The sequence below is a fragment of the Myotis yumanensis genome, unplaced genomic scaffold (genome assembly GCF_028538775.1).
Source record: "Myotis yumanensis isolate MYYU_CA2020_CCGP unplaced genomic scaffold, mMyoYum1.0.hap1 SCAF_3, whole genome shotgun sequence".
NCBI lineage: Eukaryota > Metazoa > Chordata > Mammalia > Chiroptera > Vespertilionidae > Myotis > Myotis yumanensis.
Window position 1 is genome coordinate 83418417 of NW_027223754.1, and position 144179 is coordinate 83562595.

A 144179-nucleotide genomic window follows, 5' to 3' on the forward strand; every position below is an offset into this window, starting at 1 on the left:
GCTGCAGTGGGCACAGGGGTGGGTCTCGGCCCATCCTTTGTGCCCCAACCCGGCCCCTCCTGCTGCGGCCCCCAGTCCCCTGTCTGCTGGCAGCCCCGCTCCCGCCGCCCCACTCATGTGCTGATGGTGCCGGCCCACTCGCCCCTCAGGAACAGGGGGAGGTGGAGAAGCCCTGAGGGATGATCAGGGCTGGCAGCCACCACTCGCACCCGCTGATGGCCCCGAGTGATTGGGGCTGGTGCCCAGCACCAGCAGTGGGTGTGAGCAGGGCCAGCACCCGCAGCAGGTGCGAGCGCCAGGTGGGACTGTGGCGTGCGGGAGCAAAGAATTTTCGGTAGCCACCAGACACTTGTCCCAACGACAGTGACGGGCACCCCGCCTTGGTCTGGCGCCCCCACTCACCTGCTCCACCATCCCGCTGCGGCCAACGTCTGCCATGTTCTGCACTCTTCTGCCTGCTGCTGCTGATGCCTGCCATGTTCCGTGTGTGGCCCCTGGTGGTCAGTGCACGTCATGGTGACCGGTTGTTTGTTTGTTTTTTGCATAGTAGGGTTTTATATATGTAGATCACTATGTAATGTTTAATTGAATTGTATCATTTCAAAGGTAAGACAAACACAACTGTTGTGGGGGGCAGCAAGGAGAAAATATACATGGAAACAAATAGGTGAAAGAGGTAATATAAAGAAAATAGTAACTAACACTTTTGTAGAACTTACTAGGTATCCAACACTATTCTAACAGCTTTACAAAAGTAAATTCACTTAATTCTCAAGATGGAGGTGTTGTTATTTTCTCCAACTTTACTGAGAAGGAAACTGAGGCACACAGAGGTGGAGGTTATATATATATATTTCCTCCCCCAAAAGTCTTTTACAACAACAAATGTTGACTTTTTTTTTACTGAGATATTTTAGGATGTCTACTTTTCTTTCAAAAACTCTATTGAATGTAATGTAATCTGTTAGTGGTATAACTAAAAAAAATTGGCCAGTGAAAATTGTTCTTCTTTCTTAGGGAAGCCAGGGAAGTGAGTTTAGCTAAGTTGGGAAGAGATCCTGTGGGGAGACAGATGACTTACTTGCTTATTTCTATCCTTTCTTTCCAGATGAGGGTGACCTTAGCAAAGAACCAAAGGCTGAGAATAGTCATTGTGGACAATTTTTCTTTAAAACTACTAGTATAGGAGTAAATAACCTAAGCGGAAGTGGAACAGGGGTCAAGTCTATGAACAGCCAGCACAACTGCTCTCAATAAGTCTATATCTAAGCTGAGGGGCAACCCTGCTGAGCCCATCTCCCCTCCAACTTGCTATCCTCTTCCTGGCCCAGTTCTCCTTTCTCCCCTTTGCCTGACTTCTGCTCCAAAAGCTTCAGTTCTTGAGCGAGGGCATCAGCTGCCCTAAGAGGGTCTTGTTCCAGTTGGTCCAGGCTGGCAGCCTGTGACTGTGAGGGCCAAGCTGCTAGGGTACACTGTAACCAACCCATAGACTGTGAACTCCAAATGATACCCAAACCGCAAGCCAATGTTCTTCCCGGGATTGTGTCTCATGAAGTTAAAGAATAGAATCATGGACCAGAAGATGTAAGCAAAAACGTGGAAATTTATTATAAGTGGATACAAACTCCCCACATGAGGGGGTCCAAGAAAGGGTTGCCATTGAATTCACTCATCTAGGGGTTTTATCCCCCCTGAGTCCACTGTTTGTCTACCCGTGTAACTCTTTGACTGGCTTCTTCTACCTTCCTTGCCTAGCAACCATTTCAAAACCAACCTCCTCTTTCCAAGGGGGAAAGAGGAGGGGCTCTTTTCCTTTTCTCTTGCCCCGTCTCTTGCAACATCATGCACCTGCAAGATAAATATTCTTGTGATTTGGAGCTGGGCCCTCCTTGACCGTGCAGTTATGTCCACACTTTTTTCTTCTTCCACCCCTACTTCTTGTAACCTTCTGTACCTGCAAGATAAGCATTCTTGTGGCATTCTGTCTTTTTGCAAGACCAGCATTCCTTTAGTTTTAGTTGGCTCCAATGGTCACATCTATATTTCCTTCTTTCTTTTACCCCTAACCCTGTCTGCCTAACCCTGTTTCTAACTCCTCTCACAAAGAATCAGAAATCTTGTTTGGGTACTTGACACTTAAGCCCTATGCCTAGAATAGTGCCTGATACCTAACAGGTGCTCAATAAATACTTATTGAATAAGTGAATGAATGGATAATAAAGGATACAACATGTACAGGTATACAACATTTATATCACTTATATCACTTATGAAGTGATCACCCTGATAAGTCTAGTATCCATCTGACACCATATATAGTTATTACAATATTATTGACTACATTCCCTATGCTGTAGTCTACATCCCTGTGACTGTTTATAACTGGCAATTTGCACATACCAATTCCTTCCCTCTGAAGAGTCTTGATGAGTGCTTTTCACCCAGTCCTACATCCCACCTTCTAAATTTCTTTTCAGCTATAATTTCCATCTAAAAACATGTTACCTCTTCTTCTTCTTCTTTTTTTAGATAGTGGGTATCTGTATGGCATTATTATTATTATTATTATTATTTTGTTGATTTCAGAGAGATGAATGGAGGAGAGAGAAGTAGAAACATTGATCGGCTGCCTCCTGCACATCCCCTACCCAGGCCAGTGTCCTGACCGGGAATCGAACAGTGACCTCCTTGTTCACAGGCCCACCCTCAACCACTGAGCCACACTGGCTGCATGTTACCCCTTCTTTACTGTTTATCTCAATGGCTAAGCCTCCAGCAAACCTTTTCAGATGACCCTGGTTAAAAGAGGCCATTTCCTCCCATAAAAGCCAATAGCACTGTAGTAGTGACACTCTTCATAAGTACATTGCACAATAGGACAAATTACTTCCACATATTTTGTACATTTTATCCTTATAATTTCCCTGAGTCAAACTATTGAACAAATGTTACTTTCCACAGATAAGGAGAAATTTGAAGAGGTTAATGGGAATGCTCAAGGAACAAGCCTAGAAAAAAAAAATACACTAGACTCAGATCTCTCCCATTCTCCTAGTTCAGTTTTCTTTATACTCTGTACAATGCATGTGCTCATGTTCTGGCATGTATTGCTATTACTCTGTGTCAGTGTTATTTTCCTTATGAGACTGTAAATTCTTATAGGCCCTAACTTATTGGGCTTGCTAATAATAGTAACTAAATGAATAAGTTAGCAGACCCTCAAACTTTAAATTCAGGAATAGAAAAAAGAACTATTTCTCTTCTTGTAAGCTGCTTTTGCAATGGGTATAAAGGGCAAAAATCCTGCCAAGTCGGTACAGGAGTTGGAAAACAGTATACAGGCTTCATTTGTTGGTTAATTTTAGCTAAAAAAGGCTTGACTTAAAAATTAATAATAAGGTGGGTCTTCCTATATCCAAGTCAGCACAAAACCATTTGTGGGGAGTGAGATTTATTCTTTGCAATCTCATTTTAAAAATAGTCATTCATATGGGGGAGAGGGTAAGCAAATTGCCTCTAATATTGCTTTCATGCATGGGAGAATTGTGGCATTAAACCAAAGTCTGATCAGTAGTCGGGGGTAGGAAGAAGGGTCCGGAACCTGCAGGCACTGCAGTTTGATGAGACCAACATCAGCTCAAATGATTAAACCCTGGCCCTTGGCGCTGCTTGGGGAGGCCTCGTGTGCTTTGGACCCGTGGATCTGAAACATACAAAACGTCCTCCATGTCCCAGGGGACCCAGCTCTGAGTCTGACTCTTGGCTTTAACGGAACAAGTTGACCAGCGCCTGGGTGAGAACCAGATCACCCGGTGACCCACCCTCCTCCGCCTGCTCAGAGGCCCGGCCTCACCTAAACCCGCGGAGCCGCGCGCGCACTAGTTTGTCCCTGCGGCGCCCCGTAGGCGGCGCCCGGCGTCCCGTCTCCCCGGGCGCAACACCATGGCTGCCTTCCGCGGCGTCGCCCCCGCCGGCGAGGACATCCGCCACGCCGAGTACTCGCCGCCCTCGACCAAACGGCCTGACGCGGACATCGACCGGGGCCTGGTGAGTCCTGCCGGCGCTCCTGCCTCTCTCCGGCCCCAGGCGGCCCGGCAGCAGCCCCCCGGGTCCCACCCAGTCCCCGCCTCACCTCTGCGAACCTCCTTCCCCGCGAACCCCGCTGCCGGCATTCATTCTCCATCTCTGCCCCTCCGCTAATCGGTGACCCGCCGGGCGCCGAAACTAGGCGTGTTGAGAGAATGTCTGTCTCCTCGCAGCGGTTCTCAACCTGTGGGTCGCGACCCCTTTGGGGGTCGAACGACCCTTTCACAGGGTTCGCCTAAGACCATCGGAAAACACATATGTAATTACATATTGTTTTTGTGATTAATCACTATGCTTTAATTATGTTCAATTTGTAATAATGAAATTGGGGTCACCACAACATGAAGAACTGTATTCAAGGGTCGCAGCATTAGGAAGGTTGAGAACCACTGCCTCTGGGAGCTTCTAGTTTCCGGGACACCGACCTGAAGGGGCCGTGGGAGACGCAGCCCTGCGAGTGCTTAGGGGGTTCGCTGCCTCACATCCGGGACCCCAGGTGGTGGGGGCGGGGGGCGAGGTCAGGAAGGGCTGCTCAGGGAAGGGAAGCAACAGTTCAGCACCAGGATGGGAGGATGGGGAGCAGGTCGCCCAGCGAAGGGAAGACGAAAGTGTTTGTGGCACGAGCAGTGTATCTACGAAGTTGCAGGCCGGAGAAAGGGCTCTGGCGCTGCAGGCGGTTTGTTCAGGCCGAAATGTGGAGCCCGGAAAAGGAATAGCGCAGGAGCAACATGCTGCCAGTCTCATGTGGTTTTGTTTTCTGTATTAAAAAAAGTAAAAAGAAACAGGTGAATTTAATTTTAACAGTGTATTTTAGTTAATGCAGTATAGCCACAATACTACTTTAGCGTGTGATCAACATAAAGAATTGTGTTTTTTTTGTTTGTTTGTTTTTTAATTTTTTTTTTAATTTTATTTTTTTGCTAAAAGTATTACAAAGGGTATTACATAAGTGCCCTTTTTTCCCCCCCTCCCTTGACAAACCCCTGCCCTCCCTTACCCCCCAGTGTCTTATGTCCATTAGTTATGCTTATATGCATGCATACAAGTCCTTCAGTTGATCTCTTACTCCCCTCCCTCCTGTCCCCCAACCCTTCCTGGCCTTCCCACTGCAGTTTGACAATCAGTTTGAGGCAGCTCTGCCTCTGTATCTATTATTGTTCAAAAGTTTGTAATGGTCTTTATTATCCATGAATGAGTGAGATCATGTGGTATTTTTCCTTCATTGACTGGCTTGTTTCACTTAGCATAATGCTCTCCAGTTCCATCCGTGCTGTTGCAAATGGTAAGAGTTCCTTCTTTTTTACAGCAGCATAGTATTCCATCGTGTAGATGTACCACAGTTTTCTAATCCATTCATCTACTGATGGGCACTTAGGCTGTTTCCAGATCTTAGCTATGGTGAATTGTGCTGCTATGAACATAGGGGTGCATATATCCTTTCTAATTGGTGTTTCTGGTTTCTTGGGATATATTCCTAGAAGTGGGATCACAGGGTCAAATGGGAGTTCCATTTCCAATTTTTTGAGGAAACTCCATACTGTCTTCCATAGTGGCTGCACCAGTCTGCATTCCCACCAGCCGTGCACAAGTGTTCCTTTTTTTCCACATCCTCTCCAGCGCTTGTCGTTTGTTGATTTGTTGATGATGGCCATTCTGACAGATGTGAGATGGTACCTCATTGTTGTTTTGATTTGCATCTCTCGGATGATTAGTGACTTTGAGCATGTTTTCATATGTCTCTTGGCTTTCTGAATGTCCTCTTTTGAAAGGTGTCTATTTAGGTCCTTTGCCCATTTTTTGATTGGATTGTTTATCTTCTTTTTGTTAAGTTGTATGAGTTCCCTATAAATTTTGGAGATTAGGCCCTTATCAGATATGACGTTGGCAAATATGTTTTCCCATGAAGTGGGTTTTCTTGTTGTTTTGTTGATGGTTTCTTTTGCTGTGCAGAAGCTTTTTATTTTGATGTAGTCCCACTTGTTCATTTTCTCTTTAGTTTCAAGTGCCCTAGGAGCTGTATCAGTGAAGAAATTGCTTTGGCATATGTCTGAGATTTTGTTGCCTTTGTATTTTTCTAGAATTTTTATGGTTTCCTGTCGTACATTTAAGTCCTTTATCCATTTTGAGTTTATTCTTGTGTATCACATAAAGAATTGTTACTGACATTATAGATACAGATATATGCTGTCTAAAACCCAGTGGGATTTTACACAAACAGGACACCTCCGTGTGGGCTGCCCACCCTGCAAGCGCTCGCAGGTGGCTAGTGGCACCTTACTGACTCCTGCAGTTCCCGAAGGTCATTGGGGTCAGAACATCCGAAGCATCTGCTAAACCACGTGGAAGAGCTGGGGTATTCTGAGGGCAGCGGTGCCATTTTGCTGAGTTTTAAGCAAACAGGTGATAGGTGGGGCCATTGTAAAGGTCTGTGTGTAAGATGAATGGATTCGAGGGGGAAAGTGCGGAAACATGGCTGTTTTAGCCCTTTTCCACACCACATTCCCTGCTACACCAGCCCACAGTGATAGATCTCGCCGACTTAATCTCCTGTAGAGCCTTACAATTTCGGGGGGATGAAGACAGTTTTGTTGTGCAGGGTTGTCTCATGCATACTAGGATTTCTAGGACCAATAGTTCCCCGTCCACCAAGTGTCTTCCCTCCTACCCAAATTATTGTGAAAACCAAAAGGTCCACAAATTGTCAAAATGTCCCTAAAGGCCTGTTATGCTTCTGTTGAGAACCATTGGTCCAAGCATTGACCAATGATGAGGTAGAAGGTAAGAGCGTTGATAATAATAACTTTGGGGAATTTGGAAGTACTGAAAGTAATGGGGAATTGACAAAGGTAAGTGTTAAGAAAGAATAAATGACCTAGGTGTGGGACATATTCAATACTCTTTTAGGAACCAGTAGAAAAGAGTATGTTTTTCAAGGAGTTAGAGAAAAATTTTTCAGGCCATTTTCAAAAAAGGTGCAATGTAAAAGTTTGTTTTTTTTTAATTAAATCTTTATTGTTCAGTTTATTACATTTGTTCCTCTTTTTTCCCCCCATAACTCCCCTCCTCTCAGTTCCCGCCCCACCCTCCGCCCTCACTCCCACCCACTGTCCTCATCCATAGGTGCACGATTTTTGTCTAGTCTCTTCCCGAATCTCCCACTCCCCTCCACCCCCAAAGAATAGTCAGTCCATTCCCTTTCTATGTCCCTGGTTCTATTATAATCACCAGTTCATTCTGTACATCAGACTATTTATTCACTTGATTCTTAGATTCACTTGTTGATAGATGCATGTTTGTTGTTCACAATTTGTATCTTTACCTTTTTCTTCTTCTTCCTCTTCTTAAAGGATACCTTTCAGCATTTCATATAATACTGGTTTGGTGGTGATGAACTCCTTTAGCTTTTCCTTATCTGTGAAGCTCTTTATCTGACCTTCAATTCTGAATGATAGCTTTGCTGGATAAAGTAATCTTGCTATTCATCACTTTGAGTATTTCTTGCCACTCCCTTCTGGCCTGCAAAGTTTCTGTTGAGAAATCAGCTGACAGTCATATGGGTATCCCCTTGTAGGTAATTGAGTCTCTTTCTCTTGCTGCTTTTAAGATTCTCTCTTTGTCTTTTGCTCTTGGCATTTTAATGATGATGTGTCTTGGTGTGGTCCTCTTTGGATTCCTTTTGTTTGGGGTTCTCTGCGCTTCTTGGACCTGTAAGTCCATTTCTTTCACCAGGGAGGGGAAGTTTTCTGCCATTATTTCTTCAAATAGGTTTTCAATATCTTGCTCTCTCTCATCTTCTGGTACCCCTATAATTCTGATATTGGTGCGCTTGAAGCTGTCCCAGAGGCTCCTTACACTATCTTCGTATTTTCGGATTCTTTTTTCATTTTGCTTTTCCGGTTGGGTGTTTTTTGCTTCCTTGCATTTCAGATCTTTGACTTGATTCTTGCGCTCCTCTGGTCTGCTGTTGGGTATCTGTATAATATTCTTTATTTCAGTCAGTGTATGCTTAATTTTTAGTTGGTTCTTTATCACAACATCAAGGGTCTCATTAGATTTCTTGAGGATCTCACTACATTTATCGGCAGTTTCTAGCAAATTATTGAAAGCCCTCAAAAGTGCGTTTTTTAGCTCTATATCCTCCATTTCTGTCATGTTTTTTAGTCTCCGCATTTTTTATGCTTTCTTGGTGCACCCCCTTGTGGTCTTTGTGCGCAGTCTTGTTGTAGTTAAGCCTTGATTGTTTTCGGCAATACGGGGTGTGAATTGACCTCCAGGCTAACTGGCTATGAGAGTCAGCTGTGTCTGCAGTGGGAGCGCTACTGTGCTGAATTTCTAGGGCGGTGCTAATCTAGCCTTTGCCTGAGGCTCTCCAGCAAATGCCTCTGTGCAGGGCTTGGGCAGGGCGGGTCCGGCAAATGCCTCTGTGCAGGGCTTGGGCGGGGCGGGTCCCCAGGGGATCTACAGGGCGGGCGGAGCGAGCAGTTATGGCTGCTCTCAGTTCCGTCTCCAGCGGCTCTGCAACCCCTGCAAACCTCGGAAAGAAAGCTGCCTTCCCGCTTCTCCCGTTTGAGTCTGGGTCCCTAGAGACTCGCCTGAATCTGGAGCTCAGAGTCTGAAACTCCCTCCAGATTGAAGACAACTACCGCGCCCTCCACCGCTGACCCGCTCCACATGCACTCCGCACCTTAGTATTTCACTTCAGCACTGCGCCTCCTCTGAGTCTCGTATGGTTTCCTCTTTTCTCCTAGTTGTAGAACTTCCACTCAGCCAGCCTTCCTGTGGTTCTGGATGATGTCCATTCCGTCTTTTAGTTGTATTTTTGAAGTGGTTGTTCGAGGCAGCAAGCTCCGGCGTTAACCTATGCCGCCATCTTGGTTCTCCCAGCACTTTTTGTCGCAATGTAAAGTTTTTGAACTATTTATCTGCATAAGTAGATGTCAAATAACTTTTTCTCAAGTAAGCTTCTCTTTAGAAACTAGGAATTCATTTTTATTAGCCTGCTTAAGAGATTAAAAAGATAAAAATGTTGGCAAAAATACCTGTGTAGTACCTTGAATAAAATAGTAACTTATAATTAATTGTTTAATAATTAGAAGTCATGTGAAAACTTTGCTTTAGCAAAGCTAGTTCTCATAGAAAAGTAGGACAGACACTTTAAGATTTGGTTTGGCTTAGTGGATAGAGCGTCAGCCCACAGACTGAAGGGTCATGGGTTTGATTCCATTGCGGCTCGATTCCCTCAACTAATCAATGTGTCTCTCTCACATCGATATTTCTCTCTGTATCTTCCCCTCCCTTCCATTCTCTCTTAAAAAAAAAAAAGGAAAAATATCCTCAAGTGAGGATTAACAACCAAAAAAGAATATCATCAATTTTTAAAACAGTTTGAACAAAACTCAGTTTGTATGAGTGTTAGCCTTTTAGTTTCCAGTACTTTCCTGAATAATGTAACTCCTAGTGTTGTTAGGATAATGCAGTGATTTTCAACCAGTGTGCTGCAAGAATTTTTAAAACATGTGATAACTGACTACTTAGTCAGGGTTACTGCTGACCTCTTTTACCTTAGGCTGTCAGATAAAAAAATGACAACAGCCAATACAACAACAGCCAGTGGTGTGAATGAATCAAACGTATACCTATTTTTTTTGTCTGATTGCCAAAAATATATATATTTTTGGTCTGCTGAAGAATTTCAGTAATTAGTTTATGTGTGCCATGAAATGAAAAAAGGTTGAAAAATTGCTGGGATAGTGCAATGTATAAGAAAATTAGCCACACATGTATTTCAGTATGAGCAAACCTGATACATCTGGCTAAAACCTATCAAACACATAAGTTACCAAGTATTCATTACCGAAAAAAAGAGACCACTTCTATTATTTTTCAATTCCAAGTTGATTTAAAACATATTTAACATACCTGGAGTCTTCCCTTTGAAGAAATCACATGGATTATGTATTGTCTATCCATATTTTTATTTTTATTTATTTATTTATAATGTTTTTTATTTTTTATTTTTTTAAAAATATATTTTATTGATTTTTTTACAGAGAGGAAGGGAGAGAAACAGACAGTCAGAAACATCGATGAGAGAGAAACATCGATCAGCCACCTCCTGCACATCCCCCACCGGGGATGTGCCCGCAACCCAGATACATGCCCTTGACTGGAATCGAACCTGGGACCTTTCAGTCTGCAGGCTGACGCTCTATCCACTGAGCCAAACCGGTTTCGGCTATCCATATTTTTAAATTTGTTTTTTTTTCTCGCTGTTTTTTATATCGTAAATGGAGGTTAAAATGTAAGCATCATGGACAGAAAATTTGTTTGCTGTTCAATTTCCAGTTATTCTGGAATGGGAAGGAATGAGGAGAACTATTTCTTCAGTGAATGGAGTTCATAAATTAAAAATACAAACTTCAGCTTATCTAAAATGTAACTCATATCTTCTTGCCAAAAACATGCTGATTCTCTTATCTTGAATAATGCCATACTCAACTCCACTTCTCTTTTCCTTCCAACATTCAGTTCATCAGCCACTTTTCCTGGTTTGTGTAATTTCCTTCTCCCTCCCTTCTCACTATTGTTCTGTTAGCCTTTATTATCTCTCCCCTAGCCTACTATAGTAGCCTTAAAAATTAGTCTCTCTGCTTCTGATATGTTACCCTTTTTAATCTACACACTGCCATCAGTTATCTATACTAATAAAGAGCTAATATGCTAATTTTGGGGATTCCCTAATGGGTAAGGACCAGACCATTATATTAACTGGGGTGTTGCTCCAGAGACGGGGCAGAAGCAGGGAGGCGCCCGGAGGAGATGGGACCATCCCGTGCCAGGGAGGGCAGGGGTGAGAGCCCATAGTACTCCCCTCACTAGTCCTTTGCCACCTACCACTCTCACTCTGAATGCCCCATGGCCCACTTCCCAGGGGAAGGAGCACAGCGCAGCAGGCGGAGGCTTCCACATTCTCTTCCGGGGTCATGTTGGGGGGAGTCACCGTGTTGCTCTGGAGACAGGGTGGAAACAGAGAGGCTCCCTGAGAAGGCAGGACCAGCCCGAGGCGACTGGAGGGACTGTGGGTGGGGCTTGAAGTGGCCAGAGAAGGTCAGAGGGGCGGGGGGAGGGGTTGGGGGAGGGGGGAGGTCCTGGGCCAGGCGTGCTGGAGCGCTGTGTGGACAGGTTCGTGTGTCAAGGCAGGGCTGGAGGTGGGTGGGCGGCGCTGTGTGATTTCACGTGCTGGGCTCCTAGTTTTTTTATAATACAGACCTTATAATGTGCTGGGGTCCAACCCCAGCGGGTCCAGGGGTCCCCAAAGGTGTGGACGGAGTCGGCGAAGAAGGAATGACATGGAAACTGGTTTCAGTTCATCAGCATAGCGAGGTTCTCCCTCCAGGATCTCAAGCCAGGAACTCCAGCCGAGTTCTGGTCAGGATCTCCAACCAAGTTCTGGTGCCATGTTCTCTCGCTAGGTTCTCCAGCCAGGTTCTCCAGCCAGGTTCTCTGGCCAGGTTCTAGCCTGGATCTCCAGTCAGGTTCTATCCAGGTTCTTTTGCCATGTTCTCTGGCTAGGTTCTGGTTAGGATCTGATGAGGTTCTGATGAGGAGCTGATGAGGAGCTGATGAGGATCTGATGAGGAGCTGATGAGGAGCTGATGAGGAGCTGATGAGGTTCTGATGAGGATCTGATGTTTATTGTCTTGTTACATCCGTATTTATACCAGCCGATTTTAATCCTGTCAATTTCTATTACAAAGGTTAGGGCGTTTCTTATCTCCATTCCAGGGAGTAAAGATTATGTAGCTTAACTACCCGCCTGGCACTTAATTAAGGGGTTGTATCCCCTCCCTAACCTCAGGGAAAGATCCCCACCTGGGGAAACAACCTTTCTCGGAGAGGTGACCTTGGTTAAAACACATGGCGCTAAAGGGAGCAAACATATTAAGAACAGTATGCTATATACGCCAGGTCCATTGAAACATATGCTGTGCAGATGTTTCTTTCCTGCAGCAACTGTGTCAAGCAGCAAGGATGGACCGGCTTCCGGCAATAATGGTACCATCCCTTTTTATAATTTTATCATGGTTCAAAGTTACTGGACTTTTCATGAACTGACCCCCAAAAGTGTATCCAGCCCTATTTTCCATCCTCTATACCAGTGATGGCGAACCTATGACATGCATGTCAGAGGTGACACGTGAACTCATTTTTTTGGTTGATTTTTCTTTGTTAAATGGCATTTAAATATATAAAATAAATATCAAAAATATAAGTCTTTGTTTTACTATGGTTGCAAATATCAAAAAATTTCTATATGTAACACGGCACTAGAGTTAAGTTAGGGTTTTTCAAAATGCTGACACGCAGAGCTCAAAAGGTTCGCCATCACTGCTCTATACTGTACTTTATCCTATGTTGTGATTTATAGTTTTCTCCTCTGTTTGAAACTTTGCCTGGCAAACTCCTATTCATTTTTAAAAAATGTTTTTATTGATGTTTTAGAGAGAGAGAGAAAGAGAGAGAGAGAGAGAGAAACATGGATATGACAGGGAGACATCAATCGGTTGCCTCCTGCATGCAACCATGACTGGGATGGAACTCTCAATCTGGGCATTGAACTGGTGATCTTTTTGGTGCAGGGTGCACTAGGATGTCCAACCTACTGAGCCACACCAGCCAGGGCTCCAATTCTTTTTTTTTGATGCAAAGTTTTCCCTTACTCTAGTTTCCTTTTCCTAGTAGAATTAAATTATTTTAACCAATGTATTTCCTCATAAGGTCATACAATTTTTTAATTATAGTATTTCTTGTATCAAAATTATCCTCCTATCTAATAAAAGAGAAACTTGGTAATTAGCTGTACATCTGCTACCCTTCCCAATTGGCTAATCAGAGTGATATGCAAATTAACTGTCAGCCAAGATGGCGGCCAGCAGCCATGCACTGAAGCGAACAGGGAGTCTTGCTTGCTCCAGTGACTGTGGACTCCAACGTTTCCCGCCTGACTTGCTGGCCTCTCAATGCAACTCTAAGCAACTATGTTGCAAATATAGAAGCTAAACAAAAACCCAGAAACCTGCTTTAGTCAGCTGGGCTTCAGCCAGCCGGACCGCAACATTGTATCAAATACAGAAGGTAAATAAAGGCCAGAAACCTGCTTTCAGCAGCCGAGGCCTCAGAGCTATAGCTGGCCCAAAATAAAAAAGAAAAAAAGGAGCGGTTGGGAGCTTCAGTCACCCGCCAGCCTGAAAACGGCCCTCAGCCCCTCACCCAGGTTGGCCAGGCACCCCAGTGGGGATTCCCACCCTGAAGGGGGTGTGACCAGATGCAAACAGCCATCATCCTCTCATCCAGGCTGGCCAGGCACCCCAGTGGGGACCCCCACCCTGAAGGGGTTGTGACCAGATGCAAACAGCCATCATCCCCTCATCCAGGCTCGCCAGGCACCCCAGTGGGGACCCCCACCCTGATCCAGGACACCCTTTAGGGCAAACCAGCTGGCCCCCACCCGTGCACCAGGCCTCTATCCTATATAGTAAAAGGGTAATATGCCTCCCAGCACCAGGATCAGCGGAGCCGCGAGGCCTCCTGGCACCGGGATCAGCGTGACAGGGGGCAGCGACCAAGCCCCGTGATCGCCCTGCGGCTCTGTGTGTGACAGGGGGCGGGGCCACAACCTCCCTATCCGCCCTGCTCTGTTTGTGACAGGGGAAGGCGCCCCAACCCACTGATCGCCATGCAGCTCTGTGTGTGACAGGGGGCGGTGCCCCAGCTCCCCTGTTGGCCCTGCTCTGTGCGTGACAGGGGGGAGCTCCCCAACCCCCTGATCAACCCTGCTCTGTGCGTGACAGGGGGTGCGCCGCAACCCCCTGATTGGCCCTGCTCTGTGAGTGACATGGGGCAGCGCCCCAACCCCCTGATTGGCCCTGTTCTCTGCGTGACAGGGGGTGGCGCCGCAACCTCCCCATCGAACCTGCCTTGAGTGTGACAAGGGGCGGTGCCCCAACCCCCCAATCGGCCCTACCCTGAGCGTGACTGAGGGTGGCATCGCAACCTCCTGATCCGCCCTGCTCTGTGCATGACGGGGGGCGGCGCCCCAACTCCCCAATCGGCCCTGCTCTGAGCCGGACCAGGTGTTGCACCTAGGGATTGGGCCTGCCCTCTGCCACCCAGGAGCAGGCCTCAGCCAGCAGGTCATTATCTCCCAAGAGGTCCCAGACTGCGAGAGGGCACAGGCTGGGCTGAGGGATCCCCTCCCCGCCCCCCCCTGCCCCGAGTGCACAAATTTTTGTGCACCGGACCTCTAGTATTTGCATAAGAACCTCTGAAGTCTTTAAGGCAAGAACGTTTATCTGCTGTGATTGGCATTGTAATTGACACATGGTAGTTACTTAATTGTTTAATAAATAAACAGCTATTAAGTTTACTACTATTAGTAACAATAAAAAACTTGGATGTTTGGTTCTAACATATTGTTGCATATTTTCTATAGGGTTTCTCCTTTATGTTAGCCTCTAAGGGAGAACAGTAATCTGTGTCTGTCTTTCTGACTTCTCTCTCTCTCTCTCTCTCTCTCTCTCTCTCTCTCTCTCTCTCCCTCTCTCTCTCTCTCTCTCTCTCTCTCTCTCTCTCTTTCTCTCTCTTTAGAACTTAGCACAAGGCTTGGTGTATACAAAATAATTTTTGTGTATTTATATGGCAAGTGTTATCAATGTTATAAATAAATGTTTGTTGAGTGAGTGAAGAGTCTCCGTCTTTCCTCTCCATCACAATTAGTACTTCCCTTTTTTAGGCAGAGGAATAATTCTTTTCCTTGTTAATTTCCTTCTGGTATAACTGTTGTCTATGTTGAACTTAAATGTTACAGTCTCAAGATAGAAGTTTTAGCATTTTATAACACTTTCAGGAAATTTATATTTATCTAGAAAGTTATTTACTGCTCATGCTGTTTTGAAAGACTAAGATGCCTTAGGGAATTTGTAAACAATGTTGATGCCTTTTTCCCCCCTCAGCAGTAGCAGCTATGATGGAGTACACTGTTTTACCAGTTTTCAGAAATTCTTTGATTCATGGTAGATATTTGAGACTAGGTGACACTTACAGATATCTGACTTGGTCTACTTGTTGATTTGCTGGCATTATTTCAATGGCACTTATATTTTCCTATTTGAAATATGTGTTTTAACTAAAATTAGATATTTTTTATAGGCAGGGACCAAGTTTTAAGGATCCTCATTCTCAGCTCCTAACATAAACCAGGCACATGGATGTTATCTAATAACATTTTTGTTGAATGCTTAAATTAACAAATGAATGAAATAGCTGGATGGGAGAAAAATAGAAGATTAGAGAAACATTTTCTAGAATGAAGAACTGATGACCTTAAGGAATAAAAAAGAATAAGATAAATGAGACTCTATTCTTTGACATAAAGAGAGGCCTAAATATAACTACCTAATGTTGTATGTAGTTTGGTTATATTATTGCTTAATACCTTCAATAACAGGCATTCTCCACTTTATTTTTAAAGTTTGTCATTTCAATTTAGTGTAATAGATTTTTTTTTTTAACACCAAATACATGGGAGCAATATACTAGGTATGTGTGGAGAGCATATGAATAAACCAGAATTTCCACCCTCAAGGTCAGCAAACTTATTTTGTCAAGGGCTAAAAAGTAAGTAATTTAGGCTTTGCAGGCCAAATGGCCTCTGTCACACTACTGAACTCTGCCAGTGTGGAGTGTAAGAAGCCTAAAAATACATAAATGTGGCTGTGCTCCAATAAACTTTATTTACAAAAAGAGTTAGGGGCCAGATTTGGCCTGTGGGTCATAAGTTTGCTCTAGGAGGCAAATTGGATCAAATTTAAGCATCCAATTGAAGACCAATTTTATTAGGTGCTATCATTTATTTGTTCATTCATTTAACGTGTTTATAGTGTCTCACTTTACTAGGTTAGGTACTGAGGCTAAGTGCTGTATTAGACAAAAGATAATAAAACATGGCTTTTGTTCTCTAGGGACTTGAAATGTAAGAGAAACCAGAAAAAGAAAAAAAAAAGTTTTTCCAAAATATAGATCATATCAATGAAAAACGTAAGGAAAATAAGTTGGGATGGACTCTTGGTAGCTCTGAATGGCAGATTAAGGGCTGTGGACCATGACTGGATGCAGTTGAAGTTTTGTAGGAGCTGCGTGGTCAGGGAGGGGCTTTGGGAAGGTTAAGCCTAGAGCAGTATTTAAGAAGGGTACAGGATAGAGAAGCAGAAGCAGGCAAGACTATTAGAGAATATGGGCAACATTCTGGGAGTACAGTACAGAGGAGGAGATGATGGCAGCAAGGACTGTGATGGTAGCTAGATTGTTTTGTGCCAGGTGTTAAGCTAATGCTTTACCACTCATTTAGTCTGTGTGATAACTCTGTGAGGTAGAGGTGCTGTTATAATCCCCCACTTATAAATGAGTCAATTGAGGCTTAAAACAATGAAATAATTTGCCCAAGGCCGCACAGTTGGTGCATAGATGAACCACAAGGTACTCTGCTTTCTTGCCTCTGTGTTCTTACTCAGAATATATTCTCTCTTTATTTCTCTTTCCTATTTCATTTTTCTGTGAGTGTCAAAGACTAACCAGGAAAACGGACATAATTTGAGTTATATAAAACAAATGTAATGCAGAGAATTGGCTTTATAGGTAATGGAGTTGTAGGGGAGCCAAACAAGATTGTGAGGCAGTCCAGAGGTTGAGAACAGCAAGAAACCACCAGCATTCCTAGGGCTGGTGGGCTAACAGAAAGAATTCATGTTTTCAAAACCCCTCGTTAACTGGGTTCTGTCCACAGGGAGGCGGAGCCACAGAGACACTGCTGCTGTTAGAGCTGCTGCTCATGACAGAGAGAAAAAGGGGGAAGCAACCTGCTCTCCCTCTCTTTACCCTCCTGTCCTTCACCATTGCATCTCCTGGGTCAGACTCAACTGGAGCCAGCTGACACTGGAGCCTGCAGGACTCAGGTCCTTTCCAACAGATTAGAGGAGGGAAGGGCAGGAAATGGATCAGTGAGGGCAGACAGGTCTGGGACCAACATGCTCATTTTATTTTCAGCTGTAAGGTGATTTGAATGCCAAAGATGTTGAAAAGTTTGAAAGCATAGGCTTCTAAAAGCAGTGTTATAGATCACTATTATGAATGGAGTTACTCCCTTAGCCCACAGAAATCTATTTAGCCTACAGGGTAAGAGAGAGTATTTTTCATGGAACTTCATTTTCACTGTCTTATGCTCTTTGAGTATTTTAATGCTATTAGGGATTAAATAAGCATTGTTAGCTCTCATGAAAATCTGATTACCATGTATAACATTTTTTTTTCCTTTTAAATTGACTTTTTTCTTTTTAAAAAAACAGTAGTTTTAGATTTACAGAAAAAGTGAGAACGCCCTAACCGGTTTGGCTTGGTGGATAGAGCGTCGGCCTGCGGACTGAAGGGCCCCAGGTTCGATTCCAGTCAAGGGCATGTACCTTGGTTGCGGGCACATCCCCAGGAGGGGGTGTGCAGGAGGCAGCTGATCAATGTTTCTCTCTCATCGATCTTTCTAGCTCTCTATCCCTCTCCCTTCCTCTCTGTAAAAAATCAATAAAATATATTAAAAAAAAAAAAAGTGAGAACACAAAGTCTTCACATACCCCAGACTCAGTTTCCCCTATTAACATCTTATGTTAGTGTGGTACATTTGTTACAATTAATAACCAATATTAATGCATTATTATTCATCAAAAGCCATACTTTATTCAGAATCTTAGTTTTTACTAATGTTCTTTTAATGTTCCAGGATCCCATCCAGGATACCACTTCTCTTTAGTTTTCATGTTTCTTTTGGCTCCTTTTGGCTGTGACAGTTTCTTAGACTTGTCTTGTTTTTGATGACTTTGACAGATTTGAGGAGTACTCACAATTCTATTCAGGTGGGGGATGCCTCTCTACTGAAATTTGTCACTTGTTTTTCTCACAGTTAGACAGATTATGGGTTTTGAGAGGAAGAACAGAGTTAAATGCCATTTTCATCACATCATATGTAGAATACATATTATAAACATGATTTGTCACTATTTATCCAGTCTGATAAAGTATTTGTCAGGTTTCTCCATTGTAAGGTGCTCTTCTGCCCTTCCCCCCTTTCCATACTATTACTTCTGAAAGGAAGTTGTTTTGTGTGGTCCATATTTAAGGAGTGGGGAGTCATGATCCCCCTTCTTAAGGGTTGAGTAGTCTATAAAATTATTTAGAATTCTTCTGCATGGGAGAATGTCTCTTCTCCCCCATTTACTTATTTTTATCAATCTAGATTCATGATACTTATTTTATACTTGGGTTTATAATCCAGTACTACTATTTTGTTGTTCAAATGGCTCCAGCTTTGGTCATTGGGAATCGCTTAGTTGGCTTCTGTGCATCCTTGACATACCATCATTATTGTGGATTTTTTTTAGGTCTTCCTTACTTTCAGCACTTACAAGGTGTTATAGCTCACTGTGTATATTTCTTGCCCCCAGTTCTAGAATCAGCCATTTCTCTAAGAAGCCTTGTGTGTATACTGTTGTATCTCATGAGAAACTTCATTCTAGATCCCAACACTGGATCCTAATAATCCCATTTTTATCCTCTTACCCAACTCTTTCCTAGTTTTTTTATCTTCTCCCTGGATAGCTAATGAGGTTTGAGAGTGAAAGATTTCCTTGTCTTGGGATCAATGATTGCTGCTTTCAGTCCACCAGGGAAAGTGGAATTACCCCTGCAGCTGCAGCGAAGCTCTTCTTTGGTTGATTAGTTTTGGCTTTATTTTTGTTTTTTGATATCTGGTGTTAGGGACTGCGAAGGGAGGGTTCTAGGGGATTGTGAAAGGAAGGAGAGACCCATCAATCTTTCTGTATAGGCATTCCTCAGAGACATACCGGGTTCCAGTCCAGACCACTATGATAAAGTGAGTATTGGAATAAATGGAGTCATAATCTTTTTGCTGGTGGAGGGTCTTGCCTTCAGTTTGTAAAAACATAATACCTGTGAAGTGAAATAAAGTGAAGCTCAGTAAAATGAGATATGCCTGTATTCATACTTTCAAGTTTGTTATGATATCTCAGTATGGGTCAGTGAGCAGAAGCACCTATCTCCAGGTCTAAGGTCAAATATGACTGCACATTCCTCTAAATGATTAAATATGATCTTCCAGAGAGTAATTTTCACTTTCTTTTGGAATACCTAGAATTTAACAACCACCACCACCGCAACTGAAAAAAATAGTTTGTATAGCAGATATATAGAACTGAAGGGAAGAGAATTAAACCAAGGGTGAAAACCAGTTACAAAATGGTAGTATCAGTAGCATTTCCCCATCCCCAGTATTACCTAGTTACAGTGATGGTAGTTTTATTCACCAAGAACTTTACTACTTTATAGAACTTAGAACATTTCTAAATACATTATACTAGAGGCCCAGTGCACGGGATTTGTGCACTGGTGGGGGGAATGGCCTGTGGGGATCGGCCTACTGTGGCAGCACCACTCACCCCAGTCAGCCAATGGCTGTGGACCCGCCCTCTGAGTGGCTGCTCCCGTTGTGGGAATGCTGCTCATCCTGGTCAGCCAAGCGGCGCTACCACTGTGGGAGCACACTGGCCACCAGGGGGCAGCTCCTGTGTTGAACATCTGCCCCCTGGTGTTCAGTGTGTGTCATAGCAGCTGGTCGACCAGTCGTTCTGGCCATTTCACTTTTTGGTCGCTGGGCTTTTATTATATAGGATGGTTTTTGTAAAGTATTTTAAGTAAAAGTTTTAATAAGTGCTGTGAATTGATACCGTGATGGGTATATTCTGTTTAACTATTTTGGGGTAACCCATTTCAGCCTATCTTTCCATTCTAGAAAACTTGTGGTATTCTACCAGTTAGAAACAGTTGGAATGCCATGCAGTTTAGAATTGTTGACTCATTCATTCTTATTTTTAAGTGTCAACAGATCTATTTCTAACACTAAATTTATTATCTGTATTTTATCAGTGTCATAATATTTTTAATTATGAGATTTTATAAAGGATCATTTAGTCCCTTGCAGTAAAAATTCACTTTTGTCCAGTACAGGTGGTTTTCTGTGTTTGTTTGCTTTAAAACAATTTCCCAATCTTTTCAGATATAATGTCTTTTATAAGGTGAAAATTTTCATAACAGTCTCCTGGCCCATAATATCAGTTGTATTTTCTTTTTTTTTTTTTTAAATATATTTTTTATTGATTTTTCACAGAGAGGAAGGGAGAGAGATAGAGAGTTAGAAACATCGATGAGAGAGAAACATCGATCAGCTGCCTCCTGCACATCTCCCACTGGGGACGTGCCCGTAACCCAGGTACATGCCCTTGGCTGGAATCGAACCCAGGACCTCCCAGTCCACAGGCTGACGCTCTATCCACTGAGCCAAACCGGTTTTGGCATCAATTGTATTTTCTATTTTTATTCATTGACTATATAAAATAAGATAAAAATTAATGATACGTATGAATATATTGAGTTCATGATGTGCAAGCAAACAGTTAAGGAGGAAGTGAACAACATTGAATGAATGTCTGCTATGTACCAGGCACTGTGTTATTTCCCCATTTCTCATAATAGCCCTGTGAAGTTAGATGTTACTTTTCACCATTCTCATTTAAGAGAATTGAGGATCAAAGAGGTTAATTAACTATCTCAAGGTTATACAGCTAGTAAGTGGCAGGATTGGATATGAAACTAATTTTGACTCCAAAAGTTCTTAACCATATTGCTGCTCTATCATTTAGATATCAGAAATTGAGGAACTGCAACTTAAAGAAATGATTTATAGTCTTAGTATTTGTGATAATTTTCAGAGTCTTCAGTTGCTTCAAGGTATGTTTAAGAATTCTTAAACTTCAAAGCAGAATTCATTTTATTTTACCCTAACTCAAAAAGGAAGGAAAGAATACTGTGTAATGAAATCTAAGCTGTAAGCATTACCTTTCTAAGAAATTGCTGCCTTAAAGTAAAATAGACTTTTGTGAGAGAGTAAAAGCAGTTTTCAGAAAATTGGGTGATTTCCTAAGAAGAATTAGCAAAGCTACAAAGTGTTGCAGGTAAGGTGTACATCAGATGTAGGCCAAGAGAGTTTAAGGGGTACTTACTTGCTAAGGACTTCACAGTCAGTATGATAAAAGTCTGTAGAAGTACATGATAGGGAGGAGGCTAGCTAGAGATGCAGCCAGATCAGGTACAAGGATAAAAAGGGGGGTATCAAAGATCAGTGCATTTGTTTTCATTGAAGAGTGCCAGGAGGAATTTGTTTTTAAAGTTTCTTTTAAAGTAGACAGAAGTTTTTCTGACTTGAGAACTTATAAATTAAGTAGGCTGCTTTGACCAGGTAAAATCTTCCCAAGATTTTTCTAATAATTTATTTTTCTCCTGAGTTTTTGTTGTTGTTTTAATCCTTACCTGAGGGGGTTTTTTTTGTCATTGACTTCTAGAAAAAGTGAAAGGGATAGTGGGAGGGGGGGAGGGAGGGAGGAAGGAAGAGAGAGATTGAGAGAGAGACATCGATTGGTTACCTTTTCCATGTGCTTCAACTGAGGCCCGGGATCAAACCTGTAACCCATGTATCAACCCTTGGCTAGGAATCTAACCCGAGACTCTTTGGTGCAGGGACTGATGCTCTAACCACCGAGCACACAGGCCAGGGCTTCTTCTCATTTTAAAAGAAACTATATATATAAAAGGCTAATATGCACAGTGTCCCCTTGGGAGTTAGACTGGGAGTTCGATCACTCACTATGACGTGTGCTGACCACCAGGGGGCAGCACGGAACATGGTGGGCGACCAGCAGCGGTGGCAGGGCTCTGAGGGAGTGAAGGAAGGTGGAGGTGGGGAACTGCACCATGGTAGCACGCGGGTGGCGAGGGAAGGAGGAGGAAGGGAGGCGGGGAACCTGATTGGCCAGGCCTAGGGACCTTACCCATGCACGAATTTCATGCACTGGGCCTTTAGTCCTATATAGTAAAAGCCTAATACGCAAATTGTCCCCTTGGGCGGTGGTTCGACCTGGTGATCGGGAGTCCAACTGCTCACTATGATGTGCGCTGACCACCAGGGGGCGGTGCAGAACATGGCGGGCATTGGCGATGTGGCGCTGGCAGCGGGTGGCAGTGGAAGCACTGAGAGAGTAAAAGCATGGGCCCTGATGAGAGTGGGACTGCGGCAGGATGGTGGAGCAGGTGAGCGGGCAGCGCCAGGCCAATGTGGGTGTGAGTGGGGGCCGGATTGCCCTGAAGATGGTGATCGGAGGCAGCGGCAGTGGCAAGGGGCAGGGCTGCTGTCTGGCTCCCAGGCGCTGAGGAAGAAAGGGCAAATAGCAATATTAAAATGTTTCTTTTTAATTATTTCCCTTTCAATATGCATGAATCCGTGCACCGGACCACTAGTTGTTTAATAATATCATATGGTAATTGTAATAGCTACAATTTATTAAATATTTACTACATGTAAAATACTAGGTGATATGTATGAATGTCCTAATTTGTGAAAATTTATACCAACTTGAGGAAGTAGACATAATTATTACCCTCATTTTGCAGGTAAGGAAACAATAATATAGAAAGGTTAAGTAACTTGACTAAGGTGAGGGACTTGACAAGTAGAGAGCCAAATTTCAACCCATATTTCTTTGATATGTAATTCAGACATTCTCATGATAAAAGGTAGGTACTAAGAATATGTAATTATTAACATTTTGGTTTATATCATTTTGGTTGTTTTTCTGTGTGTATATGTGGTACATTTTATTATAATTTGCTTTGATTCTATATTTAGCATATTGTCTGTAAATTTTCCTTAATATAGTATGCAATTTTCGATGCATATTTTATATATGTCCTAATTTATTTACTTACTCACCTTCTTTTGTGTATTCTAATTGTTTCCAATATTTATATTATAAATAATGCAGTGAAGATATTCTCATGTATAAGTTTATGCACTTCTTTGATTATTTCCCTAGGCTAATTTTTAAGATTGTAGTTATATCAGTGGGTTACTAAATAAATGCAAAACAGTACTTAAAAGATTATTCTTAAGAAATCACTGTGTAAAGCAAGGATTTAAGTTTGGAGAATTTTAAAATTATACTAGAGAGTGGAGAAGTAGTCATTTGTCATATGCCTAAGAGTTTTGTTTCTTATGTTTTGCATTTGGTTTTGCTTTGCTTTGTTTTTGTTTTGCCCTCCTATTTACTCTATTCTTGCTGTAGAAATGAATGCTTGTCTGTAGTTTAACATAAATTAAGTGACTTTGAAGTGGAGCAAATACAAATTAGTTAGCTTTGCCTTTCCTTTTTACTTAAAGTTTTCATGGGAATTGGTGTCTTGAAAGAAGTTCAGAATTTTTTGGTTTTGGCAATGGAATAATAATGGTAAGGGTTAGGTAGATTAATGTGGAGTGATTCAGTTTAGATATGAAAATCTGTGAAAGTCATGTTGGCTTGTCTTGAAAATTTTAGAGAAGGATAATCATAAAAATTCTCTTTCTAACATCATTTTACCATTTCTGATACTTGAGTATAAATTTCCTTCCCCTCCTTTTGATCTGCATATGTAACAGCTCTGCAGGCAGTCTTTCTTGGTTCCTCTCTTTTCTCTCTTCCACTTGCTGTTTAAATTCAAAGAGCTTTTCTGGAAATTGAATCAAATAATAAGACAGCATAAAACACTGAGTTCAGCAGATTTGCTTGTGATTGACCCTTAAGAATTGAGTTACTATAAGATAAAGAAAGAATGTTTTTTGAGACAACCTGCTCATTCTTCTTTTTTACTTAGGTGAGACTTTTTTTTTTTTCTTTTGGTAATAATGCTGTGCTTGGGTTTTTATTTATCATTTCATAATGGCATGTTTTTAGAAAAAGAAGTCCAAAAGAGAGCGTATGACATCCTTTCTGCCCCCAGTCCTCTCATAGTCTTTCCTTTCAACAAAAGGCAACTCTGTTAAGGCAGTAACTAGCCTTGGCATCCTTCCCCCCCCCCCCCCCCCCCCCGCCCCCGCAGCTTTAATTGACAAATAAAACATTGTATATATTTAAGGTATACAACATGATTTGATATATATACACATTGTGAAATGATTACCACAGTAAGATAATTAACACATTAATCACCACACCATTACCTTGTGTGTGTGTGTGCATGTGTGTTTGGGTATAATGAGATCACTTAAGATCTACTCTCTTAGCATATTTCATATATAAAACTTATAAAGTTTGACCAACATCGGCCTATTTCTCCTACCCCCAGCTCCTGGAAATCACCATTCTACTCTCTGCCTCTATGAGTTTCACTGTATTTTACTTTTTTAATCCATTCATCTGTTAATGAATACCAATTTCTCTTTTTCTTTCATACCTCATATCTAGTCTCTCAACAAATCTTGTTGCTCAGAATATATCCAGAATCTGATAACTTTTCCCCATCTCCATCTCTAATCACTTTGGTCCAAACTACCATTATATCTTTCTTGGATTATTTTAATAGTTTCCTAATATAGCTCCATGCCTCTGCCTTTGACATGTTATTCTCAATATGACAACTAGGGATCATTTTAGAATTCTAAATAAGATTATCTTAAGCCTCTGCTCAAAACAGTAATGTCTCATGTCACTCCAAAAAACAACAACAACAACAACAAAAACTGAAGTCTTTATTTTGACTCCTAAGGCCTGCCATAGTCTAATCCCCATGTTACCTTTCTGACCTCATTTCCTATTCTTTATTTACCCCATCTCACATTCTGCTCTGTGCACACTAAGTACACCAGACATACCCTGCCTTAGAACCTTCAACCATGTTCCCTCTACTCACAGTGATTTTTCCTTAGATATTCCTTCTTCATTTTCTTTTTTTTCTAAAGGCACCTTTTCAGTGAAGCTTTCCTTGCTCACTCTGAATTTGTCACTCTCTCCATACTTCATTTACTTGCTTAATTTTTCTCTGTAGCCCACTCTCTATTGTATATTTTCCTTGTTTAGATTGTTTGTATTTGGGCTCACGTTAAAATGTGCTTCACAAGGATAGGGATATCCTCAAGACTTCGAATTGTGATTGGCAATTCTAATAAACACTTACTGAGTATTTTTTGAAATCAGTCAACCAATCAGAGATAGGAGATGGCCTCCAAATGGCTACTTTGTAAATTACCTATCTCTTTTATTGGGAATTTCTTTATTTTTGTTCATGTTTGTTTAGAAAGTCATTTATTCCTTTAGCGTTCATACTGTGGATTATCTTTCTTTCATTTTTATAATAAAATCTACCTGACACAGGCCTTAAACATCATTTTCTTTGTCTTCCATGAGACTTTTGGATATATTTGCCCTAGTCCAGAATATTTTGAGGCATGATTAAATGTCAATCTCTTAATCAAGTTTAACTATCATTATTCATTATATTTTTTCTCATTTCAAAACATAATTCCTGTCACTAGCAGACACCAATATAGTACACAGAGACATCTGGATGGTAGGGGAGCTTTCTAAGACCATATTTATTCCATTACACAAACTTTTTAAAAACACACTACGTGCTAGGTACTTTGGTAGATTTTGGAACTCCAAAGAGGTAAACATAGTCCCTACCTCCATAAGTTCACATTTTAGAAGGGATTTGAAATAGGTAAACCATCCTATATAATAAAACCCTACTATGCAAATCAAATGGTGGAACGACTGGTCGCTATGATGCACAATGACAACCAGGAGGCAGATAAACAGGGGCAGCGCTGCTCAGCCAGAAGCCAGGCTCACGGCTGGCAGCAGTGGTGGCGGGAGCCTTTCCCACCTCCACAGCAGCATTAAGGACCCCTTGGGGGATGTCCTGTGGGGAGCGGGTCTAAGCTGGCAGTTGGACATCCCCTGAGGGGTCCTGGACTGCGAGAGAGCGCAGGCGGGGCTGAGGGACCCCCCCCCCCCCCCAGTGCACAGATGTTGTGCACCAGGCCTCTAGTTATTAAATAATATACTAGCTATGATAATAGAGAGGTTTTCTAAGTACTAAGGGACACTGAAGAGTTTCACTTAGGCGAGGAAGTGGACAGGGAAAGCTTTACTGAGGGATGACCTCAAAGCGGTTTCTTGGTAAGTAGGAATTTTCCAGGAGCACCTAGCAGAGTGAACAGAGAGGAGTAAAGTATGCAGATGTATGACTGAAGAAAGGACTAACATAGAGTTTTTGCCATGTTTAGACAGTGTGCTGGGTACTTTTGTAACCTTATCTTATATTTCATTATGAGCATCCTACAACATAGATATTCACATTGTCAATTTATAGATGAGGAAATGGGCCCAAGGAGATCAGTTCAGGGTCACAGCTGGTAAATGTTAAGCTGGAATTGGAGTCCTAGCCTGGTTAACTTTGAAGCTGATGGACTATCTATCTGTAGCACCCCTCTGCGTACATGGAAGGGTGAAGTGGTGGAATATTGAAGGAGTTCATGCTTGCTGCATGAATGAAAAATATGAAGGCTTATGAAAAAAGTGAAGATTTAAGATACTAAGAGCAAAAAGGGAGGGGCACCAGTTAAGGATGAGGAAGATGATGATATGGAGCAGAGTTGAAGGCCCAGCCGTCACCAGGAACCATACTTTTGTAATAATGCTATTTGGTGTGGACATAAGACTTCTTCTTTTTTTGTTTTATTTTATTTTGTTATTGATTTCAGAGAGGAAGGCAGAGGGAGAGATAGAAACATCAATGATGTTTCTGCCTCCTGCACGCCCACACTGGGGATCGAGCCCAAAACCCAGGCATGGGCCCTTGACTGGAATTGAGCCTGGAACTCTTTAGTCCTCAGGCCGAAGCTCTATCCACTGAGCCAAACTGGCTAGGGGTAGACATAAGACTTTTCTTCAGCAACACTTAGTGATCTTGGAAAAGGATTCTCTATGATAATTCTCTCGAGATTTTGAAACCAACCAATGATTCTATTGAGCATTTACCTTTAAGCTGATTTCTGTGGTGCTATTACGCATATGCCTGGAAATATTTAAATCTAACTTATTCATGCATTGTATATGGTTAAAGGGAGTGCAGTGAAAACAATGCTTTTTGGCCATTTTGACAAATATAATCTAAAGTCATGCATTTTTAAAAACTTAAACATTTTTATCAACATCACATAAATTTGTTACATACTTTTTTAATCATGTTTGTTTTCCATGGTGACCATGATGCAATTGTTAAAAACTGAATTTACAAATATGGGGTAAATACAATGTTTTCTATTTTACCAGTCTGGCCCAATTGTAAAATAATTTATTGGTGGGATTTTAAACTGTTTTGTAACTGGTTTATATTTTAGGTATATATGTGTACATATTTCTAGAAAGATCATCTTGTTCTATGTATGCACTAGCACAGTTTTGTACAGCATACATTATATATATATACATATACATATACATATACACACACACATATATATATATATATATATATATATATATATACACACACACACACAATAGAGGCCCGGTGCACAAAAATTTGTGCACTCGGGGGGGGTCCCTCAGCCCAGCCTATGCCCTCTTGCAGTTTGGGACCCCTCAGAGGATGTCCACCTGGTGGCTTAGGCCCACCCTGGGGGATCGGGCCCAAGCTGGCAGTCAGACATCCCTCTGGCAGCCTGGCAGCCCTCGGGGGATGTCCACTTGCCAGCGGAGAGCAGGCCTAAGCTGCAGTAGGATATCCTTAGAGCTGCTGAGGAGGCGGAAGAGGCTCCCACCACCACTGCTGTACTGGCAGGTCAGCCTGGCTTGTGGCTGAGCAGAGCTCCCCCTGTGGGAGCGCACTGACCACCAGGGGGCAGCTCCTGCATTCAGCGTCTGCCCCCTGGTGGTCACTGTGTGTCATAGTGACCAATCATTCCCAGTCTTTCCGCTGTTAGGGTCAGTTTGCATATTACCCTTTTATTATATAGGATAGAGGCCTGGTTCACGGGTTGGGGCCGGCTGGTTTTTCCTGAAGGGTGTTCCGGATCAGGGTGGGGGTCCCGCTTGGGTGACTGGCCAGCCTCGGTGAGGGGATGATGGCTGTTTGCAGCTGGTCACACCCCCTTCAGGGTGGGGGTCCCCACTGGGGTGCTTGGCCAGCGTGGATGAGGGGCTGAGGGCTCTTTTCAGGCTGGCCTGCGACTGAAGCTCCCAGCCTCTCCTTTCTTTTTTTTTTATTCTGGGATTTATTTACCTTCTATAATTGAAACTCTGTTGCCATCACTGGCGCTCCCAGCTCTGAGGCCGAGGCTGGCTGAAAGCAGGTATCTGGGGTTTGTTTGGCTTCTATAATTGAAACTTTATTGCTTTTGGAGCTGTTGTTTTCGGAGCTTAGAACAGGCCGCAGCAGGCGGGGAACCTTGGCTTCCTCCATCACTGGAGCAAGCAAGCCTCCTGCTCTCTTCAGCTGCGTGGCTGCCGGCTGCCATCTTTGTTGGCAGTTAATTTGCATATCTTGCTGATTAGCCAATGGGAAGTATAGCAGAGGTACAGTTAATTACCCTTTTTGTCTTTTATTAGATAGGATAGAGGCCTGGTGCATGGGTGGGGGCCAGCTGATTTGCCCTGAAGGGTGTCCAGAATCAGGGTGGGGGTCCAACTGGGGTGCCTGGCCAGCCTGGGTGAGGGGCTGATGGGTGTTTTCAGGCTGGTCACACCCCCTTCAGGGTGGGGGGTCCACTGGGGTGCCTGGCCGGTCTGGGTGAGGGGCTGAGGGCCGTTTTCAGACTGGCCAACCCCCCTGGCAACGGAAACTCCCAGCCTCTCCTTTTTTTTCTTTTTTATTCTGGTATTTATTTACCTTCTATAATTGAAATTTTGTAGCCTTGAGAGGAGCTCAGAACCAGCTGGGGTGGGGGTGGGGGGTGGCGGGAGGGAAGTCTCCAGCTCACTCCAGCTCCATGGCCACAGCCGGCTGAAAGCAGGTATCTGGGGTCTATTTACCTTCTATAATTGAAACTTTTTTGCTTTGATGGAGCTCAGAGCCTCCCCGGCAGGTGGGAAGCTTGGCTTCCTTCATCATTAGGACAACCAAGCCTCTTGCTTGCTCCAGCTCCATGGATACCGGCTGTAATCTTGGTTGGGTTAATTTGCATATAATTGGTCTGATTGGCTGGTGGACATGGCTTAAGGCGTAGTGAAGGTATGGTCAATTTGCATGTTTGTCTTTTATTAGTGCAGATATATATAATTAGGTCTTCTGCAGGATTAGAAAATGTTAGTTATTTTTATTTATTTATTTTTTTAATATACTTTTATTGATTTCAGAGAGGAAGGACAGGGAGAGATAGAAACATCAACGATGAGAGAAAATCATTTTTTTAAAAAAATCTTTATTGTTCAAATTATTACAGTTGTTCCTCTTCCCCCCATAGCTCCCCTCCACCCAGTTCCCACCCCACCCTCTGTCCTTACCCCCCCACCCTGTCCTCATCCATAGGTGTACAATTTTTTTCCAGTCTCTTCCTGCACCCCCCACACCCCTTTCCCCCCGAGAATTGTCAGTCCACTCCCTTTCTATGCCCCTGATTCTATTATATTCACCAGTTTATTCTGTTCATCACATTTTTTTTGTTCACTTGATTTTTAGATTCACTTGTTGATAGATATGTATTTGTTGTTCATAATTTTTATCTTTACCTTTTTCTTCTTCTTCCTCTTCTTAAAGAATACCTTTCAGCATTTCATATAATACTGGTTTTGTGGTGATGAACTCCTTTAGCTTTTTCTTATCTGTGAAGCTCTTTATCTGACCTTCAATTCTGAATAATAGCTTTGCTGGGTAGACTAGTCTTGGTTGTAGGTTTTTGCTATTCATCACTTTGAATATTTCTTTCCATTCCCTTCTGGGCTGCATAGTCTCTGTTGTGAAATCAGCTGACAATCATATGGGTACGCCCTTGTAGGTAACTAGCTGTTTTTCTCTTGCTGCTTTTAAGATTCTCTCTTTGTCTTTTGCTCTTGGCATTTTAATGATGATGTGTCTTGGTGTGGTCCTCTTTGGATTCCTTTTGTTTGGGGTTCTCTTCGCTTCCTGGACTTGTAAGTCTATTTCTTTCACCAGGTAGGGGAAGTTTTCTGTCATTATTTCTCCAAATAGATTTTCAATATCTTGCTCTCTCTCTTCTTCTGGCACCCCTATAATTCGGATGTTGGTACGCTTGAAGTTGTCCCAGAGGCTCCTCACACTATCTTTATATTTTTGGATTCTTTTTTCTTTTTGCTTTTCCAGTTGGGTGTTTTTTACTTCTTCGTACTTCAAATCTTTGACTTGATTCTTGTGATCCTCTGGTCTGCTGTTGGATCTCTGTATAATATTCTTTATTTCAGTCAGTGTATGCTTAATTTCTAGTTGGTCCTTTTTCATATCCTCAAGGGTCTCACTAGACTTATTGAGGGTCTCACTAGACTTATTGAGGGTCTTACTAAATTTATCAGCAGTTTCTAGAAAATTCTTGAAAAACCTTGGTTTTGAACTCTATATCCAGTAGTTTGCTTTCCTCCATTTCTGTCATTTCTGACCTGTTTCTTTGTCTCCACATTTTGGCTGCTTTCCTGTGTTGATAGATTGGATTTGTGTGCTAGGTGTCCTATAGGGCCCAGTGGCTCAGCCTCCCCAATTACCTGAGGTGGACACTCTTGGTGCACCCCTTTGTGGGCTTTGTGTACAGTCTTGTTGTAGTTAAGCCTTGATTGTAGTTGCTATCACTGGGAGGAATTGACCTCCAGGCCAATTGGCTCTGAGATTCAGCTGTGTCTACAGTGGGAGAACTTCTATGCTGGAGACACCCTTATGGGGCAAGACTTGTTTCAGTGGGGCTTTGGTGCTCACTGAGTCTGCCCCCTGAGTGTGTCCCTTATGGATCTGAGGAGTTGTAATCTGGATGGTCCCACTCTGACCACTGGGTTCACTGGCACTTGGATCTCTAAGGAGGTGCTAATTTAGCCTCTGCCTGAGGCTACCTAGCAGGAGCTATGGAGAGATCTGCAGATTCCTCTTCTTTGTTTGGGATTTGGAGGTGCCCAGATGAGGCCCAGCTGTGAAGCAATGCAAGCTGCTGTGGGGCCTTGGGCGTTCTTTTGGATGTTCTGGGTCTCTCTGACCCAGCTGCAGTTTGTTAGGTAATTTTAGATTGCAAAGGGCCAGGTCATTCATATGCAAAAGCCTCTGCGCACAGCTTGGGTGGGGCAGGGTCTCAGGGAATCGACAGGGCGGAGCAAACAGCTATGGCTGATCCTCAGCCCTAACCTAAGAGGTCCTGGGTCTTAGTGTCCCGCGGTAATCACTGCAGGCACCTCTGAGAGAAAGCTGCCCTCGAGTTCTGCCCGCTGCCAGACAGTCCAGTTTCTCCTCGTATGAGTCTGGGTTCCCAGAGACTCACCCAGAACTGGAGTCAGGCTGTCGGGAGCTTGATAACTGCATCCTCAGTTGCCAGCCCTGTTTGCGCACGCCTCCGTACCTCTGAACTTTACTTCCGCACCTTCTCTGAGTCTCAGTGTGCTTTTCTCTTTCCTTCTAGTTGTAGAATTTCCACTCAGCCAGCCTTCCTGTGGTTCCGGATAATGTACGTTTTGTCTTTTAGTTGTATCTTGAAGTGGTTGTGCGAGGCAGCAATTTTAGGTGTTTACTTATGCCACCATCTTGGTTTCTGCAAGAGAAAATCATTGATCCATTGCCTCCTGCATACCCCCTGCTGGGGATCGAGCCAGAGCCCCCAACCCAGATATGTGCCCTGACTGGGATTTGAGCCATGACCTCATGGTTCACACCAGCCGGGCTGTTAGTTATTTTTCTAACCCATATACATTTGACTCTTCAAAGAAAATGTTTCAAAATTAAAACTTGCCCAAGGCAGTCTTGTAATTTTTCTTTTAAAGAGAAGAGCAAAGAAAAGCACCTTGTATGGCATCTACACTTACCATTCACTATCTCCTACATATGTGTGACATGTATGGCAATTTTAGCTTAGGCCAGTGTACGGGTATACACACACCTTTTTTTTTTTTAAATCACACTGTCTGATTTTATTTTCAGCACACATTCTAATTTTTCTAAGTCAAAGAATTCATAGCATTTCTCTACTTTCTATAAATGCACAGATGTACCATGCTGTCAGTCAAGTTGCTTGAGCAATTTTAGACATTTAACCTGGTTATTGCCTAGTTTGTAGGAAATGAATGTACTTGTGGTACTAACACTATTCCTGATTCACCATTTTGCTTTTAAATTGCCTTTTCAATGTCATTTGTGTCATCCATTACTGGCAATTTAGATTTAAAGCATCATTGTTTAAAAAATATTCAAATAAAAATTGAAGTACATCTTTGTTCTTGCCACTGAATCAAATACTATGTTGCATATGTAAAAGAAACAAAATAGATCCTACTAGCCTGAGGATACAATACTGAACTTTAAGTAAATGTGAAAAAGCATAGTGATAAAGCATATATGAAATTTTTTTCAACAAAAGTAAAATACAGATGTTTATGGAATTCTTTATTAACACAGCTATGCTAAATGAACCATCGGCTATTTAAAAACTCCACTGTGTGTTAAGTATTCTTTTACTTTTAAAAATTCAAATAAAGGTTAGGTCAGAGTTCTGTGTGAACTACTTGCTCAGGTATCCGATTGACTGTATTGTACTACCTATTTCCTAAATTTGCAATTAGTTTATTTTCTCTGGGTCATTCACAAATGTGGATAGTTAGGGAAACTTGTTGTTAGAACTCTCTAAATTTGGGTCTGACGAAACCAATGATTTTTTAGTGAGTGAAAAAATGTTAGGTAGTAGATACATACTATTTTCTTTCTGCGAAACAAATCATATTCCTGTTTTGGACCAGTTAACATTATAGGTTTAAGTTAATTGAGTACATCTAACAGCCTTAGTGTGGGGAGCAGGCACGGCCATGGCATACTCAGCCCCAGGGCGCCTTATGTGCCATGCCAGCACAGCTTGGTTCAGTGACCCTGAGTGGGGGGGGGGGTGAAAGGATTGAGAAAAGACAGACAAGAGAATGAAAGCCGGGTCTTGGTGGGACGCTCCTCCCTGATGAGGAGACAGCGCCCACAAGCCGTGTCTTTATTTTATAGCAGATGCCACGAGGCAAAGTAGGGGCATGATCAAGTTGTTTACAGCATTCTTGTGAGTTTCAACCTCACTCAACTACATGCAACCGAACTCTATCACAAGGCACGTGGGGCCACGTGTTTGGACCATAGGTTCAAGCTTACAACCACAGCCGTTGGCTATGATTGTGCTGGGAGGGCCCTGCCCTCCAGCTGGGACTTGCATGTGGCAATGAGAGGACCCTGTCCTTTCATTAGTCTGAGGCTTGAACCTGGCCAAAACACTGTAGCAGCGCCCCATACCTTAGTATTTTTATAGAAAACTTTATGAGGACCTTTATTCTTATTTCAGAGGACAAAATCTGGTTGGGCAGAACACATTATATATTTTTTAAATTTCAAATTGGTCTCAGCTTCCAAATAATATATGTTTGTTTGTTTGTTTGTTTCAATTGTTAATGCTAAAAAACATAAACTGATTTAATATCAAGTTAATTAAAATACAGTGAAAGAGGTAGATCAGGTACAACACTTTTCCAACAAGGAATTTTAGTTCCAATAAAGAAATGAGACTTTGATTAGCTATGCTATACTTTGTCTTCTCAGTATAGCAGTAAGATTTTGATTGCATGGTTTTTAGTAATTTATTGAACATCCTTTTTTTGCTCTAGTGATCCACCTAATTTGGGTTTCTTTCTGTTGTTTTTAAAAGTGTATTTATCTTTCTATAAAGTTGGTCTTTAGAAATAGAGATCAGTTCTTGGAATCAAAATTATTTTTCTTGTATTATTGAATGAATAAAAAATGTATACATAAACGCAGGTCCTTGCTCTAGGAGAATAAAGGTGCATAAGACACTCCCCTGGACTTTAGTGAGCTTGCTATTTATTTATTTATTTATTTACTTATTTCAGAGGTTCTTATGTTGGGGTTTGTGGACTGAAGGGCTTCAGGGTGTATATATATATATATTTGTGGTTTATTGTGGCATCTTAGATTTCATCATATTTTTAAAAGGCTCTGGATATCTACAAAAACTGGAGGAGGCAGGACACCTAACTATAATTTAGTGCAATAAATGCTGTAATAAAGGTCTTTGGGAGGTTAGCATAAACATTGGACTCCCACTATGTTCTACACGGGACCCTTGTCTTGTTCCATGCTACTACATCTCTTGTACAGAGTATAATGATTAGTATATAGTGTGATGTTTGTATCAGCGAGGGTCCTGGTAGTAACAGATGGATGGCTTTTTTTGAAGATAGTTTAATGGACTATTTGCAGAGGTGTGGGCCTGGTTAGGTAATAAAAAAGGGATGATAATTCTGTCAGGGACTTGGAACAGTTGGAAACTGTTACCCACCCAGGCAAAGGGGCAACGAAGGGGATGGGAATTGTATTCCAGAACTCAAGAGTTGTTGGCATGGAAGAAGAGCCACTACATAGGAGCTGTGTCCAACGAGGAAACATAGCTGGGAATAATTTGTACTATTATTTCTATCTCCTTCCATTTTTTGCTTTGCTGCTGATGCTTCCTGTTGGGAAAGGCAAGGTCACATGCACAGGCTTTTGACTTTGCTCTGCCTACTAGAGCAACCAACACTTCCTTACTAAAAGATGAGGAGCCACTCTGACTTTGCTCAGTTTATCACCTTCATGGGACTATCAGTCCCTGCTTCAGGCTCTTTAAGTGGTCTTCGTTCTGCTTAAAGCAGTCAGTGTCCTCAGACATGCCTCCAGCTTTCAGTATTTTAGAATCCATGGGTGGGACGGAGTGGGGTGGAGGGAGGGGTGATGGGGTCTTTCTGCTGCAGCGTTAGAGCATGCTCCTAGGCTTGTTTCCTTTTGACCACTGTCAGAGCACCCACTAGCTATAAGGGACCCATGCACACACTTGGTGCTGACCTTGCTCTGTTTCTTCTCTATGTGAGTAGAGCATTATTCTATCCAGTACTTGACTGTGTTGTGTTTTCTTTTGCAACCTTGACACTGAGATATAATGGGCAGAAGTGTTTGGAGTCCTGTGGTGGGATTGGTAAACCAAGTGTAGCATTCTGTTCCACATGTAATCCTTAGAGATAAGGGAGGCAGAGCTGCAGAATAAGGCAAAGAAGGGTGGAAAATGTATCTGTAGGGACAAATGGAGAATAATCAACAGAGTGTTAAATACTTACTTGTTCATTTAAATTGAAATTTTATTGTTAAACACAATTTAGCCTTACATATTGTTAGATTAAAATGAAAAATGAGCAAATGCCTCATAGCTTAATGTTTCTGATAGAAATACCTTAAAATAAAAATCCCTTTGGAATTGTAGAGGCAACTATTTGTTTCATATATTTTGAATAATTGAAATAGTAAAAATGATGCAATAATTATTAATCTATAAAAATGTGAAATTAGGCCCACTCTGTGTGGCTCAGTTGTTGAGCGTCGACCTATGAAGCAGGAGGTCTCAGTTTGATTCCAGGTCCGGGCACATGCCTAGGTTGTGGGTTTCATCCCAGTAAGCCATGTGGCTGTGGACCCGCCCTCTGAGTGGCTACTCCCTCCGTGGGAGCACTGCTCATCCCAGTAAGCCAAGTGGCTGTGGACCCGCCCTCTGAGTGGCTACTCCCTTCGTGGGAGTGCCGCTCTTCCTGGTCAGCCGAGCGGCGCTCCCACTGTGGGTGCGCACTGACCACCAGGGGGCAGCTCCTGCATTGAGCGTCTGCCCCCTGGTAGTCAGTGCGCATCATAGTGACTGGTTGACTGTTTGTTCTGCTCATTCTGCCGTTCAGTCGCTGGGCTTTTATATATATATAGGTAATAGCTAGTTGTTTTTACCATGTGCCAAGTCTCTATGCTGTCATTTACATACATTAATATATTTTTATTGATTTTAGAAAGCAAGGGAGAGGGAGAGAGAGAAAACATCAGTGATGAGGGAGAATCATTGATTGGCTGCCTCCTGATTATTCCTGCTTTTAAAAGATTTTTGTTGGCTCTGACCTTTCACACCACTAATCAGACAAAAAGATTTCTATGGTATATCTCCTTAATTCTCCTTAATTCTGTATCCATACTAAGGGAGGCTTGGAAATATATGTCTCACTAAAAATGAAATTCTTGATCCCATAGAAGAAAAGGAAAATGGATATGGGTGGGGCAACCATTGATCTCTGATACATAAACCTTTTTATGTTGTGGTGTACCTATTTTCTTAAAGTGATTAGTGTGGTGTGAGAGGTAAATCCATAAGATCCAGCAGAATTATTATTATTATTATTATTGATTTTAGAACAAGAAGGGAGAGAGAAAGAGAAATATTGATTTGGTGTTTCACTTATTTATGCATTCATTGATTATTTGGCATATCGGGATGATGCTGTAACCAACTTAAGATGGAGGGCTGAGACTGAAAAGCATATAATAATATGGGGTATATACTAATTTAAAATAGATTTTTATCAAAATGAGCTCATAACTTTAGATTCTGAACTCTTGACTCTTGTTTAATAATTTTTACATCATTCTAGAAAGGTAGAAATAGACTAGCTTTTAAATTATTTACATTTTAAATAGTTTTTGGAAGTTTGACATATTTACTAAACATGCATGTAATGTTTTACTGAATTTTTACATATAATAAATGCCATTGGGTATTGCAAGTGTAATGGAGTAGGAAAAATGTGCCTTTTATCTTTATAGAAGATAAATATATTAAACCCACTATTAAGAATGGTCTGTAGAAAACATTTTAGCAATAGGTAATATAAAAGCTCTAGGTTAGAATGAATTCAAGTTTATGAAAATTAAATGAAAATCTAGAATTATTTTATTTCACTGAAAACTGATTTGGTGCACAGGAGATATAATCCCATTAACTACAGATTTTTTAAAGTTCTGTTGTCAGAAGAAATTGAAGAAAATGTAGTATTTAACATAATTATTTACATTATTAAAAATGATTTACTTTTAAAACCCAGTGTGTAATACTGTAAATGATTATTATTTTTTCCTCCATAGGCAAGAAGCTTCATAGCTGTAGGACTGGGTGTTGCAGCTTTTGCATTTGCAGGTAAGATAAATAATGGTTACATATGAATAAATGTTATAAAATAAAATTTTCAAAAATCACTCCTTAATAAGCAGACTCTTCGTATTCTGAGGTTTTGGGTTTTAAGACATTATACATTCCTATTCTCTTCACCATTTGTAATTATTGAACATTTCTCAGTGTAGCAAAATCTAGATAAACTTAGTAGTGAAGAAAAGTGATGATAAAAAAGTTAGGAAAACTAGCCCCGATAATAGTGGATCTTCCTGGCAATTTTTTAGTTTGAGATATTGTGTACTATAAATAAAACATCTTTAATATGAAACAGTATAATTGGTATGGGGTTTCTTTATTCTTCCATATTTATTTCTTCTTGAAGATAGGATTAAACATTTCCTGAGCTGTCAGTTCTTTCTGGTGCGTGTAGTTGTTCCCTGTAGTGTATTTATTACTTCATTTTAAAAATATTGGTGTATTGTCTTTGATAAACTGCCAAAATCACTTTTTTAGAAGGAACAGTTATAAAGAGTTAAAGCAAAATTGCTGTCTCTTCAATTTATAGTTTAGAGTCATCAACTTAGTTTTAAATTGCATAGCTACTCCCTAATTAGTGTTTATCTAAGAGCATTTCCTTGTTGATAAAAATTTACAATATTTTGTTTTAGCATTTGTGTCTAAGTTCCATGGATTTGCTCCTGTTAATTGAATGATCTTTTGGGTGAATTTACTTTCCATTGTGGTTATATGTGGTTTATTGAGATCCAATAGAAAACTGAGCAAACCAAAAAAGATTTTTGTTTTGTTTCATGTACTATTTAATTTTGTCCACGTCTTGTTTAAAGCACCTTAACAATAAGACCTTTAAAATCAAGAAGATCTGTGATTCAGATTCTCTTGTTCATTATGCCATCAAGATCTTGTGTCTCATTCTATACATTACTGAGTTTTCCTGAGAAGAATATCCTATCTAAATAGAATTCTGGTAAACTTGCCACATAACCATAAAACAATTTTAGTAATAATTATTATAGGAGAATGGGCATAGTTATTTCAAATTCAGATGTAAGATTTTTATTTGAAATTAGAGAAAGATGTACGTTTGCCAGGGCCTTTCTAAAATCAGAATTGGTATTTATATTCTGTACATACCACACTGTTGCCAAATTCCTATTACTAAATAGAATCCTATATATAAAACCCTAATATGCAAATTGTCCCCTCAAGTGGGAGTTCAACCAGGGGGCGAGGCCGGCTGGCCAACCACCTGTGGGTCCTCCCCCAGGCTGGCCCCATCCCCGATCGGCCCCCCCACCCCGATCGGGGCGGGCCAGCCGGACCCCACCCGTGCACGAATTTGTGCCCTGGACCTCTAGTATATATATCTCCTATCTAATAAAAGACAAAAAGAGTAATTAACCGTACCTCTGCTATGCTTCTCATTGGCTAATCAGGGTGATATGAAAATTAACTGCCAAGAAAGATGGCAGTTAATTTGCATATGCGCAATGATGGGAGGCGAAAGGGGAAAGACGGAAGAACGGTGATCGGCAACCCAGGCGGCAGGCAAGAGCTGGGGGGCGGGCAAAGGCCACCTTTGCCCGCCCCCCAGCTGGTGATCGCCATTGGAAAGCCGGGCAGCAGGCCAGGTGACACCTCCTGACTGGGGTGCCGGCTGCTTGCGGCAGGTGATCGCCATGGTGATTGGAGGGAGAGAGAGCCGGGGCGCAGGACAGGCGGCACCCGGGCACCCCAGCACCTGACATGCAAAGGTCGGGGATGAAATGACTTTTCCCAACCACATCTGCAAATATCCTGGGGAAGGCATCACTGAAGAGTTCACAACTCTCTTACTTGGCAAGGAAGAAAACAGTTGGCAACAGAAACAATCCCTTACATCAAAGTTAAGGTCCCTCTGGGTAAAAAAGAATATTTCCAATGTAAAGGAGGGAGCAGGCAAAAATAATACGTTCTCATGACTTCCACTGAAGATTGAGCATATGACAGAGTCAAAACGAACATACAAATTAAAACAGACAGTGGACATTCAAATGACCCGAATCAACTGTCACTGTTTGTCCCAATAGCAGCAATGTTTATGTGATAATATAGTTTAACAAACATACAAAACAAGTCACATGACAAGAGAGGTTTGGCTTCTAAAGTAAATTGAATATGTTCTTTTAAAATTCTAATGTCCTTCCCTCTGACTATAATTCTTAATTTTCCAATCAGAAAATTACCCCAGGTGATCCAGTAACATGTAGAACTCCAGTAACCTAACTTATTTAAAAAAACAAACATCCCAACCATTTTTAAAATATTTAAATTGATATTTTAGCGTTACAATTATAGAAGATATATAGATCCAAATATATTTTCTGAATAGAAAATATTTCAGTTTTTGATTTAAAAAAATAAACATAGAAAATATGTAAGTGATACGTTTTCCCAAGGAACTCTGAATTAGTACCTTTCCCTCTAACTTTCTTCAAATTAAGAGAATCTATGGAGTTCCCTATACTGCACAAGTTTTTTTTTTTAATAATTAAATCTTTATTGTTCAGATTATTACATTTGTTCCTCTTTTTACCCCCCATAACTCCTCTCCTCCCAGTTCCCACCCCACCCTCCGCCCTCACTCCTCACCCACTGTCCTCATGCATAGGTGCATGATTTTTGTCCAGTCTCTTCCCGCATCTCCCACACCCCTTTCCCCCCCAAGCGAAAATAATACTTTCTAATAGCATCAAATACATGTTTTCTTATTTACAAACATATACACTCTTCTCTCTCTCTCTCTCTATCTCTCTCTCTCTTTAAAATATATTCTTACTGATTCATAGAGGAAGGGAGAAGGAGAGAGATAGAAACATCAATGATGAGAGAGAATCATTGATTGGCTGCCTCCTACATACCCCGTACTGGGGATCAGGCCAAAACCTGGGCATGTGGCCTGACCTGGAATCAAACTGTGACTTCAGGTTCATAGGTCAATGCTAAACCACTGAGTCACACCTGCCGGGCTCAATTCTTATTTATAAATTCATTCCAAGGACATATACAGCTTGAAAAGTTTTGGAAGCAGTTTCAAAAAAAACAACAACAACTAGCTTTTAAATAACAAGAAAACAGTTATAGAAGAAAGTTTAAATTAAAAGAAAAAAATTGTTTTAATTTATTCAAGAGTGGGAACATCCTCCATGAAAATGTGTCCCTTGACTGTGGATGGCTGGGTGGCCTTATCACACCTTAGGAATTCAAATGCTTTTTACAATGACAAGAAAGAGAGTTTCATCTCATTTCTCTCCCAGGGTAGATGTCTGTCAACAGAAGGTGGACATCAATAAAAGGAGGGGCTTGCACAATTAATCCAGAAAGTCAACAATCTATGAATAATCCAGAACCGAGTGTTTATCTCCTCTGCCACACACCCTCCCTCCCAGCCAGTGAGCAAGATAATTACTCTGAAGTCAAGCTAAGTGGCCCCCAGTCACAGTGGCCCAATGCTGACATACAAAGCATACAAATAATCCTCACTCTGGCATAAAAGTGACAAATTTCTTGGAAGAAAAGCAGATATTGTAAATTTCTCAAAGTCTTCCTGAAACATTTTTTAAAGTAATTTTTACTTTTTTAGAAAAAATGCATACATGGCAAACCATCTGTAATAAAAGGCCCATTCTATAAAATTTTACCTGGTCCTACTCATATCTGCAATCATAATCATATTTACAGACAAATATATCTATACTAATAAATGAGTAATATGCTAATTAGACTGGGAGACCTTCCAGGAGACCTTCCAGATGTTCTTCTGGACAAAGCCATGGTGGCGGGGCCGAGGTAGAGGCGGTTAGAGGCCAAGAGGGGAGGGCAGTTGTGGGTGATCAGGCTGGTGGGGGGTGGGGCTGTTGGGGATAAGCAGACCAGCAGGGGGGCCAGTTGGGGGCAAGCAGGCCATCAGTGGGGGTCAGTTGGAAGTGATCAGGACAGCGGGGGGGGGGGGCAGTTTGGAGTGAGCAGGCGAGCAGGGGGACAGTTGGGGATGAGCAGGCCAGTGGGGAGGGAAGGTAGGGGCGAGCAGACCAGCAGGTGGGGCAGTTTGGGGTGATCAGGCTGGCGGGGGGGGCATTTGGGGGCAAGCAGGCCGGCAGTGGGGGGGGGCAGTTGGGGGCGAGCATGCTGGCAGGCAGAGTGGTTAGAGGCAATCAGGCAGGCAGGCAGGCAGGTGAGTGGTTAGGAGCCAGCAGTCCCGGATTACAAGAGGGATGTCCGACTGCTGGTTTAGGCCCGATCCCTGTAAACTGGCAGGACATTTTTAGAGGGGTCCCAAATTGGAGAGGGTGCAGGCCAGGCTGAGGAACACACCCTCCCCCGTGCACAAATTTTGTGCACCGGGCCACTAGTGTGTGTATGTATGTATGTACGTATATATATATATATATATATTCCCCCCCCCCGTGACTGAATGGCGAAATGACCAGAATGACTGGTTGACTAATCACTATGACGTGCACTGACCACCAAGGGGCAGACGCTCAATGCAGGAGCTGCCCCATGGTGGTCAGTGTGCTCATACAGTGGAAGCGCCATTCGACTGACCTGAATGAGTGGCTGCTTCCGCAGCGGGAGCAGCCGCTAGGAGGCCCAGGGTAAGGCTGAGTCTCTGCACCTATCAAATACCTGAGACAATCCAGACTCTGGACTGACCCCACCAGCTGCTGTAGTCCCTCTAAGGTGTGTTCTAGAAAGAGTGCAAGGAGCTGGCATAGGTGGATGGCAAGAGGGGATGTGACTGTGGACTTCCCGGGGAGGCTGTCCTGATGGCTGAGGATCCTGGAGCACGGCTGTCCTCTGTCTCAGGATTCAATCATTTTTATTATTAGGATATCTAAGAAAGAAAAGCACAAAAATAAAATAAATGTTTAGAAGAGTAGTCATCTTCAATGAGAAATTGTTAATAAATATCCTTGGCAAATATTTCTTACATATTGTTTTTTTAGTTTAGAGCTAACTCCATTAAAATCACTCCTGTATTGTATAGATTCTAAACAGTATTTGCTTTCCATATATTCAAAAGTGATTATCACTGCCCTGGCTGGTTTGGCTCAGTGGATAGAGCGTCAGCCTGCGGACTGAAGGGTCCCAGGTTCGATTCTGGCCGAGGGCACCAAAAAAAAAAAAAAGTGATTATCACTGTATAAAGCAATACCAATAATAATTGCAGATTCATGAGTATCTTCATGTTAAAGGACTTCATCTACAGTTTTTGTGACCTATAACATTGCATACGAAATGTATAACATTGACATTTTTTATTCTATAATGAACTAGAACTTGACAAATTTAATAGTCATGATAATGATATTCAATAAATTTGGAATTTGAAAAAAAATATTGAAATAGTTATTGAAATGAGCTATATAAAATAAATTATCAATAAATACTGTGGGAAGCACTTTGTGGTTATTGACTTTGATTACAGAAAATGTATTTGCTTCTATTCCTTTTGCTATTTAGGTCGCTGTGTATTTCAGATCTGGAAACCTCTGGAACAGGTAATCACAGAAACTGCAAAGAAGATTTCAACTCCTGTAAGTTAAAGACAGCTTTCATTAGAAAGCTCATTTTGATTTTTAAGTATCATATTTGACAGTAATTAAAAAAAAAGTCTTGAATTTTCCAACTTTGTGGAAGGTTTACTTCTTTTATTATATCCTCAGAGAGTTTGTCTCATTTATTGATTTAGATTTTTTTAAGGTTCTTGGTCACATTTTTATATCCAAACTTTTTTATGGTTTTGACATCTAATTATTTCTTACTATTGCATTCTTTTAGTATTATTACATCAATTTTGAGGTAATTTATTTTCCTTGTTTAATTAATATTCATTTGTTCACTTAGTGATTGTTTACTGTAAACCAGTCCCTGTGTCATGAGCTGGGTATGGCTGGTGAACAAAATATATGTGGTCTCTGATCTGGTGTGGCCCACACAAGTGTTTATTTCATCCTGAAATTTGAAACTAATCCCCTTGTACCGCCACAACTGGTCATCTCGAACATAAAATATAAGGTTCCAAACTTGAAATCTGTAGGGCTTTTACATTAATCTACTAGCATCATAGCTGCACTGCTGAGCTAAAGGTAAGTGATGAATAAATGATAGGTAACTCTATAAGGTGGTAAACTGGTTTGGGACCACTGGAGACAATACAAAGAGAATTCACTGAAACATCTTACCTAATAATAGACAAACATGAAAATTGACCGTACTTTTGCTATGTCTTAAGCCATGCCCACCAGCCAATCAGAGCAACTATATGCAAATTAACCCAACCAAGATGGCGGCCAGCAGCCACGGAGCTGGAGCGAGCAGGAGGCTTGCTTGCTCCAGTGATGGAGGAAGCCAGCCTGCTGCGGCCTGCTCTGAGCTCCACTCAAAGCAACAAAGTTTCAATTATAGAAGGTAAATAAACCCCAGATACCTGCTTTCAGCAGGCCGTGGCCACGGAGCTGGAGCGAGCAGGAGGCTTGCTTGCTCCAGTGATGGAGGAAGCCAGTTTGCTGCCAGCTCTGAGCTCCACTCAAAAGCAACAAAGTTTCAATTAGAGAAGGTAAATAAACCCCAGATACCTGCTTTCAGCAGGCCGTGGCCATGGAGCTAGAGCGAGCAAGAGGCTTGCTTGCCCCTGTGATGGAAGAAGCCACGTTTCCCGGTGGCTGCTGCCTCCTCTCAAGGCAACAAAATTTCAATTAGAGAAGGTAAATAAACCCCAGATACCTGCTTCCAGTCGCCATGGCCACGGAGCTGGAGCAAATAAAAAAAAAAAGGAAAGGCTGGGAGCTTCAGTCCCCAGGGGGGTTGGTCAGTCTGAAAACAGCCATCAGCCCCTCACCCAGGCTGGCCAGGCACCCCAGCGGGACCCCCACCCTGATCCAGACACCCTTCAGGGCAAACCAGTTGGCCCCCACTGTGCACCAGGCCTCAATTCTATATAATAAAAGGGTAATATGCAAACTGACCCTAACAGCAGAAAGACTGGGAATGACTGGTCACTATGACACACACTGACCACCAGGAGGCAGACGCTCAATGCAGGAGCTGCCCCCTGGTGGTCAGTGCGCTCCCTCAGGGGGAGCGCTGCTCAGCCACAAGCCAGGCTGACGGCTGCGAGTACAGCGATGGTGGTGGGAGCCTTTCCCGCCTCCTCAGCAGCGCTAAGGATGTCCGACTGCAGCTTAGGCCTGCTCCCCACTGGCAAGTGGACATCCCCCGAGAGCTGCCAGGTTGCCAGAGAGATGTTTGACTGCCAGCTTGGGCCCGATCCCCCAGGGAGCGGGCCTAAGCCAGCAGGTGGACATCCTCTGAGGGGTCCCAGACTGTAAGAGGGCATAGGTCGGGCTTAGGGACCCCTCCGAGTGCACAAATTTTTGTGCGCCGGGCCTCTAGTTACTGTTTTACCATTGACTTCTGGGAAATAGAAGCCGTCTGGGATAGATCAGTTTGGCTTGTAGTAGTTTGAGAAAGAATGTCTTGTTTTAGCAAAAGCATTACAAGTTTGTATGGCTTAGTCATAAACAACAGCCTCTCTTTCAAAGTATAACATACTGACAAATAATAAAACTCAGGTTGAAAAGAACTGTAAGAGATTTTACAGATCTATAAATGCATGTCTCTGATTAGAAGGAGTATGTATTTATTTTCTATTTTCCTATTTATATTTTATTCCAGTAAACTATTAATAGGTAGTTAGCATTTATTCAATAAATATTCATTAAGCACCTACTATAAACCAGGCATTATTGTGTAGAATGGGATATAGTAATGAACCAGACAAAGACAATGCCATCTAGGACAGTGGTTCTCAACCTGTGGGTCGCGACCCCTTTGGCGGTCGAATGACCCTTTTACAGGGGTCGCTTAAGACCATCCTGCATATCAGATATTTACATTACGATTCATAACAGTAGCAACATTACAGTTATGAAGGAGCAACGAAAATAATTTTATGGTTGGGTCACAACATGAGGAACTGTATTTAAAGGGCCAGAAGGTTGAGAACCACTGATCTAGGGGCTTACATCTTTAGTGGAGACAGTTAAGAGATGAATACATAAGATATATGATATGTAGAAGTGTTGAATGAGGGTAAGAGTTTAAAGAATAACAACAGAGAGGAATCTATATTTATAGGTGAGGGAAGGCCTCTGAGAAGATGAGGGAGCAGGACCTGTGAACATCTCAATAAAGAGTTTTGTAGGCAGTGGGAATACTGCAAAGGTCCTGAGGTAGACATGAGTTTAGCAGCAAGAGTAACTCCAGTGGATTATGCGAAGAGAATAGTTTGGGCCCAGGTTACTTAGGGCCTAATAACTGATGAAAACTGCAAATTTTCCTTTAAGTATAATGGAAAACTTATGGAAGGTTTTGAGCATAGGGGCAATATGATTTTTTATTTAAATTATTAATTTGTCTGTTGCATAGAATATAGACTAGATATAGCGGTCGCCAACCGGTGGTCTGTGAGGTCTGAAAGGTTGGGTGACTAGAATTAACCAGAGGTCATTGAAACCAATTATAAGGCCTTGCGACAGTCCCGGTAATAAATTATAGTGACTTGAAATAGAATAATAGGAATGAAAATAATGACATAGTTCTTAAGTTGTTTTTATTTTCTCCATTTTTTACAAATATTTTTTTTATTGATTTCAGAGAGGAAGGGAGAGGGAGAGGGAGAGAGGTGGAAATATCAATGATGAGAGAGAATCATTCATTGGCTTCTTCCTGCACTCCCCCTACTGGGGATTGAGTCCACAACCCTGGCCTGTGCCCTTGACCAGACTCAAACCCAGACCATTCAGTCTGCAGGCTGACACTCTATCCACTGAGCCAAACCAGCTAGGGCTCCCTATTATTTTAACTGAAAAAAAAAAAAAAAGGTGAATAAATAACATAGTCTTTTTTTTAAACATTTCACATTTATTTACACCAAAATTGAATGTTTTATCACCTTTCATTCACATTTAAGATCACTCTTGCCTGGTGTTCCCTCCCTTCCTTCCTTCCTTCCTTCCTTCCTTCCTTCCTGCCTTCCTTCCTTCCTTCCTTTCCTTATTTTCTTTATTATTAAGGTACTAGTAGCTCTTTGCGGGGCCTGACCGCTCCGTGCCCACTGCCCAGAAGCTCTCCGAGGCCCAGAGGCCCATCCGTGGCTGGGAAATGCAAACAACTTCCCTCCCTGTTCTCAGGAACTCCAATAAAGGGCTTCCTTCCTCTTTCTCGTCCAGCTTTCACCCCTGTGCCTCCGCCACCAGCCCCTCCTGTCACACTATCCTCCACCCCCTCCACCCTTTGGCCACCCGGACTTGACCTAGCCCGGGAGTCGGGGGCCACTCGACTCTGCTCAGCTCGCCAGTTCCTTCTCTTTGTATGCAAGCATTCCGAGCCCTGGCTGGCCAGAGGCCCGTCCACGGCTGGGTGCGGAATGCTTGCTTTGTCGCCGTGGGGATGAAGCAAGCATTCCACCAGGCCACTCACACTGCCTGCTCTCAACGGCAACTGGCCGCCCCCCCTCCCCCCCGGGGACTGGGGGACTCCTGTGGGGCTGAGCCGACTGGGTGCCACCATCTTTGTGAAGGAGTGACAGTTAATTTGCATATTACCCTTTTATTAGATAGGATTGCATATGTGTCCTTATCCCGTTTGCCCCCCCCCCACCCCGCTCATGCCCTCACCCCCCTGGTGTCTATGTCCATTGGTTAAGCTTATATGCATGCATACAAGTCCTTTGTTTGATCTCTGCCCCTTACCCCCACCCTGCCCTACCTTCCCTCTGAGGTTTGACGGTCTAATCAATGCTTTTCTGTCTCTGGATCTGTTTTTGTTCATCAGTTTATGTTATTCATTATATTCCACAAATGAGTGAGATCATGTGATATTTATTTTTCTCTGACTGGCTTATTTTGCTTAGCATAATGCTCTCCAGTTCCATCCATGCTGTTGCAAATGGTAAGAATTCCTTCTTTTTTACAGCAGCGTAGTATTCCATTGTGTAGATGTACCACAGTTTTCTAATCCACTCATCTGCTGATGGGCACTTAGGTTGTTTCCAAATCTTAGCTATTGTAAATTTTGCTGCTACAAACATAGGGGTGCATATATCCTTTCTGATTGGTGTTTCTAATTTCTTGGAATATATTCCTAGAAGTGGGATTACTGGGTCAAATGGGAGTTCCATTTTTAGTTTTTTGAGAAAACTCCATACTGTCTTCCACAGTGGCTGCACCAGTCTACATTCCCACCAGCAGTGCACAAGGTTTCCTTTTTCTCCGCATCCTCACCAGCACTTGTCATTTGTTGATTTGTTGATGGTAGCCATTCTGACAGGTGTGAGATGGTACCTCATTGCCGTTTTGATTTGCATCTCTCAGATAATTAGTGACTTTGAGCATGTTTTCATGTGTCTCTTGGCCTTCCTTATGTCCTCTTTCAAAAGGATCTATTTATGTCCGTTGCCCATTTTTTGATTGGGTTGTTTACCTTCCTTTTGTTAAATTGTATGAGTTCCCTGTAAATGATGGAGATTAAACCCTTATCGGTGATAACATTGGCAAATATATTCTGCCATGCAGTGGGCTTTCTTGTTGTTTTGTTGATGGTTTCTTTTGCTGTGCAGAAGCTTTTTATTTTGATGTAGTCCCATTTTGTTTATTTGCTCTTAGTTTCCATTGCCCTAGGACAGTGGTCAGCAAACTGCGGCTCGCAAGCCACATGCGGCTCTTTGGCCCCTTGAGTGTGGCTCTTCCACAAAATACCGACTTCTGCGCATGGGCCACAAAGTTTCAATCGCACTGTAAGTGCGCGCCCGCACGTGGTATTTTGTGGAACAGCCACACTCAAGGGGCCAAAGAGCTGCATGTGGCTCGAGAGCTGCAGTTTGCCGACCACTGCCCTAGGAGCTGTAAAGGTGAAGATATTGCTTCGGCATATGTCTGAGATTTTGCTGCCTGTGGATTCCTCTAATATTTTTATAGTTTCCTGTCTTATGTTTAAGTCCTATATCCATTTTGAGTTTATATTTGTATATGGTATAAGTTGGTGGTCTAGTTTCATTTTTTTGCATGTATCTGTCCAATTTTCCCAGCACCATTTATTGAAGAGACTGTCTTGACTCCATTGTATGTTCTTGCCTCCTTTGTCAAAAATTAATTGAGCATAGTGGTTTGGGTTGATTTCTGGGTTGATTCTATTCCATTGGTCTATATGTCTGTTCTTATGCCAGTACCAGGCTGTTTTGAGAACAGTGGCTTTGTAATGCAGCTTGATATCTGGTATTGAGATCCCTCCTACTTTGTTCTTCTTTCTCAGGATCGCAGCAGCTATTCAGGGTTTTTTTTTTATTTCAGATTAATTTTTGAAGAGTTCTTTCTAGATCTGTGAAATATGCTGTTGGTATTTTAATGGGGATTGTATCAAATCTATAGATTACTTTTAGTAGTATGGACATTTTAATGATGTTGATTCTACCAATCCATGAACATGGTAAGTTCTTTCATCTGTTTATGTCTTCCTCTATCTCTTTTTTCAGGGTCCTGTATTTTCTGAGTAGAGGTCTTTTACCTCCTTAGTTAAGTTTAATCCTAAGTATCTTTTTTTGGTGAGATGGTAAATGGGATTGTTTTTTTAATCTCTCTTTCTGTAAGTTCACTATTGGTTTACAAAAATGCCATAGATTCCTTGGCATTAATTTTGTATCCTGCTATATTGACGAAATAATTTATTAAAGTCTAATAATTTTTGGATGGAGTCTTTAGGGTTTTCTATGTATAGTATCATGTCATCTGCGAATAATGACAGTTTTATGTCTTCTTTTCCAATTTGGATTCCTTTTATTTATTCTCCTTGTCTAATTGCTATGGCTAGCACTTCTAGTACTATGTCCAACAGCCGTGGTAAAAGTGGGCATCCCTGTCTTGTTCCTTTTCTTAGGTGAAATGGTTTAATTTTTCGCCATTGAATATGATGTTGGTTGTAGGTTTGTCATATAAGGTTTTTATTATGTTGAGGTATGATCCCTCTATTCCCATTTTGCTGAGGGTTTTTATCAAGAAAGTGTGTTGGATTTTTCAAATGCTTTTTCTGCATCAATTGATATGACTGTGTGGTTTTTATCTCTCAATTTGTTTATTTGATGTATCACGTTTATTGATTTGTGGATATTGTATCATCCTTGCATCCCTGGGATAAATCCTACTTGGTCATGGTATATGATTTTTCTGATGTAATCCTGGATCCAATTTGCTACAGTTTTGTTGAGGATTTTGGCATCTATGTTCATGAGGGATATTGTCCTGTAATTCTCTTTCATTATGTTGTCTTTATCTGGTTTTGATATTAGGGTAATGTTGGATTCATAGAATGAGCTTGGAAGTGTTCCTTCCTCTTGAATTTTTTGGAATAGTCTGAGGAAGATAGTTTTTAGTTCTTCTTTGAATGTTTGGTAAATCTCCCCTGTGAAACTGTCTGGCCCCAGGCTTTTTTTTTGCTGGAAGCTTTTTGATGACTGCTTCAATTTCCTCCATAGTTATCGGCCTATTGAGATTTGTAGATTCTTCCTGATTGAGTTTTGAAAGGTTGTATTTTTCTAGGAATATGTCCATTTCCTCTATCAGTGGTCCTCAAACTTTTTAAACAGGGGGCCAGTTCACTGTCCCTCAGACCGTTGGAGGGCCGGACTATAGTTTTAAAAAAAACTATGAACAAATTCAGCAACAGGCAGCGGCGGCAAAAACACCCGGCGGGCCGGATAAATGTTTTTGGCGGGCCGCATGTGGCCCGCGGGCCGTAGTTTGAGGACCCCTGCTCTAGGTTATCTAGTATTTTGAAATAGAGATGTTCATAGTACTTTTTAACAATCCTTTGTATTTCTGTGGGGTCTGTTGTTATTTATCCTCTTTCATTTCTGATTTTGTTTATTTGAGTCCTTTCTCTTTGCCTCTTGGTAAGCCTGGCTAGAGCCTCATCAATCTTGTTTAACCTTTCAAAGAACCAGCTCTTGGTTTCATTGATCTTTTGTATTTTTTTTGGTCTTTATTTCATTTATTTCTGCCCTGATCTTTATTATTTCCTTCCTTTTGCTCACTGGCCTTTTTTTGTTGCTCTCTTTCTAATTCTTTAAGTTGTACAGTTAGATGATATATTACTGTTTTTTCTTGTTTTTTGAGTTAGGCCTCTAGATCTATAAATGTCCCTCTCAAGATGGCTTTCACTGTGTCTCATAGATTTTGGATTTTTGTGTTTTCATTGTCATTCGTTTCCAGGATGTTTTTAATTTCTTCTTTGATGTCTTTGGTAACCCAGTCATTGTTTAATAGCATGCTATTCAGCTTCCAATTGAATGACATAGTTTTTTAAATAAATGTTATTTATGTCTTTTCTATATTTATATATAGTAAATAGACGAAATTTTAGAAATCATTTGTCTTATTTTATAGTTGTTCTTTAGTAGATACATTTATATTAGAGGCCCGGTGCACGAAATTTGTGAACCTGCGGGGGAGGGGGGCGGTCTCAGCCTTGCCTGCACCATCTCACAGTCCAGGAGCCCTCAGGGAATGTCCCCTTGGGGAGCAGGCCTAAGCCATCAGTCACACATCCTTGGTGCTGCTGCAGAGGCGGGAGATGCTCCTGCCACTGCCACTACACTTGCCATCCATGAACCTGGCTTCTGGCTAAGCAGCGTTCACCCTATAGGAACGCACTGACCACCACGGGGAAGCTCCTGCATTGAGCGTCTGACCCCTGGTGGACGGTGGGTGTCATAAATGCTTGGTTGATTATCATATTAGCCTTTTATTATATAGGATCATAAATAGAAGACTCCCAGCTTTTGTAGAACTACATTCTTTTACATTGTAAAGGATGTGAGAGCAAGAAAATGACAAAATTTTCACTAGTCTGTGGAGGCTCACAGATAAGATAGATTAGTTCAAGAGGTTATCCTGGGTATAGTGAACTTGGCATCTACATTTCTTGAGGAGAAAGAAATGATGCATGCCCCCCTTCCTCTTTCCTGTGGGTTTCAAGTTAAGAAACATGGCTTTTGATAAATGGTGCCTTGTTTTCACAAAGTACTTGCAGTTTGCAGTGAAACATCTTAGAATATCTTTATAAAATTTTTCTTAAAACCTTATTTGCTTCCTTTACACTTTAATATCATCTTTTTCTTAAATCTCATGTTTCTTTTTCTCATACTTTTTTTGTTCTTTTTTCATTTTGCTGGAATACTGCCTAGAGTAATTTTTCCTATGAGATGCATGGATGATAAATGTTTTAAGTTCTTTGTTAAACTATTTGTTTCTTTCGCCTTCACTGTTAATTACCTTTTAGATGCTGGCTCCTTGGAGTCTGGTGGAGCCAGTATTAGAGAAGTATAGTCATCTTCCCTCAGATTGAATCTCAGTGCCCTTGTGCATGCTTTCCTGTGTACTTGCAGCCAGATAGTTTTGGTACTCAGACTCTCAGCAGATTTCCTGGTGTCCTTATTCCTTGGTACTCTTTTAATTTTCTTTTGTTGTTTGTGCTTTTGGTTTTTAGGTTTTGGTGATTTTTGTTTGTTTAGCTCTGCAAATTTAGGGGATTTTTTCTTTATTGCTGATGTTCTAAAACTTTAAGAAATTATTAGTGAGTCTTAACTATGTGAAATTATCTATTGTTTTGTAAGATTCTCTTATATATTTTTTTGTTTGTTATATTTTTCTGTTGTCTCTCTTTTCTGCTCCTGGAACTCTTATCAGAAAGATGTTGGACCTCTTAGTCTATCCTTTATATCTCTTAACATTTTATCTCTTATTTTCTATCTCCTGTATTTTTTCATTCTACATTCCACAGTATTTCCAGAGATTATTTTTTAGATCACCAGGTTGGCCTTTAACAATGGCCATTCTGTTATTCAGTCAATCCGGTAAATTTTTTACATCAATAATTATTTATTATCCAAGAATTTTTCTTGTTTCTTTTTCATAGCAACTTACTCTTTTATGAATGCGTTATTTCTTTGAATATCTCTAAAAGCACTAATTCGCATTTTTTCTCTTCTGCTTCCTTATTTATCTTCTTCCTTAAAAGCCAGTTATTAACTGTTCATCTTCTTTTTCTTGAAGGAAATATTTATTGAATATTATTAGTGATCATATTTTATAGCAAAATTAAATGCATACGCTTCTCACAAACATAAACTGGAAATCCAGGCATCTATCAAATTTATATACTGAACCAAAGTTCTGTTTTCAGAATTCAGCAATCATTATTCTGTTCCAGGGCCACCACGATTTCTTAGTGTTGAGGATCTTGTCAGTAATTTGAACAAAATCTCTTTATGTGTGACAGTTGTTTCCTACGTAAAACCCTTTTGGGGGCACAGTTATTTCACCCTTTTGCTCTAATTTACTAGTTGGCTCAGAGATTTCATTTGTTGAGACATCTTTTTGTTTTACTTCATCACCTAATAGTTTGCTCTTTTTCTGGCTGAAGAAAATCAAGGAGCCCAACATGGTTCAGGTGCCCAATGTGTAGACTACAGACATCCACCAGTACCAAGACATGGCCTGGTCAGGACCCATGGCCCAGTTGTTCATCTTGGTTCTATTTTTCTCCCGTGATATTGGATTTGTTCAAATATCTGATGATCCTTGGTTATTGATTTATGTTTATGAGGATCAAGTTGTTTAATATAAGTGTCCTTCCTCAGCAGTTTGGTAGGCTTGATTTAAAGTTTAATTGAATGTGGATTAACATTCAAAAGGATTCTAAAAGGATTATCAGTGGTCTCTGGCCATGTCAATAGTCATGTCTTCCAAAGCAAGGAGCCCAGAGGCAGGCTTCGGACCTCCAGAGTCTAGGAGCAGAGTACTAGGTGTAACTGCCCCCCTCTCCAGCCTTCTGAGTTTGGAAGTGTGATCTGTTGATACTCTTCTTTGTTTCTCTTTGGATCTACCACCCATAATAAGATGCATCACAGACATGATTCTCTGTTTAACCTGAGAGCTAAAGCGGCAGGTGGCAGGCTCTTTATGATTTGTATTAATGGAGTTAGGAATGGTTTATCTCTGCTGTTCTAGTTTAATTACTCTGATATTATTTTTTCTATTTGTTTACTCTGAATTTAGTGGGTTTTTTCCCTTGATTTCCGAGAAGTGTTTCTCTTTTTCCTCTGGGGATTGGGGCTGCTATGACTTTTGAGTATGTGCAATCTTACCTGTTTTTAATATTCCAGGATTTCTTTAAACTTTCTGTTTTTCTACTTGTTCCATTTCTTGTTTTCTAGGCCTATTATGGATTTTTGTTGTTTAAAATATCTCTGTCCTCATTTCAAGGTCACTTTGGAAAGCAAAATACCTAAATTATTCAGTCTGCTGTTTTGAACCATTACCCTTTTGCTTGTTTTTTAAAGTATTAATGTATATTATTGACTCAGCTAATGTCTAATTATCCCTATTTTTTTCTCTGGTGGGGGATAAAAAAACAAGTCATTTATCTTCTTTTGAGGCTTTTATTTTCCTATATGTGAATTTTCCTTTTTACTTGAATACAGTTTTTTTCAAATTGAACTTCTATTGTTGTTAACATTTTGTTGTTAAGCAAAATTCATGGGTATAACACTGTGGCTCTATAAATTAAATAGATTATTTTGCATAATAAAAGTTTACAGTTTATGGTAAATAAGACAATGGAATGATATAGTTCTCTGGTTGTCTTGAGGGGCTTTTGTATTCCAAGCTATTGACTGACTAAATTAGCTAATGACTTTTTGTAACTTGATTCATTTCATATACGCATCCTTCAATAATATATGGCACTACAACATTTAATGCTAACTTTAGAAGGAAAACAATTTTAATTTCTATTGTTTATATACAAAGGTAGGCAAAAGTAGGTTAACAGTTGTGAGTACATGAAGCACAGTTTATTCTTGTATTATTATTTACTAGTAGCCCTGTGCATGAATCTGTGCCTGAGTGACTTGCTGCCGCTTGCCTCAGCAGGCCATCCCACCCACCAACACTCTGTAACTCGCTGCCCTCCCTCCTGTACCTCTCCACAGCTCTTAGCTCGCTGCCCCACACTCTTATATTTCTCTGCCTGCTGCCCCGCCCTCCTGTAGCTCTCCCTGCTTGTAGCTCACTACCCCACCCTCCCCACTTATAGATTGGTTGTGACGTTATGGTGTCCTGGCTAATTTGCATATTCCTCTATTATTATATTAGATTCTTATCCTATATAATAAAAGCCTAATATGCTAAGTGTTTGGTTGGCCGGTAGGCCGTTCAACCAATCTAAGCATAATATACTAATGATATGCTAAGGCTGCTCAACTGCTCGCTGTGACGTGCACTGGCCACCAGGGGGCAGACAGTTGACCAATCAACCAGTCACTGTGATATGCACTGACCAGGGGCAGATGCTCAATGCAGGGGCTACCCTCTGGTGGTCAGTGCACTCCCACAGGGGGAGCACCACTCAGCCAGAAGCCAGGCTCATGGCTGGCAAGCACAGCAGCGGTGGTGGGAGCCTTCCTGCTTCTGCGGCAGCTGGACATCCCCCGAGGGCTCCCGGACTGCGAGAGGGCACAAGCCGGGCTGAGGGACCATGAATAATTCTAAATCATTCATGCCCCCGAGTGCATGAATTTCATGCACCAGGCCTCTCTTATTATATATTTTTTCATATGAGCAACTGTAAACATACTTTTGCTCACCCCTGTATATACTTTATTAATAGAAAATACAAAATAATGTGTAAAGTTCAAAGTGTATATCAAATACACAGCATAACAAAACTAGCAGAATTCCATTGTTTTTGTTCTTGGAAATTTTATTAGAAATATATAACCCCCTACTTTGTCTTTTTTATTATATTGTTGTTCTTTATTATAATAATCTTATTTTTATGGATCTAAACATTTTCTTAACCCACTAGTGTTGTCAAAAATGATTCTGCATTGTGTTATATCTATATATCCTAATGTAATGCGATATTGGTATATTATTTGTAAGCTTTAAAGGGTCTTTTAGTTCTATTTAAGGGAGGAGTCAAGGGATACAGAGTTATAACTTTGTCCTTGCTCATGACACAGATACTAATTTATAATTTAAATTGAATAATATATTTAAAAACTCATAACATTTTATTCTATTTAAAATTATGTAATATACGAACTAAATTTTATGAGTTTAGAAGGCATGGTTTTCTCTGAAGAAATGTGCTAACATGAGCATTTTTTCCCCTCTGTCTGATTCTGTATAAAGTTCCCAAATATAAATTTCTTATCCTCAAAATGATCTAATTCTTTTAGAAGGGTTTTAATGATTGTATATATACAGATTGACTTACTCATAAGTAGGTGTGTGTTTTAGGCTATGAGCCTCATCCAGATGTAGTTTAAGTAGCCTTTTCTGAGTTTCTCCTTTTTTTTCATATCCCACATTTAGTCCACGAAGCAAATGTTAGTTCTGTTTTCAAAATACATCCAGAATTTGACCACTTTTCACTTCCTCCTTTATGTTGGTTCATACCACTGTCATCTCTTGTCTAAATTATTGTTATGCCCTCTTAACTGGTCTCCTGCTCCCACTGTTGCATCTTTCTTTCTAGTCTCTACCTAGCAGTTGTTGGAGGAATCCTTTCAAAACAAAGTCAAATTGTGTTACTTCAGTGCTCTGGCTTCTTAGAATAAAATTCTAAATTCTTTCCATTGTTTATAAGGCCTTCCACAATTTGGCCCTAATTACCTCTCTGATGCTACTCTCCTTGCTTGTGCCCCTCCAACCACATTGACCTTTCAATCCAGTTTTCTGGCCTCTCTTGGCATTGCCTATCTGTTATCCTGACATCCTCCCCACTTTGTCAGTTTCTCTATCAGTCTGTCTAGTAGTTCAAAAAAATGTTGGTCATATCACATGAACTGATTTGGTAAAGGTGATCCAATGAGAAAATTACTGCAAGACTTAGAAAAAGATCAAGCCTTTTGCTGATCTCATATTCTTTCAGTTATATCTAAGTATATAAAATTATTATATTTGACAGTTAAAAAATTGGTAACATTTTTTAGGTGTTCATCTTGCTATTAGTAAAGGATCATTGTTTAGTGCCCCTCCCCCCCATAATTTCAAGATGACTTCTAGTAAAATGCGCATTCTTACTGCAACTATGTGAGGGGATTGAGGTCATGCCCCCTTATATATGGAATTAATTATTTCTTGCTCTGTTTTTCCTGTACAGAGCCTTTCATCCTATTATAAAGGAGGATTTGAACAGAAAATGAGTAGGCGAGAAGCTAGTCTTATTTTGGGTGTAAGGTAAGTGTCCTGCATAAGTATTATTTTGTTTGTGCCCAAGCTTATATTGAAAAAGGAGAAAATGTTGCAGTAAAGTTATTTTTATATTTTAAATTATGAATAGAAGGCAGAGGAGAAAATATCAAGTTTTTACATTTTAAAATCTCTAAGAGAAAAATCTCACACTCCTAAAAAAAAAACCCGGCAAAGTTGAAATGTGTCTTTATTCCATAACAAAGAGCTATTATATTTCTTCTTTTTCTTTTTTAAAAAATTGATTTGGGAGAGAGAGAGGAAGGGGGGCCAGAGAGAGAGTAAGAGAAAGAAACATTGATTTGTTGTTCCATTTATTGATGCATTCATTGGTTGTTTCTTGTGTGTGCCCTGACTGGGGATTGAACCCACAACCTTGATGTATTCGGACAGTACTCTAACCAACCAAGCTACTTGGCCAGTGCTCAGGAGCTATTATATTTCAATATTAAAGTTTCAAAGCAATTATCATAATATCCCTCATTATGATACTGGATTGTTTCTGGATTCAGTTTTATAATTTGACTAGAGGCCCGGTGCACAAAAATTTGTGCACTCGGGGGGGGGGGGGGGGAAAGGGGGGGTCCCCTCAGCCCGGCCTGTGCCCTCTCGCAGTCTGGGACCCCTCGGGAGATAACGGCCTGCTGGCTTAGGCCTGCTCCTGGGTGGCAGAGGGCAGGCCCAATCCCTAGGTGCAGGCCCTGGTCGGGCTCAGAGCAGGGCTGATTGGGGAGTTGGGGCGCCGCCCCCTGTCATGCACAGAGCAGGGCGGATTGGAAGGTTGTGATGCCACCCTCAGTCACGCTCAGGGTAGGGCTGATTGGGGGGTTGGGGCACCGCCCCCTATCACACTCAAGGCAGGGTCAATGGGGATGTTGCGGCACCACCCCCTGTGATGCACAGAGCAGGGACAATCAGGGGGTTTGGGCGCTGCCCCCTGTCACTCACAGAGCAGGGCCAATCAGGGGGTTGGGGCACTGCCCCCCCCTTCCCCCCGTCACGCACAGAGCAGGGCCCATCAGGGGGTTGGGGAGCTCCCCCCTCTCATGCACAGAGCAGGGCCCATCAGGGGGTTGGGGAGCTCCCCCGTCACGCTCAGAGTAGGGCCGATAGGGGATTTGGGGCACCGCCCCCTGTCACACACAGAGCAGGGCGGATCAGGGGGTTGGGGCGCTACCACTGTCACACTCAGGGCAGGGCCGATGGGGAGGTTATGGCTCTACCCCGTCACAGACAGAGCAGGGCCCGTGGCGGAGGGGGGGGGGGGGGGTTGGGGCGCCACCCCCTGTCACACACAGAGCAGGGCCGATCAGGGGGTTGGGATGCCACACCCTGTCACACACAGAGCCGCAGGGCAATCAGGGGGTTTGGGCGCTGCACCCTGTCATGCTGATCTGGTGCCAGGAGACCTCTCGGCTCCTCTGATCCCAGTGCTGGGAGGCATATTACCCTTTTACTATATAGGATAGAAGCCTGGGGGCCGGCTGGTTTGCCCTGAAGGGTGTCCTGGATCAGGGTTGGGGTCCCCACTGGGGTTCCTGGCCAGCCTGTATGAGGGAATGATGGCTGTTTGCAGCTGGTTACACACCCTTCAGGGTGGGGGTCCCCACTGGGGTGCCTGGCCAGTCTGGGTGAGGGGCTGAGGGCTGCTTTCAGGCTGGCGGTTTTGACTGAAGCTCCCAACCACTCCTTTTTTTCTTTTTTTTTTTCTTCTGGGCCAGCTTTAGCCCTGGCTCTAGCTCTGAGGCTTCCGCTGCTGGTTTGTTTGCCGTTCTATAATCGAAACAATGTATAACTTCAGCTCTGAGATCCCAGCCGGCTATATTTGTTACAAAGTTTCAAACTGCCAGCTCAGAGGCCGGCAAGGCAGGCAGGGAACGTTGCAGTCTGAAGTCACAGGAGCAAGCAAGCCTCATGTTCGCTTCCAGCTGCCTGGTTGCCGGCCGCCATCTTGGCTGACAGTTAATTTGCATAAGGATATGCTGATTAGCCAATGGGAAGGGTAGCGGTCGTACGCCAATTACCATGTTTCTCTTTTATTAGTGTAGATATGTATCATATTTTCTATTATAATATGGGCTCTGTTTCACAATTACTTTCTAGTTTTGCAATTTGACATTTAGCATATTTTCTTAGACTTGTTTCACCTTTTAAACATTTACTAGAGGCCTGGTGCATGGATTCGTGCACCCAGTGGGGTCCCTCAGCCTAGCCTGCGTCCTCTTGCAATCCAGGACCTCTTGGGGGATGTTGGACAGCCAGTTTCAGCCCAATCCCTGCAGACCAGACCAAGGGACCCCACCGGTGCAATGAATCCATGCACTGGGCCTCTAGTATGCATATAAGATCTTTGGTTAATCTTTTCCCACCCTCCCCCATTCCCCCTTTCCTCTGAGATTCATCAGTCTGTTCCATGTTTCCATGCCCTGGTGGTCAGTGCGCATCATAGCTACTGGTCAAACGGTCACTTAGGCTTTTATATATATATACTAGAGGCCCTTGCACAAAAATTTGTGCACTTCGGGGGGGAGAGGGAGGGCGTCCCCTAGCCCGACCTGTGCCCTCTCGCAGTCTGGGACCCCTCGGGAGATAACGACCTGCTGGCTTAGGCCTGCTTCTGGGTGGCAGGGGGCAGGCCCAATCCCTAGGTGCAGCCCCTGGTCAGGCTCAGAGCAGGGCCGATTGGGGAGTTGGGGCGCCACCCCCTGTCATGCACAGAGCAGGGCGGATCTGGAGGTTGCGATGCCACCCTCAGTCACGCTCAGGGTAGGGCTGATTGGGGGGTTGGGGCACAGCCCTGTGTCACACTCAAGGCAGGGTCGATGGGGAGGTTGCGGCACCACCCCCTGTGACGCACAGAGCAGAGCCGATCAGGGGGTTGTGGCGCTGCCCCCCGTCACGCACAGAGCAGGGCCCATCAGGGGTGTTGGGGCTCCGTACCCTGTCACGCACAGAGCAGGGCCGATCAGGGGGTTGAGGAGCTCCCCGCTGTCACTCACAGAGCAGGGCCGATAGGGGAGTTGGGGCACCTCCCCCTGTCACACACAGAGCAGGGCGGATAAGGGGGTTGGGGCACTGCACCCTGTCACACTCAGGGCAGGGCCAATGGGGAGGTTATGGCTCCACCCTGTCACACACAGAGCAAGGCCCGTGGAGGGGGGTTGGGGCGCCACCCTTTATCACCCACAGATCAGGGCCGATCAGAGGGTTGGGGCGCCGCCACTGTCACACTCGGGGCAGGGCCGATGGAGAGGTTATGGCTCTACCCTGTCACACACAGAGCAGGGCCCGTGGGGGGGTGGGGGTTGGGGCGCCGCACCCTGTCACACACAGAGCAGGGCCGATCAGGGGGTTGGTGCGCCGCACCCTGTCACACACAGAGCAGGGCCGATCAGGGGGTTGGGGCGCCGCCACTGTCACACTCGGGGCAGGGCCGATGGAGAGGTTATGGCTCTACCCTGTCACACACAGAGCAGGGCCCGTGGGGGAGTGGGGGTTGGGGCGCTGCACCCTGTCACACACAGAGCAGGGCCGATCAGGGGGTTGGTGCGCCGTACCCTGTCACACACAGAGCAGGGCCGATCAGGGGGTTGGTGCGCTGTACCCTGTCAAACACAGAGCCGCAGGGCAATCAGGGGATTGGGGAGCTCCCCCCTATCAGGCACAGAGCAGGGCAGATAGGGAGGTTGTGGCCCCGCCCCCTGTAACACACAGAGCCGCAGCGCGATCAGGGGGTTTGGGCGCTGCCCCCTGTCATGCTGATCCCGGTGCCAGGAGGCATATTACCCTTTTATAGGATAGAGGCCTGGTGCATGGGTGGGAGCCGGCTGGTTTGCCCTGAAGGGTGTCCTGGATCAGGGTGGGGGTCCCCACTGGGGTGCCTGGCCAGGCTGGGTGAGGGGCTGAGGGCTGTTTTCTGGAAGCGAGTGACTACAAGCTCCCAACTGCTCCTTGTTTTCTTTCTTTTTTTTTATTCTGGGCCAGCTTTAGCTCTGAGGCCTCGCCTCTGAAAACATCGATACAATGTTGCTAAATCCCGGCTGAATAAAAGCTGGTTTCTGGGGGTTTGTTTATCTTCTTATTTGCAACATAGTACATAGTTTCTTAGAGTTGTAGTTCAGAGGCCGGCAAGTGAGGCAGGGAACGTTGGAGCAGCAAGCAAGCCTCATGTTCGCTTCCAGCTGCCTGGCTGCCGGCCGCCATCTTGGCTGACAGTTAATTTGCATATACTCACTGATTAGCCAATGAAAACGGTAGCGGTCGTACGCTAATTACCATGTTTCTCTTTTATTAGTGTAGATACTAGAGGCCTGGTGCATGAAATTCGTGCATGGGCGGGAGGGGCTTCCTCAAACTGGCCTGCCCCCTCTCTCAGTCCAGGAGGATGTCCTCCAATGCAGGAGGTGACTGGGCTGATCTGGGGTAAGGCTCTGTCCCCATCACCCCGCTGCTGTTGCCATTGCCAGCGACTGCAGCTTCAGGCCCTCGGCCCTGGCTTCTTAGCGCTGGCCCCACCCCACACCCACTGGTTGGTGGGGGGCTATCTGGGGGCAGGCAGGCTGGGGGAGGGGCTGTGGGAGGTTGAGGCACAGCAGGTTGCACCCGTCCAGCCTCTGTGGAGGCGTGGCGCCTGGACTGGGCCCATGCTGCTGCCTCTGTGGCTGCCTCTGCGGATGGGGGTAGCACTGGGACTGGGCTGCGCTGCAGCCTGTCCCGTGCCACCTCTGCAAAAGGGGCCACGGCGCTGGACCAGTGGTGTTAGACCAGCCCGCCCCTCCTGTGTGAGCGCCGGACCAGCTCACCTCTCCCGTGTTGCGCCAGACCCTCACAGCCGCTGTGGCTTTGGATGGACGTCCGGAAGACTTCTGCCCTAATTAGCATATTGCCCTTTTATTAGTATAGATACTAGTGGCCCAGTGCACATTGAAAGGAAATTAATTAGAAGAAATATTTTAATATTGCTATTCGCCCTTTCTCTATAATAGAAGTTTCAGATGTGAAAGAAAATCACTGAAATGTATATAAAAATAATATATAAATTGATTAATAAATAATAACATGAGATAACAACAAAGACATGATATAAAAACAACATTGATAAAAACAATGACTGATAAATTGATTAAACTTATTCTAATATCTCCCTGTATACCACATTAAGAGTAAAAACACTTTCAGAGTGCTTGACTAATTTCCCTTCTGATGAAGTATTTACAACTTTAACTTTAACGCACATGCTCTTTAAACTTGAGAGAAAGCAACATACAACTGACCATGTCCAAAAACGGGTTCAGGTAGGAATATTCCTACTCTGTCTAGATTGGCGCCAGCGAGAGCTTTATATGTATTGCACATGCACGAGTCAACGTTTATTTTTAAATTGCCAGTGCACGTCATATGTACCAGACAGTCGGACGGACATACGGTCAGTCACTTAGCCTTTTATATATATAGATAGATTCTCTAACTTTGGTCAGTATAGGAGAAAGTTAATGATATTTTATGATTGCTGTGTGATATCATTTAACACTTAAAGTTAAGAATACTTTCCCTACCATAGATTTACCAGTAGTTATATTCAAATTTTTGTTGTTGTTAATCCTCACCTAAGGATTTTTTTCCATGGCTTTTCAGTGAGAATGGGAGGGAGGAAAGAACGGGGAGCGAGAAAGAGAAACATTGATGTGAGAGAGAAACATCAAAAGGGGGTGGGAAATGAACCCATAACCCAGGCACATGCCCATGACTGGGAATCAAACCCAAGACCCTTTGGTGCATGGGCCGACGCTCCAACCATTGAGCAACACCAGCCAGGGATATATTCAAATTTTTATCTGATGTTCCTTTAGAGCAGTGGTTCTCAACCTTCTGGCCCTTTAAATACAGTTCCTCATGTTGTGACCCAACCATAAAATTATTTCCGTTGCTACTTCATAACTATAATGTTGCTACTGTTATGAATCGTAATGTAAATATCTGATGGTCTTAGGCGACCCCTGTGAAAGGGTTGTTCGATCGCCAAAGGGGTTGCGACCCACAGGTTGAGAACCGCTGCTTTAGAGCCTGTTAAATTTTTGTGGGAGTTGGCTATCGTATAATATATACAACAAATCTTCTGGTGATTTAATCAACATAATTAAGCAAATCTTAAAGTTTTATATTGGTATAATTTTTAAAAATCTCTTATAGACTAGCAGATTTTTAAGGCCAAAACATTTTATTATTTCTTATGACTTAACAAGAAAAATAAAAATGGGGAGGGAGGAAAGAAAATAGATCAGTTCAGCTTGGTACTTTATTAAAATATAAGAAGAGATGAGATCTCTTCTTATGTGAGAATAGAAAAAGAAAAATTATTTTAAATAGGGGAACCGAATTAGCAAGTTATTTATATTGCTTACTATATCTTGCTTTAATATTATTCAGAATAGCAATTATTATTTTTCTTGCATTTTTATTGGGCCCCTATAATATCCCATTCATAGTCTTGAAATGAACATATGTAATGTTTTATAAACACATTATAAAACCAAACACAAAGGTTTTTGAGAATATCATATATCATTCAAGGCACTCCTATTGTTAGGACAGATAACTATAAGGTGACTTAAGATACATTAAGTACATGGTTATAAAGTTTTATCCATTGAACTGGAAGTTGTACAGAATTTCACAAGGAAAATTCAGTGATTAAGAACACAGACTCTGGAGGAGGCAGCAAGATGGCGGCATAGGTAAACACCGGAGACTGCTGCTGCAAACAACCACTTCAAAAATACAACTAAAAGACGGAACGGACATCACCCAGAACCACAGGAAGGCTGGCTGAGGAGAGACTCTTCAACTAGAAGGAAAGACAGCAGCGTGCCGAGGCTCAGAAGAGGCGCAGTGTGGAAAATTTAAAGGTGCAGAGGTGCGCGCACGGGGCGGGCTGGTGGCTGAGGACGCCGTTGTCGTTTTCAGTCGGGAGTGAGTCTCAGACTCTGGGCTCCAGATCCGGGCGAGTCTCTAGGGACTCAGACTCAGACAGGAGAAGCGGGATTGTCCGGCATCAGTTGGTACGTGAGGGCAGCTTTCTCTCCGAAGTTTGCAGCGGTTGCCGAGGTTCGAGAAGCAGAGCCTCTGGGAACGGGACTGAGAGCAGCCATAACTGCTCCCTCCACCAGCCCTGTTGATCCCGCTCCGCCCAAGCCCTGCGCAGAGCCATTTGCCGGATAGCCTCAGGCAAAGGCTAGATTAGCACCTCCCCAGAGGACAGAAGTTTTCCCACAGCTAATTCTCACAGACAGTCGGCCTGGTGGTCAAATCCCTCTAGTATTAACTACAACAATCAAGGCTTAACTAGAACAAGACTGCGCACAAAGACCACAAGGGGGTGCACCAAGGAAGCATAAAAAATTCGGAGACAAAAAAACATGACAGAAATGGAGGATATAGAGCTAAAAAACGCAATTTTGAGGGCTTTCAATAATTTGCTACAAGCTGCCAATAAACTTGATGAGAGCCTCATGAAAACTAATGAGACCCTCAATGCTATGATAAAGAAACAACTAGAAATCAAGCATACACTGACTGAAATAAAGAATATTATACCCAATAGCAGACCAGAGGAGCGCAAGAATCAAGCCAAAGATTTGAAATGCGAAGAAACTAAAAACACCCAACCGGAAAAGCAAAATGAAAAAAGAATCCGAAAGTGTGAAGATAGTGTAAGGAGCCTCTGGGACAGCTTCAAGTGCACTAATATCAGAATTATTGGGGTGCCAGAAGATGAGAGACAGCAAGATATTGAAAACCTATTTGAAGAAATAATGGCAGAAAACTTCCCCTACCTGGTGAAAGAAATGGACTTACAGGTCCAAGAAGCGCAGAGAACCCCAAACAAAAGGAATCCAAAGAGGACCACACCAAGACACATCATAATTAAAATGCCAAGAGCAAAAGACAAAGAGAGAATCTTAAAAGCAGCAAGAGAAAGAGACTCAATTACTTACAAGGGAATACCCATACGACTGTCAGCTGATTTCTCAACAGAAACTTTGCAGGCCAGAAGGGAATGGCAAGAAATATTCAAAGTGCTGAATACCAAGAACCTACAACCTACAGTACTTTATCCAGCAAAGCTATCATTCAGAATTGAAGGTCAGATAAAGAGCTTCACAGATAAGGAAAAGCTGAAGGAGTTCATCACCACTAAACCAGTATTATACGAAATGCTGAAAGGTATCCTTTAAGAAGAGGAAGAAGAAAAAGGTAAAGATACAAATAGTGAACAACAAACATGCATCTATCAACAAGTGAATCTAAGAATCAAGTGAATAAATAATCTGATGTACAGAATGAACTGGTGATTATAATGAATCAGGGACATAGAAAGGGAATGGACAGACTATTCTTGTGGGGGAAAGGGGAATGGGAGATGCGGGAAGAGACTGGACAAAAATCGTGCACCTATGGATGAGGACAGTGGGTGGGGAGTGAGGGCGGAGGGTGGGCGGGAACTGGGAGGAGGGGAGTTATGGGGGGGGGGAAAGAGGAACAAATGTAATCTGAACAATAAAGATTTAATTTAAAAAAAAAACAGACTCTGATAACAAGTGAATCTGGGTACGAGTATCAGTTTTACCATGTACTAAGTGTGTGACCTCAATTTTATCATCTGGAAAATAAAGGTTCTGTTAGTTTCTACTGCATACAGTTGTGAATATTAACACACGTGAAAATTTTAACATAATCATGGCACTTAGTAACTACTCAATAAATGCCAGTGAGGCAAAACAGATTCTTATCCTGGTCAAGTTATATTTAGCTTCTCTGTACTTTAGTCACTTCATTTTTTTAATGTTTTTATCTATTTTTAGAAAGAGAGGAAGGGAGATGAATGGAGAGATAGAAACATTGATGAGAGAGAAACATCGATTGGCTGCCTCCAGCATACCCCCAACTGGGGATTGAGTCCACAACCCCAGCTTGTGCCCTGACTGGGGATCGAACCAGCAACCTCTTGGTTCATGGGTTGACCGCTCAACCACTAAGCCACACTAGCTGGGCTCTTCATTTTTGAATTGGAATTAATAATATGTAGCCTTGTTAGAATAATCTTAAGTGATATGATATGTTTTTATTTATTTGTAATATGTTTTTTTATTGATGATACTTTTTTATAAAAGTACCTACCAAATAACAGGTGCTGAATAAATGTTGGCTCCTCTTTTTTCCCATTTCCATCATGAATACAGAAGCTAAATATTTGCCCTTAACCAATAAATAGAAGGGTAAAACTTATTTGCTTCCCTCTAGCCCTTTCATTCAGGCAATGCTGATTTTGAGAAGATTTTCAAGATGTAATTACAATGCTGTGGTTCCATTTTCTCTGGTCAGTGAAACTAACTACTTAGACTATATAACCAAGTAGGTAAAGGCAAAATGGAGCTGACTCTGATGACTTATTTAAAAAATACTGTGTGCTACAAATGATTCTGTACATTCTTACAAAACCTAAAATATTTTACTGTCCAGAAAAACTGTTATTACACCTGGTGTTTTCTGAAATGATGCACATTTATGACTTTCAAACTTTTTAAAAGCTTCTGTGGAACTCTGTTTAAATGTTGTTCAAAAGAAAAAGATGAAACCAGATTCTGCTCTATTTGCTGCAGGCTTGGGGAATACCTCAGTTCCACCCCACTGCCGCACTCCCAGCAAAGTGTGTTCCAGGGAGCATTATTTGATATGGCTGATCTAGGCAACATGGTATTTAAAGTTACATTTTCAGTTTCATGGTGAAATTGTCTACACTGGGAGATACATCAGAGCTATATTTCATTTTTATACTGTTTAAGAACTAGGATTCTCCCCCTGGCTGGTTTTGCTCAATGGATAGAGCATTGATCTGTGGACTGAAGGGTTCTGGGTTCTATTCTGATCAAGGACACATGCCTGGGTTGTGAGCTTGACCCCCAGTAGGGAGTGTCGCAGAAGACAGCCAATCAATGATTCTGTCTCATCACTGATGTTTCTAGCTCTCCCTTTCCCTTCCGTTCTGAAATTAATAAAATATATAAATATATGTATATGTATATGTGTATGTATATGTGTGTGTGTGCGCGCGCGTGTGTGCGTGTGTATATATATATATATATATATATATATATATATATATATATCATAAAAGCCTAAAGGCAGGCGGACATCCCCTGAGGGGTCCTGGACTGCGAGAGTGCACAGGCCGGGCTGAGGGTCCCCCCTACCCCATGTATGAATTTCATGCACCAGGCCTCTATTATAAATAAAGAACTAGGATTCTCTCATCTTGTTTAATCTTTATAACAACAGGCACATGTATTAAGGTCCTAGGGACTTAAAGAAAAGGGGATAAACCTTGCACACAAAAGATACTACTTTCTTCATCTCAAAGCTAACTACTAGGAGTCTGATCATTATTTTCTTAAAGGTAGAATATTTTGAATGACCATATTTGTGCATATGAACTTTTCACTGACTTCAATCTAGTTCATTGGTTGCTGGGCTTTAGTGTACGTAATGCTTATGGAGTTTTATATACAAACCCACATGCATTGTTATTGCAGGCAATGCAAATGATTTTCAAGGATGATTTTGACTGAAGCGCTAAATATTGTCTTATGTGTTAAATTAAAGCTTAATATCCAGAATAAGTTGCAACTTACCATATATACTTCCTCCCAAAAAATGAATACAGTGAAAATTTAAATGAGTAGTCTGCATTTGATTAGCTTTATACAATAAGGTTTTTAAAGCTTCCCTTTTTTCATTTTAAGATTTTCTACAGTACAATAATCTTTTAAAATGCTCATATTTACTAATACAGAACCTTTATTCTTTCAAGGACTTGAACTTTTTACTGCCATTTATTTACAATTGGAGGATGGTAAAAAATGCATTTAATACTAGATAGTATTTTAAGATCTGCCCTTCAGTAGGGAGACATGTCAAATATATACACAAAACTAGAAAACATAACTAATATAGGAAAGAAGTGTTATAGAGCAAAACAGGGGGAAAATTATCAATGTAGATTAGGTACAGTAAACTAAATCATATTAGAATTTTTCACAGTAACATCTTTTTTATTCTTGATAGGCAATTAAACAATAAAGTGTTCATTGCCCTGGTACAATGGTAATGATTTTTTTCTCCAAATTTGGTACTCTCTGTCTCTATCAGGAGGACTCTACAAACCAAAAAGTAAGTTTGAAATAGTCCCTAAAAGACTTCTACAAACAGCCAAAAGGAATGCCCATATGTCTTTATACTAAAATACTTATTACTTATTTGTTATTTATTAACATTTTTAAAATATCCCCATCCCCAGTTTTACTGAGATACAATTGGCATATAGCATTGTACATTATTTTAAGGTGTACAACATGATTTGATCTCCTCTATAATAATAAAAGCATAATATGCTAAATAGATCGGACATCCTTCCCGATGTCCTTCCTTCCGGACAAAGCCACAGCAGATGGGGGCTGAGGCAGAGGCAGCAGAGGCCCCTGGCTGCAGTGGTGACAGGTGGGGGCCAAGGCAGAGGTGGCCACTGTGGCGGTGGGGGCCAAGGCTCTTGCATGAATTTTGTGCACCGGGCCTCTGGTATATAATAAAAGCCTAATATGCTAAGTGTCCGACCATTCACCCATTCAGTCAGTCACTATGATGCACACTGACCACCAAGGGGCAAGGTGCTCCAACTGGTAGGTTAGCTTGCTGCTAGGGCCCAGCTGATTGGGACTGGGCAAGACGGGCTGGACACGTCTTGGAGCCCTCCTGTGCCCCCTCCCTGGCCCCAATTGTGCACCAGTGGGGTCCCTTGGCCTGGCCTGCACTCTCTCGAAATCCGGTACTTATCGGGGATTGTCGGAGAGTCGGTTTTGGCTCGATCCCCACAGGCCAGGCCAAGGGACCCCACCTGTGTATGAATCCGTGCGCCAGGCCTCTAGTATGTATATACTGCAAAATGATTACCACAGTAAATTTAGTTAACATCCTTCACTTCATATAGTTAGTGTTGTTTTTTTCCTTGTGATGAGAACTTTTAAGATGTACTCTCTTAGGAACTTTGAAATACATAAACAGTATTGTTAACTAGTCACCATGCTGTACATTCTATCCCTGGGACTTACTTATCTTATAACTGGAATTTGTACCATTTCATCCTTACTCCCCCACCTCTGGCTTCTACCAGTCTGTTCTCTGTTTCTGTAAGTTCAGCTTTTTTAGATTCCACAAAAAAGTGAGATCGTACACAGTATTTGTCTTTCTCTGTCTAACTTGTTTCACTTAGCATAATATTTTCAGGTCCATCCCATGTTGTCACAAATGGCAAGATTTCCTTTTTATGACTCCGTAATATTTCATTTTACATAATTAACAGAAGTGGAATTGCTGGATCACATGGTAGTTGTATGTTTAATTTTTTGAGGAACCTCCATTCCTTTTCCATAGTGGTTGTAACAGTTAACATTCCCACTAACAGTGTACCAGGGGTTCCTTATCTCCACGTTCATGTCAACACTTGTTATTTCTTGTTTTTTTAGTGATGACGTAAGGTGTGATATCTCTTGGTGGTTTTGATTTGCATTTCCCTGATGATTAGTGATGTTGAGTCATACTAATCTCTTTACTTCTTTTATCTAATTTTTCCTTAAGGTAATCCTGGAAAGTTGTTTTATTATTTCCTTTTTACATATGAGGAAATTATAACTTATGAGGAAATTAACAAAACAAATTACATGGCTAATGAATGGTGGAATCAGGATTTTGAAGCTATATCTGCATATTTCTATAAGTACCTGCTTTTATCCATTGCAGCATGAATCACCCATACAAATTAAGTTATTTTGAGCTTAACAACAACCAACCTGTGCTTTGTCAGGTACTATTATTCCCATTTGAGGCCTAGATTTTGAGTACCTTAGATAAGATCTAAGTAGCAATACCAGGATTTTGTTGTTCTTGATCTTATTTTTTTTCTTGCTTAGAAAATGTACTAATGAGAAACATTTCTAATACTAGATAAATTAGGTTTTACCAGAATAGTTTTAGGTTTATTTAACTTTCTTTAATTATTGTTTAGAGCATAGATTCTGGCAGCCAAGCTTTTCTCATAGAGTTCTCAAAAAATTAAATAAATTTTGAGCTATGACATGTTTTGAGATGCTCTGTTGAAACATAATAATAATAAAGCTAACCATTATGGAACACCTATTACACAGCAGGTACCATTTTAGCACTTTGTTGGCATTAACTAATCCTTACAATTGCCCTACTAGGAATATGTTTTTCCTATGTTTTACAATGAAGAAACAGAAGCACAATGAGTTAACAAATTGACCAAGGTTAACCCATTCTAAATGGCAATGGGATTAACATCCAGCAGTCTAGTGGCTCTGGAGTTCAAATACCTGTCTTTTACACTCTCTATACTGACTTTTCCCCAAATAATTTGAAGCATGTGTTTTCAAACTTACAGTATAGTCTATATTGCTTTATTTTTTAAATGGGTTGAAAATAATGACTGATATTACAAAGGACTGAAGAAAAATACATGCAGCATTGAATTATTATTTATTTTGGTGGTTACTGGAATTAAGTGACAGGCTGTAATTTCATATTTATCCACAAGATGGTGAAATTTTCATTAGTTTTTAATTTTTTGAAACCCATATAAATTGTTAATTTATAATTTGACACCATTTATTATAAGCACTTTAATTTCTTTTTACAGCCCATCTGCTGGCAAGGCCAAGATTAGAACAGCTCACAGGAGAATCATGATTTTGAATCACCCAGATAAAGGTAAGTAAAATTCTTATTTTTCATAATATGAGGATCAGAATCTGCTCTGAATTCTTTTCAGTTTACTTGAACTCATTATAAATAATTTATAGTTTAAATGGAAGTTAATATGCCAATGTATTGTGATGTTTCTTATAATAAACTAGAGGCCGGTGCATGGAGGTCCCTCGGCCTGGCCTGCACCCTCTCAAAATCCAGGACCCCTCGAGAGCTGGTTTCAGCTCGATCCCCACAAGCCAGGCCGAGGGACCCCACCAGTGCATGAATCTGTGCATTGGTCCTCTAGTATTCATATAAGGTCTTTGGTTAATCTCTTCCCACCCTCCCCCTTTCCTCTTCCCTCTGAGATTCATCAGTCTGTTCCATGTTTCCATGCCTGTGGTTTCAGCTCCTGTGTTGAGTGTCTCCCTCTAGTGGTCAGTGTGCATCATAGCAGTCAGCCGGTCGCTTAGGCTTTTATATATATACTAGAGGCCCAGTGCACAAAAATTTGTGCACTGGGGGGGGGGGCCCTCAGCCCGGCCTGTGCCCTCTCACAGTCTGGGACCCCTCGGGAGATAACGACCTGCTGGCTTAGGCCTGCTCCTGGGTGGCAGAGGGCAGGCCCAATCCCTAGGTGCAGCCCCTGGTCGGGCTCAGAGCAGGGCCGATTGGGGAGTTGGGGCGCCGCCCCCTGTCATGCACAGAGCAGGGCAGATCGGGAGGTTGCAATGCCACACTCAGTCATGCTCAGGGTATGGCTGATTGGGGGGTTGGGGCACCGCCCCCTAACACACTCAAGGCAGGGTCGATGGGGAGGTTGCGGAGCCACCCCCTGTCACGCACAGAGCAGGGCCGATCAGGGGGTTGGGGCGCTGCCCCCTGTCACGCACAGAGCAGGGACCACCATCAGGGGGGTTGGGGCGCTGCCCGCTGTCACGCACAGAGCAGGGACCACCATCAGGGGGGTTGGGGCTCCGTACCCTGTCACGCACAGAGCAGGGCCAATCAGGGGGTTGGGCGCTGCCCCCTGTCATGCACAGAGCAGGGCCCATCAGGGGGTTGGGGAGCTCCCCTCTGTCACACACAGAGTAGGGCCAATAGGGGAGTTAGGGCACTGCCCTCTATCACCCACAGAGCAGGGCCGATCAGGGGGTTGGGGCACCGCCACTGTCACACTCAGGGCAGGGCCGATGGGGAGGTTATGGCTCTACCCTGTCACACACAGAGCAGGGCCTGTGCGGGGGGGGGGGCGGGGGGGGGGGGGCGTTGGGGCGCCACACCCTGTCACACACAGAGCAGGGCTGATCAGGGGGTTGGGGTGCCGCACCCTGTCACACACAGAGCCGCAGGGCGATCAGGGGGTTTGGGCGCTGCCCCCTGTCACGCTGATCCGGTGCCAGGAGGCCTTGCAGCTCCGCTGATCCCGGTGCTGGGAGGCATATTACCCTTTTACTATATAGGATAGAGGCCTGGGGGCCGACTGGTTTGCCCTGAAGGGTGTCCTGGATCAGGGTGGGGGTCCCCACTGGGGTGCCTGGCCAGCCTGGATGAGGTGATGATGGCTGTTTGCAGCTGGTCACACACCCTTCAGGGTGGGGGTCCCCACTGGGGTGCCTGGCCAGTCTGGGTGAGGGGCTGAGAGCTGCTTTCAGGCTGGCGGTTGTTGATTGAAGCTCCCAACCACTCCTTTTTTTTATTTTATTCTGGGCTAGCTTTAGCTCTGGCTCTAGCTCTGAGAGCAGGTATCTGGTTTGTTTCGGTTCTATAATTGAAACAATGTATAACTCCAGCTCTGAGATCCTGGCCTATATTTGTTAGAATGTTTCAAACTGCCAGCTCAGAGGCCGGCAAGGCAGGCGGGGAACGTTGCAGTCTGCAGTCACTGGAGCAAGCAAGCCTCATGTTCGCATCCAGCTGCCTGGCTGCCGGCTGCCATCTTGGCTGACAGTTAATTTGCATAAAGATATGCTGATTAGCCAAGGGAAGGGTAGCGGTCATATGCCAATTACCATGTTTCTCTTTTATTAGTGTAGACTAGAGGCCCAGTGCACAAAAATTTGTGCACTCGGCGGGGGGGGTCCCTCAGCCTGGCCTGTGCCCTCTCACAGTCTGGGACCCCTCGGGAGATAACGACCTGCTGGCTTAAGCCTGCTCCTGGGTGGCAGAGGGCAGGCCCAATCCCTAGGTGCAGCCCCTGGTCGGGCTCAGAGCAGGGCCGATTGGGGAGTTGGGGCGCCGCCCCCTGTCATGCACAGAGCAGGGCGGATCTGGAGGTTGCGATGCCACCCTCAGTCACGCTCAGGGTAGGGCTGATTGGGGGGTTGGGGCACCCCCCCCATCACACTCAAGGCAGGGTCGATGGGGAGGTTGCGGCGCCACCCCCTGTCATGCACAGAGCAGGGCCGATCAGGGGGTTGTGGCGCTGCCCCCTGTCATGCACAGAGCAGGACCTATCAGGGGGGTTGGGGCTCCGGACCCTGTCACGCACAGATCAGGGCCAATCAGGGGGTTGGGGAGCTCCCCCCTGTCATGCACAGGGCAGGGCCCATCAGGGGGTTGAGGAGCTCCCCCCTGTCACCCACAGAGCAGGGCCCATCAGGGGGTTGAGGAGCTCCCCCCTGTCACTCAACAGAGTAGGGCCGATAGGGGAGTTAGGGCACTGCCTCCTGTCAGACACACACAGCAGGGCGGATCAGGGGGTTGGGGCGCCGCCACTGTCACACTCAGGGCAGGGCCGATGAGGAGGTTATGGCTCTACCCTGTCACTCACAGAGCAGGGCCTGTAGGGGGGGGGGGGGGGCGTTGGGGCGCCGCACCCTGTCACACAGAGCCGCAGGGCGATCAGGGGGTTTGGGTGCTGCCCCGTCACGCTGATCCGGTGCCAGGAGGCCTCGCGACTCCGCTGATCCTGGTGCTGGGAGGCATATTACCCTTTTACTATATAGGATAGAGGCCTGGGGGCCGGCTGGTTTGCCTGAAGGGTGTCCTGGATCAGGGTGGGGGTCTCCACTGGGGTGCCTGGCCAGTCTGGGTGAGGAGCTGAGGGCTGCTTTCAGGCTGGCAATTGACTGAAGCTCCCAACCACTCCTTTTTTTTTCTTTTTTTATTCTGGGCCAGGTTTAGCTCTGGTTCTAGCTCTGAGGCTTCCGCTGCTATAATCGAAACAATGTATAACTCTAGCTCTGAGATCCCGGCTGGCTGAAAGCTGGTTTCTGGGGTTTTCTTTAGCTTCTATATTGGCAACATAGTTTCTTAGAGTTGTAGCTCAGAGGCTGGCAAGTCAGGCGGGGAACGTTGCAGTCTGCAGTCACTGGAGCAAGCAAGCCTCATGTTCGCTTCCAGTTGCCTGGCTGCCGCCATCTTGGCTTACAGTTAATTTGCATGAGGGTATGCTGATTAGCCAATGGGAAGTGTAGCGGTTGTATGCCAATTACCATGTTTCTCTTTTATTAGTGTAGATACTAGAGGCCCAGTGCACGAAATTTGTGCACAGCGGGGGGGGGGGGTGGTATGTCCCTCAGCCCAGCCTGCACCCTCTCCAATCTGAGATCCCTCAAGGGATGTCTGATGGCCCGGTGTGGGATTGGGCCTAAAGGGGCATTCAGACATCCCTCTCACAATCCAGGACTGCTGGCTCCCAACCATTCGCCTTTCTGCCTGCCTGATTGCCCCTAACCGCTTCTGCCTGCCAGCCTGATCACACCCTAACCACTCCCCTGCCAGCCTGATCAATACCTAACTGCTCCGCTGCCAGCCCAATTGCCCCCAACTGCCCTCCCCTGCAGGCCTGGCCGCCTCTAACTGTCCTCTCCTGCTGGCCTAGTCACCCGCAACTGCCCTCCACTGCAGGCCTGGTCACCCCCAACTGCCCTCCCCTGCAGTCCTGGTCTCCACCAACTGCCCTCCATTGCCGGCCCGGTCACCCCCAACTGCCCTCCCCTGCTGGCCTAGTCCCTCCCAACTGCCCTCCCCTGCTGGCCTGGTTGCCCCCAACTGCCCTCCCCTGCTGGCCTGGTCCCCCCCAACTGCCCTCCCCCTGCTGGCCTGATCAACACCTAACTGCTCCCCTCCCAGCCTGATTGCCCCCAACTGCCCTCCCCTGCAGGCCTGGTCACCCCCAACTGCCCTCCCCCTGCTGGCCTGATCGACACCTAACTGCTCCCCTGCTGGCCTGATTGCCCCCAACTGCCCTCCCCTGCTGGCCTGATTGCCCCCAACTGCCCTCCCCTGCAGGCCTGGTCCTCTCTTGCTGCCCTCCCCTGCAGGGCTGGTTGCCCCCAACTGCCCTCCCCTGCTGGCCTGGTTGCCCCCAATTGCCCTCCCCTGCAGGGCTGGTTGCCCCCAACTGCCCTCCCCTGCCAGCCTGGTCCTCTCTTGCTGCCCTCCCCTGCTGGTCTGGTTGCCCCCAACTGCCCTCCCCTGCTGGCCTGGTTGCCCCCAACTGCCCTCCCATGCAGGGCTGGTTGCCCCCAACTGCCCTCCCCTGCTGGCCTGATCCCCCCCAACTGCCCTCCCCTGCTGGCCTGGTCCTCTCTTGCTGTCCTCCCATGCAGGCCTGGTTGCCCCCAAGTGCCCTCCCCTGCCGGCCATCTTGTGTCCACATGGGGGCAGCCATCTTGTGTGTTGGAGTGATGGTTAATTTGCATATTACTCTTTCATTAGATAGGACTAGAGGCCCTATGCACAAAAATTTGTGCACTCGGGGGGTCCCTCAGTCCGGCCTATGCCCTCTTGCAGTGTGGGACCCCTTGGAGGATGTCCACCCCAGTGGAAATCCTCATCCTATGGAGGTTTGGCCAGCCTGGCTTAGGGACTGATGGCTGTTTTCAGGCTGGCCACATCCCCTTTAGGGTGGGGGGTCCCCACTGGGGTGCCTGGTCAGTCTGGGTGAGGGGCTGAGGGCCGTTTTCAGGCTGGCCAAGTACCCTGCCGATGTAAACTCACAGCCTCTCCTTTTTTCTTTTTCTTTTTTTTATTCTGGGATTTATTTACCTTCTATAGTTGACACTTTGTTGCCTTTAGTGGAGGCCTGCGGAAAGCTTGGCTTCCTTCATCTCCAGGGGCAACCCACTCCTGCTCGCTCCAACTCTGTGGCCACGGCTTGCTGAAAGCAGGTATCAGGTTTGTTTACCTTCTATAATTGAAACTTTGTTGCTTTCACTGGAGCGCAGAGCTGGCTCCTGCTCGCTCCAGCTCTGTGGCCATGGCTGGCTGAAAGCAGGTATCTGGGGTTTATTTACCTTCTATAATTGAGACTTTGTTGCTTTCATTGGAGCTCAGAGCCAGGCCGCCACAGCCAGGGAAGCTTGGCTTCCTCCATCACTGGAGCAAGCAAGCCTCCTGCTCACTCCAGCTCCGTGGCTGCCGGCCGCCATCTTGTTTGGGTTAATTTGCATATAGTCGCTCTGATTGGCTGGTGGGCGTGGCTTAGGGCATAGCGAAGGTACAGTCAATTACCATCTTTGTCTTTTATTAGTGTAGACCAGAGGCCCGTTGCATGAACAGATTCGTGCAATAGGCCTTCACTTCCCCTGGCTGCTGGCACCGGTTTTCCTCCCGCACCCTTGACCCAGGCTTTCGCTCCGGAGCCTTCAGTCTTCGCTCCGCCACTTTGCCCCTACATATGCAAATTAACCGCCATCTTTGTTGGGTTAATTTGCATACTCTCCTGGTTGGCTGGTGAGCTTAGCGGAGGGACGGTTAATTTACATGCTTGTCTATTATTAGGTAAGACTAGAGGCCAGGTGCACAACATTGGTGCACTGGGGGGTGGGGGGGTTCCTCAGCCCAGCCTGTGCTCTTTCACAGTCCGGGAGCCCTCAGGGGATGTCTGACTGATGGCTTAGGCCTGCTTCCTGCCAGGCTCCCACCACTGCTGCTGTGCTTGCCAGCCGTGAGCCTGGCTTCTGGCTGAGCGGTGCTCCCCCTGTGATAGTGCACTGACCACCAGGGGGCAGCTCCTGCATTGAGCGTCTGCCCCCTGGTGGTCAGTGCATGTCATAGTGACCGGTCATTCCGCCGTTCAGTAGATTTGCATATTATCCTTTTATTATATAGGATAGATGAGGCTTTAGATTGATGTTCAGTGACCCACAGAAGTAGCGGGGGTATATTCTCAGCTTTTAAGAACTTAGTTACTGATTTTTATGTAGGAATACCTCACCCCTGTTTGAAGCTGCTAACATTTTGACTAAGAAAGAGAAAACGTGAGTTGTATATTTTCTGATTATGTAAACTGATTTGTGCAACATGAATTATATTTGTTTAACCTTAAATATAAAAGCACAATATTTAGAGGATGTCCTCTAAATCTCTGAATGTGATATGTCATAGATGATTCTGAATGTCTTAATTTTATTCTGGAAGGCTCTGAGGCTGAGCCATTTATTTTTAACTGGCCAGGTTTTTAATGTAAATTTATCTTACAGAAAGACAATTATTATAACTTTAACTACACTACAGCTGCTTGAGAGTGAAAGCCCATATGTTCATTACTGTTTCTGCTCTAAAATAACAGATGGTAGAAAGTTGCACTGTATTTCAGAAGTCAAGGTGGGGAGTTGGGGGAGAAAAGAGAAGTGTTCTTTGGATTCTTAATTTAGACTTTCAGTTTTATAATTATTTTGAAAAAAATTAAAAAAAAATTTTGGATTCATACCCATCCTAACTGACACCAAAAATAAGACTTTTTATTTCCCCCAGCTTTCCCACTTAATTACTTACTATAAAAATTCTTTTTACTAAACATTATCTCCTTTGGTTTTTGCTCTTGCTGTTTTTAGTGTGAATAAACAAGGGAATAAACTTTGAAATGAGGTTTTTCTTAAAATTTCTAAACAGCTTCAACAGTTACTGAAAGATCCACTCAACTAATTAACTTTGTATTGTGGGCTTTCAGAGTAATTGCCTCAGAAAGAAAAGTGGTTAAGTGCCTCCTTGAAGCCTTCTGTCTCCTAAATATTCTCTGTCCCTTCTAAGTTTAGTGTATGCCCTTCTTTTATTGATCGCAGTAGGATCAGGCACTCATCTTTTAGATGATTGACAGATTATTGATTGTGCCTATTGGCAAGGAAGCAAGTTCTAAAATGTATCTAAGAGAATATGTATTTTTAGATATCTTCAGTAAAAAAAGAAAATGTTTATATATCTTATGAGTCATTCATGTTTAAAGAATTAATAACTTGACTTATTCTGAGATTGTATACTTATCAGAGTTGGATTTGTATGCTTATCAGAGGTATTGTTGACTGCTTATAGCATATTTACTAATATCCTCCTGTCTGTCCCTGAGTGGGTAGCAGGTGTGAGGGCCTGGAAGTAGGAGGCCAGCATTTTTCTGTCTTCTAGTTAGCAACAGCCTAAACACTCTCCTTAACCTCTCCAAATGTCAATTTCATTATCTACAAAACAAAGTGATTTATTTTTAAAGCCCTTTTTGATTATATGATATATTTTTATATACCTATTTAATTAATGAAGAACCTATATCATATATTTCTATTCAGATCACATTTTTAATTTAATAAAGATTCTTTTAATCTTTTTTAGATTATTGTCCCCTATAAGAATGTACTGACAACTGTGTACACTTGCTCATATAATTGCTCATTCACCTAAAATTGTAAAGTATTTGGATTTAAGACATTTCATAAAGTTCCTAAAACTTATTCGTATACACATACTTAAGAATTTCCTCTCTAGTAAAAGTATGGTGAATTAATGAATACTGGAACTACTGTAGGGAAAGAACTTGTGTATGATAGAGTTGGGAGATGATAGGTTATAAATCTGTAAATTGTCTTGTAAGAAGGAAGGTTGTTTTATTTTGTTTTTAATGGGAAGAAGATAACCAATTTTAAATAAAAATGTCTGATTTTCCTTGGAGAGAAAGCCAGGAGTATTTGAGGAAGTATGAGACTGGCCAACTCCTTTCAAAAAATCATTTGAAATTTTTACAATTACAGTTGACATTCAATATTATATTAATTTCAGGTGTATAGCATAGTGGTTAGACATTTATATAACTTACAAAGTGATCCCCGCCCCCATGAGTTTAGTATCTACTTAGCACCATACATAGATATTACAATATTATTGCCTATATTTCTTCTGTTGTACCTTACATCCTGTGACTATTTTATAACTGCCAATTTGCACTTCTTAGTTCCTTCATCTAGCTCCCCAGCAGCCCTCCCATTATCCCATTTTGTTCTTGGTATCTATGAATTTGTTTATGTTTCATTTATTTATTTTGTTCTTCAGATTCCACATATAAGTGAAATCATATGGTATTTATCTCTCTCTGTCTGACTTATTTCACTTAGCATAATATCCTGTAGTTCCACAAGAAAGTGTACTCTTAATTTTGCCTCCCCTTTTTATAATTCTTCACCATGTTTGTTTTGGCCAAATCGGAGTGTTACAGGTGGTTGCAAAAATTTAAATCCTGTACCCAATGCTTCTGAAATTCATGAAATGTTCCCCTACCTCTACTCCTCCACTACCCCAAGAGATTTTCTGTTGGATTTGCTACCTGATGGTAAAATAAAGTTAGAACTTCAAATGTGTAATCAACTGTAATTTATTACACATATCATTATCAGCATGTGCAAAGAAAGTGACACCAGAAAATTAAGTGTGAGAAATGGCCAAAAATTAATCTTATGTAACCAGTTTTAAATGAGCATTAAGATGTGTTTTGGTAGAAAAGAAAATTTTGCTATTTTAATTTAATTAGATAAAAGGTTAATTAATGTAGTAAAAAAATTAGATCTAATGCTTTTAGACTAATATCTTTTAAATTATGCTTTTTCAATTGCTGAAGAAAGCAGTTTCTTGTTATGAAATTAGTAGTTTGATATTTATGCCCAATGACTATAGAAAGGAGGACAGACTAAGTCAGTGATGGCGAACCTATGACACGCGTGTCAGAGGTGACATGCGAACTCATTTTTTTGGTTGATTTTTCTTTGTTAAATGGCATTTAAATATATAAAATAAATATCAAAAATATAAGTCTTTGTTTTACTATGGTTGCAAATATCAAAAAATTTCTGTATGTGACACGGCACCAGAGTTAAGTTAGGGTTTTTCAAAATGCTGACACGCCTAGCTCAAAAAGTTCGCCATCACTCAAAACTGTAGAACCACAGAGATATCTTAGAGGCTATGTAATCCATTCAAAGTGTAGTCCACCTATTCATGCCAGAACACACTTTGTTACCTATGTGTAACAAATTACTAGTAAAAACAAAAACCAAAAGCAAGCATTTAGAACAGCAATTTTCAACCAGTGTGCCACAAGAATTTTTAAAACATGCAATACCTGGGCTGCCATTAGCTGAGCATTTCCTTCACTACAAGCCTTTGTTTGCCAACCACTCTTGCTTGTGAGAGTGGTTCAAAACCTACAGGTACCCTCCTGCCCTTTAAGAAAAAAAAAGAAAACTTGCAAACATGCAGTACCTGACTATTTAGTCAGGGACACTGACCTCTTTTTCCTGGTATTGTCAAATAAAAAAATGACAGTAGCTAACACAACAATAACTGTCTGGTGTGAATGCCCTGTCTTGAACTATAAATATATGTCATATAATAGAGTTGTATCTTACTGGTAGCGTGGCATAATAAGGTTGCATCTTATTGGTTAATTCTTGGTACCAGAAATCCTTATATACAAGGATAGACAGCTAATTTTTAAAAAATATATTTTTATTTATTTCAGAGAGGAAAGGAAAGGGAGACAAAGATAGAAACATCAATGATGAGAGAGAATCATTGATCGGCGGCCTGCTGTACACCCCCTATTGGAGATTGATCCCACAACCCAGCATAGGCCCTACCTGGAATTGAACCATAATCTCCTGGTTCATAGGTTGATGCTCAACCACTGAGCCATGCCGGCCCAGCCACCTAATTTTTTAAAAACTCACTTTGCAGCAATAAAAGTAGGTAATTACTATATTTTTTAAAAATCAATAAAAATTATACCTATTTTTATGGTCAGATTAGTAAAAGAATATATTTTTTAGTGTGCCCCAGAATTTTAGTAATTAGTTTGTGTGCCCTGAGATGAAAAGTTGAAAATTGCTCATTTAGAAAAATTTATAGCGATTTTACATTACCATGACATCCAAATGTGGGGTAGTTTGCATTGTGTAAAACTATTGGTCTAACACAGAGTGGAAAAAAAACTTTTAAGTGCTTTTTGACCATAGTTTGAGGCACACTGATCTAAATCAATGCTGCCTCCTAAGTCAAGTTTCTGCTCTCTTACGAAAAACAGCCTGATCGCTCTCCTTAAAGATTTTTAGTGATGGAGAGCTTCCTGTTTTTGCAAGGCAGCCCTCTGGTAGGCAGCTCTAACTACTAGAAAGTTCTTCCTTACATTCAGTTAATATTTGCCTGCCTGCAGCATGAGATTCTCAATCTTTTTCCATGTAAGTCTCCTTTCAATGAACATACTATTCTCTTCTGTAATAGTATTTAAATCAATATTAGATTAAGTATTGCGATTAAAAACAAATCAAAGTGATAATTATATTGTTGAATGGATTTTTCTGATTACTCTCCTTGTAATAAAAGAACCTAAATTTGACATGAAGCCTTGGTAATAATATATTACAATTTATTACAGTATTTTACACTTATAAGATGAAATGCAAACATTTAGAAAAAGAAAGGTGATCACCAAGAGTCAACATGAATTCAGTAAAAAGAGAGTGATGCCTAATTAGCTCAAATTTCTCTTTTGATAGATGTATTTAGACTGTTATTGGTTTCAGAGGGTTCATCTTTCCTTTCCTTTCATTTCAACATGTTAATTAGATTAAAGGCATTGTATTTGAGTTCATTATTTTTTTAAAATTTTTTATTGATTAATTGATTACATATGTGTCCTTATCCCCACATTACCCCCTATTCCCCCCACTCATGCCCTCATTCCCCCCCCCCCCCATTGTCCGTGTCCATTAGTTAGGCCTATATGCTTGCATATAAGTCCTTTGATTGATCTTTCCCCCTTACCCCCACCCTCCCTGACCTTCCCTCCAAGGCCCAACGGTTCGATTGATGCCTCTCCGTCTCTGGATCTGTCCTTGTTCATCAGTTTATGTTGTTCTCATTTTTTTATAAAAATATTATTTTAGCATGTTGCTTTTTCTTAATAAATGGTGAGACCTTTAAAAGTAAAGAACATCACATTAAATTTATAACCTGTATGGCTGACATTTAGTAAACTCCCACTATAGTATATATAGTGAATGAACAAGCAAATGCTTAAAAAGAAGGCATACAAATAAAATTTACAGACACAAAAGAATTGTAATAACTAATATAATTATCATATCAAAATTTATAGACTCTTTTGATTGATATGAAACCTGAAACTATTCTTTTATTCATTTAGAAATTGTTTATTTAACTTCTACAGGGTTCCAGACATTATACTAAATCTTGGGACTTTAACTGTAAAACAAGATAACTGGATCCTTATCCTCATTGAGCATACATTCTAATGGGGTACAGACAAAAATCCAGTAAATCCGCTTCAAGTTGTAGTAAGTGCAGAAAAGGTTACAATGGACTGAGATATGGGAAAGAGGCAGTTTTACATAAGGTGATTTGGGGAAGGCTTCTCTGAGGAGCACTAAAGAGTTAAAAGAAGATTGTTGTGTTGTGTTTTGAAAGTCAAGGAACTAGCATGTGTAAAGGCTTTAAGGGAGGAAAGAATTTAGTGTGCTTAAAGACTTGAAAGAAAAATAGTGGGATGGGGGTATAATAGTCAAGGGAAGAGATAGCATGACATAAGGTGGTGCCCAGATTTTGAAAACGATAGGTATACTTTATGATAATGAAACACTGTAGGTTCTGTATAATATTTGAAGTTTATTCTAAGAAGTTACCATCAATTGTTAAGCAATAGAGTGATGTAATTCAATTTAATTTTTAAGAAATCACTTTTCTTTCAACCTAGTATTGGGAATATTTCTCGTTGGTATATTTTCTAGATCAATAAGTAAATAGACGACTTGAACAACACTTTATTTTTTAATATATTTTATTGATTTTTTTATAGAGAGGAAGGGAGAGGGATAGAGAGTTAGAAACATCGATGAGAAAGAAACATTGATCAGATGCCTTCTGCACCCCCCCCCCCCCCCCACTGGGTATGTGCCCACAACCAAGGTACATGCCCTTCACCAGAATTGAACCTGGGACCCTTCAGTCCGCAAGCCAACACTCTATCCACTGAGCCAAATTGGTTAGGGCTTAAACAACACTTTAAACAAGATAAAAAATAATAAGACTAACAACAACAGAATCCTAGTATTGCTACTTAGATCTTATTTAAGGTACTCAGATTATCTGGGCCTCAAATGGGAAAAATAGTACCTGACAGGGTACACACTGTTGTGAAACTCAAAATAATTCAATTTGTATAGATGATTAATGCTGTGGTGGATAAAAGCAGGTGCCTTTAGAGATATTCAGAGCCCAGTTCTCAAAAAGCGTAGTTATTACTCTCTTAGAAGCCAGAGACGACCAGGCTCACCTCCTGAAGGAAGAAAGACCAAGCAGAGAGGCCTAGCCATCCCAGCTGTGGTCCCAGTAGGACATCCTGGATCATCCAGCCATAGTTGACTTGACACAGCTCAGAGGAACCATCCAGCTAATGCATAGAACAGTGAGAATTAAAAATGTTGTTTTTAGCCACAGTTTTGAGGTAGTTTGTTATACCATAAAGGCTGATATAGAAAGTGCCATGATGATGAGTACTTTTAAGAAAAATAAAGCAGAATGGGGGAGGGAGGCAAGATAGAGATTGGCAGCTGGAGAGGAGGCAGTTATAGTGTTCATTTATAGCCATCTTAGAAATTCTCTGTAAGGAAATAATATTTGAACAGAGACTTGAGGGAGTAAGTCATGCAAAAATAAGAAGAAAATATTTCAACAGACGAAACATCAAATGTGAAGATCTTGAAATGAGAGCATATGATGTGTTTCTAGAATTGTAAAATGTGTTTGAACATAGTGAGCAAGGGAGGAGTGGTAGGAAACACAATTGGAGAGGATGCCCAAGGCCAAATTATAGAGTAGCTTGCAAGCTGTACTAAGAACTTTGGCTTTAATGTTTAAGTGTTATGGAAATGATATCTAATTTACAATATTAGAAAGTATACTCTGGCAGCTACAGAGAAAATAAGGAGTCAAGAGTGGAAGCAAGCCACAGAGAGAGAGGAAAAAAGTATCTATCTACACTAATAAAAGAGAAACATGGTAATTAGCGTACGACCGCTACCCTTCCCATTGGCTAATTAGCGAGATATGCAAATTAATCACCAGCCAAGATGGCGGTTAACTGTCAACAAAGATGGCGGTTAATTTGCATATGTAGGCACAATGCAGGGAGGCAAAATGGAAAGCACAGAAGAAGCCCCCTGGCACTCCCAGGGGGGAGCTAAGAGCCGGGGGGCAGGGCAAAGGCGGCCCCCAGGGCCGCCTTTGCCCTGCCCCCCAGCCATGATCGGAGAATCCTGGCCTTTGCTGCACTGGCCAGTGATAGCAGGAAGTAGGGGTGGAGACAGCAATGGGAGCTGGGCAGGGGTGGAGCCCGGGATCTCGGGGTGGCTGCAGCCACTGCCCGGAGCCCACGATCAGGGAGCAGTTGCAGCTGGGTGGGGGGGGCAGCTGCAGCTGGGGGTCCCTGCTGCCCTAACGCCTAGGCCAGAGGCATTAGGCACGGGCAGGGGTGGAGCCCATCGGGGGGCGGCTGCAGCTTGGGGGATCCTCTGCCCGGGCCTAACGCCTCCACCAGAGGCAAAAGGCCCGGGAGGGGCGGCTGCAGCTGGGGTCCCCGCTGCCCGGGCCTAACGCCTCGGCCAGAGGTGTAAGGCCCGGGCAGGGGCGGAGCCCATGATACGGGGGCGGCTGCAGCTGGAGGGGTCCCCTGCCCGGGCCTAACGCCTTGGCCAAAGGCGTTAGGCCCGGGAAGGGGCGGAGTTCACGATCGGGGGGCGGCTGCAGCTTGGGGGGTCCCCTACCTGGACCTAATGCCTCGGCCAGAGGCGTTAGGCTGGGCAGGGGCGGCTGCAGCTGGGGGTCCCCACTGCCCAGGCCTCACACCTCAGCCAGAGGCGTTAGGCCCAGGCAGGGGTAGAGCCCACGATCGGGCGGCTGCAGCTGGGGGGGTCCCCTGCCCACCTTCGGGGGGGGCGGCTGCAGCTGGGGGTTCCCCTGCCTAGGCCTAACGCCTCAGCCAGAGGAGGTGTTAGGCCGGGGCAGAGGCAGCTGCAGCAAGGGTCCCCGCTGCCCGGGCCTAACGCCTCGGCAGGGGCGGCTGCAGCTGGGTGTCCCCACTGCCCGGGCCTCACGCCTCAGCCAGAGGCGTAAGGCCCGGGCAGGGACGGAGCCCACGATCGGGGGGCGGCTACAGCTGGGGGGGTCCCCTGCCCAGCCTAACGCCTCAGCCAGAGGCATAAGGCCCGGGCAGGGGCGGAGCTCACGATCGGGGGCGGCTGCAGCTGGGGGGGTCCCCTGCCTGTGTCTAATGCCTCGGCCAGAGGCGTTAGGCTGGGCAGGGGCAGCTGCAGCTGGGGGTCCCCACTGCCCGGGCCTCACGCCTCAGCCAGAGGAGTAAGGCCCAGGCAGGGGTGGAGCCCACGATCGCAGGCGGCTGCAACTGGGGGGGGTCCCCTGCCCAGACCTAACGCCTCGGCCAGAGGAGGTGTTAGGCCGGGGCAGGGGCAGCTGCAGCTGGGGGTCCCCGCTGCCCGGGCCCAATGCCTAGGCCAGAGGTGTAAGGCCCGGGCAGGGGTGGAGCCCATGATCTTGGGAGGCTGCAGCTGCGGGGGTCCCCTGCCCGGGCCTAATGCCTTGGCCAGAGGCATTAGGCCTGGGCAGGAGCAGTGCCAGCGATCATGGGGAGCAGGGGCACAGTCGCTGATGGTGGGAGCTTGGGGTCCCCTGCCCAGGCCTAATGCCTTGGCCACAGGCGTTAGGCCTGGGAAGGGGTGGAGCAGGAGGTCCCTTGGAGAGCTGTGGGTCCCCTGCCCAGGCCTAATGCCTGGGCGAGAGGCATTAGGGCGGAGCGGTCAATTGCAGGGAGCAGGGGCCGAGTTGACGATGGTGGGGAGCTGGGGGTCTCTTGCCCAGGCCTAATGCCTTGGCCAGAGATGTTAGGCGTGAGCATGGGCAGAGCCAGTGATCACGAGCAGGGGCGGCGTGGGCGATCGTAGGGAGCTGGGGGTCCCCTGCCCACTCTGATCTGGGGCACCCTTCAGGGCAAACCAGCTGGCTCCCACCCGTTCATCAGGCTTCTATCCTATATAATAAAAGGGTAATGTGCACATGGAATTTTTTTCCCCAAATATATTTTATTGATTTTTTACAGAGAGGAAGGGAGAGGGATAGAGAGTTAGAAACATCGATGAGAGTGAAACTTTGATCAGCTGCCTCCTGCACACCCCCTACTGGGGATGTGTACGCAACCAGAGTACATGCCCTTGACGAGAATCGAACCTGGGACCCTTCAGTCCGCAGGCCGATGCTCTATCCACTGAGCCAAACCCGTTAGGGCGGTAATGTGCAAATTGACCCTAACAGCAGAAAGACTGGGAATGACTGGTCACTATGACACACACTGACCACCAGGGGGCAGATGCTCAATGCAGGAGCTGCCCCCTGGTAGTCAGTGCACTCCCACAGGGGGAGCTCTGCTCAGCCACAAGCCAGGCTGAAGGCATCACATTGGCGATGGTGGGAGCCTCTCCTGCCTCCTCAGCAGCTCTGTGGATGTTCAACTGCAGCTTCGGCCCGCTGGCAAGTGGACATCCCCCAAGGGATGTATCACTTCCAGCTTAGGCACAATCCCCCGGGGAGCAGGCCTAAGCCAGCAGGTGGACATCCCTGGAGGGGTCCCAGACTGCGAGAGGGCACAGGCTGGGCTGAGGGACCCCCGAGTGCACAAATTTTTGTGCACGGGGCCTCTAGTGTATATATAAAAGCTTAAGTGTCATCTGACTGGTAGGTATGATGCGCACTGACCACCAAGGGGCAGACACTCAATGCAGGAGCTGCCATGGCACACATTGGCAGGCACCATGGACCGAGCACTGACGAACCAATACTCGGCGTCCCCCAAATGGGACACAGGCCCGGCCACCACCCCAGAGCAACACCCCACCAAACCACAGCCAATGCTGCCAAGACCCCATGGCTCAAAATGCGGCCCACAGCCCAGCCTAGCCCAGAAACGGTCACTGTGGACACTGGGAAATGACATCACATAGCAATACCCGGCTTCCTCTCCCTAGTGACTAGCCTCCTTGGAGATTCTTCAGCCCAGGAATATGACTTGCTTTATAGCCAGGTGCAGACATTTTACACTTTAACCAAATATTTGAGAAGCATTTTTTACATGCCTCATCTCATTTGATCCTCACAGAAGTCCTGGAGTAGGTAAATAGGAGACTCGGTAGAATCCTATTGTTTTTCTTTTCATTAGCAAGACAATGGAGATTTAGAAAGTTTAGAAACTTGACCTGACTGAAAAAAAGTAAGAAATGGTGGAACTTGAAAATGACTTCAGGTTTTCTCACTGCGCAGAATATAGTCAAACATGGCTACAGTTAAATATTTTACCCTTTGTTCTCCCTGCGTGATCTGCAATAATAATGTGCTTTGTGTTGATATTTACTACTGTATTGCTGACAATTACCTGAAAGGGAGTTGGGGTGCTTCACTGGGCTGGAAAAAGTTTAGCTAAATCATCAAGCAGCTCTAATTAAGCAAATTTATTCTATATCTATAAAAGGCTAAGTTGATTTGTGCATGCTTGATACCTATAAAGCTCTCACTGGGCAATTGTGTGTGTGTTTCGATCTGTCATTGTTGATCATGAATTTGGTTGACTTTTCTATTATAGAGAAAGGACAAATAGCAATATTAAAATATTTCTTCTAGTTAATTGAATCCATGCACCAGCACACTAGTGTGTGTGTGTGTGTGTGTGTGTGTGTGTGTGTGTGTATACACTGAGTGGCCAGATTATTATGACCACCTGATATTTGTAGGCAAATTAGCTATACTTTCACACTGAAGTTGCTAGAGGGCCAGACCATTATAAATAGAGAAGCAGGTTGTTTACCACAACAGTAGAAGTGATTTTTTTTCTGAAGATTTGGGTAAACAATGAGATTTAACAGCCTTTGAACATGGGATGGATACACACACACACACACACACACACACACACTGAGTGACCAGATTATTATGACCACCCCATCAGTACTTCATTGGGCCACCTTTTGCCTTCAATACTGCAGTGATTCTTCTTGGCATTGATTCCACGAGATGGTGAAAGGTGATGCGAGGAATCTGACACCATGCATGATGAATAGCACTGTCCAGTTCTGTGAGATTTGATGGTTGTGGAACCAGCTGCCTAATGGCACTTTTAACTTTGTCCCACAAATGCTCAATTGGATTGAGATCTGGTGATTGTGGGAGCCACCTAAGAAGGTAAAGTCTCCCTCATGTTCTTGAAACCACTCCTGCACAATACGAGCACTGTGGCATGGCGCATTGTCTTGTTGGAAGAAGCCATCTCCATTGGGCTATGCCATCAACATAATAGGATGAACTTGATCAGCAATGATACTTAGGTATGTTGTGCTATTCAGCATTGTTCCACACTAATTAAAGGGCCCAAGTCATGCCAGGATAACATGCTCCAAACCATAACACTGCCCCCACCTGCTTGAAGGTTTGCACTCATGCATGTGGGGTGCATGCTTTCATGCTGTTTCTGCCAAATTCTCACTATGCCATCTTCATGATGCAACTGGAAACGTGATTCATCGGACCACATGACTTTTTTCCAGTGCTCGACTGTCCAATCCTTATGTTCCTATGCGAATTTGAGACGTTTCATCTTGGTAACTGCAGACAGCAAAGGTGTTTGAACAGGCCTTCGACTTCCATATCCCATACGATGCAGTGTATGGCTAATTTGCCTACAAATGTCAGGTGTTCATAATAATCTGGCCACTCATTGTGTGTGTGTGTGTATGTATGTGTGTGTGTGTGTGTATATATATATATATAGATAGATAGATAGATATAGATATAGATATAGATATAGATATAGATATAGATATATCCCACGTTCAAAGGCTGTTAAATTGCATTGTTTACCCATATCTTCAGAAAATAATCACTTCTACTGTTGTGGTAAACAACCTGCTTCCCTATTTATAATGGTCTGGCCCTCTAACAACTTCAGTGTGAAATTATAGCTAATTTGCCTACAAACGTCAAGTGGTCATAATAATCTGGCCACTCAGTGTATGTGTGTTTGTGTGTATATACATATACATATACATGTACATATACATATATTCTTTTTTATTTTTTTGTTTTTTACTTTTCTTCTTATATACTCATTCCCTTTCTACCTCCTCTATATTGAATTGTGGCCATTTCCCCATTCCTTCAATTCCTTGACCTTACCTTCTGGAAATAAGCTTTGCCTCTTCAGATTCACCTGGGTGTTTTTTGTTTGGGTGTTTGTTGTTTGGATTAGTTGTTTGTTGTTTGCATTCTTCTCTCAGTATTTATTTTTTTGCATTTTTTGGATTAGTTGTTGCTTTTCTTGAGTTTTCTCCCCATATACATATGTTTTTCCCCTTTCTTTTTTCTTCTCTTTCTTTTCACTCTTACATTTTTTTTCCTTTTCTCAATATCATTTTTGCACTCTTTTCTCTCCCCTAATTCTCTTTTCTCTGGTGGTCAACTTTATTTGGTGTTATTCATATTGTGAATACATTTGTGTTTGGTGCCCTGTGTATTGTGACTTGTCGTATTGTATTTTGTGCCTTTAAGTCAACACAGGACAGAGAGAGCTACATAACCAGAACATGGGGAGACAAAGAAACAGCCCCTACATGAAAGAAAAGGAGGAGTAACTTGAAAAAGAAGTAAACTAAATGAAGGCACGCAGTATATCAGAGAAAGAATTCAGAGCAATGGTCATAAGGACGTGGAAAAGGATGGAAGATAAATTCAACAATATGTGTAAGAACCTAGAGGAAATGAAGAAGAACCAAGAAGAAATGAAGAATGACATCACTGCAATAAAGAACAGAATAGAAAGCATCAGCAGTAGACTAGAAGAAGCGGAGGACCGCATCAGAGAGCTAGAAGACAAGGTAGGAAAAAATACCCAAGCATAGCAGCAACTGGGGAAAAAAAAATTAAAAAACATGAGGAGAGCCTAAGGGAACTTTGGGACAACACGAAATGAAACAACATCTGCATAATAGGGGTGCCAAAAGGAGAGGAAAGTGAGCAAGGACTAGAAAACCTGTTTGAAGAAATAATGACAGAAAACTTCCCTGATATAGGGAAGAAAAAACTCACACAAGTCCAAGAAGCTCACAGAGTCCCAAACAAGATGAACCCCAAAAGACACATCATAATTGAATTGGCAAACACCAACAACAAAGTAAGAATCTTAAAAGCGGCCAGAGAGAGACAGAAAGTTACCTACAAGGGATCTCCCATCAGACTATTGACTGATTTATCAACAGAAACTCATCAGAAAAGAATGGAATGAAATATACAAAGTCGTGCAAAGCAAGGGTCTGAATCCAAGAATACTGTACCCTGCAAGGCTATCAATCAAAGTTGAGGGTGATATCAGGAGCTTCACAGAAAAAAAAAGGACTAAGGGAGTTTATTACAACCAAACCAGGAAATGCAAGAAATGCTAGAGTGTCTGCCATAAAAAGAAGAAATAGGAAGGGAAGAAGGAACACAGGCATAAAGAATAAAAATGGCAACAAACAAGTAACTATCAATAACTCTAAATTAAAATGGTTTAAATCCCCCAATCAAAAGACATCAGGTAGCTGAATGGATAAGAAAACATGACCCATATATCTGCTGTCAACAGGAGACCCACGTCAGAACAAAGGACTCACACAAACTGATGGTGAAGGGATGGAGAAAAGTTTTTCAGTCCAATGGAAATGAAAAAGAAGCTGGGGTAGCAATACTTGTATCTGACAAATTAGACCTCAAAGTCAAGGTCATAACTAGAGATAAGGAATTGTCATAATACTAAAGGGAGCAATTCAACAAGAAGTATAACTCTGGTAAACATATATGCACCTAATGCAGGAGCACCAAAATACATAAAAAAAAAACTTCTGGAAGATATCAAGGGAGAGATTGACAGCAATACAGTCATAGTAGGGGACTTTAATACCTAACACCACTGCATAAATCCATTAAACAAAAATTCAGCAAAGAAACATCAATACTAGATCAGATGGAGTTAATTGACATCTTCAGAACATTCCATCCAAAAGCCACAGAATATACATTCTTCTCACGTGCACATGGGTCATTTTCAAAGATAGACCACATATTGGGACACAGGCAAAGTCTTTTCAAATTCAAGAAGATAGAAATCATATCCAGCACCTTCTCAGATCACAATGGCCTAAAATTGGAAATCAACTACAATAAAAACAATGGGAAAAATCAAATACCTGGAGGCTAAATAGCATGCCATTAAACTATTACAGGGTTATCAAAAAGTTCAAAGAAGAAATAAACATAATTGCAACAAATGGCAATGAAAACACAACAATCCAAAATCTATGGGACACAGTGAAAGCAGTCTTGAGAGGGAAGTTCATAGTTCTATAGGCCTACCTTAAAAAAACAAGAAAAAATGGTAATAAATTATCTAACCTTACAACTCAAAGAGTTGGAAAGAGAACAACAAGAAAAGCCCAGCATAAGCAGAAGGAAGGAAATAATAAGATCAGAGCAGAAATAAATTACATAGAGACCAAAAAAAAAAAAACAAAAAAAAACACAACAATACAAAAGATCAATGAAACCATGAGCTAGTTCTTTGAAAGGAGAAACAAGGTTGATGAATCTTTAGCCAGGCTCACCAAGAAGCAAAGAGAGAGGACCCAAATAAACAAAATCAGAAATAAAAGAGGTGAAGTAACAACTAATCCCACAGAAATACAAAAGATTATGAAAAAATACTATGAACAACTTTCTCCCAACAAAATGGATAACCTAGATGAAATGGACATATTTTTAGAAAAACACAAGCTCCCAAAACTCAATCAGGAAGAATTTGAAAACCTGAATAGGCTGATAATTACCAAAGAAATTGAAGCAGTGATCAAAAATCTTCCATCAAACCAAAGCCCAGGTCTGGACGGCTTTACAGCGGAGTTCTCCCAAGCATTCAAAGAACTAAAACCGATGCTCCTCAGACTATTCTAAAAAATTCAAGAGGAAGGCACACTTCCAAGCTCTTTTTATGAAGCCAGCATTACCCTAATTCCAAAATCAGATAAAGAGGCCACAAAAAAGACAACTACAGGCCAATATCTATGATGAACGTACATGATAAAATCCTCAACAAAATTCAATCTAGCAAATCATTTTCAGTGTTACATTAGAAGGATGACACACCATGACCAAGTGGGATTTATTCTGGGCATGCAAGGATGGTACAATATCTGCAAATCAATAAATATGATACATCACATAAACAACTTGAGAGACAAAAATCACATAATCATATCAGTTGATGCAGAAAAAGCATTTGACAAAATCCAACACCCTTTCTTGATAAAAACTCTCAGCAAAGTGGGAATAGAGGGATCATACCTCAACATAATAAAAGCCTTACATGACAAACCTACAGCCAGCATCATACTCAATGGGCAAAAACTAAACTCATTTCCCCTAAGAATGGGAACAAGACAGGAATGCCCACTTTCACCACTCCAATATAGTACTGGAAGTGCTAGCCATAGCAATCAGACAAGAAGAAGAAATAAAAGGCATCCAAGTTGGAAAAGAAGAAGTAAAACACTCCTTGTTCGCAGGTGACATAATACTATATATAGAAAACCCCATAGACTCCATCAAAAAAGCTAATAGACCTAATAAATGTATTTGGCAATGTAGCAGCATACAAAATTAACAACCAGAAATCTATGGCCTTTTTATATACCAATAATGACCTCACAGAAAGAGAAACTAAAAAAACAATAACATTTACCATTACACCAAAAAAATAATAATAATAATAATATACCTAGGAGTAAACTTAACTAAGGAAGTAAAAGACCTGTACTTGGAAACTACATGACATTGAAAAAAGAGATAGAGGAAGACATAAACAAATGGAAGAACATACCATGTTCATAGGTTGTAGAATCAGCATCATTAAAATGTCCATACTACCCAAAGCAATCCACAGATTTAATGCAATCCCCATTACAATACCAATGGCATATTTCAAAGATCTAGAACAAACTCTCCAAAAATTCAGCTGGAATAAAAAAAAAAAAAACTCGAATAGCTGCAGCAATCCTGAGAAAGAAGAACATAGTTGGAGGGATTACAATACCGGATATCAAGCTATACTACAAAGCCATGGTTCTCAAAACTGCCTGACACTGGCACAAGAACAGACTTACAGACCGATGGAGCAGAACAGATAACCCAGAAATTGACCCAAGTCATTATGCTCAATATTTGACAAAGAAGGCAAGAGCATACAATGGAGTCAAGACAGTCTCTTCAATAAGCAGTGCTGGGAAAATTGGTAAGATACATGCAAAAAAATAAAACTAGATCACCAACTTACACCATACACACACAAAAAAAAACCCCTCAAAATGGCTAATGGACTTGAATGTAAGACGGAAAACCATAAAAAACCTACAACACTCCATAGGCAGCAAAATAACAGACATATGTCATAGCAATATCTTACCAACACAGCTCCTAGGGCAATGGAGACTAAGGAGAAAATAAACAAATGGGGCTACATCAAAATAAAAAGCTTCTGCAGAGCAAAAGAACATCAACAAAACAACAAGAAATCCCACTGCATGGGAGAACATATTTGCCAGTGATATTTCAGATAAGGGTTTAATCTCCAAAATTTACAGATAACTCATACAATTTAACAAAAGGAAGATGACAATCCAATCAAAAAATGGACAACGGACCTAAGTAGACACTTTTCCAAAGAGGATATACAGAAGGCCAAGAGACATATGAAAACATGTTCAAAGTCACTAATCATCCGAGAGATGCAAATCAAAACAACAATACAGTACCATCTCACACCTGTCAGAATGGCTATCGTCAACAAAACAGCTGACAAGTGCTGGCGAAGATGTGGAAAAAAAGGAACCCTCATGCACTGCTAGTGGAAATGCAGACTGGTGTAGACACTGTGGAAGACAGTATGGACTTTCCTTAAAAAGTTAAAAATGGAACTCCCATTTGACCCAGTAATCCCACTTCTAGGACTATATCCCAAGAAACCAGAAACACCAATCAGAAAGAACATATGCACCCCTATGTTCATAGCAGCCTAATTTACAATAGCTAAGATTTGGAAACGACCTAAGTGTCCATCAGCAGATGAGTAGATTTAAAAACTGTGGTTCATCTACATGATGGAATACTATGCTGCTGTAAAAAAGAAGGAATTCTTACCATTTGCAACAGCCTGGATGGAACTGGAGAGCATTGTGCTAAGCGAAGTAAGCCAGTCAATGAAAGAAAAATACCACATGATCTCACTCATATGTGGGATATAATGATCAACATATTTTGATGAACAAAAATAGGTCCAGAGACAAATGGCAGGGGTGGGGCGGGGGCAGAGAGAGAGCAACCAAAGTACTTCTATGCATGCATATTAGCATAACCAATGGACACAGATACTGGGGCAGTGGGGGCTTGCCCAGGGTATGAATGTCTGGGGGGGGGGGGGGGGGCGTCAATCAGGGAAAAAGGAGATATATGTAAAACTTTAGACAATAATAATAAGAAAAAGTATGCTATCTATTTGAGAAATTGAATCTAGTTAAAAACCTTTCTACAAATAAAATGTTTGGCCAGGTTAGTTTTACAAGTGAATTTTTTCAAAAAATAGATAATGCACTTTAATTCTTTTTATGAGGATAGCATATCTTTGATAGGAAGCCCTGATGAAGAAAGTTCTCAAAAGATATACAGAAAAATAAACTAAATATTAGCTTTGTATAACTCTAAAAGTTCCTTGGTGCTTCTTCCCATTACCAGTCTGTTTCCCAATTTGGGCCACCATACATTAGCTATCTCTTTTCTAGCATTTCCTATAAGTGGAATTGTATAGTATACTAGCAGCCCAGTGCAAAATTTATGCACCTTGAAATGAACTATGGGCCACGAGCCTGCAGTAGGCACAGGGGCAGGTCTCAGCCCATCCTCTGCGCCTCTGCCCGGCCCCTACCTCCACGGCCCGGCCCCTGGTTCCCCTGTCTGCCTGCAGCCCCGCTCCTGCTGGTCCCACGCACTGAAGGCGCCAGCTGCACTGGCACCTCCTAATGGTGCGGAGCGATTGGTGCCAGCGCCATCACTGAGTGAGAGCAGCGGCTGCTGTCCTGATCGCCCCTCAGGAGAAGGAGGAGGTGGAGAAGCCCTCAGGGGCGACCAGGGCCAGCAGCTGCCGCTCCCACCTACTGATGGCACAAAGTGATCAGGGCTGGTGCCGGGATCCAGCAGCAGGTGGGAGTGGAACAGGCACTGGCCACTGGGCGGGACTGCAAAGAGAGCAAAGAATTTTCAGTAACCACCAGAGGCTCTCCCTGATGACAGTGACTGGTGCCTCACCTTGGTCTGGTGCCCCCCTCACCTGCTCCACCATCCTGCCACAGCCAATGCCCGCCATGTTCTGCACACGCCCCCTGGTGGTCAGCATACGTTATAGTGACTGGTTGTTCGGTTATTCTAGTTGTACCACCTTTCTATTTGCATATTAGCCTTTTATTATATAGGATTATATAAGATACTATCTGGTGTTTAGCTTCTTTGAAAGGAAAAATCAGTGCAGAATATTGGGCTCATCACAATGCATTTTCCTTATCTGTAGGATTTTACCCTGAACACTTGGCTGACTGGGTAGACCTCCTGTTCTTTCATATTGATGTGTTGTATTTTATTCAACTCTTTTATTAGTGTTAATGGGATGGTGGGTCTAAAATATGATAGTTCATGACAGCCCAAAGCGTAAGAGTTCTAGCAGTATTTAGTGGAAGTACAAAGGTGCAGAGGTCAAGGGTGAGGTGAGTGTTCTAATTAAATAGAATCTACATGGTTCCCCAGTAAAATTGAGCAAAATTGAAAGATTCAAATTTATATTGTTCCCATTAAGTATAGGATATATATCACATATTGTTATAGCAATCAAGAGTCAGTTCCGGAAACAAGATGCGTTAAGCAGGAGGGCATTTAGTGCAGGGAACTAGTGTTTACAAATTGTTGGAATGCCTGAAGGAATAAATTCTAAACTAGGCCTATAAGAATAACTCCCCAAACCAGCGGCTCTGTCAGGGAAGCTACTGCCTCCTAGACTGACACTAGAACTGTACTGAGGTGCTGTTGCTGCCACTGCTACTCCACGACCTCGCTCGCTGGCAGCAATAACAAAGAGGCCCAGCAAGAAAGCCTTACCCTCACTTCAGCCTTTCAAATTTCACAATTGGTAGCAAACACTACTTGAAGGGAATGTAGGAATTGTAATTTTTGGCTTAGGAACTTTTCCAAATCTTAGGAGGGTAGAATGAGAGCCAAGCCAAAATTTCTACTGTGCACATAAGTGAAAAGTCCGGCATTCCTCTAGCATTGCCATTGATGAGTATAATGTTTAATGAGACTTTCGATTTGTACCTTTGATTTTTTCTGTCTGCTAAATGAGCATTTATAGCCTGTGATTTAAATATCCAGAATGCATACCAATCAATTAAAGGTTGTGTTTGAGTTAATATTTTAATATTTATTGAGGACATACAAGATACCTGACATTACCTAGGTAGCTCTAAAAATTTAAACAGCTTAAAAAGATTGGCATTACCTAATTCCAAGATTATTTTCAAATCATGAAATCAGTTTGTTTCATAATCAAGTGTGTATGGAAACTTTCATCAACTTCACATATAATTTTTATTGTATATTCAAGGACACTGTGATATATTCCATAAGTATAGCAATTTAGATCTTGATATGAAAATGAAACTGATATACTCAAGGGCAAAAAGCTAAATTTAGCTTCCTCCTGCATTGCCCTTTATACTACAACACCATGTTTGTTGATCTGTTTTCCTTGCTTTCTTTTTCCTTAATCAATAAAAGATTTGAATAAACTCAGGACAATTACACCAGTACTATCTATATGTTTTTTGGACCTTTTTATGCTACTGAGGTCTTAATGATGTTTTCAACAGCTTTCAGTGATTGAAAATTCAAGGAGAGAATAAAAACAAAGAAACTGGTGAACTATAGTGATTGTTAGCTTGACTGTTAAGCAATAAAGTGTTTAGGACTAGAAGTTAGAAGGCATACAATGCTTAAACAGGTTTAATATGACAGTGTGGGGCTAGTATTTTTATATGTCAAATAGGTTCTGTTTGTGATTTATAATGATTCTGAATTTGAAATTTAGCTCAATTTTTCTCTTGCTGTTTGCATTAGAAAGAATTTATTTCAAAGAACTCTAAGAAAGAACTGACTTAATTTTATTTTGGGGCACAGTAAATGTAAGACTGTATTTCATAAGTATTCTAATTGGATCATTTCAGAGAACAGGGAGCATTTACTTTAACATTATTTTTATTATCATTCATTTATTTGTTCATCTGTATTAGTAAATATGATTTTTAGAACTAGGTAGTACATAGTTGCCTTTTTAACTTGTATTTTATTTTTGTGAAATTATAAGGTTTGATTAGACTCTAAAAGAGCCCGTGGATTTCTTTACCTCACCATTCACTTAATTTCAGAAAATTCTCTGGTTAAATATTTGAATGGTAATGTCTGATCAGCAAAATGTTTGAGTGTTTTTCAAATTATTCCTGATTATAACTTTCTTTCATTATCTTTCTCAGATGTTGTCTTTGATTGTTGGGTATCTGTAGTGCTTCACTAAACAAGTTTAATTTATGCTGTTTTGATTTCTAGTCAGCTTATAAATTAATTTGTGAGAGAATGGATGGGTGGGAAAATATCAGAGAATTATAATTAAGATTGTTCTTTTTGAGACTTAAAAATGTCAATAATAAAGTGTGTTTTAATTCAATTATTTTTCTTTGTCCTCAGGTGGATCTCCATACTTAGCAACCAAAATAAATGAAGCAAAGGACTTGCTGGAAGAAACCACCAAACATTGATTGATGCTCAAGGACTACAGTGAAGGAAAAAAGGGGGTGCTTAAAAAACAAAGTCCTGTGTATTTAACCTAAACCACCACTGACCATCATAATTCCCATACATGTACATGTGCTAAACCTAAATAATTTATTCCACTGTTTTGTGGTATAATAATAAAAGATTAATAATCTGTCTTTTTTATTATCTTTTAAAAGAACACCTGAAAATTCTATAACTGATCTTTTTTTCTTACTGTCTTACTTTCTCTGTGATAATCATACATTTTAATATTTCTGTTCTATTAGTTTAAAATTCCCCATATTCTTCTCTCTCACAAAAGGTATCCAAAAAATATGATCCTCAATAATGTAATTGGTATTTGTGAGCAATAAATAGAAATGTCTTTACTGTTTATACAGGGTAGGCAAAAGTAGGTTTACAGTTGCATTGAATTCTTTTGAGTTAATAAAGCTACTGTAAATCTACTTTTGCCTCTTCCTGTGTTTATACTCATATTGTCCCTGTTTTCTCAGAGAAATTTAGTACTCTGTTGTTTAAGGGGCTTTAAATGTTTTGAGACCAAACACTGACTGCTATCCCATGGGGAAATGATCTGAAACTTAATGGAATTTACAGAATGGTATTTTCTGAAGTATAGTTAGGACTATTTAAAGAACTCTGCTCTGAGATCCTATAGCTGAAGCATGAGAACTTGGAGAGCTACTAAAATGATTAAAGATTTACAAAATGAGCACTATGAGGAAAGGCTGAAAGAGCTGTGAGAAGTCTGAGGAGTTTGTATTTAATTATAGTCTTCCGGTACTGTATATTTATTCAATTACTCATTCAGATATTCATTGACCACTTACAATGTGTAGGATGCTGTTGTGGGCCCTGTGGGAGTTACAGGTGTGAACCAGACATAGATCCTGACCCAAAGGGTCTTATATTTCGAAAAAAGATAAATCACATGAATACTATTAGAGATGTATACATCTATGCTAAGGAAGTTAAAGAAAAGAAAGGAATATTTTAAACTGAGAGCATTGAGGGAGTTCCATAGAGTAAGTGGCATAGAGCTGGGCTTTAAAAACAATAAGCGATACTGGTTTTATATGATTGAAAGTCAGTACATTTCTTTTGAGATCAGTCAGAATAGTAGAAATGGGATCTTTATTACTGTGAATAGAGTGTGGGGTTTCTCAAAAGCAAAGGGTTGGCATATGGTGTTGAGGGGCTGGCCCTGTGGTTTACACTGCATTAAATTATATCCTTGAAACAGCCACTGGTCATCATCACTTTACTATTCCAAAGGTGAGAAAACAGATCCAGATCCAGAGTTACCAGCATTATTTTCTAGCATGTACTACTTTACAAATTCTGAGTTCATCCCAGATAAACTGAACTACTGTATTTTATCTATCTAAAAATAATTTTTAATATCTAGATGCATCTTTGGTTTATTGCATCCTGTAGTTCGGAAGTTCTCCATGTTGGCAATATTATCAGTATTGAGTTGAATCATTCCTGTTGTGGGAGGTCTCCTGTGCAATGTCGGGCGATTGGCAACATCCATGCTTGTACCTGCTAAAGACCAGTGGCACCCCATCAGTTGTGACAACTACAAATGTTCACAGACATTGCCAAATGATCCCAGGGGGTGCAGATTTGCCCCTGGTTGAGAGCCATGCTATAAATGTGTAGTATGTTTTCTTTTGGTACATAAACTAATGGCCTGACTTAAAGTTGATTGAATTTCAGAGTTAGTAAAATACCATTCTTGCTTTAAAGTCTCCTTGCACATCCTAATTTTATTGTGCTTCAGAGTTTTTCATTTTTCTGCTCACTGTTATCTTTGTACCTTAGATGCCCTTCTAATCCTCAGATCTTCATATGCTCAAAGTCTAGAGGTCCCTGAAGGCCAAGCTAAAATGTATCTCTTCTTTCCTGGTGCTTCCAGTAAAAGTAATATGAATCAACTCTCAGAGAGCAGGGACCATATCTTTCTTGTTTACTGCCACATTGGCACCCAGTAAATATTGGTTGAATGAATGAATGAATGAATGAATGAATATATTCCCACACCACTTTATTGCTCACTTTATAGTACTTATATCTTGGTACTGTGTGTAATATGCCTTATTTCTCCATTAAAGAACCTTTCGAGCAAATATGTTGTCATTTATCTTTGTAACCTCTTTAGTGTGGAACATTTGTATTTAGTAGCCATCATAAAGTTGTAAGTACTAAGAAAATGTTTTCTGAATACTATACTTCACAAAATGTTACCACTAATTTTGAAAGTTATGCTAAGCAATATATGGGCACCCTCAGGACATACCTTTTAATTGACATACTTTCTAATGCATACTGTATTTGTAAGAATTTGAGTCCCCAGCATTAGCTTGGAATTTCTTTCATTCTCATTTTTCTACTAAGCATGTGCCTTAGAGTTAGTTGTTGTTTTGAATATTATCCTCCTATAACTTGATCTTGGGCAGTGTCTATAATCGCCTCACCTATAGAATAGAGGAAATGATAATCCTAATAAGGTGTTTTAGGAAATAATGTGTAAAGCATTTAGTCACATAGCAAGTACTCAAAAAATGTAAGTATTACTTCTTTCACTGCTCCTTTAAATATAAATCTTTGAATACCTTGAATTAAGGTTTGAGGTGTGTTCCAGTAATCATTTATCTTACTCTTGAATCTGCAATTTGGGAGCACATGGTGGGGATGGCTGGTCTCTATTTCATGCAGCCTCAATTGGAGCCACTTGAAGTTAGTACTGGCTGCTGGCTGGGAGCCCCAGATCCTCTCTACAGAGGCTTCTCCAGGGGCTACTAGAGCATCATCACACGATGGTAGAAAGTGGTCCGAAGAGACAGGAAGTGGAAGCCGCAATCCACCTCGCTCTGAACACTGGCAGTCATAGAGCCCCCCTAGATTTCAAAGGGAGAGGATAGAATTGTGAAATGATTAGAGGTCATCTTTACTATGTAGCAGGGCAGGATTTGGGTCCCCCCAACCCTAGTCAAATCAGTTAAGGCATTGTTTTTTAAAAACATTATCAGGAATGTAGAATTTAAGTACAGCTACCTGAAACAGTTTTAGATGATACAACTGCTATTTTAGGTAGATATTCAGTAGTCATTCTCTAAGTGGCAATGTCATAAAATTGGATTTTAAACAGCTACCCATCCTTATTATCTGTAAAGGCTTTATTTGAATGGTTACCTATCTTTAGTAAAGATTGCTTGTACATATTTGCTGTCATTGCATAGTCTTCTTAATTAAGTCTTTGTTGCTATTGCAGCTTCTGTTTAATTTTTTTTATCTTAGATGCAATCTGAGGGAGCAGGAAGGGCCTTTCCAAAACAAAACAATTTTTTCTTAGATTCCAGAGAAAGTGTAAGTCAAATGGACAGCCAATTAAAAGGGAGTCCAGTATGCCATTTAGACTATGGTTGATGGTGCCAATCTCCAGCATAAAGTCAAAAGTGGAGAGAAGTTACTAAGGGAAAAGTGTGTCGATTGTGGAAAACTATTTTATTTAGTCTTTTTTTTTTTTTTTTTTTTTTTTTTGCTTAAAGTATTACAAAGAGTATTACATATGTCTCCTTTTTTTCCCCTTTGACCTTCCCCAGCCTCCCCTACCCCCCAGTGTCTTGTGTCCATTGGTTATGCTTATATGCATGCATATAAGTCCTTCGATTGATCTCTTACCCCCCCCCCCCCCCAACCCTCCCTGGCCTTCCCGCTGTAGTTTGGTGCTGCTCTGCCTCTGTATCTATTTTTGTTCATCAGTTTATAATGGTCTTTATTATCCTTAAATGAGTGAGATCATGTGGTATTTTTCTTTCATTGACTGACTTATTTCACTTAGCATAATGCTCTCCAGTTCCATCCATGCTGTTGCAAATGGTAAGAATTCCTTCTTTTTTACAGCAGCATAGTATTCCATTGTGTAGATGTACCACAGTTTTCTAATCCATTCATCTGTTGATGGGCACTTAGGCTGTTTCCAAATCTTAGCTATGGTGAATTGTGCTGCTATGAACATATGGGTGCACATATCCTTTCTGATTGGTGTTTCTGGTTTCTTGGGATATATTCCTAGAAGTGGGATCACTGGGTCAAATGGGAGTTCCATTTTTAGTTTTTTGAGGAAACTCCATACTGTTTTCCATAGTGGCTGCACCAGTCTGCATTCCCACCAGCAGTGCACGAGTGTTCCCTTTTCTCCACATCCTCTCCAGCACTTGTCATTTGTTGATTCTTAAACCATTTCTTTATTTGATTTGAAATGCATCTTAGTCATTCAGCAGATATTGTACATTTACTATGTCATGCAGTAAAAATATAAATTCATTCTTAAAATGTATAGTATGCTCAAACTAAATAGAAAAGATTCTTAAACATAGAGTGTTCTTTTTTTTTTCTTTCTTGGTACTTTTGAATTAAGAAATGGAAGCTTATGATTACCCAGCAGGGTCATTAGAAATAACATATTATATCCAAGTACAAAAATTCTTTGGTTGTCATAGGAAACCTTGAACACAGTAAAGAGCTTTTAATGACATATCTTCAACACATTTGGCAATTAGCTTAAGGTAGTTTAATGACATTTGTCAGAGAAGATGAATGAGCCAGGCCCTTGATGGTCAAAGATGTGAAGTTTCTCTGACTCAACCCACCCACTTAGGATGAGCTACAGAGGCGGGGTGAGGAGTGAAAATCCAAGTAGGCCAGCTCATTTCACACCGTGGAACCACTGCACCTCGCTCAGCAGTCACCTCCTGAAATAAGGCCTCTGCTGCACGGGGGATTTGATGGCAGAGAGTAAATGTGTCAGCATCGTTCCTCCCTCCTAATGGAAAGGCAACCAAAAGAGCGTATCTCATTAACACTAGATCAGTATCATGTAGTTGTCAAAAACATTACATGAATTATGAGCTAAAATTTCATTTCTGGTGGAGTTATACATATTATGAAATTAAGATTTTTGTTAGAATAATTTATTAGCTGCTAAAGTTGAGAAGGTTTTCTTGGCTCATTTTTTTTAAGGTAGAATCTAAGTGATCTGGGTTATTGCCTACCAGTGAAATTGCTGGGCATGGTAGACAAAGAAAATGTTCCTTCTAATGATTTTTATGAGCTGAGTAGCTATTGTTCCCAGCTAAGTGCTCTTTCCCTTTTTATATTGTTGCTGAGCAAAAGAATTTATGAAAAGCTTTTAAAAATATTAAAAACCCTGCTCAATTGAAATGGAAGTTCATTAAGTACTGTTCATTTCTCTTTCTGCCATAATAACCCTTTCCCCCTCTGCTCTGTTGAACAGTGCCTAGCAGCACTGGTCAACATTTGAAGTCTGAACAGACTGTGATACATATATTCAATCTCCAGCATTCAGGGTGAGTTTAATTTAACATTGGCAGGATATGATCACTTAAGCTAGATGTTAGCCAAAATTTTCAAATTCTTACCTCAACTTAGAGAAAGAAAGTGCCCCTCTCCCTGGAAAATAAAAATCCACAGTGGGAAACAACTTGATTTTGACAAGATGAAAATCATCTTGAGATACTGCTGCAATGCTAACATCTAAGCTTTAGTGCTAAAGACCAACAAATTAGAATCAGCTCCTTTTCATTAATCCAAAATAATTTTTTAAAGTGTTATTTATTGATTTCAGGGAGAGGGGGGAAATGATTTGTTGTTTCCACTTTTTCATTCATTGGTTGCTTCTTGTATGTGCACCAACTGGGGATTGAACCTATAATCTTGGCATATGCAGATGATGCTCTAAGCAACTGAGCTACCTGACTATATATATACTAGAGGCCCGGTGAACACAAATTTGTGCACTCGGGGGAGGGGGGGTCCCTCAGCCCGGCCTGTGCCCTCTCGCAGTCTGGGACCCCTCAGGAGATAACGACCTCCTGGGTGGCAGAGGGCAGGCCCAATCCCTAGGTGCAGCCCCTGGTCAGGCTCAGAGCAGGGCCGATTGGGGAGTTGGGGCGCCGCCCCCTGTCATGCACAGAGCAGGGCGGATTGGGAGGTTGCGATGCCACCCTCAGTCACGCTCAGGGTGGGGCCGATTGGGGGGTTTGGGCACCGGCCCCTGTCACACCAAGGCAGGGTCGATGGGGAGGTTGCGGCGCCACCCCCTGTCACGCACAGAGCAGGGCCCATCAGGGGGTTGGGACTCCGTACCCTGTCACGCACAGAGCAGGGCCAATCAGGGGGTTGGGGAGCTCCCCCCTGTCATGCACAGAGCAGGGCCCATCAGGGGGTTGAGGAGCTCCCCCCTGTCACGCACAGAGTAGGGCTGATAGGGGAGTTAGGGCACTGCCCCCTGTCACCCACAGACCAGGGCCGATCAGGGGGTTGGGGCGCCGCCACTGTCACACTCAGGGCAGGGCCGATGGGGAGGTTATGGCTCTACCCTGTCACACACAGAGCAGGGCCTGTGGGGGGGTGGGGGTTGGGGCGCCGCCCTCTATCACCCACAGAGCAGGGCCGATCAGGGGGTTGGGGCGCCGCCACTGTCACACTCAGGGCAGGGCCGATGGGGAGGTTATGGCTCTACCCTGTCACAGAGCAGGGCCTGTGGGGGAGGGGGGGTTGGGGTGCCGCACCCTGTCACACACAGAGCCGCAGGGCAATCAGGGGGTTTGGGCATTGCCCCCTGTCACGCTGATCCAGTGCCAGGAGGCCTCGCGGCTCCGCTGATCCTGGTGCTGGGAGGCATATTACCCTTTTACTATATAGGATAGAGGCCTGGTGCACGGGTGGGGGCCGGCTGGTTTGCCCTGAAGGGTGTCCTGGATCAGGGTGGGGGTCCCCACTGGCGTGCCTGGCCAGCCTGGATGAGGGGATGATGGCTGTTTGCAGCTGGTCACACGACCTTCAGGGTGGGGGTCCCCACTGGGGTGCCTGGCCAGTCTGGGTGAGGGGCTGAGGGCTGCTTTCAGGCTGGCGGTTGTTGACTGAAGCTCCCAACCGCTCCTTTTTTTCTTTTCTCTTTTTTTAATTCTGGGCCAGCTTTAGTTCTGGCTCTAGCTCTGAGGCTTTGGTTTGTTTGCCTTCTATAATCGAAACAATGTATAACTCCAGCTCTGAGATCCCGGCCGGCTGAAAGCCAGTTTCTGGGGTTTTGTTTAGCTTCTATATTTGTTAGAATGTTTCAAACTGCCAGCTCAGAGGCCGGCAAGTCAGGCGGGGAACGTTGGAGTCTGCAGCCACTGGAGCAAGCAAGCCTCATGTTCGCTTCCAGCTGCCTGGCTGCCGGCCACCATCTTGGCTGACAGTTAATTTGCATAAGGATATGCTGATTAGCCAATGGGAAGGGTAGTGGTCATACACTAATTACCATGTTTCTCTTTTATTAGTGTAGATAGTATTAATCCTCACCTGAGGATATGTTTTAATTGATTTTAGAAGAGAGGAAGGGAGAGAGAGATCAACAACAATGTGAAAGAGATACATCGATCAACTGCCTCCCCTAAGTGCCCCAACCCGGAATCAAATCTGCAACCTGGGTATGTGCCCTGACAGGAAATTGAACCTGCAACCTTTTGGTGCATGAGACAATGCTCCAACCAATTGAGCTACCCAGCCAGGGCTTAAAATATTTTTTAAAAAAATTTTTTATTAATAGCTAATACTTGTTAAGTACCTTATGCCAAGCTTCCTATCTCCATTACCTCTCTTAATTTTCATAGCACCCCTAAGAGATTGGTACTGTTATCATCCACATTTTACAGGTGCAGAAACAAGGCTCAGAGGAGTTTAGGAACTTTGCCAGCATTATACAGCTAGTGAGTGGTGGGACTCGGATCCAAATCCAATTTGGCTTGACTGAAGCACATGCTCTTCCCGTTTTATTGTACAAATTCTGGATGCCTGGGAGTCATAGTCGAATGAAGGGGCTTGCATGGCTCTTGGCTCATTCTTTGGTGGTTGTGACGGTTGGTTATAGATTGTGAAAGTAGGTTTATGGAAAGATCCAATGTCATTGGCATTATGAGCAAAGCGTACCTAATGTCTTTAATTCTGCCCTGGAAGTTGATGATGTCCATCCAATTGCACATAGCAAAAGTTCAGTTGCAAAGTTTATCAGTGTGGGTTTCTCTGACTTAGAGTGAGGAAACTTGGATATTTTACTTGAAACTTTGGCAAGAGCTTTCAAGGAGAACATGTAGAGCAGGCACAGAAGATAGCTCAGGATTGTTCAGTAAAATTTTTAAAAATTGCTTTCCAATATTCTCAACTGTGAACTGGGTTTTTTGTTCATGCCCTGCTTTTATGTCAAATTTCAAATTTATATTTTGCAGTTATAGGGTGTCTAGTAGAACCCATAAAACTTTAGTCACCACTGAATAAAGTCTTTGAAATTATGCTTTTCAGCTGCTCAAATCAAGTAGTGCAAAGATTCTAACCCCTAGAGCAGTGGTTCTCAACCTTCCTAATGCCGCGACCCTTTAATACAGTTCCTCATGTTATGGTGACCCCCAACCATAAAATTATTTTTGTTGCTACTTAATAACTGTAATTTTGCTACTGTTATGAATCATAATGTAAATATCTGATATGCAGGATGTATTTTCATTGTTACAAATTGAACATAATTAAAGCATAGTGATTAATCACAAAAACAATATGTAATTATATATGTGTTTTCCGATGGTCTCAGGCGACCCCTGTGAAAGGGTCGTTCAACCCCCAAAGGGTTCGCGACCCACAGATTGAGAACCGCTGCCCTAGAGGTTTCTAACACCTCCTGACTATAATGCTCATACTTAATTTGTGAGTTCCCTGAATGCTAAATACACCTATATTCGAAAATAAGTGCATTCTGAAGCCAACTCAGTCATTTTTCCATTTACCTGCTGTTTTGGATTATTGATGTTTTTGCTCTTCCCTTCAATGAATGTGGATAATCAGAGTTGATTTTAGAAGTGTTTACATGTTGGTTTCCAAGCCTCTGGAGCAGGAAGAAATGATCTAATGTCTGTCCTCTGGTGGTGAGATGTCAGACTATACCTTCGAAGTCTGCTTCTCTCGGGCTGTCCTGGAATGCTGTGTAGTGCAGCATTGCAGAAAGAGCAGCAGGCACACACAGAAGTGCAACCCTCCTAATTAACCCCGCTCAGATCTGACATGCTTCGCTCCACAGCTTCTAGGTGCTTAAGTATTCAGTTTGCATTTTAATCTATTACATTTTATACTCATACTGTATACTGTATACTTGTTTGGGGTTTTTCCCCCTTGTAAACAGATTTTTAAATCTAATATGTGAAAATAGATAAATACGATTGTGTTTGTTTTGCTTTAAAATTGCAAAAGAAAAGCTAGATACTTTTTTCTTTCTAGTTTCCCCAATGCAGTTACAATAAAATCTGACTTGCTAAAATTGAGTTGATACGCAGTTTTCCGCTGTACAACTGGTAAAAGGTGCTAACCTTATGTAGCTTCTTCCACCCTGAGCATGAAGGACTGCTGCTTTTTCCTCCTTACTTCATGAGATGTTTGGCCTAGTTGTCCCTCAGGATACAGTATTGATTAGTTCAGTTCTAAAAACAGCTATCAGAAACCAAAATCATAGACATGCAGATTTTCTCAAAAGAAATTACTGAAACCTGGGTTTTTACCCTTACACCCAAATAAGCAATGAAAATATAGAAATCAGCCCAACAATACTTTACAATTGACTTTTGTATTTATCTTATAATGCAAATGCCAAAGAAAGTGCCTGGTTCCTTGCTTTGTTTACTTGTTTCTTGCCTCTGGTGTCTTCACAACAATTTTTGGCCTGCAGCACTTTACACTGCATAAAGAACTCTAAACATAGGCCTTGGTAATGGAAATGCTGACACAACTGAACTGTCACCCTTAAAATATGTTGTTGAATATGTCTGCACAAAGGCCGGATCCCATACTTGGTGTAAGAGAAGAATAAGGCCACTGTTCAGAGTCCAGGTCTAACGGGATGAGAGGAGAAATGGACGTGCCCTCTGTTTCTCCTCTCACCCTTTCATCGCCTTCCTCCCCTCACCCCCACACTGAGCCCCGTGGAATGGCCACACCTTAATGATCCACCAAGGCCAGTGGGACATTCAGTGGTACAGTGCACGTTGCACTCACTTCACTGGCATGGAGGTCCTCTTTTTGTCATCTGTGATCTGTTTTCAGATCAGATGAAGGACTGACAGTGTTGGGTTAACATAACATAAAGGGACTATCTACCATAAAGCACAAATCTGAATTCTGTTTTGTCAGGGGAGGAGTATGTTTTTCACAGCAGTATTGTGAGTTAAGAACAATATATAGGATCACATGGTGAACACATTATCTCTGACTCTGTTAATGGAATTTATGTGTGGAACATCAATTTTCTTTACAGACATAATTGAGTACATATTACCATGATATGAAGCTGCAAGAATCCGTATGGAGTGTGGTATGTTAAATTTTAACAAATGTAAATGAAGGGGAAAATCAGAAAACCTGAAAATATACAATTGATAAAATTATTCATTTGAATTTTTTTTTGCTCAAAATATATGCAAAGCAAAACTATTCTCTATATATTCTCTATGTAGAAATACAAAGACAAATAGATTATTTTACCATGTTTGTGTGTGTATGTGTGTTTTTTTTAATAGAGCAGGACGGACCAAAGCGTGGTTGCTAGGGTCTGGTGTGTGACTCGGTAATGCACTCAGCTCCTTCCTTAGGGCTCTGAGTAGAGTGTCCGGTACCAGCGGGTCTGCGGGCCTCTTGTCTTTCTTAATATCAAGGGATTAGAGTTTTTTCCCCCAAAGACGAGCTGACAGTTACTCCTGGGGAAGGAAGAACCATCTGGCTGACGAATTTGTCACTGGTCTAACTGACTGGAAATATCTGGAGCCACGGACACCTCGTTAGTGGAGGTTAGCAGGAGGTCAGGCGGTAATTGCTCAGAGTCTCATCACTGGCGGCAGTGGAATTACCGTAGTATAAATTGGTTTTAGGGGAAACATTGATCAACCAAAAGAGGTTTAAAGAGTCTTAGTGTTCGGATTCCAGCTAGGGCTCCTACTTTCTGGACTCAATGAGGAAATGCATGGCCAGTGACTCTATGGTTTTGTGTTCCCCTTCTCACCCCCTGCAGCCACTTCTGTTCTCAAGGCTGTTTAAGCCTCAAACAGCTTTTGGTCTTTGCTGTCTCGGAGTTATAAACCCACAGTGGTAGGAAAAGTTGGAGTGTGTTTCTTTCTCCTGATAAGCCTGTCTACCTTTGTCTTCTCTGACTCTTGCCTTTTCTTTTTTTTTTTTTACTTTTGTACCAGTTACACCATCAGCCAGCAAGACACTCAGGGCCTTGGGGCGCTGAGGCATGATTCCTGCTGGGCGGTTGGTAAGCTGTGTCCACAGCTCAGCTCCTCAGTCTGCCAGGCCTCGCCTTGCTTTCTCCTCATGGAATACCACCCACCTTCCTGCCCACAGAGTGAGACCGCGAGACTAATGAGAAAGGAGTGGGAAGTAGTGAGAAATGAATTGAATGTTCTGGGCTCCTTGAAGAGAGGTGTTTGTTGGAGGCATTACTAATATTTTTGCGAGGAACAGCAACATCAATTTCTCATCTGGGAACCATTCTGCATTTGCACGGTCACTAGAGTGTTGAACCTTTCTCTTTTCTAAATGGGGGAGTGCCTCACCACGACCTAATAGCACAGACTTGGACGTTGGTAGTTTTTATTTCCAGCTCCAAGCATAAATCTTTGCTGCATTTTTCAGGTAGGTGGCTAGGAGAGCTTATATGTGTTTAAGTCTATCTTGGGTAAATCTGCATTGTTTTGTTTTCTCTCTAGGGACTGGGTGTATGAGTCAGTCCAGCACGTACTCCATTGTGCAGAGTGCCATGGACAGGCCCCTGCTGAAACTTACCACACTGACAGATTTAAAATTTCCTTTGCAACCCAGCCAATCAGATGTCCAACTATACCTTTAAGCCAATTAGTGTTTTTCACAGAGCCAGGTGCAAAGCTGCCAGGTAACATCTGCAAATGACTGGCACTGCTCTAATGGGATCTGCATATGTTCGGCTCCATATGAAGATGTTTTTCATCTGACACAGAGTCATTGCTGGTCTTGTTCTCCACCCACTCCATTAAGCAGACACACCTACACGTGTTACCAACTTGATCCGCTTTCACGGGCAGGTGGTGCCTCGTGTTTCTCGCCTGGTGCTAATATTTATGTGACGCCTTTTGGGAAACTATCCACCCATTTCATGCGCTTTCAGAGGGAAAGGGGCAACAAATCTTTATGTAATTATCAAGGCATTTTCTGACAATTACTGCATGTCTTACCTAAGTTATCCAATAAAGGTTTATTTAAGAATTCTATTTCTTTTTAACAATATGTTTAAAGATGGCAATTTTTCTCAAATGAGTTTCTATAACTTGGAGGACTGAGTACTTGAGTTCTAGTCCCCTAGCTCTGCAGCTAATGAGCTCTGTAACTCGGAGCAGGACACAGCCTTTTCCTGAGCCACGTGGACTGGCCGCTCCCACTCTCCAAGGGGCGTTCAGTCTGTAGAAGCAGCACACATTCCTGAGTCACTTCTCTGGTACTCTTTCTGTCAGCAGAGTGATCTTAGGGAAGTTTTGGTTTTCTGACTCATAAAATGGGTATAGTTATGTAAGACCTTAAAGGGTTATTTGGGAAGTTTGATTACACAGACATGGATGTGCAAGTTAATGCCATGGTAGCTTTTTAAAAATGTTCATTTGTATTGCTTATCTTTTTGGCTCTACTGATTTTTTATTTCAAGGACAATACAAATATTACAATAATAATAAATGAAATGTTTTCTAAATAAAAAAACAAATTACCAGTAATTTCTACATCCTGATATTAGTCATTTTCTTTTTTTCTGGAGCCCCTTCCAGTACATCTTAATATAGAGACTAAGGGATTTATCATAGGAAATGCCTGTGGACAAATATGCATGTCTCTTGATTGGAAATCAAACTATAGTATTTTACAGTGACATTATAATGAAATTAGGATCTCTTCACTAAAATAAATAGCTGATCAGCAATACTTTGTCTTAGTTATTGTCTAATAGCTGGAAAATTGATCCAAGAGAATTTAGAGAAAAAAATGATAGCCCTTTGGCTAGGTTTATGGCAAAACAAGGTATGATATTAACAGCTGTCAATTATTGAGAGACTGATATTTGTGCCAAACATTATGTGTATACATTATCTCTTTAATCCTTACAACAACCCAGTAGCTAGGTATTTTTATCCCTATTCCTTCCATGGAGAGTCGGTTCAAGAGCTTAAGCACCTTTCTCAGAATCACAATTAGGAAGGGACGGAGTTGGACCTGCTCCCAGGTTCAGAAGTCCAGAAGTCTGTGCTCTGTCCCCGTATCCTGCTGCCTCCCAGGGAGCATTCCCAGCTGAGTACAAAGCTTGCCCCTAAGATTCTCAGCCTACATTTCTGAAAATTTCCCTCCTGGCTTAAAGTGCATGCCTGGAATTTTATTGTCTTCTCCAATGGTCATTCATTCCAATGTGACAACAGTGCAAGGACTGCCCGGCCTCTCAGGACATCTGTCACTTGTCATGTTGCATTTAGGACACCAGAGAAGGCGTCCAGCAAAATGAACTGGAGTCACTTTTGTGACAGACTGAAGAAGCTGGAGCTGGAACTGGAAATGACCTTATGGATGTCCAGACCTTTAGCTGCCGTCTGATGGAGTTCAGATCTGTGGCATTTTTTTAAGCACTTGATTACCGAGAAGAGGATAAACACTGAGTTAAAAGGGAGAGCGTTAGGTCTGGGGGAAAGAGAGAATGTTATCACGTGTATGTTCGCTCTATTGGGAAACAGCAGGATTCTAACAACTCAGGCTTTGGAGGCAGACTAATGTGAGTTTAACTTCTGGCTCATATGCTTACTTGCTTTGGATAAGTTACTTAACCTCTTTGGGCCCTCAGTTTCCTTATCTCTAAATAGGGATAACACCACCACTTCACAGGATTGCTGTGAGGATGAAATAAAGTGATGTGTGTGAAACATCAAACATGGTGCCTGGTCCATAGCTGTGTTTGTAAATGATTTCCTTTCTCTGCTTCGGCTGTTTCTTGGAATCATCTGTGTAGCTTTTACAACTCTAATGTTCAGGCAGCACGCCAGACTAGCAGACTTTCTGGAGTGGGGGCCAGGCAACAGTATTTTTAAAGCCCCACCGGTATTTCCACATCCAGCCAAGGTTGAGCATCCAGTGCTGGATGCAGGCTGAGTGTCCCAGCACTTGCTCAGGCCTGGTCTGTCTGCACGGGGTGTGGGAGCATAGCTCAGGAGGCAGCAGGCACTGAGGCCCTGGGCAGTGTGAGAGGGCCTATCAGCTCTTTCCGGAAGCTGTGAGCAGGGCCATCCCCAGGGCCTGATGGAGGTTTACCACTCTGGGGCCTCTCCATCTTCCCTCCCCCCCCACCCTATTTTTATCCAAGTGACACCAACTTAAAATGAAATTCCAAGGGAGCCTGGCGAGGAATCACATGTAAAGAAGGCAGCCTAAGGAGGGGTGGTAAGCCAGGGGGAAAAGAGAGAGAAAAGGGATATGGTGAGAGCAAGCCTCTACCCACAGGTCCCGACCTAGACAGCACTCTGACTTTCAATGTAAGATGCTCAGTGTGATCATCTCTTTTTCCCTCCAGGAGTCAAGGACTGATAGACTCATCACTGTAAATGCAGTTTTCTCAAATTATTACTGGGAAGTGCACTGTGGTCATTCCCAGAACCAGCAGCAACAGTCTCACCAGGGAGCTAGTCAGAAACACAGAATCTCATTATAACCCACAAATGAGTGAGAGCATGTGATATTTATCTTTCTCTGACTGACTTATTTCACTTAGCATAATGCTCTCCAGCTCCATCCATGCTGTTGCAAATGGTAGGAGTTCCTTCCTTTTTATAGCAGTGTAGTATTCCATTGTGTAGATGTGCCAAAGTTTTTTAATCCCGGATTGGGGGGATGAGGGGACATTAGGGGGATAAGGACACATTTGTAATATCTTAATCAATAAAAAAACATATATTAAAAAAAAAAAGAAACAGAATCTCAGACCCCCTTGCAGACCTGCTGAGTCAGACTTGCTAGGGCTGGGGCCCAGGGCTGTGTGCTTTAACAGGATTCCCTAGTGGTTAGCATGCTCATTAAAGCCTGAGAAGCACTGACAGCATGGATGGACCTGCAGGGCATTACACTAAGTGAAATAAGTCAGAGAAAGACAAGTACCATATGATTTCACTTATATGTGGAATCTAAAGAACAAAGAAAACTAGCAAACAAAATAGTAACAAACTCAGATACGGAAAGCAAACTGCTGATTGCCAGAGGGGTTGGGGAACTTGGTGAAAGAGGTGAAGGGATTAAGAAGTACAAATTGGCCAAAACCGGTTTGGCTCAGTGGATAGAGCGTCGGCCTGCAGACCGAAAGGTCCCAGGTTCGATTCCGGTCAGGGGCATGTACCTGGGTTGCGGGCACATCCCCAGTGGGAGATGTGCAGGAGGCAGCTGGTCGATGTTTCTCTCTCATCGATGTTTCTGACTCTCTATCTCTCTCCCTTCCTCTCTGTAAAAAATCAATAAAATATATTTTTTTTTAAAAAAAAAAAGAAGTACAAATTGGTAGTTACAAAATAGTGAAGGGCAGGTAAAGTACAGCACAGGGAATACAGTCAGTCATCCTACATAATAAAAGCCTAATATGCTAAGTGTCTGGTCATCTGGTCATCCATTCAAACAATCAAAGTGTAATATGCTAATGATATGCTAAGGCCACTCAACCGCTCACTATGATGTGGACTGACCACCAGGGGGTAGATGCTCTGACTGATAGGTTAGCTTGCTGCTGGGGTCCTGCTAATCCAGACTGAGCGAGATGGGCCAGACATGCCCTAGAGCCCTCCCGGGTCCCTTCCAGGCTGGCCAAACCCCTGCATCCCTCCCTGGCCTCAATCATGCACCAGTGGGGTCCCTCGGCCTGACCTGCATCCTCTCGCAATCTGGGACCCCTCAGGGAATGTTGGAGAGCTGGTTTTGGCCCGATCCCACAGGCTATGCCAAAGGACCCTCCTGGTGCACGAATCCATGCACCAGGCCTCTAGTATTGAAATAACTATGAACAGCGCCAGTTGGGGTACTAGAAATATCAAGGGGAACACTACATTGAGTATCTGATTGTCTAACTACTAAGCTGTACACCTGAAACTAATACAAAATAAAATTGAAAGACAAAAAAATATAAAAGAGAAAGAGAGAGAGAGAGAGATTGAGAAGCACTGCTATAGTGAAAAATTTTAGGAGGAAACAATGTTTCTGAGTTTGAACTCTAGCTTACTGTGTGATCTTTGTAAAGTTACTTATCAGTTCTGAATTCCTCTTTTCTCATCTATAAATTGGAGATAAAATATTTGCCTTAATAATAGACTGACAAAGGAATTGTGGGTGGGATATAGAGGGGTCTATAGTCTTGAGTAGGAAAATGATCATTGGTATTTTTACTAATCTCTAACTGAAATTTAGCATGATCTCCAATTATGAATGTAGGCAGCAAATCACTGTAGTGTTAGCAAACTGTACCTTTGTCAGCAGTAGAAATCTGTTACAATAGCTGTGACAGATATTTTCATATTATGTTACAATTACTGCAGATATCTCTACTTCAAAATTATCCTATATAATAAAGAGGTGATGTGCAAATTGACCATGATGCCCTTGCACAAGATGGCCACCCTCATGTAGTCAAAGATGGCCAGCAGGGGAGGGCAGTTGTGGGTGATCAGGCCTGCAGGGAAGGGCAGTTGGGGGCGACTGGGCTGGCAGGGGAGGGAAGTTGGGGGCAATTGGGCTGGCAGGGGAGCAGTTAGGTGTCAATCGGCTGGCAGGGGAGTGGTTAGGGGGTGATCAGGCTGGCAGGCAGAAGCGGTTAGAGGCAATCAGGCAGGCAGACAGGTGAGCAGTTGGGAGCCAGCAATCCTGGATTGTGAGAGGGATGTCCAACTGCCGGTTTAGGCAGTCGGACATCCCTCATGGGGTTCCAGATTGGAGAGGGTGCAGGCTGGGTTGAGGGACACCACCCCCCCCCCCCCCAGTGCACAAATTTTGTGCACTTGGCCTCTAATAGTTTATAGACTTGCTGTTAGATCTTGATTTTTAATGTATTGACATTGAGGCATATACATTACTTGATCATAAATGTTTTTTAGTTTTATGAAAACTATTTTAAGCCAATTGGTTTCATTTAATTTTTTATTTTATTTTTTATTGTATATATCTGAAAACTTTATTCTGAAAGGGGGTCCAGAGGCTCATAGCTCCCCAAAATTGAAGAAATTTCTCTCTTGCCTTGCAAGTTGTTATGATGATTAAATAACAGAATCAAACCTAACACTTAGCAGGCAGAGACACCCATAGCAGCACCCTGATTGTGCCAATCAACATCATCATGCTTTATCCTAAACCTGGACCAGATGATTTTCCAGCCTCTTCTGGGGGTACATCAGAATGCACATTGTGTCTAGTCAACTTTACCTGCAGGCATTTGTCTTGCTAGTCTGGTTTTATTGAATAAGAATTATCGCTTATTGAGTGCCTGCTCTGTGCCAGAGAGGTGAAGTATCTCACAGCTAGTAGCGGGGAAGCTGGTGTTCAACCTCCACACTGTTATGCATACTTCTACATCCAGATGTGGGGGGACAGGTGAAGGGCTTCTATATCCGTTGGTTCAAGAAGGTAACAGAGGAGGTAATATCAGTTGGATCACTGAACATCTACAATCTCTTAGCTCTTATATTTTCAACAAACATTTATTGAGCACGTATTATGAGCCTGGCCCTGTGCTGGTTGCTAGGATATCCAGCTGGGTAACTCATGAGCCCTGCCTCTAAGAAAACACTATGTGCTCTGGAAGTGCAGAAAGAAAGCCCCTAATGCAGCAGGGGCAAGAGGTGGAAATAAAAAAGGGGACTTTGGATACAATGGAAAGTCCGTAATGGTTAATTTCATGTGTCAACTTGGCTGGGCCACAGTACTCAAATATTTGTTGAAACGTTATTCTGAATGTTTCTGTGAGGGTGTTTTTGGTTGAGTCTAACATTTAAACTGATGTACTTTAAGTAAAGCAGATTGCTGTTCATAATGTGGGTGGGCCTCATCTAATCAGTTGAAAAATTAGTACAAAGAGTGACTTTCCCTGAGCAAGAAGGAATTCTGCCAGCAGACAACCTTCAGATTTAAACTGCAACACTGACTTTTCCCTGATCTCTAGCTTGCTGGTTCACCCACCAGATTTTGGACCTGTCAGCCTCCATAATCATGTAGGCCAAATCCAAAATAAATTTATATTATTTATAAATATACTAGAGGCCCGGTGCACAAAAATTTGTGCACTCGGGGGAGCGAGGGGGGGTCCCCCAGCCCGGCCTGTGCCCTCTCGCAGTCTGGGACCCCTCGGGAGATAACAACCTGCTGGCTTAGTCCTGCTCCCAGGTGGCAGAGGGCAGGCCCAATCCCTAAGTGCAGCCCCTGGTCAGGCTCAGAGCAGGGCCAATTGGGGAGTTGGGGCGCCGCCCCGTCATGCACAGAGCAGGGCGGATCGGGAGGTTGCGATGCCACCCTCAGTCACGCTCAGGGTAGGGCCGATTGGGGGGTTGGGGCACCACCCCCTGTCACTCTCAAGGCAGGGTCGATGGGGAGGTTGCGGTGCCACCCCGTCACGCACAGAGCAGGGCCGATCAGGGGGTTGGGGTGCTGCCCCCTGTCACTCACAGAGCAGGGCCGATCAAGGGGTTGGGGCTCCGTACCCTGTCACACACAGAGCAGGGTCGATCAGGGGGTTGGGGAGCTCCCCCTTGTCACACACAGAGCAGGGCCGATCAGGGGGTTGAGGAGCTCCCGCTGTCACTCACAGAGTAGGGCGGATAGGGGAGTTGGGGCACCGCCCCCTGTCACACACCGAGCAGGGAGGATCAAGGGGTTGGGGCGCTGCACCCTGTCACACTCAGGGCAGGGCCAATGGGGAGGTTATGGCTCTACCCTGTCACACACAGAGCAAGGCCCGTGGAGGGGGGTTGGGGCGCCACCCTCTATTACCCACAGATCAGGGCCGATCAGGGGGTTGGGGCACCGCCACTGTCACACTCGGGGCAGGGCTGATGGAGAGGTTATGGCTCTACCCTGTCACACACAGAGCAGGGCCCGTGGGGGGGTGGGGGGGGGTGGGGGCACCTCACCCTGTCACACACAGAGCAGGGCCGATCAGGGGGTTGGGGAGCTCCCTCCTATCAGGCACAGAGCAGGGCTGATCAGGGGGTTGGGGCGCCTTCCCCTGTCACGCTGATCCCGGTGCTGGGAGGCATATTACCCTTTTACTATATAGAATAGAGGCCTGGTGCACGGGTAGGGGTTGGCTGGTTTGCCCTGAAGGGTGTCCTGGATCAGGGTGGGGGTCCCCACTGGGGTGCCTGGCCAGTCTGGGTGAGGGGCTGAGGGCTGTTTTCTGGAAGCAGGTGACTACAAGCTCCCAACTGCTCCTTGTTTTCTTTCTTTTTTTTTTTTTATTCTGGGCCAGCTTTAGCTCTGAGGCCTCGCTGCTGAAAACATCGATACAATGTTGCAGTCCGGGGCTGACTGAAAGCCGGTTTCTGGGGTTTTGTTTAGCTTCTTATTTGCATCATAGTACATAGTTGCTTAGAGTTGCAACTGAGAGGCCGGCAGCGGCAGGCGGGGAACGGTGGAGTCCGCAGTCACAGGAGCAAGCAAGCCTCCCTGCTCGCTTCAGTGCATGGCTGCCGGCTGCCATCTTGGCTGACAATTAATTTGCATAAGGATATGCTGATTAGCCAATGGGAAGGGTAGCGGTCGTACATTAATTACCATGTTTCTCTTTTATTAGTGTAGATATCCTATTGGTTGTGCTTTTTAGGAGGACACTGACTGATATAAAATCCAACTGGACCAGGACAGTCAAATAAGATATCCCTCAATTATAAACTTCCCTACAACAACAATAATTTAGCTCTAATCCATGGACAAAAGTGACTTTGGCGAAGGTATAGTGTCCAGCATCACATACCAAGGGTGCCAGGAAAATCTTTTTTAAAAAATCTTTATTGATGAAAGTATTACAGATGTCCTCCTTCCCCCCCATCCTATTGTCCGCTCCATCCAGTTCCCATCCCACCCCAAGCCTTCACCACCCTATTGTTTGTATCATAGGTAACACATATATGCATGTAAGTTCTTGGTTCATATCTTCCTGTCCCTCCTCCCCTCTTTCCTTTGAGATTCATCAATCTGTTCCTTGTTTCCAGGCCTCTGGTTCTATTTTATCCATCAGTTTATTTTGTTCATTATATTCCTTGTTTGTTTATTTTGATTTTTAGATTCAATTTTTGATAGATATGTATTTATTGCCATTTTATTGTTGATATTTTTTAAATCTTTTTTTCTTCTTCCTAACTGCTTTTCTCTTGCTGCTTTTAAGATTCTCTCTTTGTCTTTAACCCTTGGCATTTTAATAATGATGTGTTTTGGTATGGGCCTCTTTGGGTTCCTCTTATTTGGGACTCTGTTCTTCCTGGACTTGTAAGTCTATTTCTTTCACTTGGTAAGGGAAGTTTTCTTTCAGTTTTTCTTCAAATAGGTTTTCAATATCTTGCTTTCTCTCTTCTTCTGGAACCCCCATAATATGAACATTGCTACCCTTAAAGTTGTCCTAGAGGCTCCTTACACTATCTTCATATTTTTGGATTTTTTTTCTTTTTACTCTTCCGTTTGGGTGTTTTTTGCTTCCTCATATTCCAAATTGTTTATTTGTTTCTTGGAAACCTCTCTCTACTGTTGAATCCCTATAAGTTATTCTTCATTTCAGTTAGCGTGTGCTTAATTTCTGACTGGTCCTTTTTCATGTCTTTGAAATTCTCACTAAGATCCTTGAAATTCTCACTAAGCCCCTTGAAGCTGTCATTAAGATCCTTGAGCAACCTTATAACCATTGTTTTGAACTCTGTATCTAGTAGTTTGTTTGCTTCCATTTCATTTAGTTCTTTTTCTGGAGATTTCTTCTGTTCTTTCATTTGTGACATGTTTCTTTGTGTCTGCATTTTGGCAGCTTCCCTGTGTTTGTTTCTATATATTATGTAGAGATGCTATGACTCCTGGAATTGGTAGAGTGGCCTTGTATAGTAGGGCCCTCAGTCCTGTAGGACCCACTTGCTCAGCCTCCCCAGTTACCTGAGCTGGGAATTCTAAGTTTGCCCCTGTGTGGGCTGTGTGCACAGTCTTGCTGTAGTTGAGCCTTGATTGCTATTGGAATCACTGGGAGGAATTGACCACCAGTCCAATTGACTGTGAGGACCAGCTGCGACTGAAGTGGAAGAACTGCTGTGCAGGAGACACCGCTATGGAGCAGGACATACTTCAGTGAGGCTTTGTTGCTCACTGAGTCTGCCCCATGAGTTTGTTGCTCATGGATGTGTAAAGTTGTTATCTGGTGTGGTCTGAAGCTGTCCACTGGATGCACTAGCTCTTGGGCCCCCAAGAGTTACAAAGTCATCAGCCACTGCTTGGGGCCACCAGGCAGGAACTACAGAGCAATCTTCAGATGGTTGCTGCCTGTGTTGTGCTTGGAAGTGCCCAGGTAAAGTCAAGCTATCTTGAATCTCTTATTGATAGGTATGGGGCATGCTGATGCTAGCTGCTGCTTGTTTGAGAGATTTTAGGAAAGTTTGAAGCCTGAGCCAGAACAGTCCATTCATATGGAAAAGCCGCTGCAAATAGCTTGGATGGGGCTGCAAATGTGTGGTACAGGGTCTCAGGGAATCACCAGAGTGGAGCAAATAGTGTGAGTCAGGCTGACAGTCAGTTCTGCAACAGGGAGGTCTCAAAATAGGAACAATGACCCCTGCAAGCACCTATGTTTGGGAGAAAGCATCTCCGAGTCTGATACCAGACAATCCAGTTCCTCCCTGTGTGTCCCTAGGTCCCCCGAGCCGCTGCCCCAGCTCTGGAGCTCAGAGGGAGTGGGACTGTGTAAGTTCATGTGGTGGCCTTTTAAGATGAACTGCCTGGGACTCCAACACCCACTGTGTCACTCAGCGACAATCCCCACTGGTTTTACAGCCTGAAATTATGGGGACTTCTTTTCCCAGCTCTGGAACCCTGGGCTTGGAGTCTGGGCTGGGGTCAGGATCCATTAATCATCAAGGGAGGCCTCTACAGCCAAGATATCCCTCCATATTGAAAAAAGAAATGCCACATGTGGGAGTTGAAACAGCTAGTTCTGTGCCTCTGCCCCACCTACCTGACTCCATGTGCTTTCTTTCTTTTTTTTAAATAAATCTTTATTGTTGAAAATATTACATATGTCCCCTTTCCCCCCCGTTGCCCTCTTCCACCTGCTCCCCCTAAAGCCTTCACCACCCACTGTCTGTGTCCTTGGGTTATGCATATACACATATGAGTTCATTGGTTGATCTCTTCCCCCTCCACTCTCTCCTGTCCATGTGCTTTCTTCTTTACTTCTCCAGTTGTAGAACTTCCATTCAGCCAGATTTTAGGCAGTTCTGAATGATGATTGTTCTGAATTTTAGTTTTGATTTTGATGTGGCTGTGGGAGGCCATGAGTACTGGTGTTTACCTATGCAACCATCTTGATTCCATGGAAGATCTTGCCTATGCCATGCATCTAGCGATAGGTATATAGACTTTGGTCCCACTTGCAGAATGAAGAGGGCCATGAACTGGATAGCTCCTCTCAGCCATAGTCCAGGAACCCTTGAAGAATGCTGATTTAAAAAGTTCCTCATAGGCAAGAGAGTCTTTGTGGAAGGCCAGTGGAGATGTTTCAGAAAACCATTGGAGAAAAATACTTGAAATTGGATGCATTAGAGAAAGTAAGAGGAACAGTTTGACTTTGCTTTTGTTAACTACTTCTCCCCACTCCAAGATGGCACAGCTCAAGGCCAAAAGAGCCTTTCTCAACCTGTGATTTCTCCCACAGGGGAAAGTGAGAGCATGTGAATACTTGCCTGGCTTCTCCAGTTGTTCTGCTAAAGAGGCTCAGTTCTCTCTCATTCCATCCAAAGTACTGAGTTGTAAGTGTCATGACTAGGAACAGTGATCAACTGGGTAAACAACAGCCAGGGCTTTAGAATGGAACATATCAAAGGGATGTGGATCTTATTGACTCTGTTATGGACTCATTGGCAGGCCTTCCCATTAGTTGCTGGTTAGCTTAGTCTGCAGATCTCCCAACTGGCCCATGAGCACCTCCCACACTTTGGGCACCTCACCCCCACAAACACAATCTGTAGCCAGCTCCCTATGTGCACTCCAAATGACAAGCATGACCTTTGTCAAGTGGCTTGTAAGCACATGCAGAAAGCCAGCCTGAATCTGCAGTTATGGGAGATACCACAGACAAGCATTTAGTACCACCCTTGGGGAAGCAAAAATGAAGCTGTCAGGACTTGGTCTGGTACCTTGCTGAATCAATAAAAGATATATGAGCTTAAGACTTCTGCCACAAGAAGAAACAAAAAGTGTGGAGTAGGCATATCCAGAAGAGGACTGAGATTGCCTCAGAATCCCTACCAGGGCTGATTGATGAAAGGTATTTTTCTCCTAAAGTCAGTTAGTAAAGACTAGAGGAGGTGATGCTACCTCAAATGCAAACACAGGAATGCAAGACTTCAAGGAACATGAAATATCAAGAAGCATGACAACATGAAAGGACCATAATAATCTTCCAGTAACTTACCCCAAACATTTGGAGATCTGTGATTTACCTAATAAAAAATACATAATAGCTGTTTTAAGAAACTCAAGAAGCTATAAGGAAACACAGAAAGACAATTAAATGGAATCAGGAAAACAATACACAAACAAAATGAGAAGTTTAAAACAGAGATAGAAATCATAAAATAGAAGCAGAAATTCTGGAGCTGAAAAATACAATGTATGAAATGAAAAAGAAAATGCAATAGAGAGCATCAACAATAGAATGGATTAAGCAGAAGAATCTATGAAGTAGGACCTTTGACATTATCCAGTCAGCAAAGAATAAAAAAAGAGTGAAAAAAGTGAAGAAAAGCTATTGTGCATTTCTGCTTCTTGAGTTTCTTAAAACAGCCTTGTGAACTATGAGAATAGTTTATCAAGAGAAGCAATCTTTGGAATATTGGTATCACAGAAAGAGAAGAGAGGCAGAAGGGAACAGAAAGCTATTCAAAAAATAAATGGGCGAGAACTTCCCAAATCTGAGGGACAAGGGGATAGTGGGATAATATATTCAAAGTGCTGAAAGGAACAAACTGCCAACCAAGAATACTTCATCTGTCAAAGCTGTCCTTCAGAAATGGAGAGATAAAAACATTGCCAGACAAACAAAAGCTAATTGAGTTCATCACCACCAGACCTATTTTACAAGATTGCAGAAAATTCTGCAATCTGAATTGAAAGGATGCTAATTGGTAACATGAAAATATACAACACACTGATAAAGATAAGTAATATACTCAAATTCAGAATATTGTAATACTGTAACATGGTAGTGTGCTAACCACTTAACTCTAGCAAAAATATTAAAGGACAAAAACATTAAACTCTAACTAAAAAATAAGTTTCTAAAAATAATCTTAATTTTTTTTTAATGAAAAATAACTACAGCTACAATTATTTGCTAATGAATACACAATATAAAAACAGGTAAATTGTGACATCAAAAACATAAAAAGTGGAGTTTTTAAGTTATCACTGTCAAATAGACTATTATCTCTCTAAGATGTTTTATGCAAGCCTCATGGTAACTAAAGCAAAAACCTACAGTAGATACACAAAAAAATGAAGAGAAAGAAAGCATACCATTATGGAAAATTATCAATTCACAAAGAAGAACAGTAAGAGAGGAAGAATGTAACAGAGAACCACAAAACAGCCAGAAAAGAATTAAAAAGAAAGCATTAGCAAGTTCTCACTTATCAAGAATTACTCTAAATGTAAGTGGATTAAATTCTCCAATCAAAAGATAAAGAGTGAATGAATGAATGAAAAAACAAGACCCAGCTATATACTGCCTACAAAAGACTCACTTCAGCTTTAAGGACACACATGTGCTCAAAATGAAGGGATAGGAAAGATATTTCATGCACTTGAAAACCAAAAGAGAGCAGAAATAGTTATACTTACAATAGGCAAAGTAATTTTTAACTCAAAAGCTGTAACAAAAACACACACACACACACACCACAAACAAAAAGCAAAGCTGTAACCAAAGGAAAAGAGGGCCATTCTATAATGGTAAGGGATTAATTCATTAAGAGAATATAACAATATATGCACCAACATTGGAGTACCTAAATGTATTAAGTAAATACTAATAGATCTAAAAGGAGGAATTGACAAAAATACAATAATAGTATGAAACTTAAATCCCCCAATTTAACAATTAATAGATCATTCAGACAATAACCCTTACATATATGGTTAACTAACATTTGACAAAGGAGTGAAGAATAGTCAGTCAATGGATAAAGGATAGTCTTCAGTAAATGATGCTGGGAAAACGAAATAATCACATGCAAACAAAACAAAACAAAACAAATTTGAACTCCTATTTTACACAACGCACAAAAATAAACTAAAAATGGACTAAAGACTTAAACATAAGACCAAAAACGATAAAACTTCTAGAAGAAAACATTGGGAGAACGTTCCTTGATATTAGTTTGGGCAATGATTTTTTTTTTAAATTTGATACTAAAAGCAAAGGCAAGAAAAACAAAAATAAACAAGTAGGACTGCATCAAACGAAAAAGTTTCTGCACAGTAAAGGAATCAATCAGCAAAATAAAAAGGCAACCTACTAAATGGGAGAAAATATCTGCAAATCATATATCTGATGAGGGGTTAATGTCCAAAATAGATAAAGAACTCATATAGCTCAATAGCAAAAAAAACCTCAAACAATATGCTTTAACAATGGGAAGAGAATCTTAATACACATTTTTTCAAAGAAGACATACATATGGTCAACAGGTTCTTCTGGGAAGTGGAAATCAAAACCACAACGAGATATCACCTCACACTTGTTAGAATTGCTATCCTGAAAAAGAGAAGAGCTAACAAGTGTTGGCAAGGATGTGGAGAAAATAAAACCATTGGGCACTGTTGGTGGGATTATAAACTAATGCAGCAACTAAGGAAAACAATATGGAGATTCCTCAAAAAATTAAAAATAGAACTACCACATGATGCAACAATACTATTTCTTGGTATATATCCAAAGAAATGAAATCAGGATAGGGAAGTGATAGATTCACTTCCATGTTCAATGCAACGTTATTTTCAATAGCCAAAACACACAAACAACTTACATATCCATCAATGGATAACTGAATAAAGAAAATATGGTTAAAAAAAGGAAAATGTGCTATACATATACAATGGAATACTTTTCAGCCATGACGAAGAAGGAAATCCTGCTACTAACAACATAAGTGAAACTTAAGGACATTATGCTACATGAAATAAGTCAGGCAGAGAAAGACGAACACTGTATGATCTCATTGATATGTGGAATTTTAAAAAGCTGAAGTCATCAAAACAGGTAGAATGGTGGTTGTCAAGGGCATAGGGTAAATAGGGAGATGTTAGTCAAAAGGTATAAACTTTTAGTTATAAGAAGAATAAGTTGTGGGAATCTATTGTACAGCATGGTGACCATAGTTAACAATATTATATTATACTAGAGGCCCGATGCATGAAAATTTGTGCAAGAGTAGGCCTTCTTTCCCCACCGGCTTCCCTTCTCTGGCCACTGGCAGGCACCTGGGATCGGGCTGCTTCCCTCCAGCCACAGCTTTGTCAGGAAGGACATCCAGAATGACATCCGGAAGATGTCTGGTCTAATTAGCATATTACCCTTTTATTATTATAGATACTTGAAAGTTACTAAGAGAGTAGATCTAAAATGTTCTCAGCACAAAAATAAAAAAATGCTAATTATATATGATGTGATGGAAGTGATAACCTTATTATGATAATTATTTCACAATTATATGTGTGTATCAAATTATCACCTGATATACCTTAAACTTATGAAATGTTGCCATAGCCAGGTGGCTCTGTTAGTTGGAACATTGTCCCATACACTCAAAGGTTGTGGGTTTGATTCCCAGTCAGGACACATGCCTAGGTTGCGGATTTTATCTCTGTCAGGATGCGTATGGTAGACAACCAATCGATTGTTCTCTTAGATGGATGTTTCTCTCTCTGTCTCTCTCCCCCTTTCTCTCTTCTCTAAAATCAACAAACATATCCTCAGGTGAGCATTAAAAAAACTTCTAAAATGTTATATGTCAACTATACTTCAATAAAGCTGAAACAAAAATATTAAAGCATAAAAAATAAAGTCCAACTGGCTCTATCCATTTGTGATTATTCTCCTGTGTGTTTTACTTTCTGTTTGGTTATGTCTTGTATTAAACAGCTCCTGGCCTGGGGTTCCGGGCCCCTGAGAGATTTTTGTTTCATTACAGACCCTCTGAGACAGTAGTGTATCTAGGCTAATGTAAGTAGTGCTGGTTCATTGGGCACAGATCATTTGAGGAGCACTGGGAAGCCTGTGGTTAGGAGGAAAAGGAAATGACATTTATTGAGTGCCTTATGAGTGTGGGCACTGTGCATTTTACATTCATTTTAACTTCTAATTACTAGCTTAAAATGGTAAGTACAATTATCCCCATTTCACAGACAAGGAAACTGAAGTTTGCAGACTGCCTGCAATTACCCAGCTAGCAAGAAGGAACAGAATTGGAATCCAAACCCTAGTCTGTCTGCCTGACACCCAAGACAACCAAGGCAGGCTCTTTAAACCATAGTGTATGGTCACCCACAGAGGGTGATAGGCCCAGGGAAGAAGAGCCTTGCTCTACAGAGCCATCGCTCCCTGATTCTAGACAGCATCAGACCACCACTTGGCCCTTGCAGACACACCACCCCCTCACATGAGCAATTACCTTGTACTCTGCTTGAGTGCGTGAGGATGACACCAAATTGTTAAATAAAGGAGATTTCAGTATCAGTGGAGTCTTTGAAATTCCTACTTTGATCTTGACCCCAGAGCTTGGGTTTTATTCAGGACTCTCAGAACCTTAGGCATGTTGGTCTTCAAGTGCCACTTGACCCCTCCCTCCAGATTTTGCTCCACTATGACCCTGCCATGTTGCCCTGCTGATGAGACTATCTCCCGGGGCAGAGTCAAAACTCTCCTGCCGTCCTAGGAGATTGCATCTATTGCTTGTTTCCTTATCTGTGCACACTTTCATTCTACCAGACGAGGAAATTAAATTGGTCTGACACCATTTGCTCTCCAGAAAGCTACTTTGGCTGCTAAGTCCACCAAAGAGGGTGGATTTGTTTGGGTGCTGCTTTCCAAAGTGAGTGAATAGTCCTTTTCAGAGCCACCCACAATTAGCTGTAAGGCCTGAGCTGCTGCGCCAGGCCCGCCTGTCAAGAGGATTGCAGCCAAATGGGGCAGATGCAATCCAAGCAGGGCCAGCAGATTGCCTCTTAATTTAGCCCCAGAGGCATTTCCTGCTGTGCTCTGCCCCCCTCCCTCCACCCTCCCACCTTGGAAATAAGAAAACGTGGACGCCGAAACCGGTTTGGCTCAGTGGATAGAGCATCGGCCTGTGGACTGAAGGGTTCCAGGTTCGATTCCGGCCAAGGGCATGTACCTGGGTTGTGGGCACGTCCCCAGTAGGGGGTGTGCAGGAGGCAGCTGATCGATGTTTCTCTCTCATCGATGTTTCTAACTCTATCTCTCTCCCTTCCTCTCTGTAAAAAATCAATAAAATATATTTAAAAAAAAAAAAAAAAAAAAAGAAAACGTGGAAGGCAAGAACATGTGTCAGAGAAAACCATCCAGGAGTCTGGACACATAGACACAGACGAACAGTGTAGTAATGCCCAGGGGGAAGGGGGGCAGGACAGGGTGGAGGTGAGCAAAGGGTGGGGGGGGGGGGGGTGAGTGGGGCTATCTGTAATAGTGTCAAGAATAAAAATAAAGTTTAAATAAATAAATAAATAAATAAATAAATAAAAATGACTTAAAAAAGAAAAACTCACCTTCAGACTGCAACAGTGATTGGAAGAAAAGAGCTGAAGACCAAAATTAAATATTGGTTCTGCTTATGCTGCCTGGAAGGGTCTCCCTTGCCTAGTTCTTTTTGTGAATAAATGTCTACCTTTCCACCCTTAAAGGTTGTCCCCTCTCAGGAGCTTCCCCAGCACTGACTCTCCCCCACACCCACCCCCTTCCCAGGCAGAGCCCATTGGCCCTTTCTTATGTATCCTTAGCATGTTTGAATGACTTTTTGATATAATTTTGGGCTCATCTATATATATATATATATAAGCCTAAGCGACCATTAGGACGGAATGACTGGTCACTATGACACTCACTGACCACCAGGGAGCAGACACTCAACACAGGAGCTGCCTCCAGCCCGCAGGCCCCAATCGCCCATGGGGCCTGCTGGCCAACCTCCTGGTCTGTCCCCATGGCCGGCAGGCCCCGATCTCCTGGTCGGGGTAAGGCCCCTAGTCTGGGACAGGGAACTAGGGGTGGGTAGCAGTGGACACAGCCCCTTTCTCAGGGGGGCCGAGGGCCAGCTCCCTCCTTGGGGCTGGCGGCCAACCTCCTGGATCCCTCCCCCTGACCCTCCCCACAGGCCCTGATTGGCCCCCCACCCGCCCACCTCGATGGTGGTTGGCTCCTTCCCCTGGCCGGCAGGCCCTGATCACCTGATCAGGGCTGGGCCCTGGGCTGGGATGGGGAACCGGGGGTGGGTGGAGGCAGATGCGGGCAGCAAGGGAAGGAAGAAGTGGGGAGGTGGGGAGGCAGGGAACCTGATCTGCCCTAATTTCTGACCAGGCCTAGGGACTCCACCCATGCATGAATTTTGTGCACTGGGCCTCTAGTATTATTATATATTTTTATTTTGACATGCTCCAAAAGCAGAAGGTAAGGTAGATTGCAAATACACAATTAAAATGTAAAATAAACTGCTTACTTTAAAGGAGGTGGCAAAATCAAGGCAAAGGGGCATAAAGTTAGAAATGTAAGAAAAAACAAAGAATGAGGTTTATGTATAAAATACATAGTCTGGGGTCTTCAACTCAGATTCAGGTGGACCATGGCTTGGCCCTAAGTTTTCTAGCTGCCAACTCAACTCAGTGAGGGGTTATGAACAATATCCTGAACAATGTCCTTAGAATGGACATAATGTTTTCATGGGGCTGTGTCATGTCACACCCTTTACTATCCACCGATGGCATCACACCTCAGTGCTCTTCAGGGAAAGCAATTCTGCAAGGCAACCAATGTAATGGGATTTATCTGCACAGGCTTCTGATGGCCTGGCTAGATTCACTAGAAGCTTTACTGAAGCAGAGGGACTGCAGATACTGCTGGCCCTCATGAAGATTTGGATAAATGCTGTGTGGTGGTCATGAAGAAATATTCATTCTTTTCATCACTGAGCATCTGCGCCCTCTTTCTAATTTTGTGGAATTCCCTGAGTTAAGGTTAATGCTGCTTTCCATTGTAGAAGCTGAAAGTGGCAACTATTTGCTTTGCCAGATTCCTATGCAACTAAGCAGGTAGGCAGATGACTCAGACACCACCAACCTGTCCTAGAGCTATGACAATGACAATGGCTACAGAACCATTTGAGAGCAGCACTGGCAGCCACCCTGACCAGTGGCATCTAGTGATTGATGTTAGCAGTATCAATAATGTAGACAGTGACCATTTGACCCAAGCCACTGTCCTGGCTGCAAGACCCCCAACCTGGTTCTTCTGTCTTCCCAGTGGTTCTGTACATCTCTCAATATCCTTGTAAGGAGTTTATTTTCTGTTTATATCAACTTGAATTGGTTCTAGTTGCTTACAAGGAAAAAACCTACCTGATGCTAGCAGCTCTTCTACTCTGCTTTCTGCCTCCTACACACAGAGCAAAGGAAAGTCAAACTGCTATGAAAGTCATGACTGCAGAAGGGCTGAAGGACACAATCCAGGTCTGCCCACAGAGAATCCCGAGGAGGCATGGACAGGAAAATTGAACAAAGAAAGTCTTCCAGTTTGGGCCTACCTAGAATCTCAAAACCTAGCATAGCATTGTCCAATATGGTAGCCAGCAGCCATATGTAGCTGTTTAAATATGAATTTAAATTAAATACAATTAAAATCATTTTCTTAGACACACTATCCACATACCAAGAGTTTGTTCAATAGCCACATGCATCCAGCAGCTACCATTTTGTACAGCAAAGATATAGAACATTTCCATCATTGAAGAAAGTTCCATTGGATCATGCCGACCTAGAACCTTGTAATTCCAGTCTGAGTAGAAGGATGACTATCTTATTTGGCCACATCCATTGTTTCTGGTGGCTGATAAGGCTAGGAGTGCAAAGGCAGCAGTTCTATGCTTCTCCACCCTGGTAGACCTCACACCCACACCAGCTGGCAGGACAGGAAATACTCACTGAGTGTGCCCTGTGAGAAATGGCAGAGGACGGGGAGCCCCATTTACCCTTCTGCATCTTCCTCTTTATGTCCCTTATATTGCTTGTTGTTGGCTGCCTCAAGGAAAACAAAAGTAAAGGCAACCTTGAATCTAATCCTCATCCATCATCCTCATTGTTCTAGGACCTGGACGAGGCTCTGCAGCCTTATGATGTCAGGACATGTGTTAGCAGTGAGGCTATGTGCTCACCCAGGACCTAGAACAATGTTTGGCATATTGGAAGCACCCAGCAAACATTCATTGGTTGACATACATCTAATGCAGACCCCAAGGGACCTGATATAAGACAGATAATTTTCATGCTAAATATCTTTCACTCAAGGAATGAGGGAAGCACTATAATGATTATATGATGGTACATAAATAAAAAATGGAAGTTTAGAGTATAAGTGCATTATAATTAAATTATGCATAAAGAGGTTACACATGTGAATATGTTTGGATTTATGAGAATTTTTATTTATTTATTTATTTTCAAATAACTTTTCTTTTTGAAAATAATATTCAAAATTCTTTTTTTAGAAGTGAAAATTTATTTGTTTTTCCAAGAAAAATGACCTTAAATATAAAAATGTTACATGCAATAAACACCAATTATTCAAGAAAAAAATGATCTTAAATGTAATATTTTTAAAAATTCCTTAAATATTGTTATGTAAATTAAAGTTGTTAAAATATGTTCAGACAGATGTAATGCCTTCTGTGAAATGAAGCAGTAATAATACCTATTTCTTGGGTTGTATGAGAAATAAGTGAGATAATGCATAAAAACATTTAGGATGGTCCTTGGCACATAAATAAATGTTAAGGTGATAATTACTGTTATTTTTGCACTGGAAATCTGAGGGCTAATAAAAGATCCAAGACCCTTGTCATTCCTTTCATGTTGTGGTTTTGATTCCCTTGCCTGAGGGCAGGGGTGGGAAGGATCTGGGCCAGAGGGGCAGCTGTGCTGTCTCCCTGCGTGCTCCCTTCTGAGGCTGCCAACCTTCTCTTTCCTTTTTATGCTTCTTGGTTTAAGCCAGTGGTTCTCAACCTTCTTAATGCCGCGACCCTTTAATACTTCATAACTTCATAACTGTTGCTACTTCATAACTGTAATTTTGCGACTGTTATGAATCGTAATGTAAATATCTGATATGCAGGATGTATTTTCATTGTTCGCGACCCACAGGTTGAGAACCGCTGGTTTAAGCCATGGGGTGGAGGGGTGGAGGGTGGGGGGGGGGGGGCGGGGATTTTTCTTTTAATTCATGCCTGTCAGCTTTGCAAACAATTTTTCCCTTTGCAGCAATTTCACTCCTAACACAGACACTCTCCAGTGTTCTTTCTGTTGCCTTCATGCCTCTGTTCTGTTCACAACCTACAGCTACTTATGAGGGCCTGTCAGCTCCCAGAGGACCAAAGGAGCTGCTATCTATCTATCTATCTATCTCTATCTATCTATCTATCTATCTATCTATCTATCTATCTATCTATCTTTCTATCTTCTATCTATTGATCTATCTCTCTGTCTATCATCCATCCATCAGTCTATCATCTATCTCTGTGTCTATCTCTATATTTCCTTTCACTTTTTTATTGAATTTATTGGGGTGAAATGGGTTAATAATATTATGTAGGTCACAATTCTATAATAGATGATCTGTATATTGTACTGTGTGTTTACCACCCCAAGTCACCTCTCCTTGCATCACCATTTATGCCCCTTTTGCTTTCTTCTACTTCTCTCTACCTCTTTTCTCTCTGGTAATCACCATACTATTGTCTGTGTTTATGAGGGTGTTTTTTATTTGTTTGTTTGTTTGTTTTGCTTAATCCCTTCACCTTTTCCACCCACACTGCAAGTCCCCTCCTCTCTGACAATTGTCAGTCTGTTTATGAATAGACCTGTTTCTATGTTGTTTGTTTTTATTGTTCACTAGAGTCCACATAAGAGTGAAATCATATGGTACTTGTCTTTCTCTGGCTGGCTTATTTCACTTAGCATAATGCTTTCCAGGTCCAAAAGATAAGATTTTCTCTGTTTTTATGACTGAGTGGTAGTCCATTGTGTAAATGTACCATAGCTTTATTATCCGCTCATCTGCTGTTGGGCACTTGGGCTGCTTCCAAATCTTGGGTATTATAAATAATGCTGCAATGAGCATAGGGGTCCATATACTGTCTCGAATTAGTGTTTCAGGTTTCTTCTCATATATTACCCGAAGTGGAAATGGTGGATCATAAGACAGTTTTATTTCATTTTTTGAGGTAACTTCATACTGGTTTCCACTGTGGCTGCACCAGTCTGCATTCCCACTAATGGTGCACAAGGGTCCCGTTTTTTTCCCACATCTTTGCCAACACTTGTGGTATGTTGATTTATTGACAATAGCCATCGTGACAGGTGTGAGGTGATATCTCATTGTGGTTTTAATTTGCATTTCTCTGATGATTAGTGATGTTGAGCATCTTTGCATATGTCTATTGACCATTTATATGTTGCTTTGGAGAAGTGTCTATTTAGGTTTTTTGACTCTTTTTATTGGATTGTTTGTTTTTATGGTGTTCAGTTGTATAAGTTTCTTATAAATTTTGCATATTAACCCCTTATCAGATATATGATAAGCAGATATGTTCTCCCATTCCATAAGTTGTCTTTTTATTTTTTTGTTGATGGTTTCCTCTACTGTGCAAAAACTTTTTAATTTGATGTAGTCACATTTGTTTATTTTTTCTTTTGTTTCCCTTGCCCAAGGTGATATATCAGAAAAAAGTATTGCTAAGACAAATGTCCAAGATTTTATTGCCTATGTCTTCTATGATTTTTATGATACGAGTCTAACATTTAAGTCTTTAAGCCATTTTTAATTTATTCTTGTGTATGGTATAAAAAGGTGGTCTAGTTTTATTTTTTGCACCTATCTGTCTAATAGACTATCTTTACCCCATTATATGATTTTGCCTCATTTGCCAAATATTAATTGACCATAAAGACATAGTTTATTTCTGGGCTCTCTATTCTGTTTCATTGATCTATCTGTCTCTTTTTATGCTAGTACCATGCTGTTTTGATTATAATTGCCTTGTAGTACAGTTTGATATCAGGTAGCGTGATTCCTCCAATTTTGTTGTTCTTTCTCAAGATTGCTGTGGCTATTCAATGTCTTTTGTGATTCCATATAAATTTTTGAATACATTTCTTTTAGTTCTGTGAAATACACCATTGGTATCTCTTTAAAAAAATATGTATTTTTTTTATTGATTTCAGAGAGGAAGGGAGAGGGAGAGAGAGATAGAAACAGTAATGACGAGAGAGAATCACTGATCAATCGGGTGCCTCCAGTATGCCCCACATTGGGGACTGAACCACAATGGGGTATGTGCCCTGACTGGGAATCAAACTGTGACTTCCTGGTTCATAGGTCAACACTAAACCACTGAACCATGCTGGCTGGGCTCCTCCATTGTTATCTTTATAGGAATTGCATTGAGTCTATGGATTGCTTTAGGTAGGATGAACATTTTAATGATGTTAATTCTTCCTTTCCATGAACATGGTATATGCTTCTACTTATTTGCATCTTCATCAATTACTTTCTTCAATGTCTTATAATTTTATAAGTACGGGTATTTTGCAGCCTTGGTTAAATTTGTTCCTAGGTATTTTATTTTTTTGAAATGTAAATAGGATTGTTTTCTTAGTTTTCCATTCTAATAATTCTTTACTGCTGTATAAAATGCAACTGATTTCTGGATATTTATTTTGCATCCTACTACTTTACTGAATTCATTTTTCAGTTCTAATAGTGTTGTTGCTTTTGTTTTTTTGGTGGAATCTTTCAGGTTCTCTATATACAGTATCATGCCATCTGCAAATAATGACATTTTTACTTCTTCCTTTCTAATTTGGATGCCTTTTTATTTATTCTTCTTGTCTGATTACTGTGGCTAAGACTTCCAGTACTATGTCGAATAAGAGTGGTAAAAGCAGATATCCCTGTCTGCCACAGTCTTTTGCAGCGAGGGTTCAAGAATCTGGAGAAGGGGCTGAGTCATAAACAAATATACTAGACGAGAATTATAAATTTAAAAGGCATGGGAACCAGGCAAACCACTTCCCTCTAGTGGAGAAGCTCTCTGACTTTTCTGTCCCCTTTGCTTTTATTTACTAGAACATACATTTGCCCTTTAGCAAAGCAAACAGACATATCAAAGGTAAAGTTTGCTAAACAGTAAAAGATTATCAGGTTAGGGGAATTGCCTTCGGCCACCATTGTTTCAACAGAACAATCGGTGCTTAGCCTTTAGCCCTTGCTAAAAGCCCAAGGTCCATCAGCCTTCTAAAGGATTTCTTGTATCATTATGACCTGCTGGTCTTAGCCTCCAGCGCCTGTCTTGTTCCTGATCCTAAATAAAACACTTGCAGTTTTGCCATTAAGTATGATGTTGGCTATAGGTTTGTCAAATATGGCTTGTATTGTGTTGAGGTATACTCTCTCTATTCCCACTTCGGTGAGAGTTTTTATCATAAATGGATTTTATCAAATGCTTTTTCTGCATCTATTGATATAATCATGTTATTTTTATCCTTCATTTTGCTTATATCACATTTATTGTTTTTGCAGATATTAAACCACTCTTGCATCACTGGAATAAATCCCACTGATCCTGGTGTATGATCTTTTTCTTTAAAATACATTTTTATTGATTTTAGAGAGGAAGGGCGAGGGAGAGAGAGATAAAAACATCAATGATGAGAGAGAATCATTGATTGGCTACCTCCTGCACGCCCCCTACTGGGGATCAAGCCTGCAACCTGGCCATGTGCCCAGATTGGAAATTAAACTGTGACCTCATATTTTATAGGTGGACACTCAACCACTGAGCCACACTAGCCTGGCATGATCTTTTCAATGTATTACTGGATTTGTTTTGCTAATATTTTGTTGAGGATTTTAGCATCTATGTTCATCAGGAATATTGGCCTATAATTTTTTTTTTGTAGTTTTTTTTTTTAATATGGAACGTTTCACAAATTTTCATGTCATCCTTGTGCAGGGGCCATGCTAATCTTCTCTGTATTTTTCCAATTTTTAGTATGCTGCTGAAGTGAGTACTTGTAGTGTTTTTATTTGGTTTTGGAATTAGGATAATGCTGGCTTCACAAAATGAGTTGTGGAGTTTTTCCCCCTCTTAAATTTTTTGGAATAGCTTGAGAACGGTAGGCATTAGTTCTTCTTTGAATGTTTGATGAAACCAGGCTAGATTATTTATTTGAGGTCCCCCCCATACCACCCCCCCCCCCCCATTCCTGGAGATAGCCTATAATGCAATGAATTTCCCTCATAGGACTGCTTTCACCATGTCCCATAGATTTTGGGTTGTAGTGTTCTAATTTTTATTTGTTTAGCAACATATTATTTAGCCTCCATGTCTTTGTGTGTTTTTCAGTTTTTTCCCTCTTAATTGATTTCCAGTCTCATACCATTATAATTAGAGAAGGTCTTGAAATGATTCCAATCTTATATTTATTGAGATCTGTTTTGTGTCCTAGCCTGTCCTCTATCTTAGAGAATGTTCCATGTGCACTTGAATAATGTATATTTGGCTGCTTTGGGGTGAAATGCTCTAAAGATATCAGTTAAATCCATCTGATATAGTGTGTCATTTAAGGCTAACATTTCCTTGTAGACTTTCTGACTGGAATATCTATCCATTGATGCCAATGGGGTTTTATAATCTACTGTGACTGTATTATTGTCAGTCTCTTCCTTTATTTCATCAATATTTGCCTTTACATATTTAGGTGCAACTATGTTGGGTGCATAAATGATTACAAGGGTTGTATCCTCTTGTTGGATTACTTCCTTTATTTTTAGTAGTGTCCTTCTTTGTCTCTTACTGTAGCCTTTGATTTAAAGCCTATTTTTTTCAGATACAAGTATTGGTACCTTAGCTTTTTTTTTTCCTATCCATTTGCATGAAATATCTTTCTCCATCCTTTTACTTTTAGTCCGTGAGTATCTTTTGTTCTAAGGTATGTACTTATTGCCATTTTATTCTTTAATTATGTGCCTCTATTCCTCCTCTTTCTCCCTGTCCCCTCCTCTTCCTTCTCCTTATCCTTCTCCTTCTTCTTCTGCATTATCGTCATCTTCAAGAAGGCCCTTGAACATTTCCTGTACCATTGGCTTGGTGGTAACAAACTCCTTTACCTTTTTCTAGTCTTGGAAATTCTTTATTATTTTTGTTCAATTTTAAATGATAGTCTAGCTGGGTAAAGTAATCTTGGTTTTAGTTCCTTGCTTTTCATTACTTTGAATATTTCATGCCAATCCCTTCTGGCCTAAAATGTTTCTGTTGAGAAATCAATTGACAGTCTCATGGGAGATCCCTTGCTCCTTTTAAGATTATCTCTTTTTGTGTAACCTTTCCCATTTTAATTATGATGTATCTTGGTGTGGACCTCTGTGGGTTCACCTTGTTTGAGACTCTCTGAGCTTCCTGGACTTGTATGTCTTTTTTCTTCACCAGGAAAGGGAAGCTTTGCATCATTATTTATTCAAATAAGTTCTCAATCCATTTGTTCTTTTTATTCTCCTTCTTGTACTCCTATCCTATGATGCAGATGTTGTTATGCTTTCATGAGGTTAGGGAAGCTTTGGGTCATTATTTATTCAATTCATTGCTCTTTCTCTTCTCCTTCTGGTACTCCTATGATTGCAGACGTTGTTATGCTTCATGTTGTCCCAAAGGTCCCCTAAACTCTCCTCATTTTTAAAAATTCTTTTTTCTTTTTGCTGCTCTGATTGGGTGTTTTTTCTACAATGTATTCCAAATCACTGATTAGAGCCTCTGCTTCATCCAGCCTACTGTTTATTCTTTTAGTGTAATCTTCATTGTAGATATTGTATTCTTCATTTCTGACTGGTTCTTTTTTATGGTTGTCATTTTTCATGCTCTTGTGCCAGAAGCCAGTTCCAGCATGTCAGCAGGGCTGAATCATCTAGAAATGGCTGAGGGCATTTCCCCAAACCTGAAAAGGATGCATTAAATGATTGCATGCTGCCAGACAGCTAAGGGCATCTCAAGCTACATGTTATTGCCTCCTACTGGCCAAACACCTGAACAGCCATAGGCAATTTCCCCCAATCTGACAATGGATTCTGTATAACTAACCCTACCCTTTGATATGTATACCTACCTTGCCTTAGGACAAATTGTGTTAATAAATAGCAAGGGGTCCTGAGACAAGGGGAACTTGGTTTCTTTAGCTAAGCTCCTCTGGCCCCCCAAATGCCTTTCAAAATTATGTTTCATCTCTGGACTCTTGATTAATCTATGCACAGTGCCTTCTCCAGATTCCTGAACCCTTCTAGATGCTGGATCAAGACCACCGGCACTCTTGAGCATCCTTGTAACCATTACTTTGAACTCTATATCTGATAAATTGCTTACTTCCATTTCATTTAGTTTTTTACCTGGAGATTTCTCCTGTTCTTTTATTTGGGGCCTCTTTGTCTCCTCATTTTGTCTGCCTCCTTGTGTTTGTTTCTGTGTATTACATAGATCTGCTAAGACTCCCAGTGTTGGTGGGATGGCCTTATGTAGTAGGTGTCCTGTGAAGTCCAGTGATGCAGTCTCTTGATTACCTGAGGTGGATGCTCCAGGAATGTCCCCTGTGTGTTTTATGTAGACCATACTGTTTTAATTGAGTCTTGTTTGCTATTGGCCTGCTTGTGCATGTGATCAACCCTCAGCTTGGATGACTCTGGGGATCAAACCCAACCAGTGTGTGAGCTGCTATGTAGGTGCTGACCAGATGAAGTGGAATTCCCTTTCCATATGCCACTTGTAAAGTTTATTGGATCCTACTCTTGTGTTTTCTGAAGCTGGCTACCGGATGTATTTGTTCTGGGTCTCTTGGGATGGACTTGGGTGCAGGCCAATATCAGATGCTGCCTATGACTGGCCCTGAGCAATCTGTTGGAGCTGTAAGCAATCCACAATCTGGGGTGGTTGACTCTGCTGTGCCTGGGTACTCACGCAAAGGAACAACTACACACAAAGGTGGGCTTTAACTAGAGATAGGCCTATGGGAATGTCAGCAAAAGTCCCAAATCACCTCAAGAACCACCTCCATCTGCCTCCTCCTGCCAGCTACATGTTAGGCTCAGTCACTGAAAGAGCCTCTGGCAATACAGGAGTTGCATGAAGTAGATTCTCAGTGAGTTACCAGGTAGGGGCTAGTGGATTTTACCAGATTGATATATGTTCAAATTCAGTGCCAGTCTTGGGTCTGAGACCACTTAACAAATGTCCTCAGTTATACCTGCCACCTGCTGTGTGTTCGAACACCTTTGTGTTAGAGCTGGGTCTCAGGGAGTCATCATGGTGAGGCCAGGAGAGTTTATCAGGCTCAAGCAGACCACAATTTGTCCCTGTGAAGGGAAGGCTCTACTTGGTTGGGGGTGGGAGGGAAAAATGGCCCCTGTCATTGAGTCATACAACTCAGTCTGTCCCAGATTCTGCTAGGGCAGAGGCAGAGCTCAGCAGGGTGGGGAGTTAGGATGATAAGGCTAGTAGATGTCCTGTGAGGAGGAGGTGCTAGTCAGACTTTGGGGAAGGTGGGGAGAAGCACACTGCCCCAGAGCCACACAACTCAGTTAGTCCTGGATTTTACCTCAACATTGGCAGGGTTGAGCCACTAGAAGTCAGGTAGGTAGAGCCCACAAGCCAGAAATGTGGGTCTCCTGGAAGCTTGAAGGATGGGATGGTTCTAGCAGATCTCCTATGGGAAGAAGCTCTAGTCAGGTTAATTGGAAGTTGGGAGAATGGCCCCTGCCTCAAAGCCACACAATTCAGTCACTGACACCCCCTGAGTCTGCCCAGAAATCTACACCTTGGCCAAGCATCTGACTCCTCAGCAGGTGTATGCTCAGCAGGGTGGGGCTAGAGAAAGTCTAAAGTATGGGGCTATTGCTTTTCCCCAGACTGATGCCAGACAAAAGGGAGTGCTGCAACCAAGAAAGACAGTATCTGCAGTACAGAAGAGGGACTCAGTACAGGGATCCTGGTGTCTGTCTCTTCGGATCTATTCTCACAAACCCCAGATTCTCCTCACATGGCTCTAGTCCTCTCTGCCCACACTCTGCCAAAAACCAGGCTGAGTGGCTATGAACAAAATTTTGTGCATTGGCCCTAAAGAAGGTGCCTGTGTGTCTCCCTGATAGACAGAAGCCCTGCAAAGCCAGATGTTATGTGGATGCCACTTCCTGGTTCTGGTGCTCTGAGCTGGGGAGCCCAATATTGGGGTGAGACCCATACTCCTCAGGGGGATCCCCACAGCTGAAAAATCCCTCTTGAGTTTCAGCTGCTGCCCATGGGAGTGGGGCCAAGCACTTTTCACATCTCAGCCCTTCCTACCAGTCTCAAGGTGGCTTCTGTAAATCACTGGTTGTAAGACTTCTCTTCAACTAATATTTAGTTGGTTATTCAGGATGATTGTTCTATAATTTAGTTGTACTTCCAGTTTGGTCCTGAAAGTGAATATAGCTTCTAGCCATCCCATTGTCATCTTGGATTCTCTGTAGTTGAGTTTTAAATGCTGTTGGCACATTCATGGGTGGGGTTCTCAGGTTGTCTGACTGTTAGGATAGACCTCGATCACAGTGTTCGAGTTGCTGTGCAGCAGCTGCTTCCTGAGATGGAGTTGTTCCCAGCAGGGTCTGGTCCTGCCAGAATCCCTCTTTGGTTATGCTGCTTGTATGGCTAGTTGGGTGGAACTCTGGTATGGTCTGAAGCCCACCTCTGGTTGCATTGGTTCTGGGTCCACTTTGGTGGGGTTCTGGTGCAGGCCAATGTCAGACACTGTGTGGACTTGGGCTACCTGTCTGGAGCTACCATGCTATTCACTGTGTGTGGCTGGCTCTGATGGACTTAGTTGTTTGTGGAAGGGGCCAAGCTATTGACAAGTGTTGGCTTCCTCCAGCTCTGAGGTGGTGGCAGATCAATAAAAGGTCCACCCTGAGGTCCTTCTTTACCTTTTGCTACTTTGCCACCCTTTGAGGTTGTCTGGTCTTCCTCCAAGGTATTTTGAAGACTATAGAGTGGGCTCAAGCTGGCCACAACCCACAGACCCTTCCATAGGTATGAGTTTGGTAGGGCAGTTTCTAGTAGACTTCTTTCTCTTTCAGGTGGACAGAATCCCTGCTGATTTTCACTGTCAGATGCTATGCGGGCTCCTCTTCCAGGCTGTGGTGCTTTGGGTTGGGGATTCTGTCATGGGCTTAAGACCTCAAACTTCTCAGGGATACTTTTAAAGCTGATAGATCCCTCCAGATTTTTAACCACCACACATGGGTGCAGGGGCCAGCCCTTTCTGCATCTCTGTCCTTCTTACCATTCCTTATGTGGCTCTTCCTGTAAATTCTTGGTTATAACATTTCTGTTCAGTTGCCCTTTGGTTGGTTACTCAGATTGCTCTATAATTTAACTGTAAATCTAGTTTGGCACGAGGAATGGATGAATGTAAGTTCTACCTACCCCACAGACATCTTGGAATCTAGAACAGAATTTTTGTAGCTCTTTGATTTAGTCTACTAATAGACATGCATAAAACTAACAATAAAATGTACTTTATCTTAATCCTTTCATAATCTATTTTTGGATTAATTATACCACTCATTTGCTTCTCAGGATAACCTTTTAATAGTAGGAAAGATGCTATTATTATCATCTCTATTTTTTAAAGTGAGAACTGAGGTTCAGAGAAATGTGATGATTTGCACACTGCCACAGAGTTAGTTTCATTGCTCCAGGACCCAGAATACTCATTTGCTAGGGAGTGTGATTCCTTGTCCTTCCCCTTCATGCCCCTGTCAGCACCAGGTCTCTCATTCCCACCAGAAATTCCAAATGACTCAGACCAAAGTTGCCCAAGAGAATCTATATGGCTTTGATGCATGAGGTGTCCTCTATAAATCATGGTCCATGGCTGCACATGCTTACTGGGGCTCCAGGCTGAATGGCTGCTCAGAGATCTAATCACTGTCCTGGTCTTAGACCACTGCAGTGAATCTTACATTGGAACTGCAAGTGCTAAAGCAGAGATGCTGGTGGCAGAAGGAGCTTTCTGAGAATTTGGTGGAATAAATTACTCAAACACTTGGGTTTTTCTGAAAGCAGTGAAATTTTATTCCTGGTATGATACTGAGATAAACAAAATGTAATCTACAGCATTGTCCAGCTCATCCAAATCGTATCTTCATTTTCCATGTAAGTAATTGAGAAAAAAATTGCAGAGACTTTCTGGAGCATTATCTTATTTGGATCCGATTTTAGACAGAACACTGAGTATTTCATACTGGAGGCAAGTGTATAGTAGCTGTAACTGCAGGCGAACTGCAAGGTGAAGTTGCTCCCCTATACAATCACACATGCAAATGTTTAAAGCTACTCAACAATTTCCCCTTGCAGCTGCCCATTTTATTTCTTGCAAAACTGGTAATGCTATAAGCAGTTGATTATGGTTTACAATAGCAATAAACCTCTCACAATTGGTTGTTTCCAAAATAAATAGCCATTCTGTTAAATGTTAAATAACAAGTCATAAACTGCTGAAAACAACCAATTTCTTGTGGATTATTGCCTGAATAAATTTCAAGAGGAATGGCAGATCATTAAGCTGTGAATGCCACAGATCAAAATCATTGAATTAAAAATCAATCAATTAACTAATCCACCAAAAAAACTCTCCCATATATAATCCAATCTCATCACATATTGTATTGTATCTTTAGATCTTTTCCTTTGTTGGTCATGGTTAGCTCTATTCTTGCCCAAATCCTCCCATACTTCTTTAAAGATTACAGAGTATCTATCCTGGTGGTTAAATTTGCCCATTTTGCAGGCATGGGATTTCACTCAGCTGTATTTAATAAGCACCATATTTAAAGTCCACAATATCCCAATTAATAAAAGACAGACTTATTCACTAAGTTAAACATTTGAGTCAAATATATTCAAACTGCAGCCTTAATAGAGGCTATTCTTGCAAGAGGAGCCAACTTCATTGGGGTGATTGACAGAAGATTCCTCGCCATAGCAACCAGGGTTATCTCTCTGGAATAACAACATTAACCTCCTTCATGACCAGTTTTTCATCCTTAAGTATAAAAGGCAGTTGCATGCATCTTGTGTGATTCTTTATTTTTGAATGAAGACTTAGCACGTAGCTAAAAATAGGACAAGATGCAGAGAAAACAAATTAATTTTGAAGTACTTCTAAAATAAAAAAGCATTACAATGGGTCTTGTAGCAAGGCAGTTAAAGGGCAGGAAGGGTGATGGCAGATTCCTATTCATATGCTGCCTCCGAAATAGCCAGTGCATTGATTTGCTTTGTGCTGTCATACGGCTAGGGTGAAGAGTTTTTTCAGATTTTATTCCTAGCTTATTCTTTGACCTCAAATCCCACACACACACACACACACACACACACACCTCTTACCTGTTATCTAGTTTAAAGTAATGAATGATCTGTATAAAATAGTATGAAAATGCATATTCTATCTGGAAAAACATGCATGTCCTACCATCTTTTTGAAAGAAATTGCTAAATGGGTCCTAAACCACCTCCTCTGCCTTACATCTAATGTTCGGTGGAAGCTGTAGACATCATTGTCTTAACATGTCACTGAATTACCTCCCCAGCCCCTGGCAGAAAGGCTGTGCCAATGCTCTGGACCTGACTTCGCCTGCCAGTCTCTGCAAGTGAAAAGTGTGGTGCCTGAGCCCTGAAGAATGTGGGGGCTGGGACTAGGAAAGACAAACTGTAACCTGGCTGGGCCACCACTGAATCCTGCTCTCTTTGTCTCTGATCTCACCTGAAGTCCATTTCCCTTTGGGTCTTCCCAGCATTAATTGCAATTGCTGCTTGGAGAGGTTGGGCAAGCTTTCTTGAGGCTTGTGTATCATTCAAAGTCACATTCTTGAAACCCAAGGCCTCAGAGAACTCCAGTCCTCTGCTGAGGGAAGGCGTAGGGGCTGGGGGTGGGGGTGGGGTGGGGTGGGGAGAAGAAAGCTGCCACTGGGGCCAAAGCAAGAGGAATCTGGGAACATGACACCTAAAGAGTGAAACAGTGTGTGGCCAGAGAGGGGAAGAGGCAGTCTGGCAGTATTGTTCCAGGTGAAGCTCTGACCTGGTTTGGATTTTAAGCAAACAAACTACCCAAAGGCATGACAAATGGATTTTGAAAGGTGTTCTGTAAAGCAACTTTATACTAAGTTTGGAAATAGGAAGAACTCCTTGAGATTCCTATTGTATTAGACACAAACATTGGAGGCCTCCTAATATTCCCTTCATGACCACCTTATTTCTGGAGATGCTGCCCATCTCCCCAACCACCACCATCAGCTTTATTGCCTTTGCCAAGTTCTGGAACTGCCTGGACTCTAAGTTGAGCCCTGAGCCTCACAGCCTCATTCCCAGTTGCTCTCCAGTCCAGAATTTGGATACAACGAATGCCTCAGCGATAGGCATGGGACCTTGTTTCCTGAGTGGCTCCTGAGGGAACAGATAACACCCAGGAGGGCAGGTCTTGCTTCCTTGGGAGTGAACCTGGACAAGTTACCTGAGAATTCATTGTCTTCACCTTGAGGTGCATTTTCTCCTGGAAAACCTCCTGCAGAAGCCCATGGGGCCAAGGGGACACAGCCTGTTCTGGCAGCTCACGGAGAAGCAGTGTCCAAGGCAGCACCATTGTATCTCATGCTTCCTGTCTTCCCTGTCTCTCTCCCCCTTCCTTCCCATGCCCTCTTCCAGGGTTTTACTTCCCAAATAAAGTAGCTGCACTGTCATTCTTGCCTGAATCTCTGCATGGGGGGCACGGGGGGCGGGGGGCGCGATACTGAGAAAACTACCTAGAGCAGTCACACTCAGGACGGTGGCAATGTTCTCTAAACAGCATTTTAGGGAAAGGACTGGGTAGTGAAAAGCATTGCCCTTCTCTCTGAATGAGTCCAAAGTCTCCCCTTCATTTGCTAGATGATTCTCTTTCCATTGCAGCCACCTCTGGAAGTTGCAAGTTTTCAGAAGGCTAAGGTTTGAGGAAGGGTTGGTTCACCATTTTAAAAAGTTGAGTATGGGCCTTTCTTATTCATTGACAAAGGGTAAACTTGGAGAAAATTAAGCCTCACTGTAGTCAAGGTGTTTGCAATTAGTTTCTCTTTAAACAGAAAAGAAATTTCTTTTAAAAGTCAGAAGAAGCCCTAGCTGGTTTGGCTCAGTGGATAGAGTGCCAGCCCTCGGACTGAATGGTCCCGGGTTCAATTCTGGTTATGGGCACCTACCTAGGTTGCAGGTTCGATCCCCAGCCCTAGTCCAGGCGCCTTCGGGAGGCAACCAATCAATGTGTCTCTCTCAGATTGATGTTTTTCTCTCTCTGTCTCTGCCCCTACCTTCCACTCTCTCTAAAATTCAATGGACAAATATCCTCAGGTGAGGATTAACAACAACAACAACAAAAGTCAAAAGAAAAATAGTTCATTGCAGCGTTATTTACAATAGCCAAGACATAAAAGCAACCCAAGTACCCACCAATAGACAAGAGTGTAAAAAAGCCATGGTGCATATACATGATGGATATTATTACTTGGCCATGAAAAAATGAAATCTTACCATTTGTGACAGCATGGATGGACCTAGAGGGTATTATCTATAATAATAATAGTGGAATATGCTAATTAGACTGAACAGCCAAACGACCTTCTAGATGTCCTTCCAGATGTCCTTCTGGACAACCTTCCAGATGAAGCTGGGGCT

General features: G+C 42.5%; 1 protein-coding gene and 1 non-coding gene across 3 annotated transcripts; one reads left to right on the forward strand and one right to left on the reverse strand.

Annotated features, from left to right (window-relative positions):
• The first annotated feature begins 3895 nt into the window (after positions 1 to 3895).
• Positions 3896 to 97902, forward strand: DNAJC15 (DnaJ heat shock protein family (Hsp40) member C15). Of its 2 annotated transcripts, none has more exons than XM_070409019.1 (6): positions 3896 to 4047; positions 37243 to 37294; positions 42794 to 42831; positions 56555 to 56631; positions 70409 to 70479; positions 97660 to 97902. In XM_070409019.1, exons 1-6 carry the CDS (start codon positions 3943 to 3945, stop codon positions 97728 to 97730), a joined length of 414 nt encoding a protein of 137 aa, XP_070265120.1. In that variant the 5' UTR covers positions 3896 to 3942; the 3' UTR covers positions 97731 to 97902. The 2 variants fall into 2 exon arrangements, with proteins under 2 accessions (XP_070265120.1, XP_070265119.1); XM_070409018.1 differs by having other exon boundaries at positions 3898 to 4047; positions 42794 to 42867.
• Positions 97903 to 134369: 36467 nt separating this feature from the next.
• On the reverse strand, positions 134370 to 134473 carry LOC139007777 (U6 spliceosomal RNA). The gene has a single exon (XR_011470939.1). It is a non-coding gene; the product is annotated as a U6 spliceosomal RNA (small nuclear RNA).
• Positions 134474 to 144179: the final 9706 nt, after the last annotated feature.

Coding starts and splice junctions, on each gene's coding strand:
- DNAJC15 (XM_070409018.1), top strand. CDS start 3,943: ATGGCTGCCTTCCGCGGCGTCGCCCCCGCCGGCGAGGACATCCGCCAC. Junction 42,868..56,554: donor CAAAGAAGATTTCAACTCCT/GTAAGTTAAAGA, acceptor TTTCCTGTACAG/AGCCTTTCATCCTATTATAA. Junction 56,632..70,408: donor AGTCTTATTTTGGGTGTAAG/GTAAGTGTCCTG, acceptor TTCTTTTTACAG/CCCATCTGCTGGCAAGGCCA.